General features: G+C 44.6%; 1 protein-coding gene across 29 annotated transcripts; it reads right to left on the bottom strand.

The window, feature by feature from the left end:
• Positions 1-1,513: 1,513 nt before the first annotated feature.
• LOC3291023 (mushroom body large-type Kenyon cell-specific protein 1) lies at positions 1,514-113,455 on the bottom strand. Of its 29 annotated transcripts, XM_061641643.1 has the most exons (11): positions 112,445-112,536; positions 112,211-112,233; positions 110,498-111,153; positions 85,666-85,735; positions 83,631-84,345; positions 37,317-37,709; positions 36,784-37,242; positions 36,323-36,675; positions 35,994-36,237; positions 35,677-35,908; positions 1,514-20,783 (listed from the first exon to the last, which is right to left on the bottom strand). In XM_061641643.1, the coding sequence occupies exons 5-11, from the start codon at positions 83,722-83,724 to the stop codon at positions 17,483-17,485; spliced, it is 5,076 nt and encodes a 1,691-aa protein (XP_061497627.1). In that variant the 5' UTR covers positions 83,725-84,345; positions 85,666-85,735; positions 110,498-111,153; positions 112,211-112,233; positions 112,445-112,536; the 3' UTR covers positions 1,514-17,482. The 29 variants fall into 29 exon arrangements, with proteins under 29 accessions (XP_061497627.1, XP_061497628.1, XP_061497622.1 ...); XM_061641644.1 differs by lacking the exons at positions 112,211-112,233; positions 112,445-112,536 and adding an exon at positions 113,387-113,455; XM_061641638.1 differs by lacking the exon at positions 112,211-112,233 and having other exon boundaries at positions 85,666-85,753; positions 112,445-112,588.
• Between the last annotated feature and the right edge of the window lie 7,331 nt (positions 113,456-120,786).

Genomic DNA, 120,786 nt, shown 5'->3' with positions numbered 1-120,786 from the left:
CTTGCCAGCTGATTTTACTTGCGCTTCATCTTGCGGTTTGCCTAAACAATCGAGCCAAACGGTATTCGAACGGGATCGTGGTCACTGCAATCGATACGATCGATGCAGGTGTTTGTTGTGTTTTAGTGTAAATCGTACAACCAAAGAGATCGAAACGAATTGAGTTTTTTAACCTGTTTGGGCTATTGTTACATGTTGCATGTTGTGATTAGAGTAAAATGGGTTTGGTAAATTGCGGGTGGCAATGGGGTTAGATTTTAGAACCGCTGTGTTGTAATTGCGGAATCCTCTATTGCAATTGTATTGATTGGGTTGGAGTTATTCTATTATTTCTGCTTGTTTCTGTTTCGGCTGCTGTTTTTGCTATTTCACCGGCTGGTTGATCTTGGTTGCACGCACAGGGACGAGTAAAGCGGTAAAGTAAATGCAATCGTGAGTTGTTCGCAATTGCTGGCAATTTGCTGATGTTGATATACTCGAAAGTGCTCATTCAGACGATATAAACCGTTTTCCTTAAAATCTGCCCTTATCGCAATAATCTCTTAAGTAGAAACTTTTGCTTTGCTTACCAACACCTGTTCTTAGTAAGCAAAATGTACTGCGTCAAACTATGTTAACTTAATTTAAAATGTACATCAAAACATATCCCAAACATAAAAATTTAAATCGACTCTACCTAAGCTTATTGTACCGTTTTCTGAATCTGAATGGATGCGAATAGACCGTTGAACAAAAACTTACAATGTAACCATTGGCTTCAGTAAGGTTGAATATTTAAAGCTAATGCTTAAGTAAAGAAGTGAAAGGAGCTCATAACCGAACGCATGTCCGGGAGCTCACATTCCCCGTGAAAGATCTTCCAGTTAGAATCTAAACGCTTTGCTGTTGCTGCTACATTTGCTATCTTTCAAGCTGTGTGTATTGTACAACTTAACCGAATAATAATAATAATAAACATAAAACTAACCTTAATGCCTTTAGCTTATACCCCGTGTCAAACTGAAGTAGATAAACTAATGCTTACAGTATAAAATCGTATAAAATCTTGTATCCTTTCTGTTACGTTCTTGCAGAACTTAACCATCCAGTGGCTTGAGAAGATATGATGAAACATGATGAGCCATTACTTTCGACTTGCTGTCGAAGCAGCTATCGATTCTCTTTAATAACTGGCACTACTAAACGATCTAACTTGCGTTGTGTACCTTCGCGTGTGATTGCATTTACTTTGCCTATTCGCTCGTACGCTGTTGCATGTTGAGCTGTGATCGTGGAGTTGATATTGAACCTGTTGGACTGTTAGTAAAAAAGAAGGAATAAAAACTAACTTCACCATGTACCTGTACTGGTATCGGAAAACCTAATTCTGATCCTGTTTGCATGAAGATAATTCTGTCTATCGGGTGGCTGTTGATCCTTCGTGCCATCGTTTGCTCGTTTTGTATAACCATCACTCTGTGTGTGTGTGTGTGTGCCTGTGTGTATATCGTGTATTATTAGAGATGGTTGAAGGTTTGTTTTTTTTACTTCTTCTGTTTACTGCAAGATTAATTCTATTGAGTTGGTTGCTAAACCTCGCCCAGTGTTCCTTTCTTTTCTTTTCTTTCTCTGTAGTTTCAAGCGCTTTCTACCGTTTCGCGTAGAGAACGGATTGTGATGCTCGGTTGTTGGACTGTATTTACAAGATTTGCTGCAAGAGCCTTTCAACGCCTGCTTATTGCAGACATTGCAGACAAAATGTGTTCTATGTACGGGTAAATGTTTAACACGCTTTTCAACAGATAGATTTGCTCGTTTTCAAAGCTCACCAAATGCATTTTGATGCACCGCGCACCAACATAGCGCATGTTTAGCCAATTTTAGACTTCTAATTTCTGGCTGTTGGTACCACGCTTTGTTAGAACTATGTTTCGACTCACGGATAGTTGAAGCTTTTTGTTTTCTGTTTAATTCTTGTTATTATGCTGTGTGTACCGTGGCTGGTTCCTAATCGCTTTTATCTGCTTACTTTGTATGTAGTTGGGTGTTGATTTTTATAATTATTAAAGTGTGACATTGTATTGATTATGGCTATTGCTGTGGGTGTATGTGTGTTGGTGTGTCTTATTCTGTAATGTACATTTAGATCTGTGTCTGTTTTCAATATTTTTCCTCTTCCACGTGCACCAACGAGTTTTCTTGTGTATTTGCAAATTCCGATAGTTGGGTGGATGTGTGGTGCACATGCAAATGTGTACCCAAAAAAACATTCCTTTTATATACGTCACACATCTACGAATGCCACAGAAGCATAACTTATTTGTTTGTTTACATTTTAGCAGCACGATGTTGGTAATATTTCGGAAAGACATGTTAACCAAGCTCTGCCTATCCTGTACCACCACTCCACTGGTCAGCGTTGGGTTTTTGCAGTGCATTCAATAGAAATAACTGCAAGATTCTGTTGTTTTTTTTTGTTTGCAAACCTGTCTTTTCCGCTGTATGTGCAGCACAAAAACGTACTACTAAATAAAATTGCGGTTCGTTTCATAAAATTTCAATAGAGATGGCAAAAAACTAAAATCGTAATTTAGGGAGAAAGTAACAGAGAACGATTAACGATATAAACACAGCAGTTGGTTAAGAAATAGGCATAATAGTATAATAGTTTGCTAACAGATTAAAGGAAATGTGTAAATGTGTAACAACAACTTAAAACTTAAGTTGAATTGATATAAAATATGTAAAATAATTCTCAATAAAAAAAAAATGCGCAAGAATAGAAAGATCTGTAACACTGACGTTGACAGTACGATCCGGCATAAAACAGAACTAAAGTGTTCACCATCCTACTGTAAACAGCTCAAAATAAAGAACATTCCCTACGTATATGTGTTTTGGTGGTTTGCATTTCATTGCGCAGAAAGCTGCGCAAGTGCTGCTGCGGAAAGTAAACCATAGGCCCGCGCATAGTTCTACTGGAATGCATATCTTTGCACACTCATCGAATGCATTGTTCGGCACGTAGCATCATAAAGTGCCTTGATCAACCTTCGTTCGTTATAGCTTTCAAGGAATGACATATCCAAAATCATAATTAGCACACCGAATTGCAAATTCCATCTTCTTGGTTTTTGGCGAAGTTGAACGCGATGTGCCTTACAAACTGTCTCAGTTAATTGCAGTGAAACAATTGAATTGAAAAATAAAAATGCATTAACGTACTGATTTCGTTTGATTGGTTGATTGGTAGAGTGGAAAATTTAATTGGTATTTATACAAGCATAAAATGCTAAATGTCAACTGAAATAATAACCCTCCATGCGCTACTCCTCCATGCATTATGTTCTTGCTATTGCTATTGCTGTATCTGCTGGTATCTGTTCTTGTTGTTGATTGCTGTTACTGTTACTGTGAGTTGAGTTGTTTTTCGTCTTGAATTTGCTTGTATGTTGTTTTTGTGTGTTTGCTTTGTGTGCTAACGGTGACTTAAGAATTTTATTTCTAAGCTGTTGTTTGCTGCTATTGTAGTTATTATACTGTGCAATGGTGGTAGTATTAGTAGTAAAATAATTCCATTGATTATTTATGTATGTATTCTGTTGCTGCGTAGTATTATTCGGCTGCTATTTTCTATTGCGTTGCTGGCGTTGCTTGTGTGTTTTTTTTGTAAAGCATTCAGCTCTTTGTTATGTGCGTATTTATATATCCTGTTCTAATTGATTGATTGACTGTTGAAAGAAAGAAAATATCGATCCTGCTTATAAAAAAAAGTGTTTCTAATGTGAAAAAGAACTTCATTTGCAAATTGGATTTGGATGTCATTCGTGCAAGCCAAGTGGTTGACTGAATTTGGGTTTGAATGCTTTTAAACCTTGCCATACATGTGACTGTGGTAGATGTGCTTGAATTTTGTTCGTGTTCTTACTTCAATTTACTATTTGTTACATTTGTTTCGTCTATTTTAGACAGATTTGACTCGCTCGTTCTATCACGAAACTTTTACTTCTTTTGCATAACTCACATTTGCTGAACCCATCGGTATGAATTAATTTAGTGTACCATTTTGTTTTGTTTTTGTAATTATTTTCAAACTTCATTTAAATTGTTTTATGCATTTGGTTTAATGTTTTTTTTTGTTGTTGCTTCATTTGCCATGTTTCCTCGTTCCCTCTTTACGGCGATTTACGTACAGGAGTTATCGTTTATTTGATGGTACATGTTTCCTGTATCGAACATAATCCTACATATCACATTTAGACATTAAATAAAGTAAAATGTTACAGATTTCCGTCATTCGATACCTTTTCCAGTGGAGATATAATTTTACAGTTATGGTTTTGTTAGTCTCTGTTTTTATACGTTTTTTTTGTTGCTTTTTCAACGCATCTTCTTGTTGATACATGGTTTGATGATCGCATTGTTGCAATAAATTTAGATTTGTAAATGCATTTCTTTTGGACTGGAGAGTAAATATTCATTGGATTCAGTTGGCCATCGATGCAACACCGATCCGATGCGATCGATACACATTTTGCCATGTTGTCGCCCAAAAGTTGTATAAAAGCTTAATTTTCTACTGCCATTTTTCCATGTGAAATGAGGAAAGAAGGTATAAACATTCTCTAAACGATGTAAACAATTCGTCTCTTCGTATAACCCATCGTCCACTAAAGAAGCACAACTGGCGCACACATACATTTGATGCCGAAGAGAGATGATAACAACAAAATAACAATTTCTCATCCGAGTTAGTGGGTGTGCACGTTGTTCATGTTCTTTGTCTACTATTTACAAAAATCATAGCTCATGATCCAAAAGGAAACAACACGTGAAGCGAATTTAACCTTACTGTTACGCGTTGGTGACTCGTCTGATGAGTCCTTCGTAAAATGTTCGCCAAGCACCATTTGTTAAGGTTTATCAAACAAGCTTGCCATTAATTACGAGTCGTTGCATCCCCAATAGCTTCAATTTGGAAAATAAATGCTAAAATCTATCCAATCACAAAGTATGCAGTTTTAGTTTTGTTACAAATTCCTAATTATTTTAGCACCTCTCGGTTGTGTGTGTGAACACTGTAGTTCAGTTAGTCTGAATTTTGATTCCGATTATCGATTCTGAATGCTCGAAGCAATGTAAAATTTAATCACAATTTTGTGGCCTTCTTCACTGAACAACGTTGAAATTTAGCCCGTTTTCCGTCAGTTTTAGTCTTGCCAATATATAATGAATTTTGTCTACTTCGTGGTGTTTCCCGTGTAACCATTTACGTGTCAAACTTATTGACTCCATAGTGCTTTGATCACAATTTTGTTGAAATTTGCTTCTCTCATGCCTTATATTAAATCGTATCATCGTAAGTTTTGCCAATGATGGTTCGTACGTATTGAAAACAGAAAATCGATTAAATGATCGCACGCGAAATAAAGCTCATCGATTGAATTTGATTACAAAAATGGCTACAAATAGTTTTCAACAAACTGGAGCCTTTTTTGACAATTCCTTCACGTGAGGATCGTTTGTTAAAAGAACGAAACAGCTTGCAGCAAGGTAGCATATCCTTGAAACCTGTTTTGGTTGTAGCCCATATGCTGGGAAATACGTGTGTGCTTTAAGCTTCTTCTTTTTGTTTAGCAAACAAACCATCTCCGTAATCAAGAATCAAGTGGCACGAAATGAAATACTTTATTGTGAACATTTTGTACAGAATAAATGCACACGCAGCAAAACAACAAAATTACACCGCACAAACACGAACATGTACATTTAAACAGCTATACATTCATAAGAAATTGTGCAGCCGGATAGTACCCTGGCTGGCATAATCTTTCGTCTCATTGATATTATACATGAATTGAAAGACCACAGCTTACACTATTCTTTATTTCTCTCTCTCTCTCTATCTCTGGCCAGAATGTCTTCACTGCAAAGCTCATAAGCGTAATTCCACATTATCGCGAAGCAGTGCGCCGGGAAATGGATCTACAATCCACAATTTAGAGCTCTAACGTGTTCTGATGTTTATTGATAGACAAATTTTACTGTGTTATTCTTCCCATTTTTACACACACTATCATCACAATCCTTCTTTTGACCGGTTCGAGAATAATGAATTCACCTTTTGATACTGCTTGCTTCCATTGTTGTAAGGCATTGACTCTTTATAAAGTGGTAAATTTCGTTTATTCCTACTATACTAATCGCACAATCTGTACTTCACGATTGTTTTCGCCACGTTTTGGTTCGTGCTTGTTTGGAATGAATGAAATAGGCCAGACCGTTCAAAACACTTCTAAATGGGGGATTTAAGGTAAAATTACGCATTTTAAAAGTTTGGTGAAATAACTGAAATGGTTAAAATTTTATGATGACTAATTTATTGTTCTAGTGTACCTTTCCATACGATCGTGAATGAGAAGCAAAGTAAAAGTGAACAGTTAACCAAGAAACTCGAAACTTTTAACACTTTTCAAATAGTGCTCGGCGTTCTGTATGGTACAAAGGCGCCTTGTATCAAATGTTTGCATTTGCGGTGTGTGTGTGTGTGTGTGTTCTGGCACATTTTTGGTGGTAAATACTTGGTAGTTGCATTTTTTAACATGTCTCATACGTTTGTTTGTCTGTGTTTGATTCATTTTTTGTTGTTGTTTGCCTCTATAAACAGTGGGTATTTTGTCCAAAATTGTACAACGAAATGAAAACCAATAGAAAGCACACACAAACACCGGGTGAAATTGATGCAATCTTGTTGCTTCCTTGGTGGTACGTTCATTTACCGTGCGGGTTTCGAGGGTTGAAATTCATTTCCAATTGTTTATCTTCCTTAGCTGAAGTGAAAAAAAAAAAACGATCGCGACCTTGATTTTGATTCTTTCCAGATAATGTCAGGAAATGTGTGTTCTTATTCCGGTGAGTTTATTGAGGGTAAATAAAAGACATTTTCGACATTTTCGGCAATACATACAGGGTTTGACGTATCGTGTATGTCCGACGGTTTAAACATAAAACAAACAAAAAACATAAAGTATTGTTGTGCCAACCGTCAACTTAAAACCAAACGTACATGTCTTTGTTCACTGTTGTTCGCTTAAGAGATAATTGCTAATCGAATCGAATTTGTATGTTGATGCGTTTGCAAGTAAACTAGTTTTGTAGTGTAATGTTCTATTTCCTAGGCAGCCATTTTGTAAGTTTCCTTCGCGTGTTTCTTCCGCTTTGTTTTGCCTGTCTTGGTTTTACAAGATTATTTCATTTCGTGTGGTCTGTATTTTATGTGTGTGTGTTTGTGTGTATTTGTATTTGCTCACATGTTTACAGTTCCCTCCCCGCCTGACGGGTGAAACAGAAACCCGATCACCCATCGAATTGAGGGTTGAGGGGCGCACTGCGCTTTCTTCTTACTAAAACAGATACAACCCAACCAACAATGCTTATGTGTTCGAACGTTGCATTAGCAAAACAGCATTATTGAGGGGAGGGGATGTTTGTGGAAACAACTTAACTAAATTAAGAGTAAAAACGCATTATACAACAACACTGCATCCTTGTGCACTGAGCGCACCCCCGCCCCACCAGTTTGCGGTGGTGTGCACGACAGTGCAAATAACGTTCATTTTAATTGCTGGTGGATTTCGCCCGGCGTATTTCTTATGTTTGGATATTTCCTTCCCTTCCGGCTATACAACTATTTAACTAGTCTTACGCTACAGAGAAAAAGGAGCACTGTCGCTTCCTTCGCTCTGGCTTAACGAAACGGCTGGCCTATTATTTCAAACACGTCGCAAAACACTTTGCCGGCGCTCATAAAACCTAGGGTGTAAAATAAGTTTCATCTTCTGGGTTGCGCTGCTCATTTGCCTCAACCTACTTACAAAGCAAAGTGTATGCTTATGCATCGTACGCGCTATAGCTAAGCTTCTATCACTAAGAAGTAAAGCAAACAGAACCTCTTGACGAAATGTACTTGCGGAATACAGAAACAAAAATGCGTTCACGTTCCTTCGGCATCCTCATTGGCGCCGAGGATGATCGATGATTGGTTGCGGCGGCAAGTTTGGGATGATCATTGTTATTATCTGTTAGTTTGGTTCATTCATACTATTCTTCTGCTGTGTGAGTGAAACTAAAGATTGAAAACAGGATAGTAATTTGTTCTTCTTTGGACATCTGTGAAACTGTTCTTTACTCCCAATTCGTCGCGATCTTGCACGATCTTTTCACCTTGGGTGTTTTCACTCTGCTTACTGGCAAATGTCTTGCTATCTGCTTGTTATTGATTTGTTGCTGTTTGCTGCTGTTTTGTTTTTATATATTGTTATCCCTTTTTTTCTCAGCGGAAGCCATACTGCATTTCTTGCATTTCACTGCATTTGTTTGCCTGTTCCTGTACGGGTTACATCATTTAAATTTGATTATGTTAATCCAACTCGTTGCACTGAACTGTTGTATGAAGTTGTAAGTGTAGGTTTGTGAATTATGATAAAGAAATGATGAGTGTACAATCCGATTTCGGGTGGTTCACTTATGGGTTTTTTGTTTTGCTTATGCATTTGCATACTGCAGTTTATACTATTGGAACCTGTGTTCTATTTAAATGCGCCTAATTTGCATCAGCGCCACTATTACATGTGTGTTAAGTGTGAGTTTGTATGTGTTTGGGTGTGTGGGCTTGATGCTGTGAATTAATTGTGTCTCGCTCTGCTTCAGCGACGGGGTTCTATTGTTTTCTATTGGCATCGAATGGTCCACCGCAGACAGGTAGCGCGGTTTTGTATTTCTGTTTTAGCTGAATGCTCATGCCATTCCTCATTTTTCCTATTTTAGTGGCTGTGGGTAGTTGGTCTTACCCGAGAGAAAAACGGGAGTACACGGCGGGAGTGTTCAGCTTTTCTTGCCCACGGGGGAACATCCGATATTTGGTATATTGTTGTTTACGAACATGTACCGTAACGTAGCATTTTCATTGTTTGTTTGTAATGGTTTGTACATTGACTTTACAGTTGTGTTTGCTTCTTATTGTTTCACTATTGTAACTATTGTAAGAACTGCGGTTTGTAATTGAATTTAATTGATTGATCGCTGCTGAGCTGCTGAGAGTTACTGTGGTAGAGTGTGGTCATTTAGAGGATCATCATCAGCTGTTTCTGTTTTTTTTTAGTACGACATAACGCAGCGGAGGAAATTGTGGGGATTTGGGTTGGGGGGTGTTTGAGGGTGTTGGAATGGCTTATTTTTTTGTGTATTTTCCTTCTACTATTTCTATTTTCTGTTTCTGTTCATTACGGTTATTATTACTGCTTAGTAAGAGAACTGTAACAAAATTTAAACATTAATGCACACGATCGTACGGGCTATGCTGCCGCGCCCGATCGCGGCTGTATTATTGTATGTAATATTTGTGTCGGTGTGTATGTGTGTATTGTGATGTGGAAAATGTGAACAAGAGATAAGTCAGTGCTTATCCATCAATCCTGGCTATTGTACAATAAAGATTACTGCTGCTGCTGCTGCTTCTGTAAGTAGTATGTATGTGTGGGTGTGTGTTGTGAGCGATAACATGGTCGGCCGAGTCTGTCGGTGCGCCTGCATCGACAGCTCCACCAAATCTCAGTAGCCGGGCTATTGTATACTAAACCGAGCATTGGTAGTAGATCGTAAGTTTGTAAGTGAGTGTGTAGAGTGATAGAGAAAGAGAGTGAGTGAGTGAGTGATATGGTGACTATTGACTTTAACTTTTACGCAATTGTCTCTCTGTTCCCCACGGACTGTAGCAATAATAATTATAACCGTAACTGGGAGTTTGAAGTGTGTTGGTCTTCCTGTGGTATTATTAATCCATTTTACTTGACTATTGTCACCCAGCGTGCTGGGCGTTTGCGGTCGTGTATGCATGAGTGGGTGAGTAGTGGGTTGTGTAGGTGTGTAGAGTTTAGTTCTATTGCATTAGCGCTATTGTAATTTCATTGCTGTTTTCTGTACTGGTGGTTCTTCTGTATGTCAGTTTTTTGTTTCTCTTCTATTTATATGTGTACACTGTGATACATCGCACGCACTGCTCGTGCCGGTCCATCGTTCATGGAGGCATTCGCGACATCGGCGGCGATGTATCCCAGTGCCAATCGACTGTCGGCATAGGTTAGTTTTCAGGGAAGTTTGTAGTGTTGAATGGTGATGTTTGGTGGGAGTGGTGGAGATGGTGGTACGGAGGATAGGAAGATTGGTATTTTACGATGATGTAGTTGTATTATATTTGGTGGTATTTGATGGAGGCATTATACTGCTGATGGTAGGGATGGTAGTAGTGATGCTGGTGGTGCTATTTAGTTGTTTTTGTTTCCTCTTGCTGAAATGATCTTTAGCTGTTGTATGAGCTCCATCTCAGTTTTGATGGTAGCTGTTGGTAAGATTTTTGGTACGTTTTTTTTCTTCTCTTGCTGAATAATGAATGGGCCTTCTATTGTGTGCTCGTTGCAGTCTGCTGTTTGTTACTGGGTTTCACTGTCCGTGCTACACTGTTGCTTGTGAGTGTGTTTTGCTTCTTCTGCAGATAGTTTTCTTGATGTATTATTTTGTTTACGGTTGGTAAAACACTTGCCAAACTGTTGGAACTGTTCAAACGTGACGTTTCCTAAAGTGAACAAATATGCTTAAAATGTACGACAAACAATCGAATATTTCCTGTATTGAATGTGTCTTGCATGTGTGTTTATATGTTTAACTGTTGCTTTGCAATGTTTTGTTTTTTGTTTTTCTGTTGCAATAAGTAGTGCTGTTGCTTAAGAGCCGTGTTCTGCTTGTTGTTGTTATTTTATTGCGTAGGTTTGAAGTTTGATTCAGTGGTGGTTTCCGTGGCCGAAATCCGGGTTTTTGTACGAAACTTGCTCCGAAACAAAGAAATTTGCTCGAACGTTTCTACCTATTGGTTACAGCCGCATTATCGCTGCTGCTGTGTGATACTCTCTGTTACTATTGGTCCGTTTGATAAAAAGAAGAGGGAAGATGTTATTTTGTGAACTTAGGACACAGTAAATTGAATCATTTGCAAACCATACAAATCATAACTAGGACACTTGGGATCCGTTTGCAATACAATGAAAAAGTAAAATGCGATTCGAAGAGTTTGTTTGTTTGTTTTTTGTCTCGCTTTTGCTATCCCATTGTTGCACATTTACGCGTATAGTATTAGCGCATTTTGCTTAACAGTTTTAGTTTCCTTCAACGGCCGCCTGCATTTTTCGTTTAGATCTTAGATGCTGTTGTTTGTTTGTTATTTGAAAATTGTACAAAACTTCCGCCATAAAATATGTTTGCTCTCCTACTTCCTACTACTGCTGCTGCTGCTGCGCGTTTTTGCATACCTAGTAGTGTCACTCTTTCGTACGCATAGTTAAATCTTAAAAGTTATTTTTGATTTCGTTCACTTAAAGCACAGATAAAAGGAAAACATGGAAGGTTCGATCATATTATTTTGCATTAATAAAACAATAGTATTTAAAAAAAACATTGCACTAGCTATTTGTTTTGAGTTTTCTTCCACCGTGTATAGGGTAGCTGCTAGGTCGATCGCTAGGTCGATCGAAACCGATTTGCCGATCGCATCGGTAACGTTCGTTCCGTACCGTCTTTCTACCGTATTGTCCAATATTGCGTTTGAGGGCTGTTGTTGAGACAAACGTTATCGAACGGGAAGATAAAGGCATAATGTTAACGGGAAGATAAAGGGTTGCGGGACTGGGGACAGGGGGGAAGCAAATTCAGGATAGACGTAGGGGAAGAGGAGAAAGGGGAGGGGGGATTATAAACTTAAAAGAAAACGGAAAACTATCGAAAACCCATGAGAGAAAGGAAGATAAAATCTTACAGGACGCTTGAATGGCTGTTCCTTTTTGCTACAGAGAGAATTCGTCCATTTAGTAGCGTTCTCGTTAAATGCTTCATTCTATAGCCTCTCCAAAAACAGTAAAAAAGACATTTTCACTTTGCGTATTCTGTTGCTTTTTGCTCCCACAGTAATGACGCTATGTGCCGCTTTGTTCCACGCGTCCCCTTTGCGGACCACGTAGGCTAGATGCGTAAGCGACTTTAAACACATGACTCGGTTCGGTTTTGGTTTTGCATTATGCGCAATTTAGATTTCGACACCTCTGCCCTTTAAGCCTAACACCGAAAAGAAACGAAACATTTGTTTTCTCCTACTTGCAGTGGGTTTCTTGATTTTGTTTTTCTTAGTCCGAGGTTTTGGTTTACATTTTCATGTCCTTTTTTTCTCTTTTGTTTGTTGACTTTCCTGCTTCATGTAGTTTTAGTTGTTTCGTAACCAACAAAATTTGGATACCCCTTGCATGTGTGTGCTTACTGTTCCGCGGGCGCATTGGTCGCTGTATACTACGTGGTCTTGGCGTCACCATGGCAATCATACGCTCATCAATATGCACCGCATTTTGGTCAGCACATCGTTTGTTTTTATCCTTTTCTTTTACGACGCTTGCTGCCTGTTTCACTTGACATTGTTTTTTGTTTGTTCGTTTTGTTTTCGTTTGTAAATATAGAATTAAATAATTTTTCCTATATATTTAAATTTATTACACCTACCACTTGTATTCGCATGTCCGTGTCACAAGCATTTGTGTGTTTGTGTGTGTGTGTGTGTGGGTGTGTGTGTCTGTAAGTAAATGCGTATGTTTTGTGAGTGTTTTTTCTTCTTTCTGTGTTTCATTTCTTAGCATTTTTGCCTGTTTTTTTGCATTAATATTTTTGTATAGCTTTTGTATAGCTTTTGTTTCTTTTTCTCTCAGTTTTTTCAGCTTGTTTGTCAATATAAATAACGAATATGTTACGGTTTACATCGTTCTAATTGCACTTTTTGTGTTTTCTTCAACATCTTCAACGTCTCCCCGTATTCGTTCGCACTCCATTCAATAATGTTATTTTCAATTGTTTATTCTGCACACCACCATGCATCTATTATTCCTTGCGCATATTCTCAGTCTATTTAGCGCACGCTATTCGCCTCCCCGCGATTGAATCGCCTCCATTTTGTGAGGGGTAGCTACAAACACTGCTACTTTACACCTTAACCGCTTCCGCTAAACACTAAAATCGAAGGACAAAAACGTTGCTCCATCGTTACTTCCGTGCCAGTGTTCCGTGTTCCGGCGCCGCTGCTGCGTTGCTGCGTTCTGACGCCGACACCGATGCACTAAATAGCACGCACTACTAGAAATAGGTTGGAAAATTTCGCTTAAAATAAATCCATCTCGCGTCGCGTATTTTTTCTTTTCTTTTTTTTTTTTTGGTATGCTACCCTTCCCCCCATCTTGCACCTTTCGTCGCTCTTAACAATTACTAACGAAATCTTAGTTTTGGTCGAAAGAATAACAAAACAGAAAAGATGGAACAAAGAAAGAAAGCACACATTTTCGCGTGCCCCGGGTTCGGCCAGCGAGCTGGTAGCGAGCTGGCCCGTCCGGGTCGTTCGCGTGTGCGTGTGGCATCCATTGGTTGGTTGGTTGGTTGGTCAAACATTCGCTACACCAGAAAAAAAAAAACAAAGGCAAAATCCTACGCCCTTTCATTGTCTAGCTTCACGTTTTACAATTGTTTTACAGTGTTTTGTTTCTCTTGATTAGCCTTTCTTGTACCGTTTTGCCGTTCGAACAACGGTTGCTCCTTTAGCTTTAGCTCCTAAATTTTAAATTTTCTTCTTCTTTTTTGTTTATTTAGAGAAAAATATACATCAAAATTTTGGATTATCAATCACAGATAGTGTATAAATATATATTTTTTCCGTCCTTCTTTTCTCTCTCCGTCTCTCTCTCTCTTTCTCTCTCTGTCTCTCCCTCCCTCTCTTTACCGTGTGCATTCCCATTTTCCATCGTCCAATTCATTCATCTAGTAGAGCATTGTTGTCGTCGGCGGATATGCTGGGGGAGGGGGGATATGCTTTAGCTGTTCTCTTACTACATGCATATATATATATTTGAGACGCTTTCGCTCTCGCGATGCCTCACGACAGTATACCAGAAAGGATGGACGTGATGGTGTTTTTTTTTGTTAATGAATTGTTGCTGGCATTGTTAAATTTCGTTTAGATGGTTTGGTTTTGAAAGATTTTCAAACTCAAAACTAATAAAAATTAAACCTATCCTTAGCCTCTGTAAGTCAAACATACACGAATGCAAAAAGAAAAGTGGAACTTGAACCTTAAATTTGGAACGAAAGCTTATATTCGGCAAAAGTACATCCCTTCTGTCACTGTACGGAGTGCATCGTCCCCACGCGTATTCGAATTATCCGCTCGTCCGCTCGGCATTGCATTTAGCTACGTTTTCAATGATTCGATTAAAATTTTGCTTCCATTCCATACCTGAATAGTCACTTGCCATTCGCCATTTTGATCAGTTAATATTTTTTGTTTTATCATTTGAGGTATACGCGACGTGAAGACACACACATATAATATATTTCTTACTTATTTTCCACCTTATTTTTTGTTTTGTTTAGCTACGGTTGGATTTTGACTCTGCTATGCTAGCCGTAGCCATTGGCCATATACAGAATGTTTGATTTTGGGTTTGATAGAGGGGATGATCGTTTTGGGTGGGCTAGGTTACGGGAGAGTTTGTAGATGCTTAGTTTGTGTTTTGTTGTTGTTGTTTTTTCTTCATTTTCCTGGACGGGACGACGATATACGGATACATCGCTCCCGGCAAGCCTTTGGTGCGTTCGCATAGGAATACACGCATCGAAGATTGGCGGACGCTTGATACTGCCGTACTGCCGGCTCTCCGTACCCTCGGTACGTATCAATGTGGTCGCACTGTTCAGTCCTCATGGTTTCATGGTTTGGAGCGCATTTAATGCCGCTCGCCATTCGCTAGCATCGAGCACTTTCTCTCTGATGCTTCGTCTTGGTTCTTGGTTTTTTTTTTAATTTCAAATACTTTTAAACTCGTTTAGAAAACGAAAAAACATCCAGTTACAGTTTAGATAATCTGTTGTATGATTCTGTGTTTTTTTTGTATAGATAAATTTTGATAAGATTCTTACACAACATCATTCGACCGGCCACCATCGTTCGGCCTTCCTTTGACTTATTCGCTTATGACGGTATGTTGCTTAGAAGTGAATGTAAAAACGTCGAAACATAGAGTGATTTTTGTCTTTATATACTTTTGAATTTACCTCTTTTTTCAGTGCTATTATACTATCCTACGCATGCATGATAGTTTGCATTCACATCGACACAAAAAGGAGTCGCACTTGACGCCAGGTATTAGATGAGTATCAACGATCGTCCCTCATCATGCTCACAAGTAAGAATTAGTTTGCCTTGCGTTCTTCTCTGCTCTTGCTCGAGTTTTGATGATTACTGCTGCTCCTATCCGAGGGACGATCGCTGTAGGGTATTTTTATTGGATGATATAATTTTGAACACCGAACAGATTTCAGGATCACTTTTTTTGGTTGCCTGAAGTTTGGATATAATACTTCTATACGTTTGGGTTGCTTATGATTCGCTTCCTTTGACACGGTTCGTGACATTCTCGATCCTGATCGAAGCGATAATACTTTTGCAAATTTTGATATAGCCACAACATTTAGGTTTTTTTTTGATTATTTTGTTAGATTTTCCTGTCTTTTCTGCCTCCGTGCTTGCTCACTCTCAGAAGCACAAAGTAACTGCAAGGGCCAAAATATTACAATACCCGTCAAGAGATATCGGTTTGATGGTTTTAGAGTCATTTGTTTTTTGTTTTTCGTTTGCAGTTTTTTTTTAACCCTTTTTATGCGTTTTTGTTTGCCAAAAATTCCTTTCCCTTTTTTTCATACGTTATTGTGCACCGTGTTTTTGATGGCCCGCGCGATGGTTGCCTTGGTTTGGTTGTGTGTGTTGTGTTGTGTTTCCAGTTGCTGTCAGAACAGCGCAGGAAACAAAGCAAAATTGTTAGCTGCTTCCCACTGGAATCTTGTAAGGGCCTAAAAAGATGTCCAAAAATTGTAATTACATTTATCAATCGTTTCTATTTGTTTGGGCGTCCTTTTTTCCCCTTCCCTTCACCGAAAGCCAGCACGCACTGCTGGTCTGTGTTGTTTTTTTTTAAATTCGGGACTTTCTATTTCGTTTTCGACTTGGGTTGGAGCCTTAATGCGACTGTTACGATGGCTATTGAATGACTTGAGTGACCGGTACGACTTATGCACGACTTAATCCTGCCAATAAGCTACGATTGATGCGATGGTGGTGTTGTTGATGTTGTTGTCGTTAAGAGTGCTTTATCGAAATGGGTTATATTTTGCGCGATTTTCCCCCATTTTCTTGCACGTACATCTTATTCCTACACTAAGCCCGCCTCCTTGACCAGGTCACGGTGATGGGTTCGCTGTGGACAGCTGGTTTGCTTTTCAGCATAAACCGTGAAGCTGGTAGTGGTGGTGGTGGTGATGGTTGTGTTGGTGGTGTTGGTGGTGACGATTGTGAGTGTACGTCTGTCTACATGTGTTTATAGTGTAAAGTTCACACAAGGAGCCTATTTGTCGATTGTCAAAAAACATTTCGTGTGCTTCAAATGCTAGCATTTGGTTGGCGATGATATTACACCTTTCTGTCTTTTACTGTTCACGTTCGCCTTCTGCTTCTAGCTGTCCGTTACGCGATTTTCGTAGCCATTCAAGTTTCGCTTCCATTTCCAATGCCTGTTTAGCTTTCTCCCGATTGGAAATGTCTACCGTTTTGTGTTAGTGTTAGTGTGTGTTTTCGATTCGCATTTTACGAGAGCCACCAAGCTACTAAGCTCTATCTCTGATGATCGGAAAACGGTGATCATGCATGTATGCTTTTGGGTGACCTGATCACGATCATAATGATGATGATGATGTAGATGATGATGATGTGATAGTAGACGATGTAAAGTGTAAGGAAAATAGTAAAGTATGTTTTGCCATCTCATGCGCATTTGATTGGTTCCGTCCTTGCTCTCCCCACTGTACTGTATAGCTCTTTGTAACATTATTATTGTTAGTCTTTGTTGAACCTTCCTTTCACTTCCCATATTTGTTTCGATCTAAGATTAAGTTACATCTGCTCCCGCGATCTTCTGCCCTTCCGCTTAAATGGATAAAATTGTTAACACTTCGTGCTCTCTGTTAACGGTATCTACTTGTGTTTCAGTGTTTTGTGTTGCTTTTAACCTGCTACTGCATCGTCCCGGTTTCTGCCTTCCGCTTCCGCCTTGCCTTTGCACTTGCAAAAGGGCCACCCACTTGCTCCCACTTTGACTACGATGATATACAATTAATATAAGAATAATATTTGAACTATGGATTCTCCATTTCAGCGGCCAGTGTGTTGTGCCACCGCGCCATCCGGTCTCACGCTCACACTCGATCGCTCACACTGAGTGCCTGCAATGGCATGGCACTGCATCATCACTTACACTTAGCAGCACGCTTAGCAGATGGGTCGGCGCAGTTGCATTGCCGATGCACCGCGCAGCCGGCCCTATGAGCTGTCGTCCGTCAGTCCCCGTTGGTGATGGTGATGCTGCTGCTGCTGCTGCAGACTGTGGCGTAAGCTGTGCCCATGATGATTGGTGTGCGATCGTACCGAGTCCGTGTCTGTTTCGCCGTCCGAGCCGTGCAGATCCACCGAGTCCGATTGGTGGCCGAGCAACGATGCGCGTGATGCGGTCGAGCCTTGTGTACCGTTGAGTTCTTCCATCGCGGTTCGCTGTAGGTGCGCCGCGGACATCGACGAAAGATTCTCGTGCAGTTTCATGAGGCTCTCGACATTTTTCGCCAGCTGTTCGGGCGTACTGATACCGGTGACAGACTGCGATAGGTTCTGTCCGTGATGTTGCTGATCGTTGCCAAGGTTAACTCCTAATCGGTTGCTGCTGCTGCCGGTGGAGGAGGTGGACGAGGCACCGGGGCTGGCCCGCTCGCGCTTAATGCTCTCCGGGTGGAATGATATCGGGGGACTGGTGGCCGCTCGTTTAGTAGCCACTTTCGTCTGCAGGGCGGCTGTGTTGGCATCCTCGGCACTGCTCACGGAGCCAGCAGCGGCGACCGTCGATCGTAGCTTGCCTTTCAACAAGTGATCGAAGAGCGCACTGTGGCTAGCAAAGTCGCCGGACTTTTTGTCGAGGCTTTGCCGAATAATGTCATCCAGAAAGGAGCCTCCGTTGGCACCGCTGCCGTCGTACAGCTGTTCAGCCATCTCACGCACACTGCTGCCCTTGGGCAGGGCGGTCAGATTCGCATTGGTGCTACCAACGCCGGCCGAACTCGCCTTTCCACCCGGAAAATGTCGTGAGTCGGCTGGCGACAGTGCACTAGCCGTGGCTTCCTGCTGGAAGCGTTGCATAAGCGTCGGGGAGCTAAATACGTCTGGTGCGGGTTGGCTGCGGGCATAGTCAACGCCGGGCATCCCACTGAAGCCGGTTGAGTGGGGCCAAAAGAAGGACGCTCCGTAGCCCATGGCCGAAGCATCGAACATTGGCATCTTTGCACCGAGCGCACCGTTGGGCGAGTTGTTCGGAAACTGCGCCTGTTGCACCTGTTGCTGCAGATGATGATGGTTCTTGCCAGAGTGGCCGGCCAGCCCGGCCGCTCCTTTCGAGCCTGCGCCAAGGCCCAAACCACCCTTGCCCTTGTCCAGGCCTCGCAAGGACGATGCCCCGTCCGACGATCCTTTGCCGGAGGATGAACCTCCAAGCCGGTGGTCGTCCAGTCCGGGCTGCGGTTTTGGTTCGCGCTTTCTCGGTCGCATCAGATGCCTTTCCTTCACCTTGTACTCGAGCGTTGAGTGGGGCACGCCGTAGTAGCTGCCCGCTCGGTGAACCGACATTTCACCGCGCTGCACTGCCTTCACTGCCTCCACCAGACTGTCTCGATCGTAATTGCGGTACTTGCCCCGCTTCGGACGTGTGCCTTTGCCTCCGGTGCCGGTGTTGTTGGCTGCGGCCGCCGCCGCCGCCGCCGCCAGCTGAGCCGCACTCCCGACGGAACCGAGCCCGGCGGCTGCCGCGGCCGCACTGCCAAAGTGTGAAATATCGCCGAGCGTTTTGATGACGGAGATGCTGGGCCGTTTCATTTGCTCCATCTGCTGCTTGTGCATGATGTCCGATTGCTGATGCTGTTGGAAGTTCTTGCTGATGCTACGCGCTATCACATCGTGCACGGAGAGCATTGGCTTACCGCCGGACGTCATTCCAGGGGCCGAGCCATGACCGGAAGCGGGCGGGGAAAGGGCAGACTCTCCCTTTGCTGCACCGCGCAGGTTCATCAAGGGCGGCGATATGACCGACAGGTGGTTGGTCTGCGCACTGCCTCCAAGCGAGGCTCGTTCCTGCTGTACTGCAACCGACGATGCCACCGACAGCGAGGACAGCGGCGAAGAGGACGAGAGCGACGAGGCCAAGGACACCTGGGAGGAGGTGGGCGCCGACGCGACACCCCCCATGCCAGCGCCACCAGTTACGGCACTGTTCAGGAGGCCGGCCTGTGGGCTACCCGACGAATGCGGCGTTCGGGCGGGCGTTCCGACCAGACTGCTGAGCACGGCGGCCGCGGCAGCGGTCGGCGGAGACGGGGTGGTCAGATTGTGATGATGCAGGTGATGGCGTTCCAGGTCTCCATTTTTGCTGCTGGCTGGGACGCCGGGAACTCCTGGCGAGGCGCCAGGGGCTCGTCCGTAGGACGGAATCTTCAGAATGACGTGGGGGTCATCGTTCGCCACGTCGTTCAGCTCGAGGGAGGACAGCGAAGCGGGTGTGTCCGGCGTGCCCGCAGACATAGTTCGCAGTTTGCCCTGCTGCTGTTGCTGCAGCTGTTGCAGGAACGGAAGATAGCACGGATCAATTGCAGCGGCTGCCTGTGAGGCGCCTCCGTTCGCGCTGAGCGCCGCACTGAGTGAGGGTGATCGCGCGAGGGCCGCGTCCAGTGCAGACGCGTTTCCCAGCACACCGGAACCCGCCGGAGCAAGTCCGTGAATGGTGGGACTTGGACCGCCGGCACTGCCAGCCAAGGACGGTTGTATCGTGGCAGCGGCCGGTACGGTACCACTCACGCTTGCCTTTTTAATTTGATCCGCCAGCAGCTGCTGCTGGTCGATGATCTTGCGGAGGAGTTCGGGCAGCTCGGCCAGGGCCTGCTGTGTCTCGCCCGATGCTTGCGCGGTCGCCGTTACCTGCAGAATGCGCTCCACCTGCATCACTAGGTTCGGATTGAGCAGCGTGGACGCGGCGGCGGCAACCAGCGGTGACGACTGTGGCGGCTGCGTAGTTGCGGGAGGCGTCGCCGTAGCAGACCCCGCTAGACGTGGCGTGGTCGACGGCACGGCAATGGATTGGGAGCTGGGGTGCGGTTTTAGACTCATGCCGGCAATGTCTAGCGCAGCCGGCTCGGGCGTGGCATGCTGGGCGGGTGGTGTCGCAGTGGCGGGCGGTGTGGGTGTCAGGTTGGTCTCGTGCGATCGAGGCGTCCCGGTTCCTCCGCCGCACATCTTCATCAGCATGTCGGCCAGCACCTGTTGGGGTAGTTTGTCCAGCAGATCGCCATCCTTCATGTCACCGTCCTGCGAGTCCTTATCGTCGTCGTCCTCTAGCAGGGAAGACATGCCGCGCTTGCCGCCTAGCGCCATCTTGTACACCTTGTTGCGTAGCGTCGAGCGCGGGATGCCGTACTGCATCGCTGCCCGGCGCGTACCGAGCCGTCCGCTGAGTATGTCCTGCAGTGCATTCTGCAACCCATCCTCGGTGTAGGTCTTGCGTCCTCCAACCGGTGACAAGCGGGGTTTCGCCCTAGCAGGAAAAGGGTAAATCAGAAAAGCAGGTGGAAAAGCATTAGTCGGAGTTTGATGGTTCGAAAATTGGTTTTCAAGTGAGACAAGTGCGACAAGAAATGTTCCAACGCTTTCCAGCGAATGGCCAATCGCCGAAAATTCGTCCACTCCGACGTAGGCTTGTCCGGGAATGTAATGCTTGCTGCAGCAAAACGTCAGCAAACGTGATTTTTCATTAGTTGGCTGTCGTGGACAGAAGATTCTACTTCAGTTTCTTCACGTTTCGGCCTAACCAATCTAAGCATGGGTGTATGTGTAGGGGTTTTTTTTCTGCTCCGCTTAGAATACCGATTTGCGTAAATTATTTTTCTCATCTTCCAACCATTCGAGTGTCTGCACGCGTGGGGCAGTACAGGGCATCTTCGTTCCAGGGTCGCGTGTGTGTGTGTCTGTAGTTGCCTATACACATATCGCTAACGCTAGCATCTTACTATTCCAGACACTTTTGCTTCTTCCTTGCCACCCTTGGTCTGCGAATTGTGCGAGCGTCCAAGGGAGGAAATGGCCAACGATGCAGGGGAAGGAGACGGGAGAACAGCGATTGTGGTGCCGGTTTTTCTGCACGAATCCTCTCTTCACTGCTTTTCACGAGCTAGCAGTGGGGAGGAACACCATAAGTGGTTCCCTCTTGTGAGGTGCGGCTTGGTGAAAAATTTTCGCCAGTCAGAAAACAAGTACCACTCAGGAACCGTGTGCTCAGGGCCGGGAACCATGGATGTGATGTGTGTCGCCTTACGTTGTACACACACCCACACACACGCGGCGCTCAGATGTACCGGAAAGGCACGGAACCCAGAACCAGGACAAGCGAAGGCGCACACGACTGCCATTCCGACACAAAAGCGCGAATATGGCTAAAAAAATAACGTGGCGTAGTGAGCACGGTAGCAAAAATGAAGCACGATACTCAAAACCACCGACCGAAATAGGGGGGAAAGGGGTGAGGGTGGGTAGTAGCTAGCCACCTGTGTTTGCCTGTTCCACCTCCACCTCCGTAGGAATAACAGCAAGGAAGCCACTTTCTACGACCACTTGCCCTAATTCGGTCAGCAGCTAAACTCGAATGTGGAAGAATGAAGGGATGTACGTCGAAAGGAAGAAGGATTTCATCCTCACGCTGCCTAATCCTTCTTGTTGTTGACGTCGCACAGGCGGCAGCAGTATAGGCGAGTGAAACAATTCAGCTTTAACGGAACATTTTTGGTTTGTTTAAAAAGAAGACTAAGGTAACGTATTTTGCTACACTTGGGATCGAATTTGATACATCGCAATAAGATACACTGGCATTTCCGGGTCCCTTCGATTTCGAATTCATCGTTCAATGGTCGCCAGAACTGGAACATCTAGGCGCGCCCAGTTTCGAATTAAACATGATCTATTTTTATGGCAATTCAGTCAGAGTGTGTGTGTGTTTTTCTCCCATTTTTCTGTAATATTTTTTGTTCAGACACGCGTAGTTTGTTTGTCAACGGATTTTTTGAAGGACCCAGCCGTTGGAACAAACCGCAGGCGGCTAGAGTTGTAGCAACAGAGCAGACGGTTAGAAGAGACTTCAATCAATCGAATCGTAGCAAACCCAATTCAAACTGATAGATGCGACGTTAAATCAATCCCGTCTGACCATCCGTTGTTCGCCAGCTCGTGCGGTGGAAGGACAACAAAGTGAAAAAAATCAGGGAGATATAACCCTAGCGGTGTCACTGTTGATGGGCGCGGGAAGCAGACGAAGCGATAATTGCATCATAAAACGTTTCCACTGTGCCGTCGGGGTGCTAGCGTACAGTATCGATGGCCCAGCGCGCGTCAGGTTACTGACCAGCTCAACTTCACGACGGTACAAGGGTACCTTCGATGTTTGAGGGCCGGGCGTGGCATAAGCATCGAAGGATCTTCTTATCTTGCTCCGAGTCTCGTTTCGGTTCAATTCGTTCTTGATTCGCACGACGACCCGACGTTTGCCTGGTTCAAAATGCACAGACATCTGTGGAAGCAATGGCCATGGTGCTGATTATGTCGTTGCTTTCGGGGTTACACTCACGGCCATTACTGGATTCATCCCTCAGCTTTATCCCCGCTACTCCGGACATTTCGCCGCTCCCGCAGTCGTGCAGTGCAACAGAATGCATCTTGGATGTCTTGTGTGGAGGTTTTTTTTTGTTGTGTGTCGTATCCCGAGCGCTTTATGCGTCTTTCAATCCTCGGGTTCGATTGTCAGCATAAGCATGGGGTACCGTGGCGGTTGTTAAAACTGCGACTTTCCGGGCAAACAAAAACATACCAACCAGCCAAATGGGATGAGAGAGCTTCGCGGAGGCAGGGAAACAGAAAAGCTGCGACAAACTCTCGCACAATGGCAAAGCTGTGGCGGAAAACAGGGAGCTGTTGAATAGCTAGCTGCCAAGATAAACGTCTCTCCCTGCGAAAGGGAGTGAGAGCGAGCGCGCATTTGAGAGGCCACCGAAGAAGAATCCAAAAAGGGGTGTCATAGTCGTAGGGCGACGACCAGAAGGAAGGTTTTAATGCGATAGGGGATGCGCAAGGGCGCAAGCAGTAGGAGAGCATGTCTAGACGTGTCGATTTTTGTGAGGCCTCTTGTTCGGCTGTTGGCCCAAATTCCAGCGTCATACAACCACATCCACCCTGCCACAAGTCTCCTTTGCTCCTCTGCCCACCCAAATCGACTTAACTGCGGGAGGGATGCACCAATGCGCGAGGGTGTGGAAATCGGGTTCAAGTGGTCGCGTCATTCCCAGAAAACTTTCGCAGGCAGTTTTCGGTGGATCGGTGGTGTTTGGTGGGAACCGAAAACAAAAACGGTCGCGACGTGGTAAGGCGACGCGTTTCGCTGCGTTCAGCGTTGCATCCCCCTTCTAATGGTAATCGGGTGCAACAAATTTCCTCGAAATCTGGTTTGTCAATAGGGGATCGATTTTTTTCTTTCTTTGCTTTCGGCACCTTTCTTCTAGGAAGCGCAACCTCGTACATTGCAAAAACATTGAATCCAAAGACACTTAGAACGAAGAGCTAGAAGGTAAGGAATGTAAAAGCTTACGAATTGCATTGGCACTTGCATTCGGCAACACGAAAAGAAAGTGCAAATTGTGCAAGTTAAAGCAATCGTGGTTTGATTTACACGACAAATATATGTACACAGTAAATATTTTTAGTCGAATGTTGAAAAAAAAATTATATTCATCGTTAAATTTTCTTAGCTGACTCTAAGACCCTCAAAATTCCATTTACACACACGATTATAATATACTTTTTAGGCACAATTGAAGTCGTGGATGAGGTGTCTACATTACAATCCAACAGCGTTGCTTATATGCACACCAACATCATCGACGGATCAAGATGGTTGTTGTTAGTTGGTTCAACTGTGGACCGGTTTCTTTTTTAGCGCCGGTTCTCTTTTGTGTCGCGTTTTGCTGCGATGCGTTCGTTTAATGGCGGCCGGTTTAGAAGAATCCGTTTACGAAGCTGGTGGGAAGTAAAGTGGCCGAAAACAAAGTATTAGGAACGCCTCCGAAAATTGCTGATCAATCTGCCAGAGGCCATGTTCATTTTGAGATTAGAAATGGTTGATGATCGTTTAGGTGGTAATCGAATACCGTGCCTAGGTGCTTAAATAATGAGGTAAATTAAGAATTCTCAATGTGAAGAGTACGGCAATGCACAAATAAATATGCCTGGCAATATTAAATCACGGGAAAACAACAAACTGTTACACATTAAAGTAACACCAGTTAGATCGTCACGTGCCAAGTGCAGGGATTGCCGCAATAGGATGTAAATGTACATGTGCACAAGCTGTCGAAAACACGGTTGCAGCACTCACCATGTTCGAAATAATTTGGAAGGAAATGCTAATATATATTAGCGGCTTCACAATGTTTCGTTGGTAGCAAACCAGGGCGAAAGAAAACAGAAACGATAAGCTAAAAAATAATCTTTTGCCTTTCTGTGTTTAAGGTTGACTGTTGCTGGGGGGAGGGGTGGAAGGGATGGGCTTTTGCCACATGATTTCTTTGCTGTACTCAAACTAATACGTGGCGCAATTTTGTCAGAGATCCGCGAAATGTAACAGCTTTTCAAGTGTGCTTTAAAGGTCATTTTTTAGATCTGGACTTGTTGTCATGCATACTAGCCGGAGTTATACAAAACGTAGGACATACAAGCAGCTGATTAGCATATCAATTGATGTTTTATGAAAGGTTTGGTTGACTATTTTGCGTTCATTTTGTAACACAGAACACACTGATCCACACATTCACGCATTTAGCTTAATAAACCTCTCTGCTACGTTTGGTGCTGTGTCTTATGCTGTATCTATCCTCTAAACACTTCTTTTTGAATAATATTTCCCACACTCTATCGAACTGGTCTTATGAACGTATCAGTGAGTTTGAAATGCGTGTTAAATAAAAGAAAATTGATAAGCATGAAAGTCAGCAGAAACGCAAAAAAAAAAATGATAGAACGTAACTAACGATCCACAAAAAAATCGTCTCTACAAAGAGATTTCTCTTAGCTCTGTCAAGCTTAATGTAGAGTTTCCCTGAGAGGCATCCTGCCCAACTTTTTGGAACGCGATGCATTTGGCCGCAAATAAGGGCATATATGTGTATGTGAATGAGTTTATTTTTATGCTTGTGTATGTACGTGCGCACATTCGTTTGTTTGTATGCTGTGCCTATGCACGTTCGTGTGAGTAGTAAAGAGCAGTGCAACTCATATATTTTTCTGAATGCATTTTTTGTGCATAATGTTTTAACGTTTCGGTGCATACCGGTCCTCTAGTCGGCTCCTTGGCGGACGGGTATTACTACATTGTGCATTTTCAGTAGCAGAAAGGTAGCAGAAAAGAATCCGTTCCCGTCCCTAGGGTGAGGCGAATGCCGCAAAACGGCTGGCCCGTTGTCTTGTTTTCTTCCGCCGTATCACCTTTTACCTTCCATAACAAGTTAACGTTGGAAACGTTGGCAGTTGCTTTGTACAAGAGCAATGCAAACATAACATTTCTCACATCTCATTCTTCGTATTCGGAGCGGTTCTAGCCGGCATTACTGGCTGACCATAGCTTGTCCTGCGTTTTCTATTCGGTGCTATGCTGTATTCGGTACATGATCCGCCGAGTCGGACGACGACGGTGCACACGCTTGTGACGACATTGCAAATGACGCTGATAGAATGATGGCACCGGCACACAAGGTGGGTGGCGGCATCTTTTGGCGACTAGCCTTCAGGCAGCGTCATCCATCCGCCGCACCGACCGAACGCATACGCTAGATATATTCGAACGTGCATCCGTTCCTTGCAAAGTTTCTCAAGAACTCATACACACACACTCACAAACAAATACAAGGACCGTACGGAGCAAGGTGTGCAAAAAAGTGCATATAGCACGTGTTAATATCATAGGCATATATAGATGTTTTGTTTTTCTCTCAACTCAAAACATGAGCTCGGTGGATGTTTAATCTACACTCAGAGTATCAAAAGACGATATACATTTTTTTATTAAAATAATCTACACATTTGTAATATGTTTCTAACCATCAGTTTCCATCATCAATTTGCATTTCTGTTGGGTGAAATGGGCAAAAATTAAGGATAACTGACGCTAGTCATTACAAAGTACATGTGGTATAAAATGTGCAATGTGACAGTGGCAAAGCATAGCAATTATGCTTTTCATTGCTGTCGAAACCCAAAAGTACAGCAAAAAAAATCAGCTCAGACAAGCAAAAAAAAATAACACATACAAAAACACACACCTTGAATATAAAACAAAAAAAGGGCGAGGGAGGTAGAAAGAAGGCAAAAGGCACCCCAAACACGCATGCACAAAGATTCGAACCTTCAGTTTGTGGTTTATTCGTTTGAAGGGTGAAGGACTGTAATGAGCATGTTGGTGCATTTTCGGTGCATTGAAGCCGGTGCATGTGTGCATTCGTATTCATACCAAAGGTGCACCGGGTAGCTGGAACGGAAACGTTGAACCGAGGGAGGGGAAAGGGATCTTGATTCGAGCCACCGAAAAATGCATTCTAACATGCATGTGTGCACAAACATACCCGACGTGTGCATGTGTGGGCCATGGCCCCTTGTGCGCTGTTTTCGGGATGATATTTTTGCAATGGAGGATTACGGAGTGAGTAACTGTGTGTCTGTATGTGTGTGTGTGTGTGTGCACGAGTGGGCTGTTTTTAGGATGTAGAGGAAATGGAATGATAGAACCCTGTGCCAAGAGAGACTAAGATAGCGAAAAGTATAGCAAAGGGTTTACGGGGGGAAAAGAGGAATGAGGGCAGAGGCACTGAGTCGCAGCACGAAACAGGGAGAAATGCATGTGGGAGTGTAATTTATGCCACCGTCAAAAAAGCGTTCTTTAAAAAACTTCACCAACACTTATGTACACACACACATGTATACAAAAAGACAAAATAAATCTCAAGGAGAGAGACATGCAACTGGCATACAAAAATCGTACCGTAGGAAAGTGGAGGCAGTTTTTGTAGGTTACGAGCTGCGAGACGTAAACATTGTACGGCAATTCGTCCTTTCTTGGGACTTTTTTGCGTTGTTTCCTGCACGGCTATAGCTTGCGCGACAGGCTTACACACACATACACACACGTGTTCGCTCTGTTCCTGCGGTGAGTCGACCGAAGATGGAAATGCACTTTTCTGCAACGGGCACTTGGGGTCCAAGGCGAATCGGAAACGAACCATCAGGCGGTGGAATGGTGGCTAATGAACGGTAGTATAAAGCCAACCATCGGGGGCACTACGACGACGACGACGATAACGACGACAACGACGACGACGACGATGACGACGAAAGACGACAACTGCAAGCAGCACACCTCCAAGGCTCGAACGTCGTCATCCCATTCTCTGGCACGGTATGATGCATTCCGCGTATAGGTTTTCGGACCATGATGGCGCTGCCGGGGCTTCGTCTCGTTTGGGATGAAGGTTGCAAGGGTGCAAGTTTAAAATTTTGATGAGAACTTGCTTTACTTTTTTCCACCCTTTTTGTGACGCGACAAAAAAAATGCATCCAAACATTGCGGTCGATGGATTGGGACGGCCACGGTGTGGCAGTGTGAAAGGGTGTGTGTGTGTTTTTTTGTTGTTGAAATTTCGCACTCTCACATGTGAACCCCTCATACAACTAAGCAAATGTATATGTGTGTGTGTGTGTGTTGGTGTGTTATGTGGAGTGTTGGTGACAGAAATGCAAATTCAGTGTGAAATGCACTCAGAGCGGGAAGCCGGAGGATACTGCCGGTGAACGGTGGTGAAGGTGAATCTAAAATCCTCGATCACAAAAAGGACTAAGGCATGTGGAAAGAAGAGAAAGATTTGTGTTTGACAGCACAAAAAGAACGAGAGAGAGAGAGAGAGAGAGAAAGAGAGAGGATACACAGACGAGGAAAAGGAGAGAGAAAAGGAGAGAATAAATGCATCGTATATGCATTTTTTCTTCTTTTGAGCCAATAAAAGGAAGGCCCGTCCCAAAAGGAAGTTCCTTCCGCAGTTTTCAATCACAGCGAGCAGTTGCAAGCGAGCCAGCCACCACCCTACCACACGGATTGGGCTGATGCCGTTGGAATGGGGGGGGGGGGGTCCAAGGGAATGTCCGGGGAAAAATTCGTTGCATCGAGTGCAAATGCATCTGAGGACGGCGAGCCCCTGGCTGCATACGTAGCTCGTAACGTGTCGCGCGTATGGCGTACCTTTGAAGATTCGGTTCCTTTTCCTTTCAAACGGGTAGCGCAGCTAGCGCAGGCAGCATATAATACCAACGTAGTAAGTTGAACGGAAGTTCGGCAAGTTCATTAACCTTTCTCTGGAAGGGCAGGCCCGCGCGTCGATGGGAGGGAGGTGGGGGGGGTGGAGGGGTATTTGTGTGTGTGTGTTTTTTTTATGAAAATTTGATGACACGTCCTCATGCGGTGGCGACAGCTTAGTGCTCCATACATGTATGGGAGAGCGCAGAATTTTGATAATTTATCGATTTTTGCTAGAAACGAATTCAAATTACATCAAACGTTCCACGTCCAATCGCTTGAACTGCCTCCAGGCATACACATACATAAGAATGTTGCCTCATATTGTTTCTTTTTAATGACACAACCAATGTTATCGAGTTTCCGTAAGACTTGGTTAGCTGTTACAATATTTGGCATTCACAAAGGCAGTAGAAACTATATCGTTTTGGGACAGATTAGTATGGTCCATTCGTAAGAAGTTGCCAATAAACGGGCGATGCTGTTTGTAAATTTATGACGTTTTCTTGAATGACTATGTGACAATATCATCATATCAATAAAGATGGAACCACATCTACTTATTTTTTGTTACAACTTTTATCACATTGTGTATGGCGGAATTGGCACAGCGCTGGGTTACGCCTGTCGAAGGTATGTTTACCCCTTTCATCACTCTCGCAGCGGGTTATGGAAGTCTTTGTTGGATGTGAGCCTTGGGCTCAAGAAACAAGGCCTGAAACTTGGGGTAGCAGGTATGCTTATGCCGCTCCCCGCAGGACGTACCGTTTGCGTCGAATGCGAATCGATGTGATTAAATATTTTAAGGTCATATTTATTATTTATGAAACTCGTGTACTCCCCTAAACCCTACGCCTGATTTCTGTGCATGTTTCGGGGTTCCGACGGTGGCGGTGGCGAACGTTGCAAGAATCTGAACAGTGGCAGTGGCGGCGCAGGAGGTAATTTTCGATTAAAATTGCAGCAATGCAACGCACCATCGTAGTTCAATGCGATGCGGCAAGCGCTCGCTAGCGCGGCAATGTGCGCTGTGTGTGCGTGTGCTCTCTTGCGCCCGCCCCCCCCCTCCCCCCCATAGCAAGATTGTCCCTTTCGATCGGTTCGGGGGATTTTTTCTCTCCTGCCGTTCGGCCCTTGTCAGTTTCTTTGTCCAAGAAGATTGGCCGGCACAACGTTGCATCGCGGCCAAATATGCGTGCCGTCGGCGCTGGGGCACTAGGCACTATGGGCTAAAAAAAAAACATACTGGAGGGAGGAGGGTATAACCTCGAGGAGTGTGGGTCTGAAATTGCAATAAGGAATAAAAAACACAGCATGCGAGAAAACGAATCAACGCAAAAAGGTCACGACGACGAGCGAGTTTGTGAGGTCGCCACAGCGCGACGTAAGCCCTCCATCATCATCGTGGTCCGAGAGGCGCGAAACGCTGCGCTACGCAAGTGGCATTTCGTAATGTTGCTGACATTTGATGGCCGATCAGTGGTTGATCTGCATCCGGCCGAGATTGTCGGTGTGTTGGTTGTGTTTTGGTGTGGCCGAGCGTTTTGCTGCGTTAACAATTTATTCGAGCCTCTTTCGAGCTAAACACCCCAACGCTGTCCCCTGCTCTCTCTCTCTCTCCCTTTCGTTCGTTTCCTCGCGAAATGAGATCAAAGGTGAGTAGGACTATGGTCACATAACCGGCTGCCATCATTCGAATCATCCCTGCCGCACTAGTGGTGCAGCAGTGGAAGATTGTTTAGAAAATACGTTGCGTTACAGACAGCACCGAACGACCACCCGCTCTATTACGAGCAAATATGGAAGATAACTGTTCCCGCAATGACACCCAAGCACTCAAACTTATCGTGTTACCTTCTGGTTATTTAAAACATGATGATAATTTGCCACGTATCACCATTACCGTGGTGCTCAGGTGGCTTTCATTTGCTTCAAAGCAAACTCGTTTTCGTTCAAAGGAATGCGATCCATCCCAGATATTATTTTGACTATACGCTTCTAAGAATATATTCGCGCGAAAAGGGAAGATGCAAACTAACGTTTGTCATACACAAAATCGTTCTTATACCATTAAATGGCCAATTATATCAGCTTGATTGGTGTCGCTGAAACATTTATATGCATGCATTTTGAAGTTGCGCTTGTACCGCTGTCAAATATTCGGCAACAAAACAGCAACAGATTCGCAAAAGGAAGGCTAAAAAAACCGGCCAGTCTTTCACCTTTACTGTTTGGGTTTCAAAGATAACGCACGCTCGATAAAAAGAAACAAAACCATTTTTAATCCATCGACCATTTGTTAGGGCAAGGTAAGCCTGTGGACAACGGAGAGTTGGGGAGTGCAACAAAATAAAATGAAATATTTCCAACCTCACCATACGAGCCTAGCGCCGCTTCTAATTGGAATACACTCGTTGATAAATATTGTTGTGTGGGTGTGTGTGTGACATAGCGACTGTTTGTATTATTTCAACGTATTTCCAACCAAACGCATTCAAGTCCATCCGGTGCGAATTGCTTCCGCCGAAGTGCCAATGAAAATAGGTGCGAATAGAGTTCGGAAAAATCATAAAAAGCGATTTACGAGAAAAGTGATGCATCACATACAAAAAAAAACTATGCTATGGAAATGATTATTTTGTGAACGATTTGAAAAAACACGCATCCGTCCATGCACACATCCATGCCGGGCAGATGTGGGAAAAGCAAACGCAAGCAACAAAAATATGGTTGCAAATCCATTGAATTCTTTTTCAATAATTTTGTTTTTGTTCATCGCTGGCACCATCTAGTGCATATATTGTGGCACTGCATGGCAAAAAAAAAACAAACTCCAAATGACAAAGGCCGCAGGCAGAAAAAAAAAAGCAAAAAGGAAATAAAATGTGGAAAAATAGAGAAATTCCGACAGGTGCATCATTCAATTAACAGCCAGAAACAATGGAATAGATTTTCAGTGCATGTGTGTGTGTGTGTGTTTTTTTATATATAAAATGGAATAGAAAAATCCTTTTGATGGTACAACATTATTGACCCGATGGTGTTTAAGCATTTTGCAGCGAAAAGAATGGAAATGGAAAAAAAGAAATATGGATGAATATCACATGGGTGAATACATTGAATGATGTCGGGCGAAAGAATGGTCCGATCATGCATGCATTTCAGGCGGGATGCAGGAATAAAATGTATATTTTTCCATTGCATTTCGTGCAACACAATTGTATACGATGGCATGCATCTATCTGCACGAGCTTAGCTAACTCTTATGATAATTGTGCTAAGGATGAATGGTGATAATTAATTCTCAGAACTGTTCTCATTTCTAGGAGTTAACGATGATCCAGTAGCTAATGCAAAAAAGTATTCATTTCACACAATAAATGTCGCGTAATATGTTGGAGTGGTTGATTATGAAACGAGATTATTAAAGACGAGCAAGTAATTGCCATCTCCTTGTTCACTCTTGTTGGATCAATTTGGAAATCTTCCAGAACAAATGTGCAATATTTTGCTGCATTTATGAAGCGCAACTGCACGTATGAATTCGTCGACAAAGAATGCATCCGTCAGCTTCAATCTTACAATTTGTCAAACGCTCAACACGTTAACCGTAGATTGGTGTGAAAAGAATCACACACTTACGATCCATAAAACGCGCTGGTACTAATTTGTCATGCGGTACAGTGACACGGTGCACGGTGCTGCCGCAAAAGCTACCCTTTTTGATGCAAAGTGCCACTGCGACCAATGATGAAAGAACGCGGCCAGGCAAACAAGCAAGGGCGAGAGTTCGAAGGTGTCTTTTAGGGTGGTAGATAAGTAAATAAGAAACACATTATTTTGAGAGATGTGTAGCGCTGTGTAGCGTACGAGTACGAGAAGGGAGGAATAATGTACGCATGTTCTTCTTAAAAGAGGAACATATAAAGAATCTAAAAGGGAGCTACGGAAGCGTTTTGAACCGATTTTAAGCATCTGAATTTGGGGCTGGAATTAAGATCATGTGCAAACTATTATATTACGATCAAAGATTGGAGCTTGCACAAATGTGTACCACATGTAGTTGCGTGCGCTAAGCGCATTGCAACAAAACGTTCAACACGCGCGCCCCAAAACATGCAAAGTGAAAGCAGGAGAGCAAAAAGAAATATACGATTAAAAATTAAATTTGGAAGATGCATTTCCCAGCGGTCCCCTAAATTGTGTAATGGTTGATGCAAGCAGCCTTGTTTTCGTTTTTGTTTTCCGTGCAACTTTCAGCCGATCGACTACCACGAAGTCAGAACGCGAACGAAAAGGAAAGTTGAGAGAAAATGCCCGAGAGCAATGACCTCGACCGACTACTTTGTCGTCTTGCCGTTCTTGCCGTCCCTCTTGCATTCGGCTTCCTTGCACTGCATATGCACTTTTTGTGCAAAAGAAACACAGCCGGGATGTAATGCCGAGAAGCCAAACAAAACGGGAATGAAAAGCGAAAGGGTTACCCCCGAAAAGGGTAAGCGATGTACGAGAACGAGAAACATGCATTCGTTTACCGTCAGCCAAATTGTAGCCGTTGAATTATTTTTTGTTTTTGGCATCGCATCAGTTTCGTTTCGGGGGTATAGGGCATTTATTCAGATGGATCCAACAACAACAACAACAACAAAAAAACGGAAAAACAAAATACGGTGAAAGTGGAAGGGCAATGTGCTGGAAAAGGCCGAAGGCAAAGTGCTGTGCAGAGTGCACCAAGTTTTTGACACATTTGGCCGCGTTCCCGTGTCAATGGCGATGATGCACCGGGTTTGGCAAGGGCCACGATGCTCCAGCGATGATGCTTCGTTTTGTTTTGGGTGCTACGCTTTGCAGCCCGTTTCGCAACATGCATGATGATGATGATGATTATTGCCGTTATTGCTGCCGTTTTTATGATGATTATTTTGGCGGCAAATTAACCTCACGCGCGCGCATCTGCTGCTTCACCACGACTCCAGAGCCAGTGGCCCGAGTCAGTGGAGCGGGAGGGCCGACACGTGGAGCAGGGCGGGGAAGCGTGGAAGCCTCAAAATCTGCACGAAAAGATTCGCCTCCCGTTAGAGATGCGAAGTGAACGAACTTTGCGGTATTTTCGGGATCGGAAAGGTCCATATGGGATGAAATGATAGTGTAACGCAGCAGCGCGTCAGATGCGAGATTGTGCGTATGCGTTTGTTTTGTGTTTCGTTGTACCGCTCCTTTCTTTTTAATGCTTGTTGGCGTTGGCGCAGCATGTGCAGGAAGACACATTTGCATGTGTAGCTCGGTTACAACTGGTAGGGGGACTGCGCTGGGTCAATTGGAGTGCATTGCCTCTCGGCAAGCAAAGACAAGTGCAACGGATCACGTGTTTGTTAGGATGCGAAACACACGCTGAAAGGAATACACGGGGGACGCCTCGTTCTGACAAATGATGCGAGCATATAAAAATCTGGCCAGCACAGTTTGCAAACCTCAGCGAAATGTTACGATGTGTTAAGAAATCACGGGCAGCTGTCAAACCGCAAAGACGCAACATTTTTCATCCACCCTAAACGGTATTACGCCAGCGTGTGTTTGCATTGGTCGAAATCGTTAGAATGGCTCCACTGTCTGATGAACAACCATCGATCGTTTTATTTTTTATTTTTATTTTCTTATGACCGTTGATTATGATGTGTTCCCTTACGTTGAAGCAAAGATTTTTTTTTCAAATTCATAGAAATTCTCAAAGTATGCAAAAGGGCTCTTTAGATTTTATTCAAGTGCACTTGATCTATGTACAATGATTTACTCCTATGTATCTAAACTGTTTCTCCATCGCATCGCGTAAGATAATGTGGCAGCAACCAGCACTATATTAAGTAAAACAAACAAAGAACGAACCGCTATTGGCAAATCCTCTTATTTCTTTAAAGCAGCGAGGAAAGAAAGCGACCCCAAGCAGCTGGCTAGCAGCTGGAGCGTTCAAATTACTAATTAAAAATTTATTCTTCGATAGCAACGATCAACGAGTGCACGATAGTTTACCCACGGTGTGACGATCGCGTAAGTGAAAACGAGGGAAATGGGTATACTTTTTAATAGATTTCCCCCCCCCCCCCCTCCCCCCCGATTGCATCCCCCATTTTAAGTGTGGACTGTGGGTGGACCGACCGGTACATGATACAAGAGCGAGCTCCTGTTCAACAATCGGCACGGGTACATACGCTGCGGACAACAACGTCACCGGAGTCCCAGAGGAGAACGTGTTAATGAGAAATCACTGTTAATTGCGAAGGTTTGGAGGATTGCTGTCGTAAAAATACCAGGTCCAACTCCCGGGTAAGGGCCGGGGACCAAAATAGCGCCACCTCGGTGCAACACATGCGGGTGCGAATGGTCGGCAGTGAATCAAAACCAATCAATCGAATCGCTATCGCTCGATTGCCTCAAGAGATCGGGAAGGACATGCGAGAGTTCCTTTGTTTTCCCTGACACGATATGCTTGCTTGAAGTGGAATTCGTGATCTGGTTGCGCGGCACGGCAAGCAATGTGAGCTTCTTTTTTAACGAAACACTCTTCCTACCACCTTCCGTGTGGGGCGGACAAGGTTACAGTGGCAAAAGCGAACTGTGACGCTCGTGGGGCTTCAGTTAGGGAAAATGGGAAAACAATCGACAGCCAGTATATTTTCATTATCTCCGCGCCTTTCCACACGATGCGGCGGTGCGCTTTAATGGGTCAACCGGGTGTGTGATACCGCGGCTGTAAGTATCGAATTTCAATTCTTCTGCACTGCACTGCAATGTAAAGAACGGAGCGGGGAGTCGCAAAGCAACGGGGTAAAATTCAATTAAAAAATAGCGACATGGACGACACCGTTTGGGCCGGCCATGGCCATTGGCTGAGCAATTTGTATCTCGTTCATCGGAAGAATTGGGTTCGATTACCATCAGGCCATCATACCTGCTCCTCCTAAGAAAATTGAAATCGTTGCAATGCAGCGTTATAGAGGGCGAACGTACAATCGTGCGTTCAAGTTGTACTGAAGATACGTAACAATGCGTCACTTACTTGTACAAGTGCTTCGGATCCATCATACTGCTGAGCAATGATGTCATGCCGGAAGTGCCCGGCTTTGCGCTGAGATCGAGCGGTTGTTCCCCAGTGCCTCCGACCGCGCCGAGCTGTGCCGCCATTTTGGCCGCCGTTGTCGGACTGAGGGCAGCCGTTGCGGCTCCCCCAGCTGCCGTCTCGACGGCGCTCGGTGACATCTGCTGCTGGAGTTGTGAATACCATAGCGCTGCTAGAGTGAGGTGAGATAGGTAAGGCAAGCAAGAGTTACAACGCACTGAACAGGAGCTGGATTACGGAGGATGACCCAAACTTACGGTTGTAGAGCTGGGCAAGATTTGGCTGAAGACCCTGCAACGAAGCGGCCGCGGTGTACTGTGCCACGAACGACTGCAGCGAGGGAAGATTTTGAGAGGCGCCGGCTTCACGCAGCAAAGCTACCAGCGACTTGTTGGACATTCCACCGGCCGCACCGGCACTCAGAAGACTAGCCAGCAGCTCTGGCTCGCTGCTCTCGCTCGTATCGCTATCGGACTCGGCCAGTGCGGCAGCAGCGGCAGCCTATGGGACAAACAGGGCGCAGTAGCAGGGTAAATTGTTTGCAGCAAATACTAAACCAGAAAAACTCAGTTATTTCGAAGCTTACCCGTCTATTAAGTCGGAGCTCTGCTTCGGTCGGAGCCGGGCCCGATTCCGGCACCAGCTCACCCGTCTCATTCACAGTCAGCAGCTTGCCGTCGACGCAGAAGTAACACTTGTCCTGTGGCTTCCAGTCGACCGGTGTAGCCGCCTCGGGCTCGGCCGGTGTTTCCGCTGTTAGCGGTTTGGTGCCGGCGGAACCGTCTTCTATCGCCATCCCGTTGCTGCGATGCTGGATCGTGTTGTTGTTACTGTTGATGATGTTGTTGTTGTTGTTGGTTCCAACAATAGGCAGCTTCGGCACGACCGCCACCTCTGGATTCGGTTGCTCAGATTTGATGGGCGAGGGATCTACATGCTCTGTGGAATGGGATTGGACGAAATTACCATTTGGAACCGAACAAAAGAAACCAACTCTTTTTGGGATTCGGGTAAACGGACAGCGCTGGATCAAGAGAGTAAACTTACCTACGGGTTCCTGTTTCACGATGGACATACTTTCGGCATGCTCGGTAGCAGTTTGCTCTCCCCGCACGTCCGGACTCGCGACGGAAGATGCGCGACCACGATCAGGAGTGTTGGGTATGCTAGGCTCGACGAGAGCTGCCTGTTCGGTGCCGGAGGTCGACTTGGGCCTGGCGGGATCACGCTCGATCGTGCCCGAGGGCGATGCAGACAGGGGAGGCGTTCCTTCCGCGTCGGTCGCTCCCGTCCTCGGTGTCGCCGTGCCGTTGTCATTGGTATGACAGTTGCGCGATACTGGCGAAGCGGCACGATCGTCCTTGCCGTGCCGGGGAGATCTGGCACTGGAAGGGCTGAGCTTTTCCGACGCCAGACAGTTGGCTGCCCGCGGGCTGTCGGGACTGGCGGAGGCAGCAGTTTTCGGGTCGACATCTACGTCGTCCTGCTGGCAGTGCCCATTTCTCACTGTACGGGGGAAGTAAAGGGTCATTAGAATGCGTTGCGCCCACCAATTGTGATGCCAAGCTCCCGGAACTTACCTATGGCCGTCGCGGCAGTTGTGTTGGCAGCGGCTTGGGCAGCGGCAGGTGTAGTGAGGGAAGCCACGGCCGCAGCGTTGGCTGCGGCCACAATGGCGGCGGGATGATTGGTCTTTTGATCGATCATGCCGCCACCAGCTAGCGCGAGGGCTGTGGCAGCGGCTGTAGCGCTGGCGGAGTTCATCAGCTGCCCCTGGTGTAGCTGGGCGGCCGCGGCTGCAGCAGCTGCTGCGGCGGCGGCGGCTGCAACACCGGTCGTGCCGGTCAGTAGATCGTCCTCGGTGGAGTTTGTCGTGCTGGGATCCAGCAGATTCAACTGTTGTCGCGTTAGGACGTCCTGATAGTGTTTCCATTTCCTGCGTCCCATCAATTCTTCAGCGACACGTTCTAGTCCTGTGCGGGGAGACGGGGATGGACAACGCGAAAGAGATTAAAACACAGCTCCGAAACAGAAACATACGCCCCATCTAACCGAGAAAAACGTTAAAGTTGTTTGATGAAATTTTAGCATTCCAGAGAGAGAGAGAGAGAGAGGAAGATCAGCCAGCCGGGTTATTTATTTACAGTTCTAATGTTTTCACAATAAAATACAGAGCATTTGTTGGAAAGAGTGCAATTACATAGAGTAGAATTACAACCATTTCCTTGAGTAAAATGTACTTTTTACATCACGAGTTGACAAGCACGTAAGATGGAAAAGGAGTTCTTCCCTATACACACCTGAATTGAATCCGAATCATTCAATTGACCCAGCTTGTTTGATCGTGATTGCATGAAACAAGAATGAATCCTTGCAAGACTGATTGAAATTTGTGCTTACTGAAACACGTTTGTGGTAGGGTTTATTGTAAGAAATGTTCGAACGAGTAAGAAACAGCCGCCCCGTCGGCCTTACCGCTGCTTCCTTAGACAGGGTACAGAAGGAAGGCTGTGTGCGCGTGTATGTGTGTGTTATTTCAAAATCGATGTTTCAACTAATTACAAATCAGTTCCAGCCTTTCCGTACGTTCTCTTGGCGTTCCCTGTTCGCTACGTTTAATTTCTTCGACAGACATGCTAAAAAGCGGTTGAAATGAGGAATGTGCCAAGCTGAATACTGAGGGGCGGAAATACAGGGAGCCCATAAGAACTTTGCTAATCAATAATCATTTACTATGACTCTCCCACCCGTATCTCCTGCCACCTGCCACCTTTAATGCGCCATGTAGGCATGTGTGTGTACGTTTGTGCACTGTGTGTTTTTTTTTTGTTTAACTGCCTACAATAGGCACATTTATTCAGCGTAGGGTTCACAAATTGAGGCCAGAGGGAAAAAAGGCACCCAAATGAACATGGGTTATTTTTTCAAGCTTCTAGCTTTACATTAATGTTGTAATTTTTTGTACCTTTGTACCACACACCGCTATGAGTTGAGGTTGTAATGCTCTGTTCTGTTGTTGACGGGGTCCCCTCTCGACAGGGAAAAATAGTAGTCATGTGTTTTTTTTGTTTCTGCTGCTGTTCAGATCAGCCTGTACTGTACACACTGTTCATACATTTGTTGTTCTATGGCAGATTTGTTTTTTCTATTCCCCGATCCCGCCAAACTGCCAGTAGTTTATCTATTCTCGCAATGGGAGCAACAGAAACAAATAAATAAGAGTGTAGCAACCCCTTCAGGGAGGTTGCTTCCCTTCGATAGCTCGATTCGATCCTATTTTCAAATTTTAATTACTTTCCGTTTCCGTAGCACCCACCGGGGCATGGTGACGGTACAGTTCGACCGTCGAATGCAATGGTGGCTTGCCTGGCATGAGTGCGGGTGCCCAGAAAGACCCCCCCCCCCCCCCCCCCCGACACACACACTCACACACAATTTTGTTTGCAAACGGAAGACGTGCACGGGGCACGAATTCGAACCACACGCAATTTTGACCCATTTAACCTATTCGGTTAAAACTGTAAAGTCCTTGTGCCGGCTCCGCACACGCTAGACGCGGTCGGTTAAGCACTGCCGAGAGAGCGTGGCGGCAAGGATAATAATTAAGGAAACTCTCCCCCTCCCCTGCACTGCCAGCTACGGCGTTACCCCCCATTACACAGGAGGTTTCGTGTTCCTTGCCGTGTGCCGCTGATTTCCTCCCCCCCTTCTACTTCTTATCGTTCATGGCAGCGATCGACCTGGTGAAGGCATATTAAAAATGCGTACTTTTTCTGCTCTCCGCACACCATGGCTAGTGCACTCTGCATACGGCTAGTGCACTACTGCCGGGGCGCGTTTTAGGTTGCTTAGGTTATTATTCAAAAGCAAAACGCAGCAAACGGCAGCCCACCTTCTATCGCCCGAACCAGCAGATAAGGGAAAGGTAACAAAATGTAGCTATTTTGCATCGAGTGTTTGCACCAAAAACGTACGAAGTCGAGAAAAAAGCCCGTGTAGATAATGCGCTCCACGCATAATGGTAGATGCGGTACAACGATTGCACACGCATCGAAGTAGAGGCAGAAAAACAAAACAGAAAAAAGAAGCCACCATCCTTGCCGCCAGTAGCACACCACCACCCATCGCCTCCATCGTACGCATCGCAGAACCGCCTGCCCTAAGGCGCGAGACCATTTTCATCATCCCCGTGCGTGTGTGCATGTCATTTACGCGTGCTGTGCCTCGCTGGATCGCTGCTACCCCTTTCTTTATGCAGTTCTATGCAGTGCTCCCTCCCGTTCACCCCGTCCACCACGTCCACCACGTCCTTTTTGCCCGTTATTGTTCCCCGTGTATGGGCGAAATCATTTGACCGTGGAGGATGATGAGAAACAAAGGGAGAGAGAGAGAGAGAGAGAGAGAGAGAGAGAGAGAGAGAGAGAGAGAGAGAGAGAGAGAGAGGTGCTGGTGGGAAAATAGAAATTCGAGTGCGGAGACTCCACACCGCACCGGATTTGGGTTCTTAAGCAGTGAAAATCCTCGGCAACGATTTGGTGTACGCCGCCGATACGCAAGCCAAGGAATTCGGCTGTAGTGCAGTAGAACGAACGACCAGAAGGAAGCACGAAAGGAAGGAAGGCTTCATTTATGCGTAACAAGCGCAAAGTGCGTTCGGGAACACGACTCACCCTGCGTGTCCGGCTCCCCCTTCGCTCTCGCGCGCGGTACGGTACACGATTTTGCCAAACTTTCTTGCTTCTCACATCCCTCCCGTACAATGGTTCATCGGTCACGAATTGCAGTTGCACTAAACGCGGTGCATCATCTCAACACCAGCCCACTGCTCCACCCATGTCCATTCGATAACGGCACACCGGGCAGGAGGGAGAGGACGTACATGGGGGGGAAGGGGCTTACATCCTGCCTGCGGTGCTGAGTAGCACGCATGTTGTGGGGCGTGGTACGTGTGCACCGTGTATCGGATGGAAGGAAGGGGGGAGGGGGTGCGAAACATGCCTCAGCTCCGAAACTGGACCCTACGCACATACATAAGTAATAAATAGAAAATCGATAATGCATTTCATTATTTCAATATTAGTTTGCATTAAGTATTATTATTTCTGTCCCGCAACCAAGACGCTGCTGCGTACGGAACCGGTTGAATCTTACGGCTTTCGCTAAAGTGGACTGCTCTTTCTCTCTTATTCCCTCATTCTCTCTCTCTCTCTGTCATACGCACATACACACTAACAAAAACACACATGCACGCACACTCATGTCTGTGTGTTTTTTCCCCTTGCGTCCATCTCGATTTGTGTGTGCGTATTTCGGCTCTCAATCTTGATGTATCCTTATCGTCCTCTAACCCCGCTCCCTTCCAGTGTGTGCGTTCGGTTTGGCTTGCTGAATGCTAAAGATGTGTGTATGTTTTGTTCCTTGCGCGACGGGTGCACTGGTGTTTTGTAAAGACGATGCCACTGCTGCTTGTACGTGCTTTGGCTTCGCGTGTGCGCACGTGTTGTGCGTATGCAGCAGTGTGGTAGGAAACGAAGCGCAAGACGCTAGTCGGCGAAGGTAGGGAGGCCCATTGCATTGGCACGGATAAGAATATCAAAAATATCAACACCAATAGCAATTCCATCATCACCAAAAACGGCACCGGCTCCTTCATTATTACTTCACCCCTCTCGTCCTCCTCCTCACATACTCCTACACCACTCTCAAACTACTGCTCCTGTGTGTCGGTGGCAAATTTCCTTCCAATCGTGCAAACATCGTCTTCGTCCCTTGTTATTTAAGGAAAGACTACCACTACAAGCTTGTCAACCACCACCACAAGGACGAGGAGGAGGAGGAGGTTGAGATGGAGTTGGGGAACCCCTTTTAGTATTGTCCCGACTGCTGCTCCTACCGAAAATTGGATGAAATGGCCACGTACTTCTTCATCTTGCTATTGTCCACCCTCGATTACCACCCCCCACTGCCGAAACATACTCACACACACACAAATACTCTCTTGGCGCATAGCTCTTTGAAGCTGATGGCCCCAAAAGTCTCCCGAACCTAGGCGACCAAACCGGAAGGAGTGAGAATGAATGCATGAGTCCATGATGCCCTTACCACAGCCGCCCACAGGTTGTCCACGGATGCTGGATGGTGGCACGGTGACGGGGTGGTTCGATTCTCGAAAATTGCATTTTCTGGCCACACATCCTAAGGTGCTGTCGTCTCAACCGTGTCGTCTCACCACTTTCCCCGGCGTTGCATTGTGTGTTTGATCGAAATCTTACCAGCTCCATGCATATAAACACGCACGCACCAATATACGCATCGGTGTGCCACCCCCTCCAGTAAGCTCAACATGCCGGTAAGGAGCAGGGGAGATGGAGCTAAGGAAATTTCAAATCTTCGATCCGATCCCGAATTTACCATCCCACCTTGGGCTGGTGCGAGCGAAGCATCGCTGTGTTGCATTGAACGGTATACTAAGCAAGGGAGTAGAAGATGCAGCACTGGACGAAGCAAGAATAAGAAGACTGCTCCTTCTAATCTAGCGCACCAAGGAAGTCTTCGAAAAGTCTTCTCGATGTGCTCTTCTGCTTCTGCCGGAAAAACCACAAACCTTCGTTGCATTGCTGTCCGAGCAGTAGCCCCAAACGCCTCTCGGCTATCTCGGGGGCAGTAAAGAAGAACGACGAAGATTAGGAACGGTTTTGTGCCGGCAGTATCGAAGAAAGTGCCCCACTCTCGCTCTCTCTCTCTCCTTTTGATCGAGGGGGAGGAAGCGTTGGGGGGTATGCGAGGTGTTTGGAAATATTCTGACCGACCGATACACCGCCACCATCCCCAGTCGGGTGGCCTCCGAAAGCTGAGCATTGTCTAGCATCAACATCTCCGTTTGGGGGTTTCTTTCCAGATGAAAGAAAACAGGATGCAGTACGACATTGGGGCGGGAATCGGGGCTCAGGCTCGTCCCGATCCTTCTACTGCAAACAGCCACACATGATGGCCTACTGGCCATCGCCTCTGCCCCAAGAACACGAGCAATTGCTACGAACGCCCACTGTGTGCACTTTACAATCTAATTTCGACTGCCTCCTACATTATTGATGCATCCGAAATGCATCCGAAAATTCGTACCCTTTCGCACTGGGTGCGTGGGTAGTGGGGAAGGAACGGGGTAAAAATGTTTGAGAAGAAGGAAGCACGCACAAACGCAAGGATCAGACCAGAAGTCTTGATGATGTCTTGTGTCGCAGCAAGGTCCTGGTTAGAGTGGTCCTGGTCGCTTGGACCTGGCAAGATGAAAGTTCGACTTCCTACACAATTGAGGGGCGGGTAAGGTGCAGCAGGAGTGTTGCTCCAGAAGAAAGTGCATATTCGAAAGGACTAAAACCGAGCTACAGCTAGGCCTGTGACCGGCCTGTATGCGTACACTAATGTAGCTCGAAGAAAATTTCAAACCCAATGAACCTCATTCTCATTCCACTCGATAGGCACCGATGCTTATATGCCTTGCCTTATGCCTTATATCAATTCGTGCTTGCCTTCTGGGTGCATTGCAACTACCTTCTTTCCCACATCCGACTCCCCACATCCGTCTCTCTCATGTTTTCTCTCTCTCTCTCTCTCTCTCACACACACATCTCCGTGTTCCACATCCGGGATCCTGGGTGAATCGAAAATCGAAGAAACCATGCTTGAAGCTACAAAGACGGCGACACTGGGATGCAATGTGGGCTGGATGCACAAAACGGATGGATTTCATCGTCTTAGAATGGGGCAATAACCAGCAGCTGCAATGTCTTCGTGTGCGATTGTAAATAGGATCTAGTTTCCGAAATCCTTTCCCAACACTCGCCTGGACCTGTTTGGAGAGGGGTGGGATGGGACCCATGCACAATGCATCGTAACGCAGTCGGCCACCGCCTTTTCCTTATCTCGACTGACCATTTGGCTAGGAAATTTTCGGATGACCGCCCAATCGCCTCCCCAAAATGGATTCCCTGTTGCCTGCAGCTGCCTACCTGCCTACCCCTTTGCATCGTGCACCTTACTGATGCACCGAAAATCCTTATCATAAACATAATAACATGTTTACGTAGGTTTTACACACACTCGAATTGTGCCATAAATTATTCGGGCAGAATCGAATGTTGTTGTGCTGCACCGTGCACAAGCGGTCAGCCCTTTGTCCAGCGCGCACAGTTTCCGCAAAGATTTCTACCCCGATCCTCCTTCAACCCAGTTGGAGTTGCCCTTTGGGGTGGAATTTACGAAAAAGGTGTGTGTTTTGGGTATTCTGTAAGGTGTCTGCTTAGGGGAACAGGTAGGTAGATGGGTGTCATCGAGTGGTAAGTCGAGAAGGTAAGTGTGAAAGAGAAAGCATTGCCTTTGCGAGAAGTTGGCCGGTTGCGGTTTGTTACGATGTTTAAAGCCGAGGGTGGCGGGTGGTTGGAGATTTGTTGCAAAGCACTCACCCCACCGGGCATGCATGCATGGCTATTGAACGCTATTTCATGTGGCCATGTCTTCGATCGACGTGGTGGTAGCTCCGAAAATGTGATTAGCAAGAGGAAAGGAACCGAGAAATGGGGTGGCTGTGGTCCCATTCTGTGTAATCCTGTGTAAGGATGGGTGGGTTGAACTATTTCTCCCCCTCCCTCTCACCACACGCACACTTATTGCATTCGACGGACAAATCCGTCCATCTGGTTATAGTCTTCTTTCTCTGGTGGCAAAGTCTTGTCCGGCTGTTTCGCCTTTTGGACCGAAGGCTTGGGACTGAGCTAGTTTCTTGCGCTTGATAAAATGTTTCAATTTTTGGCATCATTTCTGAGTTCAGTGTGAGTGGTATAGATGAGGAGGAGGGGAAGGGGCACTGTAACTGGAAAAGAGCAGTCGTTAAGAAAGCGGAAAGCAGCGAGCTGTGAGACAGGGTGTTGTAATTGCATTTGGATTGCCTTTTTGGGTGGGGACACTCCATTTGGCAGTCGACGAAAAGAGGGCTGTTGTTGTTAGTTCAATCGCTGCAATAGGAGCAAGATTTGAAGTGAAGTTTACCACTGTTTTGCAAGAAATTTTGCTTTTCCGATGGTTAACGCATGGACGAGTGCGGACGAGATGGTGACTATAATCTTAGCTTGTTTAATATTGGAAACTGTTGAGGGATGTACCTACATGTTGTACACATAGTTTGGGATGAAAATTGCAATTGGAAATCATGATTAGAATGTAATAAAAAACACATCAAACCGTATTTAGATCCATAAGAAATTTAAAATGATTAGATAGTAATGTACAACTGCCCGCTCCTAGCTGGGCGATACATGCTGTTTCATATTTAAATATACATGTCGATCAAATAGCAAATGAACCCTCCATCGATTGCCAGAAAACGTGTCATCTTGAAAACTCATTCCGGCATCTTCAAACAACGTTACGATTCCACCTGAACCTAAACCGAGTCGACCTACGACCAATGATTGTGTGTGTGAGTGCAACATATTGTGCTGCATTCCAAACCTCACACACGCTGCCGGCACGTACAACCTGTTCATCTTATTTCGTACTTGAGCGACATTTCCTATGTCTCCGAGAAAGTCTTCCTGGTATCGTGTTGCCGTCGGACAGTGCCCGTGCCGCGCAGTGTACTGCATTTGCAGGACTCCACAGGACCGAAAGCCGGTGGAAAGGTCGTGCTCTGCGGGGCAGATTCAAATCCGAGAGGATAGCGGATAGCAGGGGTACAAATTTAGGTTTTAAACCACATTTGCATCTTGGTTTGGCATTTCGAAACGCATTTTAATAGAGTTTCTTCGCATTCGATGTCCGGCAGTGTCTTCGGTGGGATGATATTGTCCGACGAATGGACTCACACACACGCACACACGCATGGTGTTGTGCACCGGGTTTTATGTACGACCAAAATTCCGGTCACTACGCCGCACATTTGCTCGGCCCAGGCTTGGCAAGATTATTCCGGCATCCCGGCTCATCCGAGCTATTTCCAGGATCGGATGCACCAAAGGCTTTTTCTCGGGGACGAAAATTGAATGCAAGCAAAGATGGTTGGTTCCCTGGGATGGTTCGATATCTTTATGTGGCGTCCGAACGTCTTGTGTCATTTGCATTCGACTTCGGAAGCGCCCACTTTCTTTCATTCCGAGCCCAAGGAGTTTGTGCATAAGAAAGGTGCCGGTGAAGATGGTGGAACTGTTTCATCTCGCACGTGAACCTGTATTGTACGTGGGGTAGAAGTGTGCATCTAGCCTTGGCTAGAAGGACTGGGGTATAATTTAAGACAGGCCTGAGTGGCACAAGTCCTACCAAAGTCATTGAAAGGATATTGGGAGCCATGCATAGTTTACAAGGAGCAATTAGATTTGCCTTTACTCTCTCGTTTTCTCACTCTTTTGTTCATTTCTCTCTCTCTCTCTCTCTCTCTCTTTCTATCTCTTTTTGTTCTTGTCTTCCTCTGTCATCTAACCTCACACTCCTTAAAAATGATAAGACGATACCTCCTGCATGCACCAACAAACTGTTTCGCTCTGTCTGAAGAAATAACTATCCCGAGCCATGGGTTTGGTTGTGAGTCTTTTTAAAATCAAAATTAATGAAATTTCCAATCCTTGCTACCGCCCTGGCCGACTGGACAACGTCTTGCTAATCGAAGACAAAAACAAGCACTCCTCCGAGTATCTTGTGTATGAAGACGCTGTTTCGAAGCGTAGCAGCCATTAGGTGAGTTGCAGATTCAGCAGCAGTCTACTGGAAGCCTTTCTCTCTTATCAAAGAAACATATTCTGGAAACTTTTGGACCACTGTTGGAACAGATTAGCAGGAAGATTTTCCAATTACCTCTTACCCGAGATGGCTTGGTGAGAGTGTGGAAATCGTTACGACAATGGAAGGAATGCTGCCAGTCGTTCAAGAACAAGACTTTCCAGTAGGCTGTGTAATAAATACCGATCATAACTTGATCATCAATCAATTCTTCGATGCGTTCGGGTTTCTTATTGATTGTGAGGCTTTCTCAAGACTGCTTTGCATCCGGAGACCGTTTGTCCATGCCGTGCGGCTGCGATGGGTGGGACCGTATTCTTCAGATTTCGTGCATTGTGTTCATGCATCTCAATAAATTCACATTGTTTCGTCGGCATACTCGGTAAGAAGGTTGCCCAAACGAAGGTGCCCTTCCCAATCGATTAGGGAGGGGGAGATGGATGGAGGGGTTGAGGTGGTATCCTTTAATTTATATTTACCATAAGAGGGTTCGAAACATCGGCCGTGTCCATTGCACCATCGCACTCGGACAAGGAGAAAACCGGAGTTTGGGGAGGAGAGGCGGGGGGCATATGCCCGATGGCTGCCGTGATGCAATTCATGTGCAACATCTTGTGGAGAAGAAAGTGGAGGATTCTTCAAAATATTATGCCTATCCAGCAAGGTTGTCTCGCCTTCTACTACAAGCCGCTACCCCTTCCCCCTGGTTCCAATTCCAATTAGGCAGTATCTGCTAGGCAGTGCGTGCACACCGACGAAAGGATGAAACTTGCCTTTTGTGTCTTGTGTTGTGAAAATCATCGCCGATAAGAAAATCTTTCCCCCTTTTCCCTCACGAGGTGTGCACTTTGGTTTCGGTTAGTTTTCACACCGGTCAAGAGCATTCCCTTCCCCCCGCCTCATCCATCCCATTCTTCCATTCTTTAAGTATCTTACCACCCAACCGAACCATTCCAGGTGTAAAGCATTCAGCTGGTAGCATGGATAGAGACGGAAGTGTCTTCCCTTTCTTGGACGTCATCAAAAAACCACTCACACCCTGCTGAAACGCATACGCATGTACATAGCATATGGGAAGGGTCATCCACAGCATGAGCATGTAGCCCAGACGGTTGGACGTGGACGTGCATGGTTCCAGCGTTGGTCTTAAGATTAATTCGAGTAGATTCTAAAATTTCGTCTCAGAAATCTTACAAAAGCAAATGATTTTGCAATGGTACGGAGTGGATGCCGTCGGGAAGAAAGCGATGAGGTCCAATTTTATGTACACCCCACACACCAGGCACCCGGTGAGCAGTACACCGACAGGTGAGCAGCAGCCATATGCTTCCCAGTCAAACCAGAGCGTCCGATACGCATCCTAGGCTCATCAAGCATCTCTTCCATCGTTGCCAACTCCCTGCATTCCCAATACCAATCGATGCTTTCGGTACAAGCGCTGGCCAGATGGATCGATTCCCGGTTGCACGCCTTGGAGAAATCGAATCCTTAATAATTTTCTTAAACTATACCTACTCTTCCCGTATCCCGCTCACCGCATTCGTTCCGGGTGGTTTTTCTTGGCTTCTGAGAAAGGAGCGTGTGCAGAGTCCAGTTTTCTTGCTGCCAGGATGTTGTTTCTTGCTCTGATAAGATTACGATCCTGGCCGTGCACCTGAACAAGCAGGCACTAACCGGGCAAGGGCATGGGGAGCCGTGCAACGATAGACAGTGAGATGAAAAAGATGCCTTCGGTGCAATAATCTTTTATCTTTGCCCAAAAGGTGCATGCATACATGATGCACCCGATCCTTTATCTACCACGAACGGTAGGAGCCAAATGTGTACATGGTCATCGTATTCGGAGCACCCCCTCACTAGCTTCTTTCCACACGTAATCAATAAACGAATCAGCAAACGAACAAACTTCTTACCATCAATTTTCGTGCAAGCGTCTTCCGTATCGGGCCACAGGTACGGCGCATGGCCAAGATGCCTGGGAAGGATAACCACTGGCCAAACCGCCGGCTCGTGGGGTATGTATTCGTGAGTATGTCTGTGTTAAATTGAGGGCTTATGTTTTTGGAACAGAGTTATAGACAGTTTTCTCCAATCTAGCTTGGGTTTAAGGATTGGGCTACTTGTTCTTTGCGATTCATCGATTCAAGACGCCTACCAGAGCGATGATGCGAAACACGCAAAACATAAGCACGGCTCAGCACAATGCTTCTTTTCAATGATACCAAATTGTGGGAGTATCAGCAGTTTGCCAGGAATGGGTTTATTTGTAAACTGCCAAGGTTTAGCTGCTGGGTGACGCTTTAAGTGATAGATAGTTTTATAATGTTAGTTGAGTTGTGGTTTACTCTCTTATGATATTGTCTGTGTGTGTGTTTCTGGCCCGAAATCACTCATTTGGTGCTACGGACAGAGCAGCCGTGAAAATCAAGGTGCCGCACAAGAAGAAGCTTAACCCGAATGGGGCTCGAAGTGGAAAACGGTACTATACACGTTTGAAAAAGAAGCTTGACATCGTTATCGATTATTTCCCGCACCCACTTTTCTGCGTAAAAAAAGGGCACCAAGACCAACGCGAGGATGGTTGAATGCCGGGGTAGCAAGTGAGCAGGGCAGGATTTGAAAGCAAAAAGAAGCAACTACTTCGTTTTGGTTCGTCCGCGGTCGTAAAATTTCTTCCGCTTTGCCACGTCGGGGGAACCGCCAACCGTTTCCATTCCATTCAGCTAATCCCCACAGCTAGCGTTGCTAGTTGTTCGGGTGTGTGTGTGGGTGCTTTTTTTCGTGCCTTCTCTCCTTACGTTTAAGTTAACTTTTTCTTCCCTCTGTGCCAGAGTGAGTGTCCTAGGTCGCTGTTCCAACTATCCTGCACGGGATACGGAATTGGTGACGATGACGCCAAATGGCGACCAAAACGGCAGCGAAGCGGATCGATAGCGTAAGAAGTGCGAATGAACGTGACATACAGCGTACCGCTGTATTTGTGTAGTTTCGAGGCCATATGTTCGGTTTTGGAGGAGATGTAATTTTGCTTCTTTTCATGCGGTTGGCCGGAAATAGTAACACAAATGCATTGCCACCAGCATGAAGGGGCAAAAGTGAAGGGAACGTTCGCTACCTGTCTTTGCCGTTCTTTAATAACTCCGGGCATGAGCCCCGACTGTAGATGGCGTATCTTGGGAAAGGTTTGGTGGTGTCTATAATACAAACATTGAAAAGTTGTAAATATATATAATTTTGAAAATAGTTGAGCACACAATATTGCGCTAAACGTGAGTTTTAGATGCGTCTATCAGCATCTTTTGCTCAAAATCAGTAGCTAATCGATGTAAGTAAGTAAAAGTTCATTAATTGTATCTTAAAACCTGCGCACATTTGGCAAGATAGGCCCAAGACAATGGACGCACAGCAATGAAATGCAATAACAATTGCTAATGGAAAATAAATTATACCGAGCCCGATTGAAAGCTTGCTGTCCCATGCGAAGAGAATATTAGAGGCTTATTGAATCGAAAACAGAAAAAGGTGGCTTCAGACTGAAGGGTGCCAGCGAAACTGCAGCAGCAAAAAAAAAAGGGGGAAAAGAGCAGGAGTGTATTTAAAAATCCTGGGGATTCTGCATCGATGATGCATAAATATTTCACTTTGTCATTTATATCAATTTTGCATGAATGTTTTTACAAATAATGATAGGATAATAATAGCACGATGCTACCGGAAAGGGTTCGGCAAAGCGAGAGTGGCAAAGTGAGTTGGTGGTAGCCATAGGTTGGAGTTAAAAAAGTATATGTATATATATAATCGGGTTGTTCAGCCGTAAATACACGTAAATCGTCGATCTGGCTCTGTCCCGGGGTGCGGCCATCCGGCGGGTTAGAAGACGGAGCAACCATAGCCCCTCCCCACCCCACCTTGGAGAACGTATGCTTGTTTTTTATCGCATGTGACGTGCATAGGCGAGCCTTCTTCGGCACACACAGTGTCACCGTGATATCTTGTCGCTCTTGACTGCCATAGGATTTGAAAAAAATAAAAAAAAATACAGCGCACACACACAAATAGACGCAAGCGCGCGAGTTGCATGTCACTAGGCGTCTCCATTGGCAGTGGGGCGACCTTTCCGCATTGCTCCTGGGATCAAGCCCGTTGTTTCTCCAAACAACGGGGTTGTTGTTTTTTGCTGTTGTTATTTTCATACCCATCGTGTTCATTTTTAATTTACGAAAAGCTGAAATTCATTTTCGGGTCCTGCAATTCAATTTGCCGCAAAGGGATGATTATCCATTGCCAGCCCGGAGGAGCAGCACATTAAAAGGGCGGTAGAGAGACCGAGCGAGTGAGTGAGCGAGAGAGAGCGAGGGTGGACTGTAGCCATAATTATGCTGTCCATCCCTGCCCTATCCCGCTGTGGCATGCATCACACATACACATAGGTCAGAAAGGACGACGGGGCAACGGTGTGTGCAACGTGTGCAAATATGTGCGTATTGGTAATTTTGTTGGTGAAAGAAAAAAAAACACACATACACACAGAGGGGCGAAAAAAAGTCGTTGGGGTGCAATTGTAGTTGAACGAAATGCAAAAAAAGTGCATCGATCGCTGCAAAACATACATCTACTCACACACTAACACAAGCACACACACACACGAAAGATGCATGCACACCAGGCCAATGCATACTGCAGGCCCACTATACCCGCGGGGGCTCACCACCGTGGCTTGGTGGCGCAAGGTAGCACCGCTGGCCGCTGATCACTCCCTTTCTTACCCTTATCCGTAACGGAAATGGCGGCAGTAATGGCAGTCGAATTATGTGAGCCGTGATAAAAAAAAACAATATCGAATGTGCGACAGGCTAATGGACGAAAAAGGTGCGGGCTTAAAAGAGAGGACAAAAAAGTACTTTTTGAGCATACATAGAAAAAAAAACTCGTATATTAAAACGTAAACCTTTCCACACCATGCACGCAGGGCCCTTCCCTTGGTTGTTACGTTTCTGTGTCTCGTTCTAGCTCGATTCGCTGTCTCTTGTTCACTCCGTTCGTTTCTAGTGCTCTGCGAGGGTTCCCCCCCCCCACACCCATATCCAGTTTTGTTTTGATTCCACCGCACAGGGATTGGGTTTGGGGGTGGTCGTTTAGGCGTCTCGAATGAACATACGCTCCATAAACATGAGCACCGGGCGTAATCATCAATTGGGTGTGTGTTTGCTGCACATTCGCGCAGTGTGGCCACCGGAAAGGGGAACGGCGGCAGCGGGTCGGCGACAAAGCGGAACATTATTTCGGAAAGAATTTTTGTTCATCCATTTTTTTCCGGCCGGAATTTTTCGAATAAACCCACACGCACACACACATGAGTATTGATTAATGAAAAACGAGCTTTACATCAACGAAATAACTAAAAGGTTTGCCCAATAGGACTGTTTTGATTCTCCGAAACTATCGATTCTCCTATAGCTTTCACAGCATTTCTGACAAACCTTGAACAAACGGGTTGCAATTTCAACCCTTGCTTAGGTACAATTCGCACAAACAAGTCAATAGGTGACGTCTTTTCCTTGCACAAGCTACCTGCCGTGTGCACACATCAGCGCCAGCAGACGTCATAGTTTGTGTGAGCGGGCTGTTTATTTGATTAGCAACACCAAACCACAACCTTTCCCAATACGAATTGGGCTGGTAGAACGACGGGTGCAGGGAACGAACGTACAGCAACACGGACCCACCCAAAAGTTATGAAACATTAGTATTTCGGTGGCCTTAAACGGCGGGTCTACAAGGTGGGCTTTGCGCCCTCCCAAAACGGAAACGAAGTAAATAACGATGGAGGCGCATGGTTGTCTATCATTTCCGCTGGAAGGAAAATGCTGGCAAGAGGACGGGTGAGGAAGATGTCTACGGCGGTGCTGCGTTGGCGTAAGATGACTGGGCGAAGTGGAACAATTGGCATACGACTGGATAGTTTCTTCTGCACTCTCAAATGCAGCGAAACGGATGGCTAATGCAAGGATTGGCAGCGAACTTATCGCAGAAAAGCTATTATTAATAACATATTCGTATGTTTTGCTACGATTCCTTTTTGCGCTTCGCGTATTCCTTTCCCCGGTGGAAGCAGGAAGCAGTTTTATAAAACGTGATAGGACCTCGTAATGCACCCTCACTCTCCCTATTGGTGGGTGTGGGTTCCACGCTGTTACAAGGAAGGCAAAAGGCTCTTACATAAAGCCTAAAAATGTCGGTACCGTTTAACGCATACTCGCATGTAAATATAAAAACATAAATATCTGCTGCACCAGTCAGTCAGTGCCGATCTGGGAAACTGGCCAGAATGCGAAGGCACACATTTCATCGTACGTATGGCCAGGTCGAGCAGCATGGCCCATACATGCAGCGCTCCGTTACAGCGATAGACAGGGAACAGTGCCACACGCCACACTATCGCTGGAGGGGCTAGCGCAACAAAACGCTAATGTCTCCAATCTTATCCGCCACTGTGCCACTGGCGGCCCATCTGAGCTAGCCATTGTATGGCGAGCCAGAAACAAAAGCACCAGTGAAGCCATTCTAAATGCAGCTTATTTTTATTCGCTTTAAAATGTCATTTTCTGCATTATTGACACAGTTTTCGTTCTGTTCGCTGTGCGCGGTGGTAACAGCGCCTTGCCTTCGGATAGCAAAAGAGTGTATGAAACTGCAATACTGTCAAGCCACGGTGAGCGAGTAGTAATAATACCATTAGCCGTTAAATGGCTACCACTCGATGTTGTTTGATGGTGGTGGTGGTGGTGGTGCAAAAATCGGCAGGTGTATGTATGTGTGGGCTTATGGATGGAACAGAGTATAACTCCGTACAGTGTGTTTTATTTTTGGGCGAGACCACTATAAGCCTGTTTTATTTCGTAACCCCTTGACAGCTTCTTCTCGGCTAATGTAAAAAAAAATGTTTCACACTTTCACGGCAAGCTTGCGCCTGAAATGTGCAAAAGGATAGCTATTGCAAAGCAAATAAAAAACAAACTAATCAATTCCTAATGCATCGACTTCAACAGACAGCATTGTCGACTACCTTGAGCGGGAGCTGCAAAGCGCACAATAAATTATCAATGCTTGATAAATGTTAGATTGTTTTTAATTTATTCTGCTGTGAAGTCACGCTCGCTCTAACAAAAACGATAAAAATGCAAGGTTAGCAGCAAAACAACGATCATTGTGTTGTGCAAAACGCGAGCTCTGGTTGGCTGGTTGGCTGGCTGGCGGCGCTCCATCCGAAACCGACTCATTTCGATCCCAACAAAGACTCGTGCGAAAGGTGGTGGCAAACAGCAACAGACAAAAAAAAAACGCGAAGAAAAACAGACAGCTAACAGCACACGGGTAGGGAAGGAAGATGATTCACACGTATGTGTCACAATGAGATGATCGGCGGCGGTAACGGTAGCTGGCGACAACAATCGCCAAATGGCCATTGAGCGTAGACGGCGAAGGGCGACTTTGTGATCGTTGAAGCACAAATGCCCTTTGTCTATGCCGTCGTTTTCCAGTTCGCTCGCTGATGTTTCCGTCGTTTCCGCAAGGGTTAGGATATTTTTGACACCTTTCTGGACGATCCCTTGAGTGGAAATGATGGAACGGAAGTGGGGGAAACGGCACACGATGCATGTGACAGGGAATTATGTACAATTATTATCTGTATTTTTTCAACCCGCACCCAGCGTGTAAATGTTTGTTTTGAAAACATACGTGTGTATGTGTGGCGGTGCACATTTTTGTATTGCGCCATTGCATTCCCGGCTCTGGCTGCGAAGAAAAAAATCGATATTTAACTCTTTTGGTCAGAGTTTGCGTTTCGGCGGTCGATGTCGGGCGTTCATTTTTCCAGTGGTGTCGTTTTTTTTCCTCTCTCCTTTGCTATATCTTATGTATCTGATCAACACACAATCATGCGTACTGTGACATGCAAGGGTATGCGTTGTATCGTGTGTCGTGTTCAAAAATCAACATAATTTATTCATTTCGCGTCACATTTTTTGTTGTTCTGCACACTTCAACTGTAGATGAGCGAACTGGTTCGAGTTTATCATGGTATCTAAAATAAAGTAAAGTTGTTTATCACCTCTAGGACCAGAAACGAGGGAGCAAATATTTCATATTTTTTCAAGCTATAAATTTGAATTTCCATCGAGAAATATAATTTGAGAAAATAATTCAAATCAATAAGCATGATTCAAAATGCATAGTTTATAGCATAGCAAAAGTTTTCGGAGAGTTACGATAACCATAAATTAGGTGTTGTTAGTGTAAACTTCCGCTTCAATAACCACAACAACCAAAAGCATACAGTAACAGCGTTTCGAATCGTTCAGTTAAAGCTCAACATACAAAACCAAACACAAAAGGAGCAAAGAAATCCATTGCGTCCTTGCCAAGGCCATGTGCAGCGGTCGAAGTAGAGACAAATTTTATCTAGTTTATTTTTCGGTGCACGGGTTCAACGATTTGTATTCGGCCCAGTGCGGCTTTGTTTGCCTTTTTGCATTTGCTCGCAAGGTCGAGGACGCCATTTGGTTTTTTCGTTTTTTAGACCCAGGCGCAGGAACATTTTGCAGCCGGGAAAAATAAAAACGCGAATCCCCAAACACACCAAAACCAAAATCCCGACGCCCCGTGGCAGTGTTGGTGTGCCCAGCCCCGTCACATGTACATCTATGTGTTGGTTATTTCAGACCTGATTGAAAAAAGGCAACCGAAGAAGAAGAAAAAAAAAACGGAAAGAGAAGCGAGAGTGGGGAGCGAGATCTGGATGTTGATTTACATAAAAATGTAGAGCCCACAGGTCTCGTTGGTGGCCACCCAATGAAGGGTTGAAAGGTTTGGTTCAAAAATCGACATAATGTTAAATACTCGAAACAGTCACACACATACACATGCCCGTAATAGGCACTGGCACTTGCACATAAAAGTAAGTCTAGCTGTGAGGGTGTGAATGTGGGCGCATATTTTTACTACACCGAAACCAAACGAAAATAAAATGCATCATCGAATATTTTGCGAAAAACGAGCGACGCAAAAAAGAAGCATCCGCATTCCGGCTGCAGCACGCCCGTGCAACCAATAAAACCATTACAATAAACCTCACGCACACATTTATATTCTCATTAACCCATCATCATCATCATCAGTAGCAGCAGCATCATCATCATCATCGTCATAGTCGGCGTCGCTGTAGTTACCATGGAAGTTAGTCCTAGCCGAGCACATTCAATTCAGCGCTCGAACAGTATTGGGGAACGATAGGGATGGAATGCATGCTCTATGAAATGCAGCCCGTCTGCAGCAGAAAAAAGGGGAAAAGAACGGTTCGAAAAAAAACCTTCATCCCGTAGCGTTAAAAATGAATTTTTAATCGGTGGTGATGGCTGATGGTAAAGAAACCCAGGGACCAGCGAGACGGACAAACACGGGGGGGGGGGGGGGGGGGGCGCAACAAAGCTGAAAAATATACATAGATGAGAGTGAGACACACAGAGCAAGCCAAACATGCAGGGAATAGCATAGCGGAATAAAGTACATTTTTAGGGATTCGGGAAAAACTGGACAGAGAGAGAGAGAGAGGTGTGTGCAAAAATTCGATGGTGGTCGCGAGGGGAGAAAAAATATTTTATTTTCGTATGACCGTACAGGAACCAGCGGCGTATAACGTGGTGGGAGGTGTGTGAGTGGGTTTTTTTTTTATTTCTTCCGTACATACATGCGCGATTGCAACATGTTCAATTTTTGTACATAAATCCATCCATTTGCATATTCACCCACACATACACACAAACAGACCCAAACTCACAAAACCTGCGTATTTTGTTGCCGTCGCTATTGCTTATACAATAGTCCCTAATGTAAGGGATTTTATATTCCATACTTTATCATTACGGTATTTCTCATTAAATCGCTAAAAAAGTGAACATAAAGTTGTTTAAATGCTTGACTAATGTTTTGAAGATAATTTGAACATTCAAATAAATTTTGGATTTCATTTGACTGAATGAGCACCAGCTCCAGACTCGTCGTAAGGGGAAGAAAGTATAATAGTTTGTTATCACAGTTTCATATTTCAGGGAAAACGAATAGCACAGAATACTTATGCAACGTTAGCATCACAGCATTACACATCCACGATACAGATACAGCAGCCCAAATGTTTATTCACATAACAGGGTGTGTTGGACGGAAGCTGGGGATTGGATTCAACAAACCCAAAAAACAAAGCATCTCCAAATATCCTACCCCTCCGCCTTATCGACAGACCGACAAGTGGAAGAAACAGGATATTATTCGGTCGAGTCGAGACATACTTCAATCTCAAAGGAAGGGGAGAGTTGTAATAATGCTTGGATGTTCGTTTTTGGTGTTGTTTCATTTCCTTTATATCTTTGTTTGTGGCCAAAAACTGCGACGACTTACTGGTCGCAGTGAATGAGGCGACAAAACGAGCTTCCTGCAGCATGTCTCAGCGCAGAAAGCAACAAAGAAAAAAATGGAAGGCATTACCGTGCATCACCCGTACCCCACTGGCTGGCGACCATGACCTACCCCAAATACGTGTAAGCGAACAAACACTCTACCGGCGTGGTTGTCTTTTGCGACCGTCATCTTCTCAGCTCGATTACAGCCGAATCCAGTCGAGTCAATATTTGTGTCAAAAGCAAGAAGGAAGAAAAAAACGCGCCAGCGTTCACACAGGCATTCAGTCGGAAAATAAACAAAAATAAACGCAGACTCCGTCCACTGCGTAGCTTACGGCTCATAAAAAATTGGACCACAGGACGGTAAAGGAAGGCAAGGGAGAACCTTCCCTTCCTCCGCGTAACCAGATAGTGCGCTCCCAATAAAAAGAACACCCAAAAACCTTTCGTTATCGTTGCGTCGCGAACGCGTTACCCGTGCATCATCATTACACTCAGCCGATACGCGAGCTGTCCGTCCGTCTGGCCCTGAAAGTAGGACAAGGGGAAGGTACAATAAAACGAAATAGAAAAGAGAAAAAAAACGCAATCGCAAGCCCCGAATACAAAGCCGTCCTTTCACGGTCTCGGTCGGCACACCGCAAGCACACCACCGAGTGCAAATTTGGCGTGAGCATCAGATATACATGCGCAAGCACCCAGCAGACCAGGAAGCGGTTTCGTCGTGTGCTGTGTCTCGCAAGTGGAATCGCTCACCGGCCTACGCACCCGAGATTGCCGTCCCGAAATTGGGGGGTTTTGGGCAAAAACACAGCACGAGGTTCTCACCCTCGCAGCGACCACAAACGCAGCGAGCGACCGGCAAACCGCGCTTGGTGCTTGGCTCTCACTGCAACAAGCACATGCCGTAGTAGGCAGCGGAACTTCGGCAAGATTCGGCCGGCATGCAATATTTCGGCTGCAGGTTTCGCATGCGTGTGTGCAGGCAACGACGCTGGGGACGCGCCAAAATGTGCCGAAATCGAATCGAATTTCTCCTGATCCTCTGTGCTGCTATGGCACGGACTCTGAGTGTGTGTGTGAGCTGCAAACGAGCGGCAGGCCATCCGACGGGATGGCAAGACCTTGAGCCCGAGTGTCGCTTTGTTTATCTCGAATGGTCGAACGGATCGTGTTCCGCGGTCCCTCGTTCCGCCTGCAATCCCTACCCGACTCGTGCTTTCTCTTTTGCGTGCATGTGAAATTGCACCCATTTCGCTGACATGCATTTTCGGTAAGATGCAACCGAAATGAGGCCACGGCGTGGCGGTTCTCGCGTCATCGAGAGCATTTTTTGTTTCTTTTTGCGATGCGCCGAAGTGATTCACATGAAAGCGAAAGTGATATGATCTTTCTTGCATCGCGAGGGCATGGGGGTTGTGGGTGGCTTTTCTTTGTTGTGTGGAATTTTTGGAATACACTCGACGGATCGTATGGCTCGTGAGTATCGATTGCTTTCTACATAAATGTATGGCCCTTGCAATGACAAGAGCGTTTCCTTCAATACAGCGTGGGCCACTGTGGAGTAATACGCTTAATGAGGTGGGTATATCAGGCTGGACGTAATACAGAAGAAATTTGCGATATTTTAAGTACGTTTGATCAATTTACCCTACGGGAAAGAGTATGTAATATGGGAAAACAATTAAATCCTGTTTAAGCTTATCCAAACACATCGAACATTCCTCAACAATCACTCTCTGAGGGCGAGTAAATACAACAAACAAAGCAGTGGAATATATTTGTCTGTAATTAGAACTACACAAACAAAGGCAAAAACGTGGCGCCAAAAAATGGGCCGTTTTGCCACTCGCAAAGTGTCGACAAACGAACAAAAAAACCTATGCCCTATTTAAGCGCGTGCGACCGATTCACGCGACAATGAAGGGGCAACGATGAGTCGCACTTAGAAAAATGCGTCCCAACTCACGTTCGACCCGCCGCGTGTACCCGCATCCTCCCCGTTGCCAGCGTGATTCGTTTGCACACTGTACCCCACACGCTTGCAAAGCCCACCGCGTTCGATAGCAAACAAGGGAGTTGAATTGCAGCGGGCAGCCCTCACAACAAGGTTGACAGATAAACTCGAGGTGGAAAAAGGGGGAAAAGACACTAAGTATTATGCTTTAAGTGTCTTAGTATAAAAAACTACTCATTTGTATGTTGTTTTAAATTGACCTTTGACTGTAAGTGATACCACTTCCACATGAAGAGGTTGTAAATAGTGTTTCAATCCAAAACCAACCTTCTAAATGATGGTTCTGAAAATGTATCACACAACAAGATATTTCACTATAACAAGCAAAAGAGATAACTGGGGTAGTGCTAAGAACAATACAACACAACCAATGGCAACGTTCTTCTTGTCGAGGGACTCCAAAACAAGGCACAATTGTACAAACTATCAGAAAAAGTTCTGCATCAACATGGCGCAGGCGAATCAGCGGTTACACGTGCCGAGGACGTGACCAATTCAGATGCACGGTGGGCTCAACAAAGGCCAAAGAGTGCGGGTGACTATCGTGTGGCATATGTGACTTGATAAGCGAAAACTTGGTGCCTAATGTGCCCGATCTGAAGTTCCGGATGGTGCTTAACTCACGTCGTCGGCTCACCCTTCTGACGTTGGCAACACATTGGCTGCCATTTTAGCTATGACGCTGTGCTGCGATGCAATGTGGGGCCAATATTTTGTTTTGTTTGATGCCAAAATGATTGCCAGTTGGCTCGGCTGTATGGCCTCTCTCTCGTTCAAGGAAGTGCAACCGGTTCGGGAGCTGAATGCAACCTGAGCGCAGCCGTAGGTAGGGTGTATCGATCGTTAATGATCTCGAATTCTTGGTCGGTGGTGGAGTTGCTATCTCATTCTGTTCTGCGCTATCCGTGCCACTGACGGCGCTGGCCACGCTCGCGCACAACTCACTTCACAAAAACGGCACTGCACGACAGTGCTGCTGCTGGGGGAGTATCTAGTGACCGCTCGTTAGGCGCTAATTACGCACGTTCGAGTGCCCACTGGTACGATCGCCGTTTGCGCTTGGGGTCGCCATATTGCGCACCCCTCCCCCCTCCCCCCCCCCCCCCCCCCCAACAACGATCGATGATCGAGGAACTGAAACAATGAAGGACATCGGGCAGCACGTTAGGGCAGCGCAGTTAGGCGCAATGGCGAAAAACTTGAACTTAATGCACTAAGGCAAGGGGGGGGGAGGGGGAAGGGAAGTAGGTACGGAGCGCAGCAGGTAAAACCACTTCGAGGTCTCTCTACCAGCGATGGTGGAATTTCAAGTTTAGATTTATTTAAATTTATCGAATTAAGCTCGCAGCAGCAGCTTGGGTTTGAGGGTTCAGCGGGGGTTTTTTGATGTGTGGTTGGTGTGTTATTTGCGGCGTTATTTCTAGCCACTGTGTGGGGCCAGTGCGGAGTAGGGATGAAGGGCAGCTACGAATCAACGTAGAGCGTGAAGCGAAGCAGCAGGAGCTGTCTTGTGGCCGCAGGGCAGAAGGGCTTGAGCACGAGGGGGAGGGGAGGCAAACGTTAAAAATGGTCGTTTCGAGGGTTTGGCCTTTGGGGGCACACGATTTGAATCTTGAATTGGCGTATGTGGATACTGCGTGTAGAGGCACTATCGGTATCTGAGGTGGGGATGAAGGGGGTCACTGCTTGCACCGAACCCGTTTTAGAACCGTTCTGAGCGCGGGAAATGGAAGGCACTCGGTTTTGGTTCGCTTGCAAACAAACCTTCGTCCGGTTTGGTTCTCTGCATCGTACATGGTGTGATCGGTGGCATTGAGCGCTCACATGTCATAACCTATTTTCCAGCATTTTGTTCTTAAACCGTGGCATAGCCTCGATCAACCGTAATGAAGCTCAATTAAACGCTGAACTGCTGTTCGCTGTTCGAATGGGAAGTACGAAAACTATGCATTGGTGACGATCGCTCTTTGGCAAAACTTTGGGCGCTGAGGTAAGCAGCATTCGTTGGTGGTTATTTAAATAATTCAATATGAACCGCCGCGTATGAAAGCTGGCATTTCTCTGGCCTGTGGCACGGTGCAGTGCAGTGGAGTTAGATCTATGCGATCAATCAAAATCTCATTAAAATCGTCCGCTTGGTGGCTCATTAAGGTCAAGATTGCGCTGTGGAACCGTCCGTCGGTTGAGTCATTCCGGTCAAGTTTGTTAGCCGTATCCGGTTCTCTATATATGAAATGCGACCATTTTTAAGGTACGATACGAAAAAGGTGGGCCTTAAATATGGAGAGTTTTCTAATTAAAAGAAGATTTTTATTCGTACCTTGGTTGGCGTAAAGAGTTAAATCACTTTGCATGTTATTGGCATTCGAAGTACTACATTCGAAAATATAACATGCAACGTTCTTGCACGTTCGTTGCTTATTCTTCAAAATCCCGCATTCAATCTCTCAAACAGGCTAACCAATAACGAGGGTTCGGGATCCGGTTTTTCTATGCACCTCTCGGTAGGTTCTTTTTTTACCAAGCCGACAAGTGCTTGCCTCATCCCCATAGGTTACTCGTGATGCATTAGAAAACACAGCTGCAGCTCGAAAATGCATTATCGCTTTGTCCTAGTCTAACGCATCGTTGTCCCCGGGTGTGGGGCTGCTTGGGCTGCTCGGCTGTGCGTAGAGCTGCTTTTTCTAAATCTATTTCCATCCCCACCCCCTAACCGACGACGTCGACGGGAGACGAAGCAAATCAGTTGTTTCCGTCCCGGTTTGGCACACGTTTCTACCAAACTGATGTGTGCATGTGTTCGGTGCAGCTGCCAAGCGAGTCAACTTTTCTAAGCACAGTTCAACTGTTGCATCAATTTCACACACGCACGCATACTAGTACACATTTTGAGGTGTTTTTATTTCGGCAACTAACGCTGCCAAAGCGGGTACATCGATGCACTCACTCGGTAACTGCAACGAGCAGACACTCTACTACCCCGCATCAGGGCATCGAGGCTGAGCGTATGATCAGCACTGCATGGGAAGACGACGATTAGAATGGGGACGGCTGCACGCCCAGTGAGCTGCATACACTCACGCGTACGGGACCCATCGAGCGGTTCCCATTCCAAAATTTCCAATTTTTGATGCATCGGGCAACCGACGACTACTACTTCTGCTCCAACAACAAGGGCCGCTGTGTGAATGTGTGTTTGTGCAGTTTGGTGAGAGGAAGCATTTTCTAAACGCACTCCCCTTGATGCCGTCCGGATTGGTCGAGGGGCAGGGGAAGGTTGACGTAAAATGTGCTCTACATGCTTCAGCTTTTCGCAACGATGCGACTAAGCACGTGCCATTGCCGGGTTCGGCCGGGCAGTTCATCGTCATCGCTGGTCGTGAGCGGTGAATTTCACCCGACCCGTCTGTCGGCTGGGCACCGCCAAACAGTGCACTGACTGCATGTTGACTGTTTTCACTTAAAAAGGTAAACCAGTAGTTGGAGAAGATGACCGACTGCTCGCTACAACTGATCTGCCCGCTTCTCAAGGCTTTCTGCCGGAGGTCTAGGAAAGGTGCGAAGCACTCGAAGAAAGTGGGATGTTGCACCAGTTGCATTTACTGCTTCGCCCCGACAAGCCAGCAAATCGATACAATCGGAGCAGCGAGCAGCGCGTTCAAGAAAATGCACCACCGACGCTTTGCTGTCTGGACCGACGGCGTCTGGAAAACTCGTCGTGAGATTGTTGCTCCAATTCCCTCCGGTGCGGTGGCACACAAACACACATAGCCGCACACAGTCACCTCCGCCGAGACCGTGACGTATTTATAAAGGTGCATCGGAGCATCGTGTCCTCGGCGCCACGAACCCTCGACCCTTCTTCCTCGCGTGTAGGTCGTTGTCGTGGGGGGATGGTGTGCCGACCTTCACGGAAAACCATTACCATTCGTCGCGTGAAAGCCGGTTTGTGTATGTGCTGTTGTTGTTGTTGTTGTTGTTGCTGCTGCTGTAGTTGCGCTGTGATTATGCAACTGCAACTGACTCGGCAGTGAACGCGCGCGCGGGCAGTAGCAGCATCAGAGACAGAGCAGATTTTCCTTACACTTTCCGCACGTTGTGCTGCCGCCGCGGGAAACCGCGCCACCATGTGCACGGGATCGACCGACGGTACGACTAGTCTCGCGTGGTTGTTCGATGCCGATTTGCTGCGCTTTTCCTTCATTTCCTCTGTTTTGCGGCAGTGGCGCTGGAGCGCGCAGGACGGTGATGCATATCTTACGATGCATCTTAAGACCCGGTGAGTCGCGTGGTACGTTTCATTCACAAATCGCCCTGAAACCGTCTTCTTGCAGCGAGTACGTTGGCTCGCCTTGGCATGATTGTTCAATGGTCGCAGCGAATCTTCAATGGATTAGTCTGCACAAGCGGACGATTAGTTTCATGGTGTAAAATCATCAGCTGGTGGTTAATGAAATTGAGCAGGTTAGAATGTAGCAAACACTCTGCACGCGTGCAGTAGCCGTCCTTTCCGTTTCTCTTGTGCTGTGGCAAATGTATAGTTTGCCGTTTTGCATTAAAGGCTCCTTTTTTGTACGTAAAATCACTTTTCAAGTAATATTGGGCAATCGGTTGGGTCACATTAATATGATACGATGTGCGAGCTGGGAATGATGTAAGAATCAGTCTAGGTACAACCAGTTGCAAAACCGGATGGAACAGGAGTCATATTTAAGGTGAAAGCAAAAAAATAAGGCCCGCTTGATGCAATCCCAATTGCAGTCTACATTTGTGTCCTCTAGACACGTCCAAGTATTACTCCATACAACCTTTCCCCATTTCATGATTTTCGTTTGAGCATTTTGTGCAAATTATGTGGCGTTTTATTGCTATCAAAACGCAAAACCCTCCCCCTTGGAAAACAGTCGAGGTGTTTTAGTTTTCTTTAGTTTACCGCGTGATGGTTTTATTTAGTTTTTTGGCCGACTTCTGGCTGTACGATCGGGCGACTTTTTGCGCGTCACAAATTTATATTTCATCATACGCAAACCCGTCAGTAGTGTTTCTTGCTCTTTGCTGCACCCTCTTTTTGCTTCATATTCGATTCATTTTTGATGTCGTCTGCCCAATGTTTGTCTTTCGACTGCAGTTGTTGCAAGCGAGAAAGAACCGGCAAGAAAGAGGGAGGAGCTTCTGAAAGCTTCGATTTTTTCGAAAATAGCAGCTTAAAAGCTATTACGGAAGAATGAAAAAACAGCCTACCAGGCAGAAGGGTGACTAAACTATGTGGCTTTATTTTTTCTAGTTTTCACTTCCAACGTTGCAACACTTTGTCATGAAACAGCCATTGTGGTTAATGTAAAATCAAACAGGAAATTGATTGTTTCCAAAGTAACAAAAAATAGTACACGAATTAAATGCTTTGTGTTGATCAGTTATACTATAAACCCAAATACAGTAGCATCAGTAGAAATAAAATATTCTTTGTCTACTGATCTACAATCTGCTGGTACTAAAAAGTATCTTGTGGATCAAATTTTGTATTTTACCGTATTCGGCAGAAAAGGCAGAAAAGGCAGATATGGCAGAAAAGATGCAAACGGAAAGAAGCAATGAATTTTTTACCTTTCGAAATAAAATAAAAACTACAATACATTTTTCTATTCTGTACTTCATCAGATTGATTTTGCACATATAATCGCATATAGAAACATAATCATTTCTAGTCTTCAACACAGTTAAACAGATTTTTTTTTATTCAGAAATACATTTCCTTCTCGCAATCATGGAAGAACACCTTATCCAGGGTGTACTCGATGCAGATATTATTCGATCCTAGTCCTTCTCGAATGGTCAAAATTTTCGTAGCAGGGGTTGAGATCGTGCAATTCGTCGTCATCTGATATCATTGATAAAGAAAATGTATAATATGAATAATAATTCATATCAACAAATCAATTAGGTTATTCACGACTCTTCATTTTTTTAAACTACGATCAGCAAGCTATACGTCTTGTACCATTTGTAGGGGCGGCCCCGTGGTACAGTCGTCAACTCGCATGACTTAACAACATGACCATCGTCGGTTTAAGCCTCATATAGACCGTCCCCCAGTAGCAAGGACTGAATATACGGCTGCGTGGCAATAAGTAACAAAAGCCTTATATGTCGGCATGTGATGTGTTAAACATCTTTGCAAAGTAAGCTAGCAAAACCATGTGATGTGTTAAACATCTTTGCAAAGAGCTAGCAAAAGTTGGCTTGAAAATCAATCAAAATCAAAATCAATTTGAATCAAAATCAACTCGTGTAGTTAATTATTTACAATACAACAGATGTTAGTAATACATGCTTATTTGTCTGCCTGGTTGAATTGAACAAACTACTCTTGTACTCTTACCGAGAGATCTGTGTCTAATTATCACAAAATGTTAACAAGACTAAAATTAATATGTACAGGTAGAAAAATAAAGTATTAGAGTGGGAAAGATCAGTCGAAAAGTTAACCCACATACACACTGCATGGGGTGAGGTTAATGACAAGAGCACAAATCACTTGTTTTGTTGCTAGCCAACGACAGTGATGCTAAAGTACGAAAAGTGAAGCAAACATGAGACAGACAGAAACGCGTAGTGAAAAGAAAGTTGTACAGGAAAACTCACGCACTCATATCTTTTGCCGGCAGGAAGGAAGATGCCTCGGAAAACATCACGACATCGAAGGGCAAACAAACGATCGGAAGAATGCGACGGCAAAGTTTGCTAGCATCAAAATATTCGTCCAAGAAACCGGTCGCTGGATGCGCTGAGGTAGAGATTGCGGGGACAATGCACCATGCACACAAACACTCACAATCTGGCTTACGGCTGGATACTTTTCCAGCTCTAGCTTGGTGCCGTTTCGCAACGCAACACCGCCCAATACTGATGCATTACTTCGTCACAAAGTGTCGATTCACGATCTTCCGCAAAGCTGCTACTACTTTGGCGCTTTTCCTTCTTCTGCTGGGGTTTATTTTCCCCTTAAGTAATTTGCTTTACTTTTACTTTCCGGCTCGCAATAGTTTTCTTATCACCAATGAATCTCTTCCGGCTCGTCGCTCCCCAGCCGGTGGTGGTGAGTCACAATTGAATTCAAATACGCCCTAGCGATGACAATAAGATGCGAAACTTGCGGATGACACTTACCACTTTTCATTTAAAAAAACACTTCTTCGCCTCCTTCGTACTTCGTTTGCACTGCGCCGCGTGACGCGATTTACGTGGGACAAAAACGCGCACCGCTCGTTTCATATATGTACATAAAATAACAACTAAGCGCACGCACTAACGCACACTGCTGGAACACAGATGGAGAAGGCAAGAAGGCGTCAGTCTCGCGTAGTACACCCATCGATCGATCCTTGGGGCACAGCATCAACTGGCGACGGTTCGGCTCGGATGATGTTTGTGTGCGAGTAGTGTACGCGCACACATACAGCATCAGCGGTTGGACAATTTTTCTTGCGAGTAAGGCAGCGAGTCACGTGAGCAAAGGATCGATCACGGAAGGGTAGGTACGATCACTAGTACAGGCCGAGGAAGTTATGTATCGCACACTATGCACTACGAAACAGCAGCAACACAAGGGCACTCAACGTAAGCGGACTAGGGATGATTTCTTCAAAATCGTTCAGTTTGAACGAACTGCCACGATCACTATTTCTTTCGTTTCTGGCAGTATAGCAACCTTCCACTCTATACCTCTGTAATATCTCTATAGTATGGTTGAAACTCGTGCACAAAACTGACGGTGATTAAGTAATGGAGCTACGTTGGTTGTTCTTGCGGAGCGTACGATTGCACCGGCAGCTTTTTTATGTGTTGGTGTGATTCAGTAGCTTCTTTACCGGGTACTGAGTTTCTGTTGCGCCGCACTCGTCATAAACAGCCTATCTGCAACAGCTTGTCCCGATTCGAGACGATGCACTGATAAAACGCAATAAGCTCACGCAATTGAGGAGTTTGAATAAAAACAGTAACGAAACTCTACACGAAAAATAAAGTGAACACATTAAATCATTCGCACCAAATATTGTCCCGCGCGGCGCGCGGAACAAAACGGCAAATCAAACAAACAAACGAACCAAACCAGGAATGGTTCAGGAAATAGAATATTTCTCACAAAACTGCTCTAAAAAACGAATCAACAAAACGGCTTAACACACAAACTACCAACTACGCTAACCAACGATCACTTTACACGCACGCGCGATTGTAACGGGTCTTTGCTTAACATAGCGAGTAGCTTCAAAAATGTGTAAAACCTCAAAAAGTCGCAGTAACGCAAAACAAAAATAGTGCACAAAAAACCCCGCATAAAAAAAAAACAAAACATAAACAACCGAATACAAGAAAACGAACAAACTTTACACGACACCAACAACCGAACCGTGCTTTTGCTAGCTACGACAGCGAAAATTGTCGACATACAACGTTTTGGGGACGAAAATAATTTGAACACACTGGAACACAAACTCAAAAATGTAACCATTTTTTATGCAATACTCTTGGCACCGATGTTGTTATAGTTCACTTTTTCAACACAAGGTTTTTTTTTTGGTTGCTTCTGTGGGGCATGAATTTGGTGCTGAAGGTGGTGTAGCTGGCGGCTCGTGCCCATTTTCTTGAGGTCCAGTTTTCGCTTCGATAGCCAAATTACTGTCTACAGTTTTGGTAGCAGCTGCTTGTGCACCGGTAAAAAAAGCGTATCACTTTTTTAAGAATTCGAATCAGCCCTTGTTCACAGCGAAGTAAGTCGTGGTGAATTGTTGTTGGACCTTATGTTCGTTTCCATTCGACACTTTGCATCTCAATCCAATCCAAACCCTTACTATCGCACTATCACAAGACGATAGAAACATGATGGAGCTATTACAATACACACTAGTGCATCTTTCTACATCAGTTTCTCGCCACTGTCACAAACACATACACACGCAAAAAAAGACACATAATACATTAATTGCTATTAGCTGGAGCAGACGTTGCTGGTTCGAATGCCGTGGCCACTGCATGCTGCAAGGCGTCACACAAACACCCAAGTGTGTGCATTGCATTCGGATGAACGGATTGCGTTCCCTAGCAAAATGCTCTCAATTTAAGCTATGAACTGATCACACACAAAAATACACCAATCACTATCGCAAAACCGCAATGAACCAACAACCTAGTTCTACAGCAACGCCCGAAGCTTATTCGTTCGGTCGCTTAAGCCGCCGCTACCTTGCCGGAAGCACGTCACACACTTCCGTCAATTCACTACATCTTCACGCGCACGAATTATGTTTGCCGCTGCTGCTGACACTGTTTGGCCTGTTTTGTGCGCAACGAATTTTTTGCCCAAAAAACTTTTCTTCACTTAAAACAAACAAGCGTAACACACAAAACAGTAAAACCACGGGCACTAAGTGAATGGAATGGGGTGTTGTATGTGGTATGTTTCGCCTTCACTACACCCTACTACACCCTACACCGCGGATTAGCGATCCTGGAGACTCTCCCCGGTTGGCAACTGCGACATGTGGGCCACTTGCCGCCAACCGTCGCGTGGGTTAAGCGCTGCGGATCAGCGTGCTGGGAAAATGACTGAGCCTGACGGATTGTGCACAGGCTGGAGGAACTAGGCTTACTCGGGTCGACTCGGGCCGCGTCCGAAATTGCGTTCCGGTGCATATCGGAGCAGTGCGTTGATGCGACTGAAAAAATAACGGGGAAAACGCCGCGCAACGGACTGAATGCCATCGAGTCGAGCAGGCGCGCGCTCTGCAACGGCCTGTTGTCTCGTTCACGCGCGCTTGTCGGGCTCGTGGCGCCCCTCGTCTGTCCGCCACGCTCAACAACCCCTTTCGTGGGGTGGGGAAAGGGCACGACCACTCACGAGTGCCGCCACTCACCAACACTGGCACGGATGGCAGGCGCAGCACCAGCAGCAGCAGCAGGGAATCATGACCACCCTAACAATTGCATCCATCGCGCGTACGGCGCATGCGAAACGCGCGGCTCGATCGGTGCTGAAGCGAGTGCATCGGGAAGTGCAATTCTCTCGTCCGAAACTGCATTTGTTGCACTCAGTCTGCAGCGTTTGCGCTTTCTGCTCGCTCACTCTATCGCATTCTCCTGCGCGTTGCGAACAAACAAACGACCAAATGCGTTTTCCCCTCTCGCTGTGTGTGAGAGAAGGAGTGGAGGGGGGAGGGAGGAGTGTAGTTCTGTCCTAGAAGGGTGTGGGGAGTGAGGTGCAGCTTGCCCTTGCACATGCACTTCAGAACGAGATAACACTAGATGCGCATTTCCGAGAACGAAACCGGTGTGAGATAGGCGAGGCACAGCACAAACACATCGCCATCTGCACTCACTAGTGTGCGTGTGTACTAGATCTGTATGGGTAGTGGTCGCAGCGGTGAGACGAAGATTGGCGCACTTCCGTCTCATTGCTTCCCCTGGCCTTCATTTTTCCTGCCGACAGGCGCTCTCTTCCCCCGTGTCGCCAGCCTCCTTCCTTCGCCTTCTGCTATCTCGTTCACTCACTAGCTGCATCCTGCTCCCTCTCATGCTATTGCTCTTTTGGAGGCCAAATTTAGTGGTTTGAAAAATGTCTTTCTTCTCGGAAGTGAAGACTTGAAACAAACACGAAGGCAGCGAAATTCCCCCACAAAGAAAGGGTAACGGATGAATCACAAATAGGAATTAGCTTCCACCCTCTGCTCGTTCCATATTTAGGGTATTTTGTTGTTGTTGTCTTTGAGTTGCTATTTGTTGGTCGCAGGCTCGAATGCTATTGCTAAGCCTGTTGCTTGCTTGCTCACTCTTTCGTTCCATCGAGTGCGGAAGGAACTAGCACAAAATGCGCTCCGAGCGGTGAGCCATGCGGCTGGAACGTGCTTAGAAAATTGGCACTTCTTGCGTACTTGGAATTATAATGCAGTCTTGCGGCCCCCCCAATGACGATAATGTGACGATGAAAGATGATGATGATGCGTTGAGAAGTGCTAAGCGCCCCAAAACGAAGAGACAAAGAAGAGAGAGAGAGAGGGAGAGGGGAGGAGAGAAAGAGAGAGAGAGAGAGAGAGAGAGAGAGAGAGAGAGAATAAAACGAGACAGCAGTCAAAGAGAACAAAGCGCTACAGGGGGATGATGAACTGGGGAATGGGGCTAGTTCGAAGGACATAAAACGAAACCAATGGCACGGAACGAGAGAGAGAGAGAGAGACAGAAAGAGAAAGAGAATCGCGAAATGTGTATGCACTACGGAGAGCTGAGCGAGATGAAGAAACTTGTTGCATCTTGCAATAGTGCAGCATTGTGAGATCGCTTCCCGCTTCGGCCTTCACGATGTCCCCGCCGTTCTTGTCTTGCTTTTGATGGTGCTTATTTCCTTTGAGACTGTAATCAGCTACTAGGAAGAACGACAAGAGTGTGTTTCTTTTCCCTGGGATGCATATCCCGGTCGTGAAAATAGTTATCTATTTCATAAAAATTATCTTTGCAAACTGAATGATTGTCATTTACAAATGGTTTTAGCAAACTTAATTTTGACAGTGGATCAGTATCCGCCTTATTATGCGTAACCGTATGGTAACGATCACTTGACTAAGAGTCAAAGCAGGTCGAATCTGGTGTCTTCCATAATGTTGGAAGTCATCTAACGCCAAAAGGACTTGTGGGACTTTTGATAAGAAGGTTTTCTCAGAAAGCCTTGAATTCATCAGTTGAAAGGTTAAAACACAATCGTGTGTTACTGCTATTCACAAGCTCATAAAGTTTCCCGGTTGTTGATGCGGTTGGCTGGCGAATTGGTGATTAGCGTTCGTGATGCAGAGACTTATTTTGATAAGAACAGTGTATTGCGTGTGCGTATGCGTTTTGGTTTGCGAAAATGCAATGCTGATAAGCGTTTGTGTTGAACGAATGCTAAAGGGGGAATACACTACACACTTCAAATGTGAGCTTAGTGGTATTTAATTGAAATATTTCTTCTTCTTCTTCTTTGGCACAACAACCGTTGTCATTCAAGGCTTGAACTAATGGGCTTAGCTTTCAGTGACTGATTGATTACCATAGTAAGATAGTTAGTCCTACGTTTGGGGGCACAGCCATTCGGGGCTTGAACCTATGACGGGCATGTTGTTAAGTCGTTCGAGTAGACGACTGTTCCACGAGACTGGCCCAATATTTTATATAAACTTAAATATTTTTTTAATAAAAAAGTCTAATTTTCGTAGCAAGATACCCGCCTACTTCCACACTCTCTCTAATTTTAATCAAAATCTCTAAAAAAAATTTGTAAACTGTTTTTAAAAATAGTAAGAAAACTATTCTATGCGTTTAAATGTAATCATATATCTATAATACCAAACAAGTTTCAGTACAATGCCCATATTTCATGCTGAAAACGTAGGGCGTGGTCTTTTTTACTTTTATGAAAAAACTAGTATTTCTAAATAACACATTTATAAACGTATAAAACAGTGTAATAAAAATGTGAATTGTGTCAATTATTACCTAAATTGTGATTTAAAAAAAATTAACAAGAAATCAAATTTTATCTACTTTCAAAACAATGAAATATGCTATAAGGACAAAAAATAAATATTGAGCAATCATTTACTTCATCTTGAAAAATCTAATGCGAACAAATGCTGCAGACGTAAGTTGCATCTACTGACACAAATCAACAGGTTTCTGTGTAGCAAGGCGTGACGTCACCATACGAATGCTTAGAAAATAAACAGAGACACACTCCATACGAGTCGTTGCAAACGAAGACTTCTGATATCAAAACAGCTTCTGAAGCATCCCACCTTTCAATATATTAAGTAACATGAAACAACTCACCAACGTTATTCATCTTATCTGATGTGCTTTCAATTGGATGAAGATCATGCAATGCTGAAGACTGATGAAGCTGATGCATCGAAATATGATGAATGTGATGATGGAAGTGGTGAGGCGGTAATTTAGACTGCTGTTTGATAAGACCACCTCCACCACGATTAGTCACTTCAGAGTCTAAACAAAACATGTCGCTCTAACCACTTGTGTGTGAGCTCTAATATTGTAGCTACGGTAGTTCAAATGTATCTCACTTACGATCACTACGATTTGAAGCCAAATATACTGACACCGATTGAAACACTTATTCGTTTCTGCTAGTTCAGGATAGTTGAGTTATTGACATATATTCACAATTTCACTAATCCACACAGCAACACCTTCCAAACATCTATCTTCATTGTGATTTACTGAATATTCCCCATGCGACTCCGACCACCATGCGTCTCCACCGAATTCTCTTCCTCTCAAACAAGTTACAGAAGTCAGCTGTTAAATGAACCAAGCAATCAAATTAACAACAGGCGGCATGTACCAATATCTCTTTGTTCAAAAAGCGGTTTTATCATCAGATTTATATTAAAAGTTTGGGACACAAGTAAAATAGTATATTTTCTACCAACTGTAGGCTTTTTTTGTAGATGACGCGATTATATTGAAAAACTTTAGTTGCACTTTTACTTCACTGTGAGAAACACCAGCTTTGCAATGACTGAAATTTTGGCATGCTACACGCCAGGATCGCTAGCAGCGCACGGTATTGTTGTTCGAGAACTACTACAACATCCGAATCGACCCGGTCCGGGCGAGAGTCACTTGTTGCACTCGCCATCGACGAAAAACTTGTCCAAATAAAAGCGACGACATTGCCGAGAATGCGGAAGTGCAAGAAGACGGCAGGCTGATAGCGGAAACGTGGTGCGTGGTGAGCAGGTCGGGTTGGTTCCGAAAAATTGCCCCAAACCACTCTCTCTCTTTCGCGTTCTCCGTTTAACGAAACAGTGTAAAAAGCAGGACGATCAAGAGGGAGTGCTGCACCATGGTTTAGCGTGGTGCTGGTGTCTAGAGCCACACTATTCGACATCTTCTCCTGCTCCCCTGACCCGAACTCTTCCTGCAGGATTTTGCGCGAAAATAGGGATGAAGCACGAACGTACTCAGTTTCGTAAGTTGTCTGAGAGGAGGAGAAGAGGAGGGGGGAGGGGTTGGTTGTTGGCTCGAAGGATGGTGAGACGACCCGAAAACTACCGAACTCTGAACGAACCCCTAACGAATTCCCGTTTCAACTAGGACGCGCGTGGTGCAAGACACAAAAGACGGCATGTGGGGGTGCTCCTGCTGGCTAGTTTTTCCACGCCATCACAACAAGAATGCCGTGGTGTTTGTGCATATGCATCCGAAAAAGAGCAAACGAGACAAAGTGAGAGAGACTTTGCGGTAGGAAAAGTGAGAGCGAACGAGATAGTGTACAGTGAGAGAAAGTGTGCAGCACGCGAAGTCGATGAAGCGACTAGGAAGCCGAAATGCAATGCATTGCGATAACATGGCCGAGGGACGGGAAGGACGGTTTTGAAAAATGTACAAAACAAAGAGTTGGGAAAAATGTATTGCCCAACGCACACAATGCCACGGTTTGCAGCTGTGTGCGGGCGGCGAAAGAGACGGTACGATCGGTGCGATAGAGATGGACTGGTTGGGTGTATGTGTGACTGCATGTGCCGGTAGAGGCAGGGTGGTGATAGGAGACGGTAAGGACGGGACGACTAGAAAATAGCAAATACGAGCAGGATCCTTCGGGATTCGGTGCTTCCAAAAAGGCGAAGAAAACAACAAAATCCTTGCCACGAACGGTTGAGCGAACGAGCGCAGAGTATGCACACGAGCGTCGAATCGAACGAACGAAAAGTGACGAACGAAAAATAGCCAAATCGCCTGAACGGAACCGTCCTCGCCAAGGAAGCTTGATAACTAAAAACATTTGCAGGAATGAGGCCGCGATCGTGCAACAAATGGGACGAGGTGAGCGCAGGGATAAAATGTAATAACAGCACCAAGAAAGGGGGGAAAACACGCGGAATTCTTTCTCGCCCGTAGGTGTGCGAACGAAAAAGAAAATCAACACCAACACTAACAGCTTAAGTAGTGCGAGTAGCAACAGCATACCGGGCGAAGCACGACAGGGGTAACAATATAATAAAATGAGGAAATGAAAACTAGCAATCGAAGGAGGAGAACAAGGCAGGAAAATAGGAAAGGCAGACCGAAAAAAGCGTTATAAAAATGTCTCGGCACAGGGAAGCGGGAAGGCAACGCCACAACACCGGGAGATGTTTGACGCTGTGTGTGCAAAAAAGTAAACTATGGCAAGAAAACTACATAATGCGTCCAAATGTTATTATATACACACGCTTCTCTATCACACTGCATGCGAACAAGGCGGTAGCGGTAGCTCTCGAGCGGTGCTTATATTTCGGTGCGTTTCCATCTCTGTTGCTCTGTTTGGAAATCTTTTTTTATTTTCTACAACAAACGAAAGTCTTGTTTAATTATTTCACTGATTCCTTGTTTTTTTGTCGATGTCGGTGCTTTTCGCCTAACGAGCATGATGCTTGTTTTTTTATAATCTCTTTTATATAATTTTAGCAAACGTACTTCAAATCTACTTGATACAACTATAAAAAAGCTCATAGCTCATACTCATAGCTTTGGTTCGGTTTATAAAAAAGAGGCTATTTATTTCGTATTGGAATGGAATGGAACAAAAAAATGGATAAATTTTCTAATGTATTAGATAAGTAGTTCAATAACTTAGACATCGATTGCATGCAACACAATCGTACACTGCTTCTCACCGCAGAAAGCATGTGCACGAGCTCCAAAGAGGCTAACGTCAAACGCAATGGTAAAACCACCTGTTGGTGGTTTGTTGATGCATATTGACTGAAAGAATGCCAAACATAGTGTCATTCTGCAGGGCTAGGATTGAATGAACACAGAGAATCAAAGTGGCCACACTGATCCTGGTTTTTCAGTTATTAGTTATAATAGTTTTATAATAGCTTATAGTTTTAACTTATTGATCTGTTGATGATGATGATTCACTTTTGTACTAAAAGCTCAATCGCTGTCAAGTTATGTCAGATTTTGCTTCCGTAAAGGAACATTTTCAGAGCTTTTATATTTGATCAGCATCGGCTAAAACTTGCCAGTTATATATTTAACGCTATTTTGATTTAGATTAAAGAAGATGAAGATATAAACTCTGGATGAAAGAATAGTTTCAAAAGATGGTAATTCTACGAAACATAGACCTTGCATACCACTTATAATTTAAGCATAAAACAAATTACACATTAAAATCCATAATAAATGCACAAACCACACCACCAACCATTGAATTTGAGGGACGGATCGGAAAATAAATATTAAAAAAAATCATTTTCCCTCAAAGTGGACGAACCTGCATTCGAGATGTTGGTCAACTGGGACGAACGTCTGGTCTGGTCCCATTCCGGCACATGTTCCCCTGACTAAGCCACCCTGACCCGCCTTGTGCTAGTGTTAGTGAGTGGACCTGTGTGTAAGGAGGCGCATTTGCACAGTGCGCATTGCACATGGAAGAAGAAAGATGGAACGGCAACGACGGCGGATCCACAAAAAATAAAATGTATGGAACAGCAGCCGCAACAACACAAAAAACGGCGCTCAGCTTCATCTAAAATCGTCTCGGTTTTTCTTGCGCTCCGTCGTCCATCGGTGAAACTGCAATGAGGAAAAAATCTCCATGGCACCAGAGAAAAATAACGAAACTGAAGGAAAGACAAGTCTTATCGGAAGGGAGCGCGAAAGAAACAGCTATAGCTGGCATCGACAAACTAGTGCTACGGAACTAGGAAACTGAGGAGCATATCTGGAAAAAAATCAACTCCCAATCTCCTATCCCTTCCACCTCCCTCTTCATGTGGCCAAGTGTGGTGGTACAACGGGTGTGAAGAAGGTTGATGCAATTTTTATACACTCTTCGATGCTTTTTTGTGCAGTGTGCGACAGTATAAGTGTATATATGTGTGCGTCAATTTCTGCGTTTTTCTCATCGCTTTAGAGCTAGCCAGGGTATGGCCTGATAGTTTGCGTCTTGGCACAGGCGGAAGCGGATATCATCAATATTTTTTGTTTGTTCCTCTACTAAAAATCCGAACCCAACTGGACATCTCGCTCAAGAGGCAGGCGAGCCCCGGGCAACGAAACGATCTGGATGCGTGGAGACGAAAAGGATGACCATCCCATTTTTTGTGCTTTTCTTTTCGTTTGGTTCAGCTTTTCTCGCCCGTCGGGTGGCATTTCCCTTCTTGGCTCCGTTCCAGTATACATGGTGAAGGAATCGAAATTGAGGAAGAGAAGCAGCTCGTACTTTGATATTCGGTTTTTGCATTGACCCTACGAGTGCACTCAACTACACTGGCACAGACGAACGGTCCGCTCGCACACACATGAAAGTGGGCGCTAGGTGGCTACTGTGGCCAAAGGGAGCGTCCAGCGGACTAAAGGGTGCAAAAGCAGGGACGGAGCAATATCGCGTTTCGTTACCGAGTGCCATCCCTGGCGTCGGCGGTGGCGTGTAGAATGAAAATGAATAATAAATAAGCACATAAGGAAGCGCATCGTTGCGCCAGTGTGCTGTGCAATGTCCCGGGACTCGCCCTGGACGGACTGTCGGAAATGGTCCGGGTCCTGAGCAAAACTTTAAATTGAAGACGTGAAACCGGCGCAGTGTGGAAGGGGAGGAAAAAAATTAGATCCTGCCCGAAACCGAGAGCCGCGGATGGATAAAAGCAGGACAGGGGGAGCTCTGACAGAAGCGCGGGATGGGCTGTGAAAAAAATCATTAATTTTTGCTTCCCTTGCCTCGCAGGCCCTCTGGAGGATTCGTTGCGTTGTCTAAGTGTGAGTATAGCTTGGCATTTTTGTTTGACCGTTCGCTCTTTTTCACTCGTTAGCATTTGCGATTGTAAAGCTGCGACGGGGTTATTTCTAATGAAGAAACCATCGCAAATCGTGGTTGGGGTGAGGGTGGTTTTCTCCATTTGTTTTGTTTTCGAACGAACCGAACGAACTCTTGGGGACATGCATCGTCCCTATCGACGAGCGCAGGAGAATAGGAGAAGCCAACTACTTTTTTGTCGATTTGCTTTGTTGCATCTTTTGGCAGTACAAAAAAAAGCGAACGATTGGTCTTCGAAATTGGAAGCGATGGAAATGGACAAACAACGCGATGAAAACCAAAAAAATTGTCACCCAGCTCAAAACATACTAGAGGCAAAGATCTTTTGCTAGGAGTCAGTACGGTAAATGGAAACAAGCCAGAGGTAGTGTGGATTGGAAGTTCGATAGCCTTTTCTGCTGTACGTGATGTATCGATGATGGTTTCCAATGAAAGAACGTTCATTATCCAGCAGCGTTCATCCCGGTCCTGCTGATGCAAATTTGCAGACATAACCTATAGTATTTTCGAAATAAAAATAGCTTGGATAGAGATTTTGTCAGCCTGGATAAAGATCCATTCAGCTTGGATAGAGATGGCTCAACGACTCCGATACCATTATATTGGGATTGAATTTTTATCTGTCTTTGTGGTTCAACCCCATTAGATTTAATGTGTATTTATGTATGATTATTATTTGTTCATTTATGATAAAAATTATTAAAAATTTCTATATTATTTTTTTAAATGGTACACACAAAAATATAAAAAAAAACTTATTAAACATTTCGATTGATCAATAACCATCTTAAAATAGCTATTCAATTTGCAGCAGATGCTTTAGATTGCATGCATAGTGAAACCGTTGAAGGTGATGGTGTCCCATTTATTTGCTCAGTAGCAAAGATAGCGGTGACAACCTGTTGCTCTCAGTTTTCTAAGTGCGATACACGCTGCATAAACACGATCTACTGTATGACCCATACTTACAAGGGCTCTTTTTAATCGTAAAACATGCGTGTGATTATGTCTTGCAGTGCTGGTTGTACGATAATCATGAAAGTCGATTAGCTGTTTAGTGATGAACTGTCTCTTCCCCATATTTTTCATTCTGCCTCGAGGCTACATCTCACACAGCCAGCTAGCTAAATATTGTGGGCCGCCCAGACCGGAAGCTGCGGCAGAGGTACAAACAAAAACAATAAAAACAACAACAACAACCGCAACAACAGCAACACCAACAACAGCACCGACAAAAAGACATAAACTTTTGCCAACATTCCATTCATCCGGCCAGTACGACACTATCTCTTGCGCCAGTATGCATCCCGTGCTCGCTATTCGCTCTCCTGCCGGGACAATTTCTACAAGCCGTTTTGAAAGGGTTCGGTTTGAGTAGGCCGCTTCCGCTCGCTTGCCCCAGTACCAGTGCCCCAGTGCAAGATATGCGACCGGCACAGACTGCACGGCTGACGGTTGGGCTAGACCATCAACAAGTGTTTCCGCCAGCGAAGCTAGCGTCGGCTTGCCATCGCCAACGGGTGCCTGGCATGCTGCCAACGTGAGCTCGATGGTCATAACGGCGGCGTCACGGCATTATACACCATCGAAAAACGCCAAACCACCATTGGAGTACTCTTGACGCGCTTAGTGCACGGAATTGCACGGATAGAGGCGAGTGGCCTCTCTAAGTGCACCGCGACCGAAGGTTACCGGAGGCGGGGATGAAATTATCTTCCCATCGTGTTCCGTGCCAGGTCGCGAGCTTTTGGCGAATGTACGCTTGGTCGAAGCGTAAACAAACAATATCCGTTGCGCGACACGGAAGCCTCGTGTGCCGTTCGATGGGCCACTATTCCACCGCATCATATGACAGCGAGCGAAGAGCAAAGACAAACCGCCAGAAATAATGCCGCCTTCCGGGAAGTCAACTGTCTGGCGTGTGAAACTTGTTATTTGGTTTAAATTTCGCGAAACAGCAGCTTTCACGGGGTGTGGGATGGAAAGCAAATCATTTGCAGTTTTAACACAGTTTTTTGGGAAACCTATTTGTACTGAAAAGTCATGATGTATCTAGTTTCTGCCACTCTTTATTGAACCCCTGTGGAGAGTTTCAGAGGATAATGGAGACGCCTGGTGGAAACAGTACACTGGTAGAGAAAGGGAAATTTAACTCACCTGAAGTACCTCTTCCCTGTCGGAATCCTTTCAATCGTAAGTGGTATGGAAACGGTTCATAGAGTTTAAGCTCGAAACAAAACAAAACTGTAGATAATTGTATTAGATGAGCGCCTACAAAACGATATGAACAGCCGATATGAAAACAAACTAGGCCAAAAAAACATTTTCCCAAACAGCTCAAGCTAACAGGTACTTCAGCGCCTCACGGACACAGCTCTGAAGTTGTGCTCTGCCAACTTCAACGTTCAACCGTTTCTAACAGCAACCCATGAAAGGCAAGCACCCGAACGAATCACAGGAAACGAATCCGACAGCCACAACTGGTCGTATGCAACAGTCTGCCAGCTTGTTTCCGCCTTAAATTTTGTGGGATTTTTCTCATGAAAGGAAAGCGACTGTCCAACTGCCAACCGCCTAAAATAAGACACAGAAAACAGGAGCGAACCAAAAGCTGCCACTGCTATCAGGGTGGGTGGTGATGGGAAAATTGGCTTCCGTTTTGCCCGTACGCGCCGAGCCTGAAACCAATTGTCTGGCCAGCTGCATCGAAACAGAACACTCGCCATGCATTACTCTCTCTCTCTCTCTCTCTCTCTCTCTCTCTCTCTCTCTCTCTCTCTCTCTCTCTCTCTCTCTCTATTTGCCTCTGCATTTGTTGCACCAAGGCGCAACAGGCTGATGCTATTGAAGCTTGTATTTGAGGTTGCTTTCATTGGAGTCCTTTTTCAAACGCTTCCGTCCAATTGCGGCAAGGCAACGATGGAGTATGGGTGAACAGATTTACCCCGAAAATGGTCAATTCTGTTGGTTTATGGTTACGGTTTCGTTGGCACAAAAAAAACCATAGCAAGCTACAGCGACGACCGGTTGACTGGCTTTGTTGTTGCATCGTGCCCAATGCTGCCAACGTCTGACATGCAGCTGGACAGGAACCACTTGTTTCTATCGGTGTGCTTGCGAGGCATACCATTCGCCTTGCACGACAACGATTGCAACGACGATTGGATACAAAAAGTGCCCACTTTCCCGAAAAACCGAGCACACGTACAAGACTCTGGTCAGCGGCTGTCCTCTTGAGAGGCAATCCATACGATTGCACTCCTTTTCGGCCGTTTAGCTGCGCTGAAGGATGTTGTATCCTTATCGCTTGCCTCAAATACTCACTTTCAAATGAGCACGGTACACCAGCAGCACACAAAATTCCCACACATGAACCATGTCAGCCGAACGACCAATGCAGACGACCGGTTATCTCTATCAATTTCAAAAGTTCACCCCACAAAAAGTTGATCGTTGCAGATTTGGGTGCCATTTAACTTTCGGCCTACGTCCAAACGACGAGAATACTGTATCGTTTTGGTACGGTAGTGTGTGTCCTGCCGGTGCCGGTGCAGACCATGTTCGTTTGCCGTACCGTGATTGCCGGGCTGAGCGTACCAGCGTGTAGACTGGTACTGTCCGTCCGGCACATGTTTTCGGTTGTTTGGGCAAATGTTTTTGGCCGCTCGTCAGATTCGTCGGTTAAAAGGATTAAGTTATTAAGTGATTTTGTACATTGCCGGGTCCACACTTCCAGTGCATAGTGGGAAGCCGGGTCCACAGTGCAAATAATGGGAAGGTGAGTACGTTAAGCAGGAGCCGTTCGGAGAGCAACCACCAGTTGCTTCTCGAGGGTTACGAGATGAATGCGTGACGGAGTCGCACGTATGCTGCCAATTAATAGTGTTTGAAGTTGAATTTGAACTTGTGAAAGAGACCGAACGAAACGACGGGATAGGGGATTACGATACAAAACAGTGATGTTTTGAGCAGAGAAGAGCGTTTTTTCTGCTAGCAGACGCAAGTCACTAGACGAAATGGGCTTAAAGAAATTGTTATGAATCCAACTTCAAAATCTAGGAAATCCTTGCTAACTTTTTATTTTATGTCACCATTTTCTAACACCTTTGATGTGCATTGCAATGAGCTTTTCTACAAAATTATAATCACTTTTAAAATGTAGGTTGGGATTTTAAAAAAACCTTAAGGAAAACGAAACAACTCCTTACATCATGAAAACTTGCAAACCGATTCAAATGCAAAATTCAGCACTTAATCAAAATCCCATATCATCCTTTCCATATGTGTTGCAAAACAAAGTGTAAGATTATACACTACACCCTCTACACCGTGCAACTTGTTACTCGCAATTTTCGAAGAAGGCGATATCGATTGCATTGAATGAATAACGCATTACCCACCATTACGTTGCTGCCACCAATTTTGGGCGAGACGGTTCCATCCATCAATCGGTTCAATATTGAAAATCCCTCATTGATTTATTTGTGTGAAAAGACCATGCACCGTGCCATCTGTTTCTGCTCCGTCGCCATCGCCGACCGAAACCGACAAACATTCCACAAACGCGCAAGGACCTACTGGCAACAATGCACCGACGGCGTCGCACCATTTGATGGTGCGATTTTGTGCTGGAAAGAAAACTTTTCACCCTCACACCCTGCCATCCGCAATCCACTGCCGGCTCGGGATGGCGTCGACGTTTGTCGCTGTTTTCGGTCCTACTTGCAACGGAAACCTGTTGCCTGTTCCATGCTGAGCGTTGTGTGTATGCAGCACACTACTACCACCAGCATCGGAAACGGTTGCCACATTCCCTGTCTGCTCGTCTGGCACACACTGCTCTAACACACAGTCACGTGTTTTATCCCATTTCGTGGTAGGGTGCATTCGCACAGGGAGCGGTTCAACTTCATTGGTGAAAGCGATAAGGACGCGCAAGATGGAAAGAAAACCAGTCCACAGTCGATGGAGGTAAGCGGTGCCTGGAGGAAATGGCAGATACCGGAAGGGGACGAAATTTGGACTACTAGCGTCGAACGCGGGATAAGATCGCCCTGAGGTACGGGCATCGAAACTAAAGACACGGTGGAGAGTGCAGTTCACCAGCAAGTGACATTTCCGCTCCTTCCTGCTGTGTTTTTGGACGGGTAGCTTTAGAGAAGTTTCCCGTTCGATCCACATCTTCAAGCCCCTCAACTCGAGACGTTGGGAAGGGCAATTGGGTGATGTTGGCTCGGAACGGTTTCGGTCAGACCGACGCAGGAGCAAGGCGACAGAAAGACGATAGAAGAAAAGTGCATCCGAGTACTCCGTCGAAAATATTTTCTCAAGACGGAGCTTTTTTATTGCCTTCCTCGAGCAGAGCGAGACAGCAAGCTTTTGTGAGAAGCTTTTGTCGTTATCCAGAGAGCTCCACAGGACATGTTCACCGTTCCCACACCGTCGAGCGTCCCTGATCGCTCGAATGGAAAGGGGTTTAGGACAAGACATATCGGGCGCTGGTTGATGCAGGCCGCGTTATACAACAAAAATTGATCGTTTTCACCCCTTGCTTTAGTATAGAAAAGCAATTGGAGGGGACGGGGAAGCATTCGAATTAGTCCCTTGCATCTCGGGGATGCGAGGTCGGTCCCGAGCGGTCGGTGCGGAAGGTGCCAAGAGTGCCCCAGGAGCTGATATTTTCGTGTTTGCACAGGAAGCCCAAGGAAGGCCACACCAAAAGCACTCGCACAGTAAATGGCACAGCATTGGACGAGGCAGGGCGAACGGAACTAACGAAAAGCGGAAACGACTGACACACAAGCGCAAAACCTGATTATATTTCCTGCACCGGGGTGGCGCAGCGCCGCGCCACTCCAACTCCGCCCGCGTCCCCTAGCTCCCGTGCATAGCAACCACCGTCGAGACGGTGAGTTTCGTTCTATATACAACGACTTTCTTTCTGTATGCATGCCATCGCCGGAGTGCACTTCGGCACCACCCCGTCACATTTCGAGCTTTTTTCTCTTTCGCGCACAAACACCAGGCCGAACAAAAGTTGGCTGCCGGGTGCGCCTGCAAGACATGTACACTAGTGCAGCGCACGACGGTCAGGCAAGGATGTGCGTCCGTGGAGCAGATTGGGAAAGTGAGAAACGTTAACGAATAAAAATAAAAAAGCAGCGAACTGGTACGTGCCACTACCAACAAGTGCTCCCATCGTCCGCCTGCTACTCGTGCAAGAGCCGGCGAGGGAAGGATGCACACTTTCCGTGACCCTCACCACCTTCATCAGCCGCAACCCACATCGTCCAGCGAAAAGAAACGAAAGGAAGAAGCGGATAAAAAAGAAAACCCGTCAGCAGGCAGCTCAAAAATATAGGAAATTTTCACTTGTTGCGCGCGTCCAACGTGCGAATGCACTACTACCACCAGTATTACTACTACTACTACTACTACCATTAAGTATCTTAGAAAAGGAACTGCTTGCTTGTTGGCGTTTTGTCGAGGTGTGTCTGGCAATGAGGTCGCGCACAGAACCACTGCAAGATATGGTTTACACACAAAAACAAAGCGAAAAAAAAACGATAGCTCTTTGTTTCGACATGGCAACAAAAGGCGTAGGCCAGAGCAATGTATAAACTTCCGCGATAAACTTCCACCAGCAGGTGCAAATGACAAAATTTGTGAATCGATTTTATTTTGTAGCTTTCCTGCACCGTCCTGCAGGACGCAAGTATTAAACTCGTTGTTCTCGGTACGACTTGCGGCAATACATGGGTTTGATGCAGAAAGTAATAAGAAATAAATATACACTTACCGACTATGTGTACCATATTTTTCGTCCACTTGGCCAGTTCGCGTCTTATGTAGCGCCGCTCCTGGACACAGCGGGCGTACGAGCAGTCTGCCATCGTATCAGGACGCAGGATGTGCTTTGGAGCTGGAGCTTCTTGCGGAGCACACGGTGAAACGGAGGACACGATTCCACGAAGCCACAGGTGGTCCCGGCTCTGCAATTTGTTGTGTAGGAAAATCTTTGCATTACATTATCCCTTACACATATACACACACACACTCAAACTCGCGGACACACTCGCTTGCTGGGTGGCAATCACTGATGGTTCCGAAGTAGCTCGAGCAATCTCGAACGCAACAACAATTCGCCAGCAGGGTTTGAAAACAAAAATTGCACTTCCCGTGCAACGCCTAAGCCACCACACCTGTTGCAATGTTCTGGACTATACCGCACTATACGCGTTGTGTTTCGTTTTAATGTTTCGTTATCGACGCTTTCCTGTTTTATCTCGCACACACCGTTAAAGGAAGTTCTATCTCACACCCGCAACACGTCGTTTGCACGTTACAGTGATTCCGCACCGAAATTGGAATGCACAAACGCAGCCAACTCAGAGCTTCTCTTTATCCACTAAACGTACACACACACGTACACAAAACTCACACGCGCACACGGTGTATTGTCTACAACTACTGATGCAGACTGGCGCTAGAGACGGAATAGGTAGTAGCGTGGCCTGAAAGTAGAGCGGCGGGAAAAAGGAAAACAAAAATCATACAACCCAAAACAAGAAAATAAGATAATGGAGATATATTTTAGAAGAAAACCAGAACAACAAGTGGTCGGGATTTCGAAAACGTAACTATCCCCCCTTCCCCCAGTCATTTCACTCTGCTCCATCGCGAAAAAATGGCCCAAGGGATGGAAAGAAATGGAATGACACACCGAAACGCATCGGCAAGCGAGATGCAAAGCAAGAAGTCCGGAACACGCCAAATACTTGCCTGATACGAGCTGCACACTGCTGCAACTATTGCTCGAATACGAACGGAAATGGTACGGTGGGAAAAAATTATATACATTTAAAATCCTCGAGAAAGTATTGCACACAGAAAAGACAAACATAAGCGCCCTCGTAACGGAGGATGTAGCCAGAAAAATGAACCGGAAGGTGGAAAATAAACGAAATATACAGCATTAACTTGTATAGCACGACCAAAAAAAATCCACTAAAACGAAAAAAAACGGCACATATACCCAACTCCTAAGCAACTTGGCCAGGGAATTGGAAGTCCGGAAATGAAAAGAAATCGCTCAAAAAAGAGTGAGCACAAAAAAAGTGCGGCACAAGAACGAGAGCCACTTCCGCTCATGTACACGCGCGCCAGTCACGAATACACAAGCACGCACACATACACATACGCACCCATACTGTTTGCTGGACGAAAACTGCATCATTGGGATGGGGTGGAAATAACGAAAATAGAAAGCAGCGAAAAAAGCACACTCCGTATACACACCAGCACACAGCAAATCCTTGGCCACCTTCGCACCGGCACCGCACCCACCACTAAACAGTGCAATAGCTGCAGTTACTTAGCCCGGACGGGGACGACGGTATCTACGGTGTGTCTGTGCACGAGTACATACAAGGAACGAAATAATAATAATAAAAAAACGCTGCGCCTGCTATAATGGAGACAGATACTACTACCACTGCACAGTGCATGGCACATGGGAGGAGAAATACGTTTTTTTTTGTTTGCGGGGCGACAGCAAGACGCCTCCGCGTTCTGGCATTAGTTACTATCACACTTGCATTGCCTTTTTTGCCTCTAATTTTTTTCCTTTCCTTCCTTTTTGCTTCTTTGTCGTTGCCTAGTATAACCCTTCAGTCGAATTGGTTCGATTTTTGTACAGCGCGGCATTGAAACCGGGGAAACTATAAAGGAAACGGCGTTTGGATGGTTTTATTGTTTTACTAGCAAATAAGCAAGTATGGCGTTACTCAGTTGTTTCAGTTATGCATGCATACATGTGTATCTACTGTACTTACCTTGTTTTAAATGAATTGTTGTATATCCAAACGATACTGTCAGCTTAATGTCATGGCAGCGCAATGATGTCTGAAATAAAATGTTTATCTATTAAAATAATAAAAACGTGACACATTCACTATTTCATTCAATTGAGCTATATTTGTTTATCAATGAAAGAAAATACAATCCGAACTCACTGCTAGGACTTCGATTGACCACTACCGATGGAATTTGTGACTGTCAATTGGGATATTTTTTCTATACAAAGAAATCCAAATTGTTTCTAATACAATAGAACTCGAAGACAGGGTTATTCATCCTATCGCATGTTTTTTATTTCAATTGTCAGCTAACTATCGTCAAAAAACATTCAATGGATGGTTTTGAGTGTATGCTATCAAGATGATTAAGTTACCTATTCAATGAACTAAGTAACTATTTAATTGAGTATCTAATTGATTATTTTATTGGTGTGTTAATTTAAATATTAAGAGTTTAAATATTGAATTCCGACGAATTGATAAATACGTTATTAATATAGAATAGTGTGTTTGTAATTTAGTTATAAAAGCGGGTCATTTAACGTAAAGTGGTTTTTAAATGATTTATACTAAGTAGCACTACGCAGAATTTAAGCTAAGCTTTAAGTCAAACAGTATGATTTACAGACTCTGTTTTTTTTTTGTTGTTAGGAGTAAAATGATTGAAATAACATTGATTGTTTTTATTCACTTCCTATTTAATAATATATAATGACATTGAACCGTTTTTTCAATGTTTCGTGTATTGATAATGTTTATTTATGTATCAGATAAAAAGCCTTATCTCGACACGGCTAAACGGAGGTTAGATATTCACACTACATTTTTTTTTCCTAATATTTCCCTGACTATCTAATGTAATAGCAAATTTAACATCTGGACACTTTACTAGCAATAGTTTATCTTCCCAACATTGAATGACAACCGAACGTAGCAACAAGCTGCTATTAAATAATCATACCATGCTTGCTCCAAAACTGTGGCCCAATACGACCGGTGTTGGCCGGTGTTGGTTAAACATTCAACAGGTTTTCAAATAAGCCTCGACCCACATCATCCATGAGCAGAAAAGCTTCCTTCCAATAACCTTGCACACACACACACACACACACGAAAGATTGGCTTTTTGCATGGAGGAAAAACTCGATGCCCTAGCCAACGGGCGGAAGCAAACTTCCGTTGCCTAACTGAAGTGCAGTTACTCGACCCCTCACCGTTCCCAGCGGTGTTGGAGCAACAGTTTTCAAAAACGCCATCGGAACAACCATTCGGGTTCGGGAGGTAATGCTGCTCATGTTCACCTGTGCACAAGGTGTCAAAGTGAACTGAACAAACGTTGCAAAATCGTACGGTTGGATATTCGAGTATTTATCCAGGCAGATACTGTACACAACTTTGTCGTTTATTTTTATTCTCACTGCTTGTTTCATATGTTTCCATGCAGTGCTCATTGGGTTGAAAAGTTCGACTATATTTCGAATCCAATTATAAGAATTAGACCATAATTAGCCATAGATGAGTATAACGACTGGAATAGATTTATTTAGGACTAACGTTTCTAACCGAACAGAGCAAATAAAGCGCTTCAGTTAACCCCCAACGCTTCGTCCGGTTTGTCATCAGCGTAGGACGGGTGTAATCCGAACTGAAAAGGCCCGTTGTATCTGTTAAAACCAGTACCTTCAACTCACGTGTTTCGGTGCAATAGAAAGCGAAACTGAAGCGCGGTAGGAGAAGGAGAAGTCCTCACGTTAAAATGCCGAAAATTTACACGTCACCAAACCGCTTCTCCAAACAATTTCCTTCCCTTCCGTTTTCCCCTTTTTGCCCACCACCTTATTCGCCGTAATTCGGTTTTGTTTGGTAGACGAAAAGTTAAACGATTTGAGACCGGTTTTATAGAGTGTTGGTTTGCACGATAAACCCATTCCTCTCTTTCTCGTTCAACAATTCCCCACGGTCCAATCTGACTCCCTAGCTGGGGATGAAGCATAGTTAAAGTTCAGCAATGTGCATACCAAAAGCACTGAGAGGAACGCAAAGTACGATACTCTACACCCGACCGCATTGATCCCCCACACCTCCGCAAGGAGAAAGATTTTCGATCCGTAGACAACGCACTCCTCTCGGCAACACACAGGCAGTGCACAGCAGGGACAGCTTTTAAATTCGTATTAATTTTCGGTCTACATTGACCAAATGGTGCCGATGAAGTTGACTTGCATCTCGCGTGCATAACGATTGCTCTAGCCTGGGCTGGGTATGTATTGGGCGCTCCTGTTGCGCACTCTGCTATAAATGCATCCCTGCCAGCACCGGCGAGGTGGCTGGATTGGGAACCATTTTTTGGAATAGCTTCAGTAAGCGTGGATCATTCGTTCGTATAGTTCGTATGGCGTATCGTATCGTACGGTTGGAACATTCGCTATCCCTTGCAGCTGCAATTCCAATGCCATGCCGGCGTGCAGTGTGCTGGATAAATGGTGCTACCTGCTGTACCTAGGTGCAGTTGGGTACGCGAATGGATCCCAACTTATGGCTCGTAATGGAACGGAAGGAAAACACGAAAATCGAAAAGGGATTTCCTCTAACCCTGGCACCGAAATGGGGAACCGGCACCTTCCGAAAATGAATGAATTGATGAGAGGTTAGCTAGCATGGACGCTTACACTAACCCATTCTCCGGCGCGAGACTGCGATAGCTGAAGTCCCGGCACCTGCAGGTACGGCGTACAGCGGGCAACAGATTGCATAATTAGCAATCTAGCATTGGGATGGCGGGGCATCGTCGTTTGCCAGATCGCATAACTCTACATTCTCCCAATGCAAATGTTGGTACGGGCGGCGTGCATCGCTGCTAGGGAACAGTTTGGTCCGTTTCACGTGGATATCTTTAATTGGTCTCTCTGCCACCGGGTCCAAAATTGGCACGAAACTGAAGCCGGAACGGGAAACAGCCACTAGCAACCGGCTCTCCAACGCAATCGTACGTTGCTCGATTACTTTCGGTACTTCCAGTCTAATCCAATAATCGACCGGCTGTAGGAATAGGTCGCAGCCTGTCAAATAGGTTGCTCGTTCGCTACTGTCAGCTGACGATTGAACGATTGGTTGTTGTGTGTGGGTGAGGTTGTTTTTTTTTTTCGAATTGCAACTAATAGTACAAGGTGTGGGCGAGGGTTAATAGTTAAGTGATCAATCAAAATTTATTCATACGCGATTCATTTGGCTCGAGGCGTACGTTCGCCTGGGGAGCACAAGGTAACATTTCGGATTGCAATAAGTGATTTTCATTAGCTTAACTGCTCATACTCTGAAATAAAAGCATAATTAGAACAGCCACTCTGGGATCAATCATGCCTATTTTAACGACCTTCCAGCTGGAAATGGAACGTTACGATGGATGGTGTTTGCTGGAATTTGATAAATCAGTACGGTGTTAAGTACTGGCGGGATTCGTTGATTTAATTGAAACTGGTGAAAGGTAGCTCGAGATGGGCAGCATTATGTGATGAAATTTGCATTTGCGTTATGTGAAAGTAACAAGTACTGTTAGTATCTTCTTGTTAGTATTACAATTTCATATCGAAAAATGAAGTATTAAACAAAGCAGATATGCGCAGTATATACATTAACAAAGAATTACAAGGAAATATAGAACTGATACATTATATTCTATACCTTATGAACCAAGGCCGCACGTGTAGATCCAACAACGGCGTCAAGCGAGCTCGTTCACTTCAAGCTTGCAAACAACATACACATGCACACAAAGCATTTTTTTAGAAAACCACACGTGTTCAAAGCCATGCGAGTAGAAAAGACAAACTTATGCTTTGTTGCACTCCTAAAATCCGTCCATCAGTCTAACAAACAAAAGCCCAAGCAATTGTACCTTGCGACAGATCGACGTTGTCTCGCTAAAGAACGATTGCTCGGGTACCTTCGCCGCCAGACTAGAGGCAACAGGTGTTTGCCACGTTGGGCACCAAGCAACGTTCTGGTAAACGGCAAGAAGCTTATCTCGGTCACATACCAATCCGTGTGGATGTTCACGCGGTACAAAACCAACGCGCGCCCGACGGTGGCGCATGTTGCGGTGCTGGCGCTTTGCGTCGGTGGACTAGCCACCAGCCATTGCTGTCCGGGTTGGGGGGCGATGTTTACGGTTTTAGTCACGGAACACGTCTCGGGCAATCGGGTTATCGGGCGATCGGGCCGGCGTGTGCAGTTTGTGAGAAAACAGGTGTTTTTGCCACCTCACCAGGTTGGCAGGTCGGCTCGAAACAGTGCCGAACCCGGGCTGGACATGGATATGGACATATCAGAAGGAAATGACGCTCCGTGATTGCGGCACGTGTTGCTTCTCCGGAACGGGCAATTGAGGGAATATTTTCTTGTGTTTTGTTACTGTGCCACCTATCACACGGTGCATGTGTGGCTCGCTTTCTGTTAGAAAACATTTACGTTGGAATGGAAAAAAGGCTTTTCTTACCACTTCAACATTTATAAGAAGCAGCAAAACATATTGTTTCTGAGTTGCTTGTGTAGTTTTTGGTTTTAAACATTGTGATTAGTTTTCAAATCACAAACACGTGTGGATTGCGATTGAACATGAAATAATGCCGAAGTAATACTACAAGGTTATGCTGCCATGTGTCATTAAAACTGGAGTCATGTTTTATCATAAACAAAGTGAAAATCTTTCATTCATCTCTTTACAATCACAAGATATTGCGCATAATCGAACAAACTAACGCCTGGTCGTACACTCTATCGAATAGTAAACACAAAAGTTAAATATATTAGATATATTTGTATGCGTTGTATTTGTATTCGCCACAGCATGCATACATAATTTTATTTAATCAAATAATTATATTACAGTTACAATTACTAACAAACAATGTTGAGAAAATGTGTGTTCTTAGCACGGAGGTGACAAACCAGACGCTTTCGATGACGTCCCGTGTAGAGATAGTTTTAATATACGCTGAGTAATCTTTTTTTAATTTAGGAGGAACAGTCGAAAAAGGCAGTATTGCTATGTAATCTTAAAAATAACGAAACAAATTCAGATTGCAATTACAATCACTTCTTAGCCAAATATTTCAATTAAAAAATTATAAATAACAATGATGCTGTTTTTTCTCTCATTACTTTTACTAAAGAAAAAACGTGGCCAAAGTTATTTTAAATGGGCAACTAATAACATATTTAGCCTGCGTTTGTGCTTATTGAAAAACAAAATTTAATAATTTATAATGTAATAATTTATCACGAATTATTTAAAACCTCTTAAAATTCTTAAAATGGTTCTCACCATGTTGATACCCTTTTCATAGCAAAATTGCGTGTTCCTGCGATTCCTGTTTAAATTATAGTATCGTTCGTGATACATTACAAAAAAAACATGATCCTAGCATTCTGCTCCAATGCCCACCGGAGGTCGATAATAAGAATGACGAGTTAGGAGAAGCACGTCGAAGGGAACACAAGGTACCCTAACTACGGGTTTTCTCCGTACAAAAACTCTAATCATAGATACTGACCACGGTCTACCGCCCCATCATCATCATCATCATCAACATCAGAAGTACCAGCAGCAGTTCTCTTCATGTTTAAAGACTTTTACACTATAGCTTTGACAAAGCTACCGAGTTAGAGGGAAAACTAAATCCGTTCATTCCCCGGTAGACGGAATGAATCAATGGGTATGAAGCTCCTCCAACATCGCGTATGGAAGGGAAACACGCACAATTCAAACATACCGTTGAGTGTAGTGCGTATGAAGATAATTGAAATTGGTTTGAAATTAAGTGGCAACTGTGTTGGCAACACGCGCACCATTCCAGCACGCTCCGAAGGTATTGGGTGTGTTGCTTCGGATTGCATATTTCCGAATCCAAGCGTCCTTCACGATTTGTTCTTACGACGAGAGAAAAAAAAATCACAACGAAGAAAGGAGAAGCTAGATAGCCATTTGCAATGTGTGGAAGTAGGCATGGTTCGCCTGCACGCTAGCTGTTGTCTGGTACTGTTGAATGATTACTGAGAGCACCTGGAGTAGACTCTTTGCAGGAGAAAAGACCAGCTAGAAAGGAAAGGTGAAGGCAAACTAACCTCAATGAATGGCGTAACGAGGATCCATCTTCATCGTTCCCCGTCCGGCGAGTTCTTGTACGCATTTTGTGTTTCATCCACTTTTAAGAAATCTAACCGTAATTCTTAATGATGGTTCAATAACGGGAGAAGTTCCTGTTTGGATAGACCCCATGGAGTACGGCCGATCGCCGAAGAATGGACAGGTGAAAGAAGTGGGTTGTTTCGCTTTTGTCTCTATACGTGATTCTGTTTTGTTTTTTTTTTTTCTTCGGTTCATTGCATTCATTCGAGCTGATGTTGATGCTTTTGCCTACCAAGACCGGCACCGGCCATCTTCCATCGCTGTGATTATCATCGATACTTGTAGCGGTATTATTGATTTCATTTACATGAGCTAACAACATCCTGTCATTAATGCTGGTAGAGTTGATTGTGCCCAATAACGATATCAAGTATTAGCTTCGTTGAAACACGTGTAGTCAACAATTAGAAAAATGATTTTTGGTGAGATGAAGCATTCCAATAACATGGGGGAAAGCTTAGTTTCCTTTATGTCGATAAACAAGAGAAGGTCATACTTAAACATATCTGCTTAAAATAGTATTGCATATGCGTTGCTATAAAATCTGAAAGCACCTATATCATGAGAAGAATTTATATCATATAAGTTTAAGCTCTCAAATCCTAATGTACAGTTAAGTATACTTGTACTACTTTGGTATAACACTGTCCCAATAACGGTGTCCACTAATAGCAAATACATTTTATTGTGCCCTGCAAACACTCATATACAAAGAAACATGCTTTTTCGCTTTGCTGAGGGGATATGCATGTGTACTTGTTAGATATAAACACAACCTATTAGCTCAACACTATTACAAGCCGGTGGGATTTCTCACGATCGAATTTTATGAAGGTCGCTTCGCGCCCCTTGCGGATCTAACTTCTTCTGCCTTCGTCCACAACGAATCGTTACACTGCACATAATTCGTGCACAATCACAAGGCGCGATCTGCCTTCCCGCACACGCTCGCCGCACACAACCTACCAGCGGGACAAGTGTATGCTAATTTATTGGTCACCTTATGGATCGCGATGTTGTTCCAACGCGCGATAGACCACCGCTGCACACTACACCGCAGGCTCGCCGCGTGGATACATTTCTACTATTATGCCTACGGCTTGGAACAGAGAACAGGTTGTCCCCCCACTGATGCTTTTTGTGAGTGCATTCATACTATGAATTGTAAGTAAGTACAACGACGGGTTTCGAGCAAAAACTAAATTTTGGGTAGATGGAGCCATCGTTAAGACAGCAACAGTTACGGGAATATTGAAATAGTTTAATTGAGTTAACTATTTCAATATTCCCGTAACTGTTGCTTTCTTAACGATGGCTCTATCTACCCAAAATTTAGTTTTTGCTCGAAACACGCCGATGTACTTACTTACAATTCATAGTATGATGTATTTTTTATTTAGTAACATCTGTGTCTGTTTTCCCGAAATCATTCAACGATATGGAATGGAAAATGTAACTCTGTATTCACTGTAGGTTTGTCCCCATCGATAAGTGTGTTTGGAGACACGATAGACACTTAAGAAAGGAGAAGAAAAAAATATATGGACGCACATTGGAAGGTTTAAACAACCAACTTAAAGTGCACGAAGGGGTTGCAGCTCAGATGGTAGATAAAAATGTGCTATTTAGTAATGGATTTATTTTATATCGATCAAATTATGTACAATCGCCTGTGTAGCAGCAGCTGCTTGTTAAAATGTGGTAGATTTACGCAATTCGTTTGTATTCTCTCTCTTTCTCTTTCTCTCTATCTTTCTCTCTCTCTCTTTATCTTTCTCTTCCTTTCTCTCTTTTGATTTTTTTCATTATTTCTAATCCTATGCTACTATTATCGTAAGTACAATAATCAGCTTTTGGAAAACCGATTACGACCTTTTTCAGCTTCAACGAATCCAACAGAAGTTTTAACAAAAATGCTTAATAGTTTGCTCAACAGCACCAGAAGTAAGCAAAAGACACATACAAATAAGAGACAATATACGAGCACCCAACGTACCAACGTACAGTCGCCATGGCACGAGCAACAACAAAGCTTACAATTGATAGATTCAATCTGATTCGGTTAAGACCAGTTTTCTCCATTCTTCTACCACACATCGATGGTGGCGCGATCGTAAGACAACCAACGATTAAACTATTTAGCCTGTCTCTTGCTGCACCCCTTTACGTTTAACACAAGAGATCGTGCTCGAAAGTGGGGAACAGGCAAAATCGATTCCCAAGTCCCGAGCCCCAGCATAAGACGGTAGGAAAGATGGGTTTTCGCACACCGCCACAGCTCCACCACCATCAACTAACGAAGACGGAACACATTCAGTTCGGTAGCCTTTAGGTTCCAGAACTCCCTTCAAGATTGGGCATCAGGCCATTCTGTGCATGAACAGATCAAGTGCATGGAAGCGGTCGCCATCTCGGGACTCGGTTGCATGAACGAGATGAAGCAAGCAGGATTCCATTAACGATGAAAGATGGTATCAACGTGGGTTTGCTTGCACCATCATCGGCCATGTTCAGCGTCGTGTCTGCGATGCTCAAAGAGACGCGCCCGTTATCTCGCGTCGTCGACATCGACGACCAAAGTGGGACCTAGAAGCTGGTTCAAATCGATTGAAACGACAGAAGTGACAGAAGCAGGCGACGGAAATTAGTCCCGATAGGTGTCGTACCCGATCGATGACTTTTGTCAGGTATCGCTGAGCCGTCCCAGTCCGGCTTATTCGCGAGCGCTCCTTTTAAATTTTCCTCTTTGCTTTTCGTTTCAAGTTCGCTTGTCCTACCCGGTGGATATCTTAATCGTGAGCATCATGAAACGGCAAGCATAACCTTGAGATGGAACGCATGGTGGCCGGATGGCTCGATCAACAATGTTAGGGTTGAGGGTAGATTTGGAGTGCAGTTTTGCAGTTTTTATGATGATCAAAAACCCTTTTTCAACACACCCTACTCGTACACGTATTCAAAACAAGCGTTTCCATTAATTTAAACACACTATGAGATTTATTTTGACATATGATAATCCAAACTAAGCATTTGATACCATGATTGTATATTTTTTTCTTACTTTAGCATAATAAAACCGCTGCTTAAGCTTAACACTTTAAGCATTTTGCAAAAATATTGTATATGTTAAAATACAAAACTAAGAGATATATATGGTTACATAATTTGTTCAACAAACTTTGCGGAAGTACAGACGGAAATATTCGCCAAAATTTTGCGAAAGATGCCCTTTTCAACTTAACTCTTCAGCATGTACGTCATTTCCAATTGCTACTCCCTGGTCGATGGTCGACTGTGGAGTAGAAAAGACCTCAACGAGTGTAAATACACAAACACATAAGCACCGTCATGGCTAAAGCATATACCACTATCTGACCGTGCTCAACGTTGCCTTCGTAAGGATGAAGAAAAAAGAAGATACAATAGAAACACTCGAAACACTGCACTAGGAAAAGAGGGCATAGAACAAAACACTCACGATGACCAGTCCACTTTGGTCATTCTCTCTCGGGCGCTTTCGGGTTTGAATTCTCAGTCGCCCTCCTCTTGGCCAGACTACTGTCCGAAACTGGCCGGAAGCAAAAAAAGAGCATAAAACAAATCCAAAACGGGGAAAGTTTCAGTGTATATGTATGTGTGGGTGTGTGATGTGCGTTAGTGAGCGCAGGGAAGATTCAGGGAAGACAAAAGGAGTCGCAAAACTGCCAGACGGACTTGTACATACTATCCGAGCTACTAAGCTCACTGGCGGGCTGGGCGAACTCGAACGACTCCATCTACTTGGTTTGGTGGATCGGTTGACGCTGGCACTGGTGTTACTAAAATAAATAATTCGCCCCATTTTAATTGGAAAAAAGTCACTTGTGCATTTTTTGCGACATTTGCCGCTTTTGCTTATGGGACGTTTGCCTCCTTCTCGTAGTGGAGCGGTTTTTAGTGGAATCTGGTAAACGAGCTGTCATGAGCCATTTGCATTAGTGAGCGTACTCGCGAAGGACAAAAAATAGAAAAACAAAGAAAAATTCTACTCGACTTTAAACTATACCAGCAACTTGCTTGAGTACGTCAACGAAATCTTAAGTTTGATGCTGCTATATTTTATTTATATAAGTTTAGTTTTAAGCATTTTTTGCGGCAGATACAAATGTAATTTATAAATTGTAGTTAGAGTATTATTTTAATGTTTGCTCATATCAAAAACTTTCAAAACTTAAAAAAACGGGAAGTACCAGCAACATGTTAGTTACCCTCGATGATACTATTAAATTTGAACACTATTAATTAAAACATAATTTATAATTTCCATTACAAGCTTAACTTTTACCTGAATGTATGCATTTCCTGTCTGGTATCAAAATATATAAACCTAAAAAGGTCAAATTATCCCATGAAAGAAATTATTTTATAACGCCATTCCTAATTATAGCTCACACCAGTGGCCTAAAAGCAGCTAGCTGTGCTGGGCGCTCGTATCGCAAAACCCAAGGCGTCACAATTCACGTTTAAATTTCGTACCATAAAACATGTAAGCCCTTCTTGACTGATAGTTGATACGGAGCGAAAATTGTACACTATTTCAGAACGTTACTTTCCGGCCCTGGTCTGATGTATGCAGCTCATGCTATTTGTATGTGTGTTTATGTGCAACGGGGGACCAAAACTAAACGCTAACAATAACACTGATAATTGCAAACATTGACGCAATCTGCCTGCAAAACGGTTGGCCACTTTCTTCCGTCCCTGGGACGCTTTGACTAGGAGAGGGAGCAAAAGAAACTGAGGTGAGGAGGGAAATGCACAGATAAGATTATAGTTGCAACCCGCAATCCGCCACTGGCTAGGGTGAAAATATATAATCAAATTAAATGTGCCCACTAACTGACATGCCCCTTCATTTCAATTCAAGTTATTTTTGCAAAGAATCTATAAACGGTTTTTTACATGGTACGGTTTTTACAACAGCACCAATGTTTTAGTTAACTGTACGAAATGCCGACTTGTTTTGAATAAATAATGCTTAATATCATTTAAATTTGATTAAACATTTAGGTTTCGAGCAACTTCTGAAAAGCAATAATATACATATAACTGTTTATACATTACTAATTTCATTCAAGTTTCATTAAACTGTGCAGTCACATACTTCAAATATATTATTTTGTTAAAATAGTGCTCATAAAAAAACGCAAAACCTATCACTAACCCCCTACAATCAGATGACACAACAAGCCACCCAGTGGAAAATACCCAAAATGACGCGGTGCACTAATAAAAACCGCTCCAAAACAGCTACGGTCACAGTGAAATCTAAGTCACGTTGCACCACCCAACGTGCGGTTCCAAAAACGAACCAAAAAGGCGGCGCTGAGCAGCACAAGCACACACACACACACACACACACACACACGCACACACACACACTGTCTCTCATAGTTATACCACCACGCATGGTACGAGTTGCCGTTACGACAAATAGTGCATCCACTGCAACCTGCATCTGCACCGCCACCTCAGTCGTCCACTTTAAAGCGCTCGAGCGAGTAGTGCCATATGTGTGCTTTGTTGGTTGAAGGAGTGTGCGTGCCCCTAATAAGAGTGATTCGCCTCATCAATGTAGGTTGATAAGTGCACCGAAAACAACCGAAACGAAGGCATCAACTACTCGGCTGCTCCAGTGGTTGCTGCCTAAAGGCAAGTTGTTTGCTACGTTTCGCGTACTACTTGTCATATTTATGCGTTTGATAAGGATCAGTACAATAACAAACTTATATACTGTTTCTTATTGATTAGAGAAAACTCAAACCATTACACGAAAATTATTACCACATGGCGGAATGAACGTTAGTCAGGGTTTAATTATTTATTCTAAAATAAATAAAAAAACACTGTTAATAATTATTCCAATTACATCAAATTTTTCAGCATTGAAATATTCCAATACCATCGACAGCAAATATCTCGGAGCATTCGTTTGTACGCTCACTCACAAAAAACCACCGTCTCAACAACGATTCGCTTGAAATATGGTTTGAACATTCGAATTGCAACTCTCTCGCGTGTCTCTCGACTTGCTGTCCTTTTTATAGTTAAAACTGATTAGAAAACCAAATAAATTCGCAACCCCATATACACGCATACACACACACACAGATATATATACAAATATACCTCGTCCAACAGTGCCACCAGGCAGTCGACAAATGTATTCGGTCTTCGTCACACGTCCAATATGCAATTTAGAAGAGGGAGAGAGTCACTCATGGTGTAGTGTATATCACTTAAAAACGTACTGGCTCACAGGTTTTTTTGCGTATCAATTGTGCAACGTGAAAACTTGCTGGAACAATTAAATTCCTTTCAATAATGAATATTCTACACGAATTTCTCGTACCGATTTTGAAAGCAATGCGTCTCGCTCTAGCTTAGTATTCGTGTTTTTTGCTAGCTATGAATGCATCAAACAGGATGACCTTCACTTGAAACAAGCTTCCTCTCATTTTTTCTCAAAACCCCCCTGTAAACCTCAGCGATCCAAACGATCGGTCATATCAGTGAAACAAGTAAAGTAATCTTAATTCTATTTTTTAGCGATTTGGTTATGTTGATAGTTTTAGATGTTACGATAAAAATTATATACAAATAGATTCAATAAACACATAACTTTCATACGTAATGTACCGTTGATCATATGAAGATTTACATGATGTTACATTAATGAATTTACAAAACCAAAATTACTTTGTATTTCAATTTTACATACATAAATGTTTGTTTAGTTATTTTATATATATTCTGCCTCTTGCCTCTTCCGTCTAAGGTTGAATTGTAGTAACGTGATTGCTGCTGAATGCACATCCAACAACCGACTGGAAATATAATTAACATTCAAGGTACAAATCTCACGTGTACACAGCACCTTTTCATTTGATTGGCAACCAAAAAAAGAACAAACAAACAAACAAAAAATACACCTAAACCTCTAACTTCCAGCGAAAGCATATACACATATACACAAACACGCACAGGCATACGTACACTAAACAACAAAAAACAATTCTGAGCTGCAAAATAATCTGCAACTGCAAGCGACTGGGAAATCTTCACACCCGCTCTGATCAACGAAGCAAATTAAATTTTACCTCCAGTATTCGGTGCACCGCCATCACCAGCCGCCCGAGAAAACATGCTTTGGCTTGATGATGTTGCATTTGTTCAAGCCTAATTCGTGCTTCTGGCGGCGGGTAACAGAGGAGGAGAAAAACGAGGTGCTATGTGCTACGATGCACTTTTGGATGCGATGCGTATGCGGTCTGATTATTTTCTATTCTATAGGTCTGTTCCTCTCTCTCTCTCTCTCTCTCTCTCTACCTCTCTCTCTCTCTCTCTCTCTCTCTTTCTCTCTCTGCCAGTATTTCCTTTCGGCACGCGGCCGTACGAGATTAGTTGATTCTAGTTTTTATACTCGTTTCAATTACTGGCCCAATATACCCCCTGTATGATGCGCATGCCGTGCGTTGTGCATTACCATAGCACTTCTTTTGTCTAATTCATGCATCCTAATTTTTTGCACTTTCTTTTGCATTCTATTCTATAGCTACTCGCTTTTTCGCGATGTGACTGCTACGCTTTCACCCGTTACTTGCGATGCATTCTAAATGTGTGCATCATCCATGTGCAAGTCCATACTGACCTGCGAGCATTTGTTGGCCGGCTGGTTTACTGGTGAACACTGTAACCTAGTCAGTTTATATGCGTCTAAAACAAAACAAATAAAATCGCAATCACCCCTGACTGCCAGCGAACAATGCGAATCAACACGTGGGTTCGTTTTGGGGTTGCCGTGGATGTTTGGTTGTCTTTGTTCTGGAGAAGAATCGCTGCTCGTTTAGCAGAACCGCAACTTTATTCTCTGCAACTGTTCATGTTTTGATTTGCACATTTTTGCACGCGAAGTACGTGCATGTTGCTATCAATGTAGGTATACACAGTCACCATCACTCACTTCAAAGTGCAAAGTACAACTGCGGTACAACATTTGAAAGGCAGGTGTGAAATCAATCACTAATGTACTACTCATCACATCTCACCAACGTTTAACCTATTTTTGCTTTCATTGCATAATCATTTTTCCGTCATCGTCATGATCACTAATTATGTTAAAAAATATATATCACCGCGACAATATCGTAAAGAGTAAAGAGTAAAGATCGGGCAATACATGATTACCTGGAGTTATAAAAAATTTCAGTATCTTCATAGCCACTGCTTTCAAACGGCAAAATTCATACACAAATCATTCCCCTTGTGAGATCTATAGCAAGACGGTGGGAAGCAAAGTGCCCCTGTACTGCGCGAGAACGATCATGAAGCGTTGCTAAACGATCGTACAGCGAATCGCGCTGTATTCCAGCTACCACGCATCGCTAAAAAATGGCGCAGATAATTAAATCTGTTTGCTAGCGGAAAATAACCGAACGTTTCAATCACTCATACCATGTTTTGAGAGCTTGAGCAACAGCCGGTCCTTTGCTGGGGGGGGGGGGGGAAAGAGTAACTGAATGGGAAATCCCGTAAACCCTTCAATCGATTTTTTTTGTATGTATAATCAGTGTATGTGAAATAAAATAAATATTTTGGCAACCAACATTATTTTAACCTTTATTTTCTTGGCAAACAAGCCAAAAGCGTCAGTTGAATTACGTTAGCTTCAATCTCAATTTAGTTTAGTTTTGAAATAAGAACTTTACATAATGTCTCTGTATTAACACCGTCGACAAAATTACTCCTACCTGTTTTACAAGAATAAAGGTATTTATAACAAAATCAAAAAAATCACCTCACACGTGTCAATTTCTCATTCAAATCAAAGGGATTCATGAAAAAAAACACGCTTACAAGCATCCCACTATCGAGATGACTAACAATGGTGATGAAGAAGATAATTTTTATTATTTTTAATTAGGAGAAACGGTCCAAAAACGTAGACGATGATTTTTATGACGAGGTAATAGTAGTCATTGGTAAAGTGATTTGATGATTAACGAATAGCTATTTTAATGCGCATCGATAGGAGTAAGGCTATACCTGTTCCTAAATGGTTTCACTCTGTGTAACCCAAGATGAGTTTTAATCAAATGTGTATATACCACCATTATTTTTACACAAACCTACTAGTCACATTTGGTCAGTTTTTCAGTAAAGCAGTTTTAGTAGTTAAACATTTTTAGTAACACTACCGTATGTGATCCAATTTTAATCCATTTTGGGAAAACCAATGTATAACTTCAACTCAATCCTAATCGTACCCCATAGCAAGGTAATCAGGATAAGTCCCACCACTAACTTTACCACAGGCATTAAAAGGATGGATATATCTATAAACTACATAAATTTTAATTTTATGGTAGATTTAAACACTGAAACTACAAACTCAACGTGGCACTGATGTCAAAAACACGTCACATCATAAAATATTTAATGTACATGCAAACAATTTTAAAAATACCAAACCACGAAATGTTTTGATAACAATACAAAAATATACAACCCATACATAAAAAAAAACAAACCTAGTTGATGAGCTTTAGATGGATGAATAAAAAAAACCTGGCAACTCTTGAGGGAAGCAAATGCTCGTCATCCGAAGGAGACAAAAATTGTCACGAAGTACCGATTCTTCATCGTGAGGTGAGATTTTGTTTTCCTTCCATCTGCATCTTCCCATTCCCATTATCCCACTCCCCCTCTCTCTCTCTCTTTCTCTTTCTCTTTATCTCTCTCTCTCTCTCTCTCTCTCTCTCTATCTCTTTCGTAATATAAGGTGCAAATGGGAATTTATTCAATCGATGGACAAACCAGGAGGAAACCGTGCACCCAGCGAACAACGACGACGGGTTGGTGGTGCTCGAAAACAAATTGAAAATTAAAATGCGCCACCCATAGAACCGGAACCACGTCGGTACGAAGACACCATTGCACCAGGGAAATGAGAGAAATGGAAAATTTTGCAAACGAAAGACCATTCCCTAACCATAGTTCACTCGCTGTGTACCAGCTGCATAAAGAATGAAGGAAAAAATGCACCTAAAAAAATACGCTCTGATGCCGAAAAAACACACCTTCTGATAGCGTGCTGAAAATATCATGCAGCGTCGGAAATATTCCAACGAAAAAACAAGATTACTTTCAACACTACTACTTTCGTCCCAATCCAGCACGATAGGGAACGTTTTTCATCTTTCGCCCATCTCCACAAAACGCACCACGGTACACGGTGCAAGGGAGTGCTAGAGAACGAATGAAAAAAAATCTATTCCTGAGGAGACAAAAAAAAAATCTTCGCTAGCACAATATACCACTCCCAACGGCTTTCAGTGGCGGAAGGTAGGGGATGATGGTTGGATGAAAATTTCGGGTATGCGAAAAGCAAAATTGTCCAAGACAGCGCGATGAGGAAGTCTTTGTTCTAATGGGTTTCGGTTCGGCGCTGGCCTTGGATGGCTTGTTTTTTTCTCCTGGATGAGTTTGTCCTCTTCCCCATATACTTCTATTTCGTCAAAAGTACTTCCCTCCATCGAATGAACACAAAAGAATGGAGAAAATTAACCGAACTTTGTAAAAATCGATCGATAACGCCGTCTGGAAGAGTAATGAAAAATATCGATCAGAAATATAGCAACCAGCTACTGTATGGTCGAAAAACGTTATGATTGATGTATGATTGCTAATGTGGAAGAAAACACTATTGTATCATAACAATTTCTTTACATAAGCGTACATTTTTTTTTTGCATCAATCGATAATTCACCGTGCAGATGCAGATTGTGTGCCAATCTCATGCCCTTAATCAGCCATACAAACCACCACCTTCTGTGCAGTAGGTATTCAACAATAATGTCAAGCAGCCGAATGCATCGCAATGTTCAGGCCGAATTTAAAATTCTCCCCTGCTTGTAGATTCGCGGCAAGATTTTTGGACCAGGCTTTGTCGTTAGTGGGGCGCCCTGTTGCGTTATCGGCCCATCGCCGCCTGTTCCAAAATGTAACTGGGACAAACAGATGCAGCTGCATGCCAGCGAGCAAGCTGTCGAAATGCAAACGAACTAAGCTCCGATGCGATGTCCGCGCGCAAATTTTGTCAAACGCCTTCAAACAACTCGACGGCAGCTTTCGCAGCGTGGAATGAAATCTGTGCACCGGAAGGATCTAACGAATTTGCCTCACACAGGTATTAAGAGACCAGACTAAACTCCCCATCGCACCTAACCATCGTGCATCTCTACGTTACTGTTTCTTCTTTCTTCGGTGCTGAACCAATCAAACGCTCCCCCGAACTGAAGCAACCAGACAAAGTGTCCCGACGAAAAACGCTTCCTGCTAGCATTGAGGTGGCATGCAATCTGTTAGTAGAGGCCGTGACACCCGTGCGCGCTGCACTGCAAGCCCCTCTCTTCGGTTACAACGCTCCAGACATCGGGCCGTCCCAAAAGGTGTTCCAAACTCGTGTGAATTATTCAACACTTTTTGACGCTGCTCAACACCGTTCGCCAATGTCCGCATTAGCTTCGTTTGCTTCATTTTAGGCGGTGATCGGTCGGGCGACGTTTGCTGCTCGCTCTTCATCCCTCTTCCATCGCCGTACGCCAGGCCAGTTGCATATGTGCATGCATTGAGCTAGCAAATACATGCAGCACTATCGATTTTTTTCATTCAGTTCGTGAAACACGCACACACGAAGCTGAATTATTCTAGCAAGAAACGATTTTTGTGTATGTTAAAAATAAGCACAGGTTTTGAATTTCATTCCCGAGCCCAAAACTGATACACAATTTAAGGCGCCAATGCTATTGGCGGTTTTGGTTGAATACGTTTCGTCGTTTGTACACACGTCTGATGATAAGCTGTAAATCATAGAATTAAAGGGTTAAAATTATATTTTCAAACAACCATCATCCATCATTCGGCTGATTTTGAACAGAACTGATAGTTTAACAATAGAAGCTCCTCTCGTGAGCCATTAATTAGCCAAATGAAGGCGTAAATAATAAAGACATTTAGTTAAGCAAAGAAAGAAACATAAAAGACACTTTCGCAGCTCTACCAAACTGGTTACATTTCCTTAATTGTGTAGCAAAATTCCGATATAGATTCGGTAAACCTTACGCGTTGACTCCAATAAAAATTATTCGTTAAAATAAGTAAATGGGTCGCTACTGACTACCATAGCACGTAGCCAACACAAAGTACGCATCCATCTTCACACAACGATGGCCACCGTCCATCCTAGATTTTATTTTTATTTTTTCCACTCTTTATTTCTCTCTCTCTCTCTCTTTCCCACTCTTTTTTACTGCTACTACTATTGCACACTATTGTCTCTGGACTTTTTATCTTGCTTTTTCTTCATCTTCTCGATCCTTATTTTCCATTCCAGCTTTTTTTTCGCCACACGTTTCAGCTGACACCTCTCTCTCTCTCTTTCTCTTTCTCTCTCTCTCTCTCTCTCTCTCTCTTTCTCTCTCTCTCTCTCTCGAAAGAGATTTTAGTTTGTCCCATGCAACCCCGTTGCAGGAAGTCATTTGAATCCCCCGCTGCCACCCTAACGAAGAGGTGAAGGGAAAAAGACGTGATATTTTTTTTTACATCGCCCGTCCTGAAACCTTCCCCATTCTACCCTGTTCAATTCCATCCACTCTTCTATGACCACGCAGCCGAAGGCTACCGCTGAAAAAAAAATAAGAGCAGCAAAACATCATCAGAGCCCTCCTCCGGTTGCAACGCTTTCCCGTTTCAGCTTCCTCTGGAGCTCGTTACACTGGTAACGTTTTGAGGGGAATTGAAACGAAGCTAGCGGGGCGATTGCATCAACAAAAAACAAAAAAGCCCCATCCTATGCACTGCACTCAGTACCACTCTCACAGGCCCTCAAATATGAATGTGTAGCCGCGGAAAGACACCCACGGGATGCACCACCACGAGAGGAAATTAATTCTTTCTTTCCGAGGTGTTGTTTTTGCCTTACTTTGGACTTCCTTTCTTTTTTAGTTTTTCCTGTCCACCGCGAGCTACACCCATTTTGACAGCTTCGGCTTCCTTCGCCGTCCACTGTAAGGATTTGGACTGCTTTTTTCTCCCGCTCTTAGATAGTGTATTTTTCACATGCAAAAAAAAACAGTTCCAACAGTTTGTGAACTACCCAGAAAACCTCCATTCCCATTCCGGCTGAAGATCCTTAATAGCGAAAATGGAAAACAGCATTAAGGCAGACACAAAAAAAGCTGCGCTCAAGAAACGACCACCGCTGCCACCACTACCGCGAATCTTTCTGCATTACCATTTTTTCTCCCGTTTTTCTTCTGCTTTGCGCGTGGCTTTCTGCGTGACATCCAATGCCGTCAGTTCGGCGGACTCTCTACTGGCCGAATGGCTGTTACTGAGGAGATAGATAGTCCAGTGGTTAGGGGGTTAGACGATGGAAAATGAAAAGTGTGCTGCAGGGCACAAAAAAAGGACCACTCGCAAGATGAGACGAGAATTTTTAATATAATTTAAGTTCATTTTTTCTCACCCTCTTCGGCCTCCCGTCTTTCCTCCACCTCACCACCGTGCATTCCTGCGCTTGTTATCTTCCACATCCACAGAGCTAGTGCATTGCTGCATCCTTATTTTGCTGCTGTTAAGATCAAACCATCGCCTGCCGCCTGGGTTGGTTACTCCTCTGCATGCATTTTTGGGTTATTTTTCTCATTTTTTTCTTTTCTGCATATTTTCCTTCCCCTTGCTTGGCAACTCCGTGGGGATGTTTCTCATTTTCACCTTCTCGTTCCATTTCAATCATACCCTACAGCAGCGTTATTGTTTTTTTCAGTCTATCGTGATCTAGCTCTTGGTTTCTTTTTTTCTTCTTTTTGTACCTTTTTTATCATCTTCCCAAGTCATTCGAACATGATTTTTATATTTGGACGTTGTTTTCGTCGTTTTTCATAATTTTAATTCCTACTCTCTGCACTTAACCGATGCAAAATAGTATTTTTACTCCTCGTCCATTTATACAGTGTATATACACCAGTATGCATTCAGTTTTTGAATCGTGGAAAAAAATACTTAATATGAATAAAACTATTTTGTTTCAAATAAATGTATTTTGTACAAACTCAAATGTTTATTATGATTAGTCAATTATGATACTAGTCTAACTGTCTTATCAATTTAATTAAAACATTAAATTTTCAAATTAAAATTTTTGATTTGTGATAAAAAATAAATAAATTAAAAATATGACAAGCATACGTAGCCTAAAACTTACTCATTCTTTGGTTAAATTTTGTTTCACACTTGAAATAGAGTATCAATTTTTCAGATCAACAAAGCATCTAGATTTCAGGACAATTTGTCCATTTTTACTTAATAGGCAACAACCTATAATAAAAAGATGCTTATACGCACATAAACATAATAATCTTCTTTGCTTGACACCTTGCCATGGGCATTTGAAATACAATTTTTCCTATAAAAGTAACAGCATTCCAAATATTTATTTTGTTGAAAGTACTTGTTACACTGGCACAATAAATGTAACATTGATAATAACGTCAACCATGCTCAAAATGCACGTTGCATGCTGTGCAACCCGAGCATATCGTACCGAGCGTATTTTGGAATAAGAGTCATACGATGTTTGCACAACCCAAAGTGCTATTGTGATTCAAATTAATTTGTACATAAAGTAACGTACGCGTAATTCTAACGATTAACTCGGATTTGGTGCATACTCACACTTCTATCACGAATTCACTGATTACCAATGATAAAATTAAGCTTTTCTCCAAACATAATATTCTACCATCGTTACTATTATCGGTGCTGTTGATTGAACTGCGTCGGTAAAATTTGATAGCAAAACAAGCAATGGGGAACCGAGTGTAAGCACATTAGGGCACAAGTAAAACTGAGCGTGAAAAGGGGCATGCAAATTCAATTACTCCTGCCAAACCCAAACAGCTCGTGGTTTCGATTAAACCGTTTTGCTTGGACCATTAGTTCTCATAGCAGCAGCAGCAGCATGGGAGGAATCGAACATGAAGCAACAAAGGACTTGTACAAGTACAGTAAATTGAATCTCATACGCCGTGTGTAAAATTAATCAAGTGAAAATTTGGTTATATCTTTGATACGTATTAAAAATTATTCAAATTAACTTGAAGCCATTTTTATTTCGAACTTATGATGAAGTGCATGCAAGCGAGGTCACGTCAACTAAATGCATACGTTACGATCATGTTCTTTTTCTTATATGCAACAACCGTAGTTGGCCTACCTTATTCACTTAAAAGGTTTGGTGATTTCACTGATTTACCAGTAGCAGGGTAGTTAGTCCTGCGTAAGGGTGCGCCCGAATTATTCAGGATTTTATCTCATGACGAGAAGTTGTTCTGTCAGCAGACTGTATCATGCGATAGGCTTTTTTTCCTTTAATAGTATTTTTTTAAGTAAAGTGAGATATATTTATATTACTGACTCCTAATTTTATGGAAAATCAGTTTAGTTCATCAGATCAGAAAGTTTTCAGTTAGTGTGATAGTATGAACCATTGTGTGACTAAGATTTAGATAATGATTGCATTTTTTCTCAACGATACTAACGACACTTGGCGCATTACTCATGCACATGACATCGACAAAACTCGTAGATTGTTTGTTAAACCGCTTACTCTAAAGTAACAGGAAGGAAAAGTTGAACGGAAAAACACAACTAACCCCATCGGGCGACCCTCAGCACGACTCGGAACAGTGCGCCCCGCAAGCAGTACCACCGAACGGATCCGGTCCTGAACAGTAGGTATGAGCGTCAAACGGTGCACCAAAAAACCGGTTTAGTGCATTTTTCGAGATCAAGTGCACAGCCATCACACAGCCGTCATTTCGCTGCCTGGAACCTTCAATTGAAACCAAACCACCAACAATGCAGGGCTGCTAGCGGCATCAATCGTTAACCCGCTCGAAAATTCCCTTCGTGCGTCACTTCCCCGCTGCCGTTTGTTTCCGCTCGTTTCCACCACAGACCACGACCAAATAACGAGCGATCGACTAATTGCCATCAACTCGAAAAACTAGTCCCTTCCATGCCCGCCCGCTCTCGCTAATTTACTATCTAGCTTCCCTCTCTATCATCACCGGCCTCCTGCCTACTGCCTGCCTCGTCGTTGTATGACTCTGGAAAGTTCCTAAAAATCCTCCATTCCCCGCACTCCCAACGGCATGTAACAAAGCAGTTTCGGAGCTTTCGTCTAGTGGGCCAATGATAATCCAAACGCTCCAAGCACATAAGCGTGTGTGTCCTTCCTTGTCCCAACTCACCCATCCCGCCCGTCGCGTGTATTCAACCATTCCCATACCCTTCGAAGCCGCTCGCCGAACCTTATGACCCATCTGACATGCCCTGAATCTAGCCCTGAAGCACCCCCCCACCCATAACGTACTGACGATCGCACGACTGCAGTTAGGGGAGTACGTGTGTGTGCATGTGCGCGGATGTGTTTTATATGATAGGAATATGGAAAGAAAAATAACAACTCTAATGTTTGATTTTTGATAACAAACTCAAACTCTCGGAGGTCAGTCTGGGTGGGGCTTCAAAAAATAAAAACGATGCGGTTTTGTCCACCATGTAAAAGGTTTGGAAAATTATTTTTCCCCTCCCCTTTCGCCACTGTCCAGTAGTTGGAAGTGGCGGCGCTGTCGCTACCGTTGTTAGTTTGTCCCAAATAGGATAACGGTCATGAAATGATTGTGTGCAGCAACGGGTGGCTAGCTGTCTGTGCAGCCCCGGTGAGAGGATCTGCAAAATCAACAAAGAAAACGGAATAACAACATGTCGACGTATCAAAATGATACCGACACAAAACAACTACAAAACCGTGAACATTCAATGTGTGTGAGTTTGACTGTGCGCTGAGTTAGAGCGGACGTTCTGGAAAACTATTTTTACAGCGTCAGTCTAGCTACGGGTGTTTCGAATTTTCATCAAATGTCCCGCTGAAAACAGGTCGCCATATTTGTGTGTAACAATCGATGTTCATTTTTGTTCGATTTTCTGTCTTTTTCTTTTTGTTGTGGCTGTTTCAGTCATTCAGTAGGTAGACCATTTGCATGACACATTGGTCGAGAGTAAAAGGAGCATTTCAAACTAACATGCATGAAATAGGACTGCAGTAAACAGCGTCACAGAGGAAGCAGCAAAGGAGTATGATTGTAGAAGCGGATAAGGAAGGCGCGCAACACTACTACCGCTAAATGCACTCACACATATCGTACAACCGGTTCGAGTTTTTTTCTCTCTCTACTTTTCCCTTCATGCTTTCGTTTTTGTTTCGTCGCTACATATCGCAGCCATCACGCGGGTTGCACCGTCCAAGGTCTATCGTTGCCCAAGGCCTGCTTGTAGAGAGCGTGAATGACAGTGAAATAAAGCTCCACGTGGACGATGCGCGAACGGGTCGAGACTCAGTTACGAATAACACGAATCAAAATAAATACATCATATAAATTACCTAGAAATTGTTGAGATATTTTATTTTTTGTGAATACGTAATGCACTAATCAATCTCGAATATTACAAACCCAATTAATGAAGTGTAAAAGTATTGATTCAAAGAACCACAAAAGAAGACACCAAGAGCTAAACCACATGCAAATATGTAACATTTAAAGTTTCTCTCATTCCATTAATCAATGTTTGTATTTACTCTGAGAGTTCTACTTAATAAAAGCGCCAATGCGTGCAAAGCCGAACGGGTTCGATTCCCATTCGGCAAGGTCCCCTGAAAAACATGTCCAGTGAGCCTCGAAGAAGAATCACTTTTTCAGTTGACTTTGTTTCAAAAGTTTCCCACGAGTTTAATTGTTTATTAGCTTTATAAGCATGTCATGATTGTGTAATTTACGTTCGCCCTCTTCCCAGCTCAACGCCATTAGATCTCCCAAAATAAAAAAAAACTACTACAATGACGAGCATCGTCTAATCACCGTCGTGATCGTCATCGTTCGCTTTCGTTTCCACCATCATCGCGCACGAAGAAGCAGGACGGCAGTGTTATTAGATTTTTTCCAGCTCCCTTGTGCCCTCCATTCAAATTCGGCCAGCAAAACCGTCCTCAGCTCCACCGGTGGTGCGTTGCTATTTGACGTGCTTATAGCATCTAGCGGTGGCTGTGTGCGTCGTTGCGTGTGCGTTCAAGTAGAACTGAGCCATCATAGCCTTTAGCCGGCGAACACTGTTGGCGGCGAAGGTGATGCCGCCGTGCGTTGGTTGGTTGGGCGCATTTAAACTTTTTTTATTTGGCAGCTAGCCCGTTAGCCACGCCCCACGAAACTAACCTAACGATGGACCTCTTTTTCAGCGATAAAGTGCCCCCTTTCATTTCAGACTCTCTCCTATCGCTAACCAATACGCCGCACACGATCGACCGAGGTGACTAAGTTTTGTTTTTTGTTGTTCTTTTTTTTTGACTAAAGCTTAAGTCTTTTGTAGCTCCATAAAATGCGTACCTTAATAACCGGCAGTTTCAAATCCTAGCAACGGAACAAATCACTTAATCTATGTGTTACAATTTAAACTACTTACTTTAATACCGCAGGCAAAATTCGCTCGGTGACTTACTTCGGCAACGAAATGTCGAAGGTCATGGATGGGTCCGGCATGGACAGCATTTCCTGCGTACCCCCAAGCCGCTGCACCTGCACACGGTCACCTGTTCCGATGCCAAAGATCACCGGTAAATGCCACTGGGAGCGTGCTGGCAGCCTGCTGTTTGTCTAGTTTCTTCTTCCACTGCAAGCCGTGAGGTCCATGGGTGTAAGCGTTTCCCCTTTTCTTTCCAATCGAGTGTGGCGCGTCTTATGCAATAGAAGCTATACTAACACCGCGGCACTGCACCACACTATTGCACTAACACACAGCTCGGGGCGGCCCAACAGTGCACTGCATCACTGGGCCGTTCGCGAACGTGCACGCCTTGGGCTCCTTCGAAAATGGGTAACGTTCAGCGTGGACAGCGTCGTACGCGCCCGCCGCCATTGGCGCCATTGGGCCGAGGTCAAGGGAGCGCAATATTTGCCACTGCACCAACACACGCACTACTTCACACATACACACTTTAAAGTGAACTAGGCAAACCGTGGACAAAGGCACCGAAATAATTTGCTTTATTGCTCCTCCCGAAACATCCAGCAGTGTGTATAAGCGTTTTGTGTTGTATGAAATATATTTTTTTAATATTGCTGCAAGTAATTAGACGAGCTAAGAAGTTATAATTATATCAAATGCACGCATACTTTATTCTAGAATATTTTTTCCATAAGAAACATTACTGTTGCTCACTCTCATCAAAGAGATCCACACTTTTTTATATGCTCGTTTGCTCGTTGCTTGATCTCAATTTTTTTACCAACCCATACCAGTAGCTGATCAGTGTTCGGCGCGCAGCAGTACGCAGTATTCTCCTGTTGCTTGCTACGTGCGCGTTTGAGGGTAGAAGCGAGAAGCGCAAGTATTTTTTTTTCTTTCTATGCACTCACTTCTTTCAAGGAGAATCTTCCCTCTCGAGTCCTACAAACCCCAACTCACTCGCTTGCAGCTTTTGTAGCGGCCTTTCTGATTGTAGTGGTGTGCAAACCCTACGGTTCTCCCCTCAAGCTAGCCGGTTGGGGTGTATTCGTGAGAGTACGTTTACGGAAAGTATCATGGAAAAAGGACAAACCAATATCCCGGAACGGATATCAGCAAGAAGCACGCCTGGCGTGCTGGAAACGGATGTACAGAGCCACGATCGACACATCTAACTAACACACTCTTACTCTGCTCACACACACACACGTCCACTCAATTGGCACACGCTCTTCTTTGGCGACACAGAAGATGAGATGAGGTAACAATATCATCAACAAACTGCTCCAACACAAACACGCTCTCACGCACACACTCACACTCTTGGATCGTCGACTGCATCAACAACAGGTTGGTCGAATCGGTTCGAAAGCGAACACACGCTGACAATCGACTGTCAACCGGTACGGTCAAGCGAATGCGGTACACTAATCGGGCCCCATGGCATGCTGCACCGTAAGTACATTGGCGGTAGTGACGATATTTCTTTCTTATTTCTTGTTTCGTTTGTCTCGCGTACAGTTTCGAAAGCCTATTTCGCTCAAATTTGTCCCATGTATAGTATATGAATAAGAATTGATTTCACGTATGTTTGGAGGTTGTGTTTGTAAACAGGATTAACAACGTTAGTTCCTATAATACACTTTCTTGATGATTCTTTTTTATGGGTACCTAAATGCGACTACTAATCAAAACTTGTGGAGCATAGGAAAGAGGAAAGATAGGAAAATAAAATGAGAGAGAGAGAAAGAGAGAGAGAGAAATAAAGAGAGAGAGAGAACGAAGATAAAAAGGGAGGGAGAGAGAGCGATCTACACAATTGGAGCTGGCATAGGTGGCTCCGTTTGTGTCCCGATCCTTTTCCCGGCACCAGATAGATACACAAATTTGAAACAATAAACACACGTAATGATTGCACGAAAGAGCAACAAATTGGCGGCAGCGGGCGCACGAGAAAAAACACACTCACTACACTTCTCGGCGTTTCGGAAACTTCGCCACAACTGTTTTAGTGCAGGCTGCTGCAGCGTCGTACAACCGAAACAACAACCGACAACCCTTACCTATCTGCCCCCGGTCGTGGTCGACGGTCGTCGCGAACGCCCTACCTCCGCCCTACCTTCCCTTACTCCTGCCCCACCTCCCCCACTCCGTACCAACAAAGCTTCTCTGACTCGTTTTGTGGATAGCAGCAGTATGGTCGGAATGGGGTTGCACGGTAAGGGAGGAAGTGCTGCCACTCCAGACGCAGCTACAGACGCCATCCCATGCCACTTTGCCTTCCCCTTTGCCGTGTGCCCCATGCAATATACAAGACTCGTGCTTACAGCAACCTACTACCAGCGCACTAGCGTAAGGTCAAACACAAGCGAACAACAAAAAAAACAAGCCCACTCTGTACACACACACACCACCACCACCAAGCACGATGCATCGAACAGCAACAGCAGCAGCAATTTGCACGAACTCACCCTCCAACGTGCATCTCAGCAAGCTCGACCGCTCGTCTCTCGGTGCAACTCATCTTGCTGAGTGGCATCCCTGCAACGAGCCCGTGACGAAACGAGACAGTACGTGACGAGCGAGAGCACGACGGACCGATCGGTTGGCACGAAAGAGAACAATAGTAAACATTCTGTAAATGCTCCTGAGTGCCCGTACTGACTGGCTTGCAGGCACTCACAATGATGCACTTTTTATTGTCCCCAAGTACCCCAACTTACAACCCTTTGGGCAACCCTCTGTAATTCTCGCACGTCAAGCGGCTGGCTGGTGATTTAACGCAGCCAAGAAACGCGCCAACAAGCACTGGCACCAATACACACAAAGCGACCGCATTGTACAGACCGTGAACGAACCACAATCTCCAAAATGGTTAATGATCGGCCCTGAATCAAGCCCTTTCAGTGTTTTCAGTGTTGAAAAGCTCGCACGACTGAGCCCTGGAGAGACGAACCGAGACTTGATAAACCCCGCTCGTCGACACTACACATGCACTTTAAGGGTTTCGTTTTGGCAAGTGTCACGATCGATGCGAGTACCGGCGTCACGTGGCCTTCTTTTGACATTACAGAAACAGCAGAGCATTAGTTTTTTTGTGCAGGAGGGTTGGAAACTTGCCCTCCGCCTTGCCCTCCGTTATCACTTCCTTTTCCTTATCCTTAGTACGTGGCTCGATGACCCAAAGGATGGAACGACATCCTCAAGCGACGAACTGACCCAGTCAACATTGAGCCCATCGCCAGTGGCGTATGTAAACCTACCAACACCACCACCACCACCACAATCAAGTGCATTCTCCGATCACACAAGATCACGCACAGCGATCGCCCGACAGTGGTAACTCAAGTGCCCCCCTCGGGAAAAGGTCATAACGTTTCCCCACGCACATACGGTGGCGCGCTCTCGTGCTGGGTTGCGGGGAAATCATCATTGACTGGTTGAGCATTTGGACGACCCAACACCAACTTATACGCAACACCCCTCTGCTGCATCTGTATACGCACAGTGCATTTTCTGGTTCTCAGAAACCGGCATCCTCATCGAACTAAAATGCACGTGCATCGTGAGATGCATCTCAACACACATTACGATGCCATACAGCTCGCTCAAACAGGCTCAGGCTGTTTCTCTCACCCCTTTTTAACTATCCCCATCTGTTTCTCGCCCTCTGTCTCTCGCCCTCTGTCTCTCTCTTTCTCTCTCTCTCTCTCTCTCTCTCTCTCTATCTCTCTCTCTATCGCTTGTTCGCTCTTATTGTAATGTTTCATCTCGCTTCAGCCAGCGCATAGACAAGTGAGTAGATGCAACGTGCCCTAACACTTTTGTGCCCAGCGTGATGATAGCTGTGATGATTTGAATGCGTCGCGGTGGCACCACACGAAGACAAAACCGGCTTTCGATGATGAATAACAAGGAACAAAAACTTTATCAGCCAAGACATTTACGCTTAACCCCAGTGCCAATCGGATCGATTATGACGGTATCGCTTTTTAAAGCATCGTTCAAGTGCATTCGGTCGTCGATTGACTTGTGCGTTTCATAATCATGGACCGGTAAATATTATTTATTATGACTTCATTCCGATATGCTATGTTTCAGCAAAACTTTTAAGCATAAAATCTTCCAACTTTGTTACTCAGCGAGTGCTGTTTTACGTTCGCTGCTAGTACAGTCCCCCTGTTTGGAATGGTAACTCGAGGCAATTTTTATCGTTAAATGTTACACTCCCGTCTGTAACATGAGATAGCATGTAGTCTATCTCGCCTCAGAGACCATCGCAATTGCTTATTGACATAGCTCAAAACCTCAGCAAATAGTTTGAGCGTTAGATGCGATGATTTTGTCAATCGATAATATTACATGCTATTGGCAGTATGGTTGATTTAACTGAAGAAAACTATATTTAAATTTATTGTTTATATTGTTTGATACGATCACCATCGTTGCGAGATGCGTTCCGCAATACGGAAGCGATTTTTTGTTATGCTTTTTTTTACTACTTTGCCCTGATCAGAATGCGGAGCTTATCAATATATTTAGTTGCGCGATGTACGAGAAACACGATTGCGTTTGTTTTGCTGCGCATGCAGTTGAGCTTCAATAGATTCGCAGAACATGATTCAGAATAACACGCAAGTAAGCTTTTGTTAGCAAACCTTGAATGTACCTTAACCGAAGATAAACTTTATTGCATTGTTTGCATTGTTTTTTTTTTAATTTATTTCAGCTTTTATAGCATCACCGTTTCGGTAAAGTAGTTTTTAAAGAAATAAGGACAACGGATTGACAAGCATGACCATTAAGACAACCAGTAATGAGAAGAAACAAATTATGCCCTTCTAAACTACGCAAGTTTATCATATTCTGTAATCATTGCAAGAACTCCCAAATCAAACTACAAACGATAAATATTCTTACTCGAAGTGAAATTTAAGCCGCACATTGCATTGCTCACACTCATCAGTCTAGCCCTGGCTGAATAAATGGTTACAAAAGACCACGTATACGCACGCAAATCTTATAAATGCGTAATGCACAAATATGCAAAAACAGCTTCTTTTATTTTATGACGAGCAATAAAAAGAAATAGGAAGCCTGATGCGTATTCGTTTGGGTCTAGTTTGCTTCAACTATTTGAAAAGCGAAAAAAAAACACTTCTGGGTACTTTCTTCTCACCATGCCGATTTCTTGAGAAAATATTAAACACCATGCCAGCTTCCTGCGTCTGCGTGGCTGCAGCTCCTGGCCGGTTCGTCTTCTTTTCGACTCCGACTCCGCATCCAGATAGGTTGACCGGCCTCGAAATGATCACCGAAACACGCACACATGTATTTGCCGCGGTTGGTGCGGGAAGTCGAACGGCTTACAAAAAAATTAAAATAATATCAATGGCAGCAGCAGCAGCAACAGCAGCAGCAACAACAGCAACGACAATAACAACAACAGCAGCAGCAACGACAACAGCAGCTCTGCTACGAATCGAACCGAAACGAGCAAACCGAAGGAACGCTTCGAGCGAATCCGAACAGATAGTAAAAGCGCGAGGTAACAAAAAAGGGGACAAAGTGAGCGCACGGCAAGCCAAGCAAAGGGGCCTCGGCGAAGGGGTGCACTCTGTGCCCGCTAAAGAAGGGAGGTACTCATTCAACTGCATCTCAAGGTCTCTGGTCGCCGCAGCTCGATGCAGTTGCAATTGCAGCTTGTTCTCGTCGCCCCACTGCACTTGGGCGGCCTAGCACTGTACGGCGCGCTGCACCGGCGTACATCGGCGTGGCAGCGGCCAGGAGGGAAACCGGTGGAAGCGAATGCATTTCGGTGCAACTGTGCAGCCAGCACACTCCGGAACAGTCGCGCGTTCAAAAACAACAACAGCAACAACAAAAAAACACTCCACACGAAATTCTCCTGCCGCGCACTGGTGCGAGCGAGACCGAAAATTCGGGCCTATTCAAGTTCTGCCTTTGCAATTTATAAAACTTGATGTGTTTGTGGGAATTTAGTAGAGGAGTGTACGTGAGCGGTGTATAATTTTTGTTCCTCTTTTTTGTTTTGCACTCCTCGTTTCCCCCCTCCCCCCTCCACGGTTCACCCCCTTCGCTGTCTCTGTGGTGCACGTTGCACAATGCACCGAGAGTTGTGGTGGACAACTTTTCGTCCCATTTCGGACAATGCGTCTGCTTTCGGAATGTGTTTGTGGATTTATTTGAGCGGCAAACGATCGCCGGCTGGACAGTGAGGACGGCGAACGGCAGAGGGGGGGGGGGGAATATTTTTTGTTTCGTGCAACTGTCGGGGAAAGAAGTGGTGCTAGGGGAAGAAAAGAGCCAGAGTAACACAATCTGCAATGCGGCGCGCTTCGGTAACCCTGAGAAAGCGAATTGACCGCGAAAAATATTCGATACGAAATGAACGCTTTTCTTCGCTGGTGTGTGTTTGTATTCATTATTTATTAACGTGCTGGCTTACCCGGTAGATCGACGCGTTATTGCACGAATGGGCTTGATCGTTCCGTAATAACTAGTTTTCTCGAATTGAACACAGACGTACAATTTAAAGTTTAACTAACCGCTATTAGTATGGACAATATGCACATGTGAAAATTGAACTTACACGTTGGTCCCCTCACATGGCACCACGTTCATCATTACTAACCTGTCCCGAATTTATTAAACATCTCCCAAATACACAGCCTCCACACTTTGCCACCTCGATGAATACCTGGCCCGTTCTTTTTCAGCATCCAGCATGTTATCAAAGCAGTTTTCATGCAAAACATTGCCAATCGTTTGTACAAACACCGTTTATTCACACCTTCAATCACTCTCGTCCGCATACATACGCACACATACACTTCCAGGGTTACGTGCAGATCCCGTCTAAACCGATTACCCCCACGGCTTATCGGAGAACCCAAATCGTTCGCTTCATTTGCACCGTTTAATGCAATTAGGTGCATACCCGTAGACCCGACACCAACGATAACCGATCGCTTCCCAAAACCCAAACGACACCTAAAAATAACCCAACGCCATGAGCACCTTCAAAAGGTTGTGCCCGGTTACTCCCTACGACGACGACGACGACGACGACGACGACAGTGACGGCGTCATTCTCCAGTCCCGGCTATCATCATCATCATCGTCAACATCCTATCCGTGTCCTGTGTGAAAATGGTTCTCATTGCTGCAGCGCGTGCCTGCTCGTCCTTCTGGTGCGTACGTGTGCATGTTGGAAATGCCGTGTTTATCCTTCTTGTTGGCTGCACTTTCCTATCGATACAAAGGAACCGTACGCTCAACATTTGATTACACTTCAAACCCGAATCCTTCACCCGTGGCTGCCGGTTATCCTGCCTAGCCCACCGGATGCGTTACGTTTCCTGTACGGGCCTTGTTAGCAAAGGCGAATCTTTTTCACCTCCGGAAGAAAACGCTCCAGTCGCAGCGCTCAAACCCCAGTTTTCCGCCAAACGACCACTCTTGTTGCAACCGTTTCTGCATTGGACCGAAAACAAGTAATCACACACACATACACACACATACACGTAATTTTCTGACATTTTTTCTGATTATATCCCTTTTATCTTCCGCCAAGTATCGACAGCATCGTCGTCATCGGTATCGCAAACTTCGCTGCTGCTGCTGCTGCGTTGCTGCTGCCGTAATCCTAGTGGTCGATTTTGTTGATTATGCCAGGCTAAAACACTACCAGTAAGACACGCGCTCACGATAACAGAGTGGTGCAGTTATTTGGCACGGGGATTGGAACTAAGTAAGTTATCGGTTACCGGCAAAAGAGCTTTCACAAACTCTGTCAAAACAGTTGTATATGTTTGGGAGTAAGGCGTTTTTAAGCGAATTAACATACCAAACACGATTTCAAAGCATCCCTCACCAAGGAAAACAGTCCAGGCAGGACGAGCTACACGCTACCGAGCAAGCCTGAAGAGTTGTTTGTAATTACGGTACCGACGACGCCAACGACACGGCAGTACTCGTTGGGTCCAACGCTATTTCCATGGATTCGATAATATACGTATCCGGAGTGCATATGGGCAACAGCACACGAATCACCTCATCATTAAGTGCATAATCAAGTGGGGACATTCTATCGGCCAGTACACTTTTCTGTGCTTTTAAAAGGAATCGAATGTGTAAGAATAATGTGTGACAGCAAAGAGTACTCTCGTTTCTTGAATTGTATCATTATATCATATATATCATATGAACGGTAAGAATATTATACTCCTATAAAAGCCTCCGAATGCAATGATATTCGCAATTTAAATGTGTTTTTATACATCAATAATGCATAAAATGTAGATTTTTTCGAATAATAAGTTCCGTTTATCCTAAAACCGTTTATCAAATACTAGAATAGCATACAGAACAGATGAAATTTACAGGAACATGTATGAATAAGGACAAAGCGCTTTTCTTGAACATATACGATGAAAACGATAATTACACCTCAACTGTACCACCACCAACAGCGTCTTCGCCTCATCATCTCATCATCATCATCTAGACGGATTACTATCTTTGGCAATTAAACCGTGATAAAAGCAGTTCGTGAGGATGCGCAACAAAACAGAGCAGGGCCGGTTCGGGAAAGAAAAGACAAAAAAAGTTGAATTCCCGTTTTCGCAAACGAGCCCGAACCAAAGACGCGTTCCTCGTTCCCGTCTGCCCAAAAGCAGCCGAAGCAGCAGTCGCGATACAGCGGCACAACGTGCACGGGGATGTGGGAACGAGGTAGGACGACGCATGCGGGGCCACACGGTCGCGAACCGAAATCCGGTTGATGACAAAGTCACCAAATGGCACATCAGAAATGCACCCCTCAGCCATCCATTACCCTGCTGACGGTACATCGTCTATTAAAGTATACGTGTGTGTGTGTGTGACTGTGTATATTTGTGTGTGTAAGATCGTTCGAGGGACTAGCTTCAAGAAACTATCCATCAGAACGAACGGATGGAAGAAATTAATATGGAGAATGTGAAGGCAAGAAAAAAATGCTCACATCGTACACAGCCCACAGAGGGCGGAGACCGTAGGGAGCAGCACAGAAGAGCGTGGAAGGGCAACTCTTCCAGCTCGATGGCCCCAAAGGAGATGAAGGACGGAATATGGACGAAAAAAAAATACAACATCCAAACGCTCCAGCCGCCGATGACCAACGGAGGGAGACGAGGGGAGAACGAACCGACAAGCGTCAAATGGACGAAAGCAGCCACCAAAGTGCAACGGCTCGGCTATGAAGACGTTTCGGGCGGAAGGGCAGCATGGAGCACACACTTTTGGGGGCACAGCGTGGCAAGCATGGGGCTGAAAATTGTAAGGCAAAAGGCAAAGACGCAAGAAAACCCGCCGCGTCTCGGTGGAGCGGCTCTCTGTTCTCTCTCACTCTCTTTCTCTCCCATTCTCTCTTCTACTCTTGTCTTTCATCGTGGCACAAATATGGTTGCCTCAAGAACCAACGAATTCTGCCTTGCGCGAGGTTAGTTTTGTTTGGCATTTCTGCTCTTCCTTTTCTTTGCCGCTTTTTTTGTTGTTGTAATACCCGTTTTCCGTTTTGATCGTTCTTCGTACGACTGGTCGTTTCACCAGGGTTTATTTTTTTTTGTAAGGCACTTTTAGGGTTGAGGCAATTTTTTGCTCAGTTTGCGTTTCTGTTCGTTTTCCGTTTCGGCCATCTTGTGGCAATTTAGGGTATTTTTACGAGTGCTCGCGACTCGAGCATTCACAAAAATCTTACATGCTTTATTCAAATATCATCACTTTCAATTTGATATACAAATGAATATGATCAAACCTGAAACAACATATTTTTGTAAACATTTTGCTCACGCACGTTCCTGCGTGGCGTTCGCAAAACACATACTATGATGCCATGATCGTACACCCGCGTGTGCGTTTACTTTTTCCATATACTTTTTTTTGTGAGTCGGTTTGAGCAGAACAGAATATGGCTCTTTCTTCCCTTCCTCACAATTCACTCTTCTGTTGGCTGCTGTTCCCCCTTCTATCGTATCATCTATTCCCTTCTGCCATTTGCTACCACCAGCGTCATGATCGCGATCGTTCCGCGGTTGTTCGGGCGTCGAAGATGATGATGATGATAATTTGCAACGAAAAAATGCACACACACACACACACACACAGTACTTGTGCTAGTGTGCGATGCTGCTGCAGTTGGCAGTGGTAGTAATGCGTTTTTGTAGCATTTTTGTGAACCATCG

Source organism: Anopheles gambiae, chromosome 2, assembly GCF_943734735.2.
Source record: "Anopheles gambiae chromosome 2, idAnoGambNW_F1_1, whole genome shotgun sequence".
NCBI lineage: Eukaryota > Metazoa > Arthropoda > Insecta > Diptera > Culicidae > Anopheles > Anopheles gambiae.
This window is presented reverse-complemented; position numbering and strand designations above follow the sequence as displayed.

What these genes read in the sequence shown, in the direction of transcription:
- LOC3291023 (XM_061641644.1), bottom strand. Translation starts at nt 83,724, where the DNA reads ATGGCAGACTGCTCGTACGCCCGCTGTGTCCAGGAGCGGCGCTACATA. An exon ending in AAATATGGTACACATAGTCG is followed by an intron (nt 37,710 to 83,630) that starts GTAAGTGTATAT and finishes CTCCCCGCACAG; the next exon opens with GACTAGAACGTGTCGCTGAA. An exon ending in GATCCGAAGCACTTGTACAA is followed by an intron (nt 20,784 to 35,676) that starts GTAAGTGACGCA and finishes TTTTCCTGCTAG; the next exon opens with GGCGAAACCCCGCTTGTCAC.